The 144,179-nt window shown below is 46.4% G+C and overlaps 1 protein-coding gene across 3 annotated transcripts; it reads left to right on the forward strand.

Moving 5' to 3' along the window:
- On the forward strand, positions 6,936 to 108,292 carry FAM49A (family with sequence similarity 49 member A). 3 transcript variants are annotated; one of them, XM_005662738.3, is made up of 12 exons: positions 6,936 to 7,043; positions 49,407 to 49,559; positions 79,827 to 79,906; positions 93,042 to 93,163; positions 94,417 to 94,522; positions 96,782 to 96,918; positions 97,396 to 97,473; positions 97,641 to 97,757; positions 97,848 to 97,927; positions 99,761 to 99,887; positions 103,141 to 103,211; positions 105,253 to 108,292. In XM_005662738.3, the coding sequence occupies exons 3-12, from the start codon at positions 79,837 to 79,839 to the stop codon at positions 105,314 to 105,316; spliced, it is 972 nt and encodes a 323-aa protein (XP_005662795.1). In that variant the 5' UTR covers positions 6,936 to 7,043; positions 49,407 to 49,559; positions 79,827 to 79,836; the 3' UTR covers positions 105,317 to 108,292. The 3 variants fall into 3 exon arrangements, with proteins under 3 accessions (XP_005662795.1, XP_003125393.1, XP_013851790.1); XM_003125345.5 differs by having other exon boundaries at positions 6,939 to 7,043; positions 49,410 to 49,559; positions 105,253 to 106,688; XM_013996336.2 differs by lacking the exons at positions 6,936 to 7,043; positions 49,407 to 49,559 and adding an exon at positions 56,738 to 58,455 and having other exon boundaries at positions 105,253 to 105,397.

Raw genomic sequence — 144,179 nt, forward strand, 5'->3', positions numbered from 1 at the left:
GAATTTGATTAATAATCACTAATGTGGATTTTATTTTAAGATCACCCAGCAGGAAAGCACATTGTAAGAATTTTGTTTTGTGCACAAAGAAAAAAAAACCCCTCAAGTTGATTTCTTATTAAAAAGTTCCTCTATTGTTCTTTGAGGCTTGATCATAATTTTATATTTGGAAGGACAGTTTTTCTAATCTCGAGATCTTCACGGATTTAGTTTAATTCAGATCTACTCAAGAGATATTTATTTTTAAGTGTGTATTAAATTTCAAGCACTGGAAACAATGATATTTTATTATATATGTATTACATATAATACATATACATACATATGCATGTATTCATATATGAGATAAGTGATATATATATAATACACATAAAATTTATAAAGTCCAGGGGCTCAGGAAGTTATGGGCAGAATTAAAACACTGTGAGATAAAATATGTGAGTTCTGGAGGTGGGTATGCAGAGGATCAGGGTTCAGAAAAGAGTTCATTACAAGATGATATTTCTCCCACCTGGAAGGAGAACTTGGAGTTCATTCTTTTGAAAAGGGAGAGTGGGGCATTGCAGGAAGAGGAAATAGCAAGTTCAAAGGAAGAGGGGAATGGGAGAGTAGTTTAAGTTAAGAGTAGAAAGAAATGCCGCAGAAGAACAGGCAAGGACAGATTACAAGTGGCCTTACGAGTTGTCCAAAGAATGTAACCCTTTGTCCTGGAGTGATGGGGAAATGCTGAGGGGCTGCCATGATCATACATGCCTCTCGGAAAGATCACTGGAGCTTCAGGATGAATAGTGGATTGGATGAGCTGAATGTGAATCAGAACGCCGTTGAAATAACTCAGGCAAAAGCTGATAAGGGGGTGATCTGGGCAGTAGTTCAAGGGAGGATAAAAAAAGAAGATAAACATGAATTCTAAATATATCAGTGTTCCTGCTAGCATCACTATTCTAAGGCATTTCTCAAGTGATTAAAGAATCAAAAGGCAAACACAATAGGATGAAAGCCATTAAAATGGTCATTCATGTGACTTGACTGTCATGTATAGTAGTTATGTGCAATGAAACATAAACATAAAACATAAAACACTCTAACATTGCCAGCAGGGCTTGTAGAGAAACTCTGTAAAGTCAACCACTCTGTTTGGTGGGGATTTTAACATCGTCTTAGTACCCACCTGTGTTTTCAGCTCCCTGCATTGGGCATGATCTCTGATAGCAAGAGAAAATCCTGGTGTGTGTCTGAATCAACCTGTCTGCTTGCTAGCTGATAAATTTCCTTCAAAGCAAAGGAACTTCTTGTAAAGCAAAGGAAGATTTGGTCGCCCAAGGAATTCATGGCTTGATCCTAAACTGGGAGCCATGACACCTGCCTTTTATCTTCTTAGCCATGGCTGGACTCAGTTGATGACTTGAACAAGTTACATCAAGCCTTAATTTCCCTGGCTATAAAATGGGTATTGTCAGAAGTGACCCCTACTTAACTGTGTGTGATGTTGCACAGATGACTAGGCTATGCCTATAAAATGCTCTCAGTCTCTGCTCAAAGGCCCTCTTACATGTGTCATTACTTTGTTGATGGTGATTTTGGAGATGATGTGAGTTTTGTGGGTGGTGAGGTTCAGTCCCCTAGAGGGGCTGACTCATTTGGTCAAAGGTTCCAAAAGTTGATGTGATCAGCAATTTCTGGACTTACCTGGTCAGCCAAAGATCGAGATCAACTGGTCTATGATAGATCAACTGATCTATCAGAAGGTTTGAACTTAGAAGAGAATGGATATCATACATACTTACAGATCAGAGAGAGAAAGAAGAAAGACTGAAAGGGGGAATAAGTTTAGGATGCAAAGAATTAAAATCACTTTTAAAATCTTCTAGCTGTGTTACGTCGGGCACTGTGCTGAGTACTCATTCATTATCTGCACATTCATTATTTCATTCATTTTTTTTCTGGCACACAGTAAGCACTCAATAAATGTCAGTTGCATAAACTGTCCTTTATGATAAGTCCTATTATCCCTGTAAGTCATGCTGCCGTAAGTAAAGGAGACGAGCCTAGATTTGAACCTGACCTCACCACAAAATTTGTGAATTTGCTTACTTTCTAAAACTTATGCGTGACCTCCGAATTACTGCTCTGGGTGCTTTTGTGTCATTCTGAGGAGTATGTTCTTAACTGAGGCCAACGGAGGCAAAGTTCTGTCTTACAGTTCTCATACTGTCAACAAGTGTCCTTTTTTGTGATCTACGTAGTGCCATGTCTTCCACATTTTTGTGCATTTTGTTGGTGATTTCACTTTCTAAAATGTCCTAAATGGGAGAAGGTGGTGTTGTAACTTAAGGGGAAAACGTGTGTTAGACAACTTTGTTCTAGCATGACTTACGGTGGTACTCTTGGCTGTGAGTTTAACGTAAACCAACCAACCACATATATGAAGTCGGTGTTTTGAAGCAGAAACCCACATAAAACAGGGTTATATATTAATGAGTTGATGAAAATATTATCATCAGAAGTTCACAGGAACTGAGCCCTGAATTTCTCCCAGGAGCAATGGTTCAGGATTTGCTAGGCAGGGTTTGTAGTGACTTCATAGAACACAGTTACTGTGAACAACAAAAATCAATTATATATAAATAGATCAGATCTGCACAGCTTTGTGAGTTATAAGATAAAGATATAAATGCAATACTATGAAAGTACATGAAAAAAAAAATTGACTTGACCCTGGAGGATTGAAGGAGGCATTATTGAGGGGTTGCTTTTGAACCAGGATTTTAAAAATGAGTAGAAACTCAATGAATGGACTGGAATGGAAGGTCATTTAAGGCAGAGGAGAACCACGTGCAAAGAAAGGGAGGTCTGAGAGAGCCTGGCGTGCTCAGTGATCTGAAAAGGGATGAATTCAGATCCCTTAAGTCTTAGGCTCCAATTCGGCCACAGGCAAAGATTTTCAGCCATTACCAAGTTTCTCTACATAGTTTGGGCTGTGATTTTTTTGCAACAAGGAAGTGTGCAGCATGTCAGCTGTGAAAATTGGCTCAATATTCATAATCAAATCTATTATGCTCCCTGTAAAGTCTGGGCCATGTTTCCGTAGAAACCCCTAGTTACATAAAGGGATCCTGGCCTGTAATTGGCAAGAAAAGCCACCACCTTAGGAAGCCATTATGGTAATGCCAGAGGAAAAGCACAATATAATTCTTGGGAAGCTAAGTGAACTGAGAAGGCAAAATAAAGACCCCTTCCTGCGGAGCAGCAAGCAGAGAGCATTGTGGGGACTCAGCCTCCACTCCAGTCCTCATCTATGAATTGACCCACTAACCACTAAGCCTGAAATGAGCACTTACTGTATGTCTGGCACTATTCAAGGCACTAGGAGGCACCACACACACACACACACACACACACACACACACAACTATTCTTTCTTTCATAGCTACAAAGAGTTGACATCAGCCCTCACATCAAACTTCGGAGGTAAGTTGTACTATTCCCATTCTATTTTATTTTATTTTATTTTGTTTTATTTTATTTTATTTTATTTTTTTGCTTTTTAGGGCTGCACCCGTAGCATATGGAAGTTCCCAGGCTAGGGGTCCAACCTGCTGGCCTATACCACAGCCACAGCAACACAGAATCCGAGCAACGTCTATGATTGACACCACAGCTCACAGCAATGCCAGATCCTTAACCCACTGATGGAGGCCAGGGATCGAACCCATGTCCTCACGGATACTAGTTGGGTTTGTCACCACTGAGCCACAATGGGAACTCCTACTACTCCCATTTTAGAGAAGAGAAAAATGAAACTCCAAGGGCCTAAGTAACTTAGATTCCCATAGCTAGTGAGTGGCAGGATCAGAATATATGCTCCGTTTTGATTCCAAATCATGGGGAAAGGGGGCTTATCTGTGTCTCAGAAAAGGTCCTTGTCCTCAAGAAACTTGCATATGTGATGAATCAGAGTAAGTGGCTCAGATTGTCAATTTTATGGGAATTCAGGAGAAAGAAGTGTGAGCACACAGTATGCCACTGTTCTGAAGGCCCCATTAGCATCAGAAAGAGTGGGCTTTGATACTGAGCGATGGGGGAGGAAGTCATCCTGGGTGCATCTATATTTATACACTTGAGCAAAAGTTCAGAAGCAGAAATGATCTTTCACAGTAATAAGAGGAGCCATGCTGAGAAAGTGAAATCTAATTTGTGGAGGGATTTAGAAGGAATGTTCTACCTGCCCTATGATGGATCTCAGTGGATAGAGAGGGTGCTTTGTCTCCAAAGGGGCTGTCCATCATGTGCAACCTTATTGCTTATTCGATAAATATTATTGTGGACCTGGTTGTGACAAGGCTTGTTCTCAGCACAGGGGACCCTTCAGATAATGCGTTTCTAAATGGGAGGGAGCAGAGCCGGGCCACGGAGGACAGTGCACAGCCCCTGGTTAATGATGGCAGTTCTTTCCTGAGCATTCTCACTGCTGCCTCCTTTTCTTTCGCCACCTCCAGACCCCAGGCACCCTGGGGGCTGTCAGTCTCTATTTGAGGCTCCAGTCAAAGTTGTCTGGTCACTGGGAGGCCCTGGGATCAAGGGCAGCCTTCTCAGGCTGGTGTTCCAGGTCTCCACTCTCAGCTTCACTTTGCCCAGCCCCTGGCGCTGAGACCACGCCAGACCCCTTCCGGCTAGGGCCTCTCCTTTGACCCTCTACCTGGGGTCTCCTTAAGCCCACTACCTGCCTATGGAAGTCATCCTTAGAGGTTCAGCTTCCAAGAATCTGCCTCTGATTTTCCCCAATCACAATCCACTCCTTCCAACCTGGGCCACACAGCAAATACATCTGTTTTAGCCTGTTTCCTCTTCTGCCTCAGCATAAACTGGGGTGGCCACCAGTCTGTCCACTCCTCAGGCCAGAGACATGTGCTCTGATTCCACCATTTAGTGCAGTGCCTGGCACTTTGTCCAAGCTCAAGACATCTCTTAAAACAAAACAAAAAAAAACAAAAAAACCCCCAAACACATGATGAGGATGTCCTTGAAATTAGAACAGTTCAGTTTAAATTTAACTGAGACATTAAGGTTCATTTTAGAAAATGCATATTGTGAGTAAAAACCACTGAAATTTAATCTCACAGTTTAATTTCACTGTAATCTTTATTATAGTAACCTCTAAACTTGTTATTAGTATTACCAATGAAGTTGAAAGACCATTTCATCTGATTATTGTGTCTTAGGAAACACTTAATAATTAAATTCCACACTAATAATTAGAAACCCTATTATTTCACAATGGGCTAGGCAATACCTTGCAGGTAGCCCTCAATTACTGAAACAGAAGCCATCTTTAAGTGCGTGGAAGTGAAATTTCATACATCAAATAGTCTCCTCGCACCAACTTAAGCTGTATTATTAGAGACAGACGATGCAATAAAGTAAGGAGTCCTTCCAAGGTCTGAAATGATAGTGTTTTATGGGGTGAATGGTGTCTGTGGCTGATTTGTCCTTGCCCTTCACCTGACCATGTTCAAGGTGGACAGAATAAGTCAGGAATTTTGGTGTGTGTATAGGGCTGCATCAAGAAGGGTTTTCTAACAGAGCCCTCCAAAATTAAAATGGGTCATCTGCAGGGATTGACAGCAGGACCTGGTCCAGGCACAGGCACCTTCGTTGACACAAGTGAAAAATGGGAAGGTGTTCATTTGATCCAAAAGACCCCAACCAATCAGAAGACTGTTTCGCTCTAACGCTGCCCTCCTGGCCCCAGGGTTGCCAAAACCCAGAGCAGGAGTCCAGCTGGGCAGCTCCTGAAAGCCCTTCAGAACAAGGGACTGTCAGAGCCTGGAAGAGGTTGGGGTGACACAAGTCCTGAATGGGACCCCTAGCGCTCAGAATGAAGGACTTGACCAAGGCCTCCTGAAGCTGCCTGCCCTCCAGGACCTGAGTGCCTTGGGTTCCCAACCCACATATTCCTGCAGCAACTGACATAGCCACCCCCACCCCCTCACACAGCTTGGTCCATTGCAGGAATTTAATAAAGTTCCAGAAGGGATGTGTGTATATTTATAACAATCGCTTTGTTGTACAGCAGAAATTATCACAACATTGTAAATCAACTATACTCCAATAAAAAAAAAAAAAATAGAAAGAAAAGAAAAATTCCCTGCTGCTCTAGCTGACTGACTGGGAAAGGAAGCCGGAGAGGTCTGGCCCAGCAGGAGCCCCCCACCCCCATCCTCCCCAACAGGAGCTCTGACTCACAACCTGTTTGGCACCGCGCAGTCCTCTCCGGTTTCCTGAATCGCTCTCTCTAATGCAAACGCCTCCATGGCAGATGTTCTGAAACAATGATCATGACAATGACACTGTAATCCCCTACTTTCCCTTGCATCATAGAATTTTTTTAGAGTGATTTTGCAGACTTGCTCTTCAAGGTAGTTATATTTTTTGGACGAAGCCTTTACAAAGACTTTTTGGGTGGTCCCATCGGATAACTGCGGGGGCCCCCAGAGCCGGGAATCCTTTAGCAGTATGCACGCGCTGGGAGGGACAGGGAAAAAGTCAGAGGTGAGAATCCGAGTAATCTGGGAGTGGGGTAGAGGTTGGGATGGTTTGGTTGGGTGCAAAGGCATACATCTGAGGGTGGGTGTAAGCCTAGGGATTGATCAAAAGGTCTTTCTTCCGTCCTTTTTTTTTTTTTTTTTAAGGGGAAAATTGGGTAAGGAGGAATTCCGTGTATAGAAGCAGCAGGGGCAGGTCCGAGCTTCCTCTTGGAGGCCAAGGCCGAGGGAAGGGCAAAGGTTACCGTGTGCGGAGACTGCTAGCACCAGCTTCAGGGCTCAGAAGGGCTCTCGACCCGGGCCCGGGGCCGGGGCGGGGGTGGGGCTCCCGGGGGGCCGGGGCGGGGCCGCCGCAGCGGGCGGGGCTGGGGGCGGGGCTGGGGGCGGGGCTCGGGACCTTCTCGCTGGCTGCAGCGGCCGCCGGAGAGGCGTCCACAGCGGCGGCGGCAGCTGGGGCAGCAGCAGAGGCACGGCGGAGCTGGGCGGCGGCCACTCCGGGTGAGCAGAGCGCGGGCGCGGCGGAGGCGCGGCGGGGAGCGCGGCCGGCGGCTTGCAGCGAAGCCGGCTCCGGAGGCGCCGGGAGAACCCCGCCATCCTTCCGTAGCTCCAGACGCAGCCCTCCGGGGAGGGTGGAGGTGGTGGGGTGGGGGCTGAGGGGGTGTGGGAAGCGGAGGCTCCTTTAGCCCTTCTTCAGCCATCGCCGTCCGGCTGTCCGACTAGGCGCCCCATTGCCCCGTCTTCTGAGGACAGCCTCCAGCTTGTGTTCCAGATCTCCTCCCTCGCTTTCGACCACTCCTTCTCCTCCCCCCCAACCCTCAGGGCCAGGTATTTTCAGCTCCCAAGCCATTCTTCCGGGAGACCCCAACTCTCTGCTTCCCCATTCCCGGCACTAGGCCGGGACGCCCCACCACTCTCTCTCTGCAGCCCCAGAGGCAGGAATAACCCCCCCCACTTCCTTTTGCCTGCACACCTGGACCCTTCGGCTGCCACCTGCTCCCGAGATTCTCAGCCGGCCAGCCAGCTGCTGTGCCTAGGACCCAGGCTTCCTTGTCATCACCCCTCCCCCTCCTCAGAATCCCAGACTGAAGAAAGGGACTGGAGGGATCCTGAGCTTTGGAAATCACTTGACCCACTTCCCCAAAGGCTGGTCCCAGGCCAGCCAGGCTATTTGATGGAGACACCTGCCTTGCCTGCCAGCTGAAGGACTGAAAGTCCTCTGTCAAAATGGACCGAGGCATCCCTGCATCCTCCTCCAAGCTGCCCGGACTTGCTGACCTGGGTCCCCAGAGACCAGGAACAAGAGCTTTGTCATTTAAGACCTCCAAAGCTATTTGCCCACCCCACCTTCAGACCCTCAGGAGTGTAGGGTGCAGCTCTGATGGGGCCACCATTCTGGGCCTGGCCTCTGCTCCCATGCCCTTGTTTGCCCACCTGCTCCCCGGGGAACCCTGAGCAAAGTAGTGAAACTGGTGTTCAGGGCCTTGTTCTCCTCTGTAGCCCTTTGGCCTTCCTTCCTCCCCCTGTTGGAAACTTTCCCCCTCTTTCACTGGTCACCGTCACTCTGGCTGGGTCTGGGCCATCTGTACAGCGTTGAGTCCCCAGGGCACAGAAAGCTGGGCAGGGACCACGAAGGGCTGGGACGTGTGCTGGACCAGTGTGAGGAAGGTGGCTGGTAGCCAGGTCAGGCTGGGCATCTGGGCCTTGCGGCTGGCCAGTGCTTTAGGGTGGGTTGTTCATTGGCTTTCATTGAGCTCCGAAGGGGGTCCTAAGGTTTGCTTTGCTGTGGAGAGGGGAGGCAGAGCAGGGGCTGTTTTTCCTGCATGCTTCTGACTGTCTGGTGTTACTATGGTGACAGTTTTGCCTCTCTCTCCTTCTGACTCTTCTGGGAGCTGGTTTTTATTGGTCTGTTGTCCTGTCTTTTATGGCTCTAATTTCTCCTTTCTATTTGCTCTGAAATAAACAGTCATAAACATGGGCGCTGGGCCCAGACTGGGGGCTGGCAGAACTTCACCTGCTCCTGGCCCTGGGCTCCTTTGAGGGGGGAGTCAGGAAAGGAGGTGGGGACGGACCTACCCACACTCCTTCCTGCCCCCGGTTCTGGGAGCGGGTAGCGACATCACAGTCTTGGGCACACAGTGGGTAGCACATGGCCTCGGTGCTAATAATAGACCCAAGTGTGATGGAGAGGCTCCCGGCCAATGTTATTTCATCTTCGAGGCAGCCCTGGGGCTAGGGGTTGTCCCCACTTTGCAGATGACAAAACTAAGCTCAGAGTGAGCTATTTCCCCAGGTCACCCTGGTTTTAGCACATAGGCGGTGCTGAGTTTTGGTTGAATGAATGGCAAAGCCATGGAACTGGCAGCTCCCTGAGTGTCTGCCCTGCAGTGCCTGGTCCTGCTCCCGGAAGGACAGCAGAGCCCTCTCAACCCTGTGTGCTGAGAGGCAAGTCCCAGTTTCCCCACTGGACTCCCACAGAGGCCAGCTGCCAGGGAGCTGCCTGTCAGGTCCTTCATGTACCCTTGACCCCAGCCGTTGGGGACTCAAGTTGGGAGGAGAGTCAAGCCACTTGTGACTTCCTGTTTTTGCTTAGCACCCAGAAGCGTTCAGTTTGCTTTTACTCTCGGGGCCTCGATGCAGCCGGGTGAGCCAGGGACACTGAGAGCCAAGGGGACCTTCCTGTGCCACACTGGGTGAGGAGTTCAGAGCTCTCCTGGCCCTGGGTCACCGACTGTCAGCTGTCAGTGACACTCTCCAGAGAAGCTGCTTATTTTTCCCTTCCCTACACATGCTCTTCTCCCCGCCCCTCCCCTTTCCCCCCTCACATCGCTCTGCTCTAGGCCTGTTAGTAATAAGCTGGAAAAGCATTCTGGTGGCATGAAAAGACCAGGGAGTCAGCAGCCTCATTGTCAAGCGCTGGGGCTGGGGACATCAGTTTACTCACCGGGCCTCAGTGTCAGCCTTGAAAATGGGGTTGGTAGCATTCATTCTCATGGCCACATTTGCTTGTTTTTGTCGGATGGAGTAGCTTACAGGGAGTGCTTTGCTAAGTCAAAAGCCCATAATATCCTCTTCCTGTTGGGAGGTCTCAGTGTTAAAGAGGCCCCAAACCACTGGCCAGCGATCAAGAACTGATTTAGGAACAATTAAGCTGTAGAATCTCAGGAGTGGAAGCATTCTCTGGGCCTCTTGTCCAGCCTTGATGCTAAATCAGTCCGTTTATTCATACACCTTAGGTTAACTGAGCATCTACTCTGTACCGAATACAGTTTGGGGAACTGGGGATCTTAAAAAAAGAACACTATTCTTGTTTTCAGAGAATGTAGTCTGGTGGTAAAGACAGGCATGAAAAGAAAGCCTCTAGATGCCGTCAGAGAGGTGGCGTGAACAGGGAAAAGGCAGAGTGACATGGGACCTGGAGATGGAAACTTGACTAGCTCCCCCCCCCCCCCGCCCCCGTTAGGGCTGAATCAGGTGGCCTGTGCTTTGCAGCTGAGATTCTGTTGTCCTACCACTGCCCACCTAGCAAGCCTCGTCCAGCCCTCACAGCCATGGGGTGATGGCTGCTAAGCCCCTTGCCTGGCTGTGGTGAGCAGAGTCACGAAAAGCGTATGCAGGGTGCCTGGGCCCGCCTTCCTTGCTGAATTGTGATTCATCCACTCACGGTAGCCTCTGGCTCCTATGCTTTCTCAAGGGCCGCATGAGTTATCTGATGAGGCAGCATGGTGATTGGAAAGGAAGTGGATTTGGGAGTCAGCCATGAGTGCAAGCGCTGTTACCACCATGTCCTGGGTGTGGGGGTCCTGAAGGAGTATGGAGCCTCTATGAGCCTCGGTGCTTATATCTGTAAAATGGCAATAATGAGACTTGCCTTCTAGGAAGTAAATGATCTGATGTTTTTATAGGGTCTGGCATGGTGCCCCCCTCACAGTAGACTTGTTGTTATTTAGTTATATTGGTTAGAAAATAGTTCTCAGTTACTGGACCTCTGGGTCCTCTTAGAACTGTAGGGGGGAGCTCCTTGGATTAATTCTGGCCTTTGGAGATCCATTCATTATCTGGGAAAGTTAAACATTGCCTGTGCCCAGGGTCTGAGCCCTGCTGGTTAATCTATGAGTTCTCTCCCACCAGATAAACTATGTTCTACAACACGGCGATAGTGCAAATCACGACACTTTGGTTGCCTCAAAAGGGAACAAATTTGAAATGGCAACAAACTCCCCAAGTTCCCAAAACATGCTACCATCTGTACGATACTTTAATTTGATGTAGTCCAACTTGTTTTATTTTTGCTTTTGTTTTCTATACTTTGGGTGTTAGATCCAAAAAAAAAAAAAAAAAAATTGTCACCAAGACCAGCATCACGAAGAGTACTGCCTAAGTTTTCTTCTAGCAGTTTTATGATGTTAGGTCCTATAGTCAAATCTTCAATCCATTTTGAGTTACTTTTCATGCGTGGTGTAAAAGAGGGGTCCAGTTTCCTGCTCTTGCACGTGGCTGTCATTTTCTTAACCCCATTTACGGAAGAGATGGTCCCTTCCCCACTGGATATTCTTGGTTCCTCTGTCAGAGAATATTTTAAAGTAAATGCTTCGTAATTTTATTCTGGGCACGTTTCGCTTCCTTTTATTTTTTTAAGTTACGCTGTGTGTGGATGGACATTTTCTCCAACTGGCAGTGCAACTCTAGAATATTAATATGATCATCCCCTTTTGACAGTGGAGGAAAATGGGAGGCATAAGGTCACTTGCAGAGTCTGGCACCTAGTAAGTAGTGGGGCCAGGATTTAAAACTGGGTCCTACTTCCTCTTCATGCCCGAGTACACAGCCTGGCCATCTCCTTGGCTGGCATGTCAGTGACCTAAAATAATTGTGTTTGGAGCATGCAAGCAGATTTTGATGGGGCTGGAACTGGTCAGGGCTGTAACTGGGACTCAGAGTAAATATTTAGAGACTTATTAGGGTTTTGCTCTCAGCACAGCATTAACGAGGCTTTCTGCAGTTGGCTGAGGCTTCCGTTCCTAGAAGTGATGGGTAGAAGAGGAGTTTGAAATGCCCGAGTTAGGAGAAAATGGATGATGCTCAAAGTACCTTCGCCCGAGAATGAGTTGCTGGTTTGTCATTGAAGTAAACTGAATTGTCTTTATAGCTGGAGGTATGAAGGGAAAGCATGATAGGCACATCCCAGGGATATAGGGACAGAAGCGAGAGGGTGAGAAAATGTGGCTGGGTGGCTCTTCAAATGCCAGGGAGACTGGGATCCAGTCTTTCAGCATGACTCGTGGCCAGGAAGATGGAGGTAGAAAGGCAATTACAGAATGATTCACTCCTAGCCTTTCTTGGGTAATTTAGAAGCCAAATCTCCCTGGTTTGAGAACCCCATTTGCCTGAAGACAGTGCCATATGTTCCCAGCAACATGCCTGCCCGGCCCAGCCTAGCTCTGCAGACAGATCCGTTGCTATTTGCAATTATCTCAGGGCCCGGGTCTGGTGTCTGCTTATTTAATGACTTCACTTTCTAATAAAAATTCTGTATGGCATAGATAATTAGATCTTTAAAATGAAGCTGGGGAAATAGAATGCCCCCAAAGAGTTGAACTGCCATTTTAAGATGGATCAAACGCAAAAATGAGATCATTCATTCATTCACATAGCAAATGTATACAGGATGGGTTCTTGCCCTGTCCTGTGCTAGACAGAAGGGGTTGATCAAGATGGCTTTGTCCCTGCCCGCAATTGGCTCTCACTCCAGGTGAGGCAGAAGAGGAGACACATGCCCAAGTGGAGCTTGGAGAGTATCAGAGTGTGGCACAGGGGGATGGGGGAAATGTAATTATTTTAACTCCTATTGCAACACAGACCATTGCCCTCCCCACAGGTGTTGTCTGTGGCCCACCTGAATCCTACCTGACCCACTGCAGGGAGAGGAAGCCTGGAAGAGGAGAGCACGAGCCTGGATGGTGAAGGACCCACTTGGCTCTGCTCTCAGCTCTGCTCCTCCTGGCACATCTCTGTATAGTAGCCCCCCGCTCTCTGCAGTTCTAATTACCCATGGTCAACCTCAGTCTGAAAACATTAAATGGAAGATTCCCCAAATAAACAATTCATAGATTTGAAATTGGGAGTTCCCATTGTGGCTCAGCTGGTTAAGAACCCCACTAGTATCCATGAGATAGGTTCGATCCCTGGCCTTACTCAATGGGTTAGGGACCCAGTGTTACCATGAGCTATAGTATAGGTTGCAGACGCGGCACGGATCTGGCACTGCTGTGGCTGTGGTGTAGGCCGGCAGCTGCAGCTCTGATTCGACCCCTAGCCTGGGACCCTCCATATGCCATTGGTGTGGCCCTAAGAAAGAAAGGAAGAAAGAAAGAAATTAGGTCCCGTTCATGATGAAATCTAGCACCTTCCTGCTCCGTCCCACCTGGGATGTGAATCATCCCTTTGGCTGACAGATCCCTCTGTTTGTCACTTAGTACCCATATCACAGTGTTTGTGTTCAAGAAACCCTTATTTTACTTAACAATGGCAGCAATGTCCAAGAGTAGCAAGGCTGGCAACTTGGAAGTACCAGAGAGAAGCTGTAAAGTTCTTCCTTGAAGTGCAAAGGTGAAAGTTCTCAATTTAATTAGAGAGAGAGAGAGAGAGAGAAATCTTTGCTGAGGTTGGTAGGATCTACAGTAAGAACAAATCTTCTGCCTGTGAAATCGTGAAGAAGGAAAAAGAAATTCATGCTGGTTTTGCTATCACACCTCAAACTGCAAAAGTCACAGCTACAGTGCATGAAAAGTATTTGGTTAAGATGAAAAAGGCATTAAATCTGTACAGTAAGATGCTTTGAGAGAGAGAGACCGCATTTCCATAACTTTTATTACAGTGTATTATTATACTGGTTCCATTATATTATTCATTATTGTAGTTAATCGCCGACTATGACTAATTTATAAATTAAACTTTATCATAGGCATGTGTATGGGAAAAACCATGGTATATATAAGGTTCAACACTATTTGCAGTTTCCACTGGCGGTCTTGAACGTATCCCCTGAGGATAAGAGGAGACCACTGAACTTCACTTTCATTTGTTGGTAAAATGAAAAGATTGGATTTGGTGACTTAGAAGGGCGCTTCTACAGCTAGTTGATGATTCTAATAAGCCCTTGGGCTTCTGTCCCTAGGTGACAGGTGAAGAAGCCAAACCTGGAAGTCTTTGTCAGCAAGGTTTCAGAGACAGAGCTGTGGTTGGGAGAGCGAGTGTGTTTTCAAAGAACAGAGAAACCTTGCTGTCCCTCCTAGAAAGGGAGCTAAGTCTGATTGAGATCTCTGTAAGTGGTTGCAAGTCAAGGCTGATGACAAAAGAGAGGGACAGAAGGGCTGCAGGAGCTCAGCAGAGGTGGGAAGAACTGACAGCCGGTTCCTCCCATGTTCCAAGGTCTTCACGGACTGGGATGTGGAGAGTTGAATTCATAGGTGCTTGGTCACTGCAGTATGTACTTCTGTTTTAAGTTAAGGGGAGGGGATTTGGGGTTTTAGCATAAAATAAAATGCCTAATCAGCATAGGGAACTATGTCCAATCTCTTGGGGTAGAATTTGATGGAAGATAGTGTGAGAAAAAGAGTGTATATATATGTATTTATATGTACATATGTATGACTGGTGTTCTCACAGAACACACATATATATATATATATGTTCATATATATATGTATGACTGGGTCACTATGCTATACAGCAGAAATTGACGCAAGACTGTAAATCCACTATACCCTAACACAAATAAATACATAAAAATACATAATCATTTTAGGATCCTGAGGAACAATGACAAATACACAACTACGTCAGCACACCATCAAGCTCTCTTATTCCCAGTGGCATCCAAACTATGGCTCTTCCAGTAGCAACAAGGAGGCCGGATCCCAGGGTGTAGAGCAGAGAGGCAGAGAAGCCGCGGGTCTCACACCCACGCTGGCCACTCAAAGCAGCCTGGGCTTTGGCAAGTTATGTCATCTCTCTGAGTCTTGTGTTTCCATCTGTAAAATGTGGGCAGAAGCAGCACCTTCTGAATAAGGAGCATTTAATCTCCACTTTTAGCTCTTCCTAAAGAGCTTTAGAAGTAGATATCCCCATTCTATGGATGGGGAAACTGAGGTGTGCAGGTGTTAAGGAACTTGCATAACATCATGTCTTTAGGACTGTTGTATAGCTGGTAACTGAGAGCATGGCTGTGTGCTTTCAAAGTGTGGCCTCTCTCTACCATCCAGCCTAGAAACGACCGGATGCCAATGCTTTGAGATCCAGAGAGGTGGAATGTGTATCTAGAAATTCCGTGAGAACATCCCAGGGCTGCAGGGGGAGCGTGCATCGGCCGCCCACAGACCTGGGTCGAATCCTGGCTTTTCCTTTGGGCAAATGCCTCAGGCTTACTGAGTGTTCTAATTCTAGAACTGAAGTCAGTAATATTTGTGGCTCAGGAATGTTGCAAAGAGTACAGGCGTACCTCCTTTTAGTGCACTGCTCAGATTTTGTGTTTTTTTACAAATTGAAAGTTCATAGCAGCCTTCGGTCAATCAAGTCTGCGCCATTTTTTCAACAGCATCTGCTCACTTCGTGTTTCTGTGGCACATTTTGGTAGTTCTCACAATACTTCAAGCTTCTTCTTTGTCATGGTGTTTGTTCTGATCATCTGTGATCAGGGGTCTTTGATGCGATTACCATAACTTGCTGAAGGCTCAGATGATTAGCATTTTTTAGCAGTAAATGTTTTCAAAATTAAGGTAGGCACAGTTTTAGACACCATAATTTTGCACATTTTAATAGCCTACAGCATCCAGACTATTGCAAACATAACGTTTATATGTACTGAGAAACTGAAAGATTTAAGGGACTCACTATATTGTGGTGGTCTGAAACCAAACCCACAGTATCTCCGAGATATGCCTGGAAATGAATTAAACATAGGCCAGTCTCTCCTTTTGCCTGATCTTTTAAGAAAATGTGTTTGAAAAGCTCTTGATCATCTTCCTTGAGGCTCCTTTTCATTATTTTATGTTGGAAACAACAGCAAACCTCTTTTTCTGACAGACACCTTCCTGAATTGCCCCAACAAAGCCCCCAACATCCACTCTTCTGGACCTGTATTTGTAGCCCGTAAGCCTTCATTTTATACTTGAAATGAACCTGGCCACGTTGCTTACTGGAGTGGAACAAGGATAAGATTTCTAGTCCGCACCGGCATTGTACCTATTATATGATCAATCTCCTACCCTGTCTTCTTTTTATTTTGTAAATATGTGTGTGTGTGTGTGTGTGTGTGTGTGTATGTATGTATATATTTTCCTGATGAGTTGAGGTTTCAAATCCGCACCCTTGAGTATTTCCAGAAGTAATCAATGGGGCCGTACGCTGTTTTCTGACATTTCCTTATTTCCCAATATCCAAAATGCTCAGAAAATGCAGTTAGTTTGTTTTTCCTACCTCATGTGGAGGCAAAAGCTGGCCTGGTGGTACATGAGACTATTTTTAGTCTGTATTTATTCCACTCAGGGTAAGTTTTGCATCACAAGGATGAGTGGGCTAGGCCCTGTCGCGGGTGTGTGTAACGTGAAGCGTGCATTTACCATGTCACATATGCCATGTTATAGTACATGTATGGATACCTTTCCAAAAACGGAACGATTCTGAATTTGGAAGCACATCTGCCCACAGAGTTTCAGAGAAGTGGCTGTGGATCTTTCTTTCCAAAAGCGCAGAGGAACTCCCGGCATCCGTGGGGTTGAGGGGTCGGGAAGGCACAAGTGGGACCCTCCCACGTCTACTTGATACTAGCTGGTACAGCGACATGGTTCACGGTGCACTCATAGAAAAGCCTTCATGGCTAGTTTTCTATTTCTTCAATTCACATAATAGGAACTAAATTAAAGGACCATGCCTGGCCCCAAAACAAAATAGAAACAACAATGATAAAATTTTTTAAAGCACGGGTTCCAAAGTTTCCTTGGAACCAAGTATCTTTTAAAAAATTCCAAAGAACTAAAAATAGGCTGGGAATTTTTGGTCTAGTGTGGCTTATAGTCAAGTTTCATCATTGGCCTTTGACGGGGAAGGTAGAAGGGAATTTTTAAATCCTACTCATCATTTTCGCCTTGTGAGGAGGAAGCAGGGCTTGGAGAGAGAGCATGGGGAAGTAAAAAGGCCCACGGAGGCGTGAGAAGGTCTGGGTTCTTGTCTTGGGTCTGTTCTGAACTTGTTAACATGTTGCCTCTTTTCTCTGGGCCCTAGGAACTCACTTCTAAGTCAATTCATTCTTTCTCTCTCTTTCTCCAAGCCTCTAGCAGTAGAGTCTGGGTCCCCAAAGACAGTGCAGGGCACTCAGCTGCCTCCCTGGCTGTGCCTTTGCAGCTTCCATCTGGCCTCCAGGCAGCCTAGAGGCAGGTGAGCGGCTTCCGGATGCTTTGTGTTGGTCTCCTCCAGGCCTTTTCTTTACATTTCTCCCACAATGCGGTCCTCTGATACTCTAGGTTGGTTTGCTTGGGATTCACTTGAGCCCCAGCACCTGCACGGATGCCCAGGGTGGGCTCACAGAGGTTTAGTTACGCATTGCAGGTGACACTGCCCTGCTGGGGATGGCCAGTGCCAGCGGTGGCTCTGCATCGCCAGGCTATGGTCAAGGTCGGGCCAGGCACTGTGGATGGGGTGTCAGGACTGAATCCAGGTTCTCTTTTGCAGAGCACAGGACCGGTGCAAGGTCTGCAAAGGAAAGGGAGCAGGTACCTGTTCTGGGGACCTGCTAGGAGTTGAAATGCAGAGAGCATTTAAGTAAAGGGCGCTGGGACCCACCTACCTCTCTCTCTCTCTCATTCTCTTTCTTTGTTCGTTTACGCTTAATGTACCATAATTCTGACTTTGGCCAAGTTGAAAGTTTCCTTTAGGAGGTTTCAAAAGTTTGTGGTTCCGTGGTTCTGTCTCTTTGGAGCCTCCGCCCTGCCGTCTGGGAGATCCTCGCTTAGCAGTAACTCATGATAGGAACCGGGGCCCTGACCACAGGCAGGGGGTTTCCACGAGAGAGAAGTGACCTTGAATTTCAGGATCCTGAAATCCTTCAGTTTTGTGCAAACTGTGGGAACCACCGGGCAGTTGGAGAGACGGTTGACACCAGGGCACACTGAGATGTGGGTGCCTCTCGGGGTGGCTGGTCCTTGTACATCAAAGAAGCCTGGACCCCTGTGTGTGAGTGTGTCGGTGTGAGTGTGTGCATGGTGGGTGGCGTGTATGTGAATGAGTGTGTCTGGGTGTGAGCAGGTGAGAGCCAAGCTTTCAGATCCTGGGAGGTGCTGCCGAGGCCGCTGTCTGGTGCCCTCTGGACAAGCCGCTCCCTCAACCTGACCCTTGACCTTTGTGTAGCTCACTAATGGAACCGACCATTGAGGGGCTCCCATGGGGCTGAGGGGCCTTTGGTCTTTCAGGGACCAGTGACCACCGAGAAAGGCCGTGCTGAGGTTAACTGACAGGAAAGAACGCAATTATATTTTCTTAGGGGCAAGTACCTAATCCTTGGGCGTGGAACCGCAGAACCCTGTCAAAGCTTAGTTTATACCTGTTTGAAAAGACTCGCATCATTTGAGCATACTACTTTAAAAATAAAAATAAACAAGAGAAAAGCCTAATATGGTTTTTTTTTAAAAAAAAAAAAATAGAAGACCAAGAATATATTCAGTTTTATTTAATAACCAGTTGGGCAGGGAAAGAGAAGAGGAAAGGAAAGAGAAAGAGGACCTTTCCCAGAAAGAGAACTGTTTGCAGGAGCCTTCGCCCTGCACTGGGCTCCCATCTCCTCTGCTGGGGTCTTCCAGGTCAAACCCTGGGAGGCTGGAGGCGAGGGAGGAGGAGGAACAGGAGGAGAAGGGGGCTAAGATCCTTGCACGGTTTGCTTACTTCTAAGCTTCTGAGGATCCAGAAGCCCTCTCGGGGTGGTGGAGAGAGCTCTGTTCAGGGAGTTCCCCGGGGAATTGAGGTTGCCTCCCTGACTTGCTGAACCTTCTGGAATCCTCTTTCTCCCGCTGCATTGCCATTCCTTGGCTTACAGTCGCTGTGGCTGGCAACCCTCGTTCCCATGGGTCCAAAACGGGTTTCCTCCCACGTGACTGGGGGGAGTAAGTTCCTGCTGGTGGAGGTGAAATGCTGTGTGCACAGCCCCTATTTTTTCCCTCCCTTTAAACCACCAGGGTGTCAAGGCCACAACCCGCCTTTCCTCTCACACTGTCCACTCATAACCTGCTAGGAAGGCTGCGGGTTGTGTGCATATTCTTGTTCCACCTCGAATTCAGGAAATGATTTTTGAGTAGCTCACATCAGCTAAAATAGCAACAGTGTGCTTGCTATTTCAAAGCAGATGCACGAGTATTATTTTTTTTCCCCACCTAGTTATTAACAGGTTACCCAGTACTTACTTGGCCCCTAATTTTTAAAAATATACCCCATTTTAAATTATGTGAATAGCAATGATGCCACCACGCATATTATACCCAGTAATTCTATTTTGCTAGTCCATAAACATTTCTCACCCTACAGACAACCTTTCATGGTAGGTAGATTTCCCTCTCTTTTGCAGATAAAGACTGAAGCTGAGAGAGTTGTGAAAACTTGCTTTAAGACGTGGGATTGAAAATGGGGCACCAGGATTTTGGTTTAAGTCTGCCTGGCTCTCAAAGTCCTATACTTTCCCACACCACATAGTTCACACTGCTTCCAGGCCACAGTTTTATTTTACTTTTTTTTAGGAAAATAAAATCTTTTTTTCCTGCCATGGTTCTTCTTAAGCCTCAGAAAATGCAATCCTTGCTGGAGTTCTTTGCTTCCTTCCAGAGTGGAGTCCCATGACTCTCCCTCCCTTAATGTAACCTTCGTGCAGATACTATATTTCCATGTAACAAACTTTTGCCGTGGACACCTCGAGTGCCAGACACTGTTCTAGAAACTTCCATGGACTTTATAGAGATCAAAACTAAATCTCAGAGAGATGCAATTATTTACCTGAAAACAGGCAGCCTGTGGGAGGTTGTGGTTTGTTTTGTGGATGAAGAGTTCAGAGGCTAGTTCTACAGGGGGCTGGGATTTGGCCTTTGGCGAAAGACCAAGCACCCCTTGTTGAATCATGAGATCAAATCCATCTCACCCACCCAGCTCTCAGCCTCACTGTGCTGGCTTCCTCAGTCTCTGTCGGCTGCAGTTAGAACCTGATCTAGTGGTTGCGGAGAAAGGCCTGGTTCCTCTCGTGTTGTCCCATCTTGCATCAGCTGGCACCGTCCTTGGCTCATGTGAGCTGGCTGCAGCTCCTGCTCTAGTTTCATGCCTCATCGCAGACTTGCCAGTGTTACGCATTAGCTTTGTATTAAAGAAGAGACCACTGTGATGGGATTTACCCAAGGTCACACATGAGCGCTGCGTGTTCTTCCCAAGGTGCTCATTCTTTACTCCAAGAGATTCTCTGAGATTCACTTCCGGTGTTACCTTTTTCTGGAAGCCCGTCCCAGCTCCCGATCAAATGCCTGCATGCATCCATCCACTTATCATCCATCCACATAAGGAGCAAATATGAACTGAGTCCCCACAAGGAGTCAGGCACTGCTCTAGATCAGTATCTGAGAGTCAGCAGTGAACCAAACGGACAAACCCCCGCCCCCCATGAAGCTTATATTCTATCAGAAAAATGGACCACGAATGTATAAATATCCAGTCAGAGGGATATTCTGTTGGGTCACATGGTCTCGAAGGAGAATGAAGCAGAGATGGGTGTTCAGGGTGAGGGGGGAGTGGGGAGTGTGGGAGGAGGGTGTTGCTATTTGGAGCCGAGTGCTCAGGAAAGGCCTGCAGGGAGTGAGAGAGTGAACCACAGCTCGCTTGGGGAAACATGTTCCAGGCAGAGAGTCAGCAAGTGCAAAACCCAGGGTGGGGCGTGTGTGGCCCGTGGAAGGAACAGCAAGGAGGCCGGGGCTGTGGCTCGGTGCCATTTAAGGGGAGAAGGAGTTGAGGAAGTCTCAGAGAGATGCAATTATTTACCTGAAAACAGCCAGCCTCGTTAGTTTGTTTCAAGCAGTAGGTGGGGAAGTTGGGGAGACCACCTAGGGCCCACCAGTGACTTCACTGCCCTCCGGATGCCCCCTCTGACTGACCTTTGCTGTGTTTTTACGGCCTCTTTCCCTCCGATCTGTTCCCACACTGGCCTGTGTACCCTGGAGGGGAGGCCACATGTACCCCTAACTTCCCCACCCCCAGCCCAGAGCGCCGGGCCTGGGGTCTATAGCAGTGAGTGCAGCATTTCCGATAACTCTGCTCCTTGTGTGTGTGTGTGTGTGTGTGTGTGTGTGTGTGTGTGTGTTAAGGCCAAGGATGCTAATGAAAGATTATTTGTGATTCTGGTGAGCAAATGGGAGTTTTGAAGGCACGCTGCTTCTCAGCTCCAATTAGCCAGTTCCTTTTTGGACAACCTTCAAAAGGTTGCTAGGGAAAGAACAAGGGGCCAGGAAAATGCTGGAAGTGGAAGTTGAGGCCAGGAGAGTGTTAACTCGAGTCAAGAGGAAGAGGGCGTCACCAGAAATCTCCTGGGGATTAGCGGGCCACCCGGATCCCTGCTGGGGGCCAGTGTTTACAGACAGTGACCACAGGCTGGAGCAGGCAGGCTCTCGAGAAACCCTCAGAGCGTGTCGGGAGCCCAGCCAGGACTTTCCACTCGCCCGTTTGCTGACTCAGAGGGACCTGGAAGGCCTTGTCTCTGGAGACCTTTCAGGAAAGAAAAGAGCCTTTTCCCCGGTGGGGAGTTCCCCTCGCAGAGCTCAGCACGGTCTCTGAGAGGCCTGGGCTGCTTCTGAGGCAGGGGAAGGGACCATCGGAAATGCAGACCAGCTAAAACGGGCGAGAAGGCCACTGAGCAGAAGCATTTGACCTCCAGGGACATGTCAGGGGCAGGGAGCTCCCGTGGCTGGCAGCTCCCACCTTCATATTTGCGCTTGATCCGAATCCTGCATCCTCAGGACACATGGGGGCTTAGAACACTTGTTCTGGAGTTCCTACTGTGGGCTCAGTAGGTTAAGAACCTGACAGTGTCCGTGAGGATGAGGGTTCGATCCCTGGCCTTGCTCCGTGGATTAAGGGTCTGGCGTTGCCACGAGCAGTAGCGTCGGTCACAGATGTGGCTCAGATCTGCTGTGGCTGTGGCTGTGGGGTAGGCCAGCAGCTGCAGCTCCGATTCAGCCCCTAGCCTGGGAGCTTCATATGCCTCAGGTGTGGCCCTAAAACGAAAAAAAGAAAAAGAAAAAGAACAGCTTGTCTAACTCAGAGCAGTTGTTCCAAGTTGCCCAGTAGGATCGGAGCCCTGGGGAAGGGTTAGCGATTAGTGGACATTGAAGCTGGAGGACAGTCTGCCGTCTTTGGGAAGCCAGGAGGGCACTTTAACAAGGCAGCAGTGGAACTGGGATTTCCAGCCAGAGATTATGTGTGTGTCACAGTGTGTATGATACAGTTATAAAATTAGGGAGTGTTCATTAATAAGAGATGGGGAGGACAGTGATTCCTTTTCCACAGGAGTGTCAGGTGATGGGTTGGTTTAAAAATTTTAAAAAAGGAGGAGGAGTTCCTGTGGTGGCTCAGCAGGTTAAGAAACCTGCTAGTATCCATGAGCATGCGGGTTCGATCCCCAGCCTCGCTCAGTGCGTAAGGATCTGGTTTTGCTGCAAGCTGCGGTGTAGGTTGTAGATGTGGCTCGGATCCAGCGTTGCTGTGGCTGTGGTGTAGGCCAGCGGCTGTAGCTTCTAATCAACCCTTAGCCCAGAAGCTTTCATACACCATGGATGTGGCCCTAAAAAGCAAAAAAAAAAAAAAAAAAAGAAAAAGAAAAAAAGGGAAAAAGCAAAGATTTGTCATCATTCAACAACTCTTTTTTGACAACGGACTGTGCACACAGGCCCTGTGCTAGGTGCTTGTGGGGACACAGCTGATCAATATGGCCTCGCAGAGCTCAGCACGGTCTCTGAACGGCCTGGGCTGTTAGAAAACCTGTACTTCAAAGCACAAGGGATGAGAGCCCTTGAATGGCTTGGCTTCACATGCATGTCACAAGGCTTAAAAGCTGGGGACGTAGCAAGGCACAGTACCTGATGTTAAAAGCATGGAGAGTTACATTGGAACCTGCCAACCACCTGTGTGAAAGCAGTGGCCTTCGTCTCCTCACCCCCTTGCTCTTCAGCCCTCCCTCCCGAAGATACTAGGAACATAAGTAGCTGTGCAAAAAAGTTAAAAGCTGTGCGAATTGCAAGGTGCTACAAACACGCCTATGAGGGGCCTCTGTTAGAGATTTGGTACGTGGTGAGAGGTTTGGATGAAGGCTAACATTTGCTTGCAGCTCAATTTTTCTAAACTTTGCTTCTCCTGGTATGTCTCTGACTGGCTATTTGGGCTTTCTTCCAGCGTTCAGAATCGCTTTGCTTGGTTTTTTACTAGCGTCTGGTTTCTCTAGTTCAGTGTGATGCTTTAAAAACACACGCAGGTATGTGTTTACCTAAACGCTTATGGGGCTCATTGGTTTTTTGGCTGATGGTACCCTGATGGGAGAAAAAGACCAGGATTATTGGTCAGGCTATGAGAGACTTTGGGTGCTGTACAAAAACAGCACCTGTGGGTAGTGGGGGAAGGGAGGCGTCAGAGGCCGCCGTGCTGGGGTCAGGGTAGGAAACCGACAGTGTGAATGGTCATGAAAAGGCAGGCAGGGTGCCAGCGCTGTCAGACCCCCCAAAAATAGCTGTTGAAAATTGAGCTTTCTGGCGAAAAGATCAGCCACGGCGGAGTATAGAAAGCTTTCCTTATATGTCAGCAGGCTGGGACAGAGGGTAGCGTGATCTGAGATGTGTCTAAATAAATGATTAAGATGACTCACGCATTCCCATTGAAAGGAGCTTTTTAGAAAAGTAAAAGTAAGAGGGGCAGAAGAGAATACAGCAGAGACACAGAACAGGAGGATTTGGATTTAAAACAATAGGAAAGAGAAGACTAAATTAGTCACTTGTCAAATCCTGTGAGCCTCTGTCCGGAATGCCTCCCTCGCTAACTCGGTGTTAAGGTCAAGGTCTCTTCATGTTTGAATTTCCTGGTGAAATAACACATCGTCCCCAGGGCTGGTCCTAGGCCTGGGATGGGCATTCTGCACAACTACTCTGTCCAGCTCAGGAAGCCTTCCTACAACCCCTCAGCCACTGTTGGAAGAGCTGAATCTAGTGGCCCGTTCAGTTCAATGCAGATGGAAGCTCTTGCCCTTTGGTTCTGAATTTATTTTTTTGCTTTTTAGGGCCTCACCCATGGCATATGGAGGTTCCCAGGCTAGGGTTCCAGTTGGAGCTACAGCTGCCAGCCTACGCCAGAGCCACAGCCACACCAGATCCGAGCTGTGTCTGCAACCAACACCACATCTTACGGCAACACCGGATCCTTAACCCACTGAGCAAGGCCAGGAATCGAACCTGCAACCTCATGGTTCTTAGTCGGATTCGTTTCCACTGTGCCACGAGGGGAACTCCCCTGGTTCTGCATTTCTTTTATTGTGTCTCGTGTCCATTTGCTACGTCATCCCTGAGATCAGGACCTGACCCGGAGACCAGTGAGATCTTTATGATTGGCTAGTGGTTTTATCGATCTGCAGTTTGCAAAAGTGATTTTTTACACTGAAGATGAAACAGTCTTGTTTTTAAGATGGCTTGGCTATGATAAAGCAGATAGTGCTGTTTCCATGGCTTTCCCCCCTGGGCTGCTTGATTCTGGGCCAACCCTTAACCACTCTTAAGTCTTAGGGACCTCATCCAGAAAGTGGATGTGATTGCCTCTTAAATGACTTCAGTGTAATACCTGTGAATGTGAAATGGCTTAATATGGCATCAAGTGGGGTGTATTAGTCAGTTTTGCCATAGTGAGAAATAGCCGCCACTTTTCGGTGGTTGGTAGCAATAAGCCTCTCACTTATGTGACATGTCAGGGGCTGTCGGTGGTTCTCCTTGGTGCTGCCCCATGTTTCTCATTCTGAGACCTGGGCTGAAGGGACAGCTGCTTTCTTCCTCTCATGACAGGGAAGAAAGTGATCAAGGCGGCAGAAACTTGAGGTGCTTCTTGAAACTTCTGCTTTATTCTGCTCACATTCTGTTTGCAAACCAGGGCAAATGGCCAAGTCCTCTCTCAGTCATGTCCCTGTCCCCTGCAAGTCCCATGGCAGCCAGAAAGACTGTATGTTCTTTTTACAACCCTGTACACTGTAAACCCATTAAACAGGATGTGAATGTTATGTTCTTAGTAAAATAACATTTGATGGCATGGTAGGAACTGAGCTCATATCTGGTGTTGATATTTTAAGTCAACTAGACTGCACTGTACTAGCCAACATTCAGGCATGCCAGACATAGCCTCTCTAGGGTGGAAGAAATTTGGGGTCATTCAGCCCCATATACTAGGGGTAAAACCTAGCAGTGTGCCTGGCAAACAGTAGGTGTCCTAGCTGTTGTGAATAACTCCATGAAGCCACAGCTGCTCCGATACTCTGGGAGCCTAAGCATCAAAGAGAATTAAGGTTTCCATTCTATTTAAGATGAGAACATTTGGCAAAGCTTGTATATTAATGGTATGGTTTATCCGTTTATTTCTTAAATTCAAATATAATCACATCTCTGATGCCTTTTCCCCCCTTACCCTGGCACTCATATCATGACATCCAAGAACTCTCAGGGTGCACATGTAATCAATGTCCCCAGCGTCGATCACTGTCCTTGCCAGGGACAGTAATAACCGCCCTTTTGACCTTGGCTGTCTCTCTCTGGGGCTTTCCAAAACTTTTATTATTCCTCATAGCTTTTGTTTTTGTTACTGTGCCTTCCCTGTCTTGCTGGGAGCAACGGTAGCCTCTTAAATTTAGAGGAACCCAAACCAAGGCACCAGGATGTGAGGGCAGGGCCAGAAGCCAAGCTGGGGACGTGGATCATCACTCCTCCTCCTCCCCAACTGTGTGACCTTACGCTAGTTACTCAACCTCTCTGTGCCTCATTGTTCACGTCTGCAAAATCTGGATGGTAATAACTGCATCTTCCCCTGAGGGTGTTGCGAAGATTAAATGCGTGATGCATGTGCAGCGTTTGGAGCCATGCTTGGCACAGAGCGAGTGCCCAGTGCACCCACGATCCATTTTAGTTTTAAGCTCTGACCAGCCGGGGTACTGGAGGGGGAGTGGCAGGCACGACCGTCTGTTCCTTGGGAACCATCCCCCGTGTCGCTGGTCTTTGGAAAGAGAGAGCAGAGGTCCCAATGAGGCTGTGGATGGAGGCCAGGGTGTGCACCTCGAGGACAGTGAGGAAGGAAGGACTTGGCCATGCTCCTGTCTGTCCTGAACAGTCTCCTGACCTGGTGCAGAGGCTGGAAAACTCTTCACGGTCCTCGTCCCTGGGGTACCTGAGCCTGGGTGGTCAGGGGCCCGCTGGGCATCCTGGTTGAGCAGGACTTCTAGTCCAGTCGTGGGCTTCTACCTGCTGTGGTGGTGACTCGAGCAGGAGCTTCCCAAAGCTGTGTTCCTTCGAGGCACAAGGGACATGCAGAGGGATGTCTGTCCTAGGCCTCTGATCCTGTCTCGCTAATGGCCCACGTCAGGCCGGGCCAGCCAGCCTGACGAAGCCGTGGGGCCTCTGTGTGTACAATGAAGCTCAAGAAACATGCTCAGAGCCAGTCTCAGGCGGGAGCTCACAGGGACCCAGGAGGCTGGTTAAAAGGCAGGTGAGCATCCCATACGGTAGGAGGTAACTCCTAGGTCTGTAACAGCTTCTGGGGGTCCTTGCAAACCATGCTCATTGCTCATCCCCTAAGACCTTGAGTGGACAGCTGCTAAGAGGCCAGTGTAAGTTGCATTTTGAACTTGCGCATAATGAAAATAATAAAATGTCATTTTGCTTTTTATTCTGTAATTGAGATTTACCTTTCCGCTAACATCTCTAATTTACATAATTTCATCCTGAGCATCCAGGAATTTCAGAATGCACTTCAACACCTAACCCTTTTGTCACCCGCATTAACAGGTTTTTGCAAGACAAAACAGCTCATTTAGAATGCTGTGGTTTAGTGACAACAGAGAAAAAATACAGGCCTTATTTACATTGTAATCATTTTCCCTTCGGCTGGCTTTAGTGGGGGATGACTTTCTGTGTACAGTGCTGATATGTGTCATTCAAGTCCAAGGACACTGATTTTCCAGGGGCTTCCCACCTGTGTTGTCTCACTTACTTCCCAACGATCCTAGAAATCACATCTTATTATTCGTGCCCATTTTATGGAAGAGGAAACTAAGACTCAGGGGCCTGTAGGAGCATTTGGCCCAAGTTGTAATTTACCAGCTGGTAAGTGGAGGGGCCTGGACCTGAACCCAGGCGTGTCTGGCTCAGAGCGTGTGTTCTTGGCACCGCACAGGGTGGTGTGTGGTGATTGGACCCAGCTTTCTGAGGGCACTTTAATCTCTCCAGTTGCTTGGGCCAAGGTGGAAGATGTGTGTTTATGAAAACCTTCCTAATGCGGTCCCATGTATTTGTGTGAGAGTGGTCCTTGTGGTCAGGAGAGGTGGCCCCTGTACAGAGGCTCCGTCCCCCTGCCGTGCAGTGGCACGGAGAGCAAGGGAAACGCAGGGGTGAGGCAGCCTGCTCCCCGGTTGGTGAGTTCTACCCAAGACTGACCGTCTTGCCTTTGTGCTTCTGCTCCCGTGTCGTGGCCACGGGGCTGCGACAACTGAGCCTGGGCCCTGCATTCCATCATTCCTTCATTCCAGGCCTGCTTCACAAGTAGACATTTGTTCCTTACTTAGTATTTGAATACACCTGTTCATTTCTCTGCGTCGTATCAACTGTGATGGTAGAGGAAGGCTCAGTTTCTAGTCCCGGATTTGCATGAATGTAGTTAATAATTATAAAATATCTTTTGGGAAAGGAAATAGAACCGGATGTGATTTCATTCCTTGAGCAAATTAGCATCCTCTGTTACCTGATGGGTATTAGTGTGGATTCTCCAGAGAAACAGGAACAATAGAAGATCTATATTAAATATATCTGTGGAGATGAAGATATGTTATATCTTATATGTTATATCTTATATGTTATATCTTTTATGTTATATCTTATATGTTATATCTATGTTATACATATATTATATACAACATATAATATGTTATATGTTATAATATGCACTCCATCATATGTCTTACCGTTTAATATGTTATATATAACATACCCACAATATACTGTATAATTAAATACAAATATTAAATGTTATGTATAATGATATGTTATAATATATATATAATATATCTAACTATATATAAATATATCTAACATATATCTCCAAGAAGTCCAAGACCTTCAGTCTGCAAGCTGGAGACCTAGAAAAGGCATGGTATGATTTTAGTCTGAGTCCGAAGGCCTGAGAACCAGGGGACGTGATGGTTTGAGTCAGAAGGCAGCTCGAAGACAGTCAGAGGGAGAGAGTGAATTTGCCTCCCCTCAGCCTCCTGCTCTCCTGCCAGGCCTTCAACGGATTAGACAAGGCCCACCCACACTGGCAGGGGAGCGGTGCCAGTCTGCTTTACTCAGCCTACGGATTCAAATGTTAATCTCATCCAGAAACATCCTCAGAGACGGACTCAGAATATTCAGGCACACTGTAGTCCCGCGTGTTGACACACGATATTAAGCATCGCAGAGACAGTTTTTATAAATATAAAACCTGTCAAGGAAAAGGGAAGGTGACGCCAAGGATGCTTCCACACTGGATGTGCCTTCTTCGGCCTTGCAGGGAGGCCTGAGCTCACTCACCAGGGCAGTGCCCAGAGCCCTAGCTTCCCTGGCAGGGACTGGCTTATCTGGATTCCTGGACTCTGCTCTTCGCCAGGTCCAAACCTCTCCATCTTCAGGGCAAAGTTCAAGCTCTGCTGGGTAAGTTAACCAAACAAACAGGATTCTTTGAGATCATCTGGAGAGGCATCTTCAGCATCTTCTTTGTCACGGCCACATGGTAAATGATAACATTTGTACAGCACATGGAAGAAATGGATGAAGATGCTTGTGGCCGCCTGGCCCCCTGACCCCATCAGCTGTCCCCCTCGACAAAGGGCATAAATTAGCACATGGGCCACATGGTCGGATCTGTTTTACAGATGGGAATACTGACGCCCATCTGGGAGGGAGAAACCAGAGCTACGTGGTTACTGCTTGAGAGCTTTAGGCTCACTTGTGGTCGTGCTCCATCTTTTGCCTGACCATTTAAGTTGCTCCAAATTTCTGAATTATTCATCAGCCATTTGTTACAGATTGTCAGGGACAGCTGACGTGTGTGCGTGTGTGTGTGTGTGTGTACATATATATACAGACACGACCTATTCCCAGCGGGGTTACAAATTACCTAGGAAAGGGTCCTTTTCCTGTTCTCTTTCTTTCTTCTACCCTCCCAATTGTCAAGCATCATGGCTTGGACTTTCTTATATTTTAAAGTATAAGTAAATCATCATCCATCCTTATCCTTTAACATAAACTGTGACGTCCTCCTGCATCAAGTCTGTTGTCTTCCAGAAAGTGTTCCCGGATGTCCCTGGCTAGAAACAATCGCTACCTTGTCTGACCCCACAGAACATTTTTTTCTGTGCCATCTTGGAGCTTCACTTATGTTAGAAGCATAGGTGAAGGTGTTCGGTCTCTCTTTCTGATAATATGATCACCCTGAGATCAGACCTACACATGGCTCATGTGACAGAGCGGCATTTACAACAGGCATTCGGTTCAGATTCAGCACTGTTCGAGGGCCTGTCACCTATCAGATGCTGCCCGAGTCCTGGGATGCAGGGGCTCATTTAAACTTCAGCAGCCGTGTTGGAGTTCCTGTCTTGACTCAGGGAAACAAATCTTACTAGTATCCATCCGGATGCAGGTTTGACCCCGACCTCCCCTGGTGGGTTAAAGATCTGGCATTGCCATGAGCTGTAGTGTAGGGTGCAGATGCGGCTCCGATCTGGCATTGCCGTGACTGTGCCCTAGGCCAGCTGCTACAGCTCCAATTCGACCCCCTAGCCTGGGAGCCTCCATATGCCTCAGGTGCGGCCCTAAAAAGACAAAAAAAAAAGATAAAAAATATTTAAAATTTAAAAGTCCTTAAAAAAATAAATTATTAGCTTCATTTTTTTTTTTTTTTGAGATCCTACCATACAGCACAGGGAACTATGTCCAATCTCTTAGTATATGACATGATGTAACAGAAGAAAGGGAATGAATATATATGTATGACTGGGTCACTCTGCTGTATGCAGAAATTGACACAACACGGTAAATCAACTATATGCTATTAAAAAAATAAGTAAATAATTTTTTTAAAAAGCCAAAAAAAAAAAGCTTTGTTTTATTGTATGAGAAAACTGAGGCTCCAGGAAAGGAGGCACCTATTCAAGATTCTTTTAGTTGAAGCCAAGACCTCTGGGCTCCAAATCCCACACCCTTTGTGCCACCCAAGATACATCCTTGCCCACCTTAGCTCATGTTGAATAAATCTACAAGCCAAGAAGAGGGGAGTTCATTAATTAAGAGGCTAATAAATGCCAGACATAAGGCATGTGTGATTTTCGTCGGTGGCCCTAAAAGTACCCTCGTGTTGGAAAAAAAATGAGAAGAATGTTGGTTCTCATGGATGTGTTGTGCTCGCCTGCCAATTGTCCTGAGAACATCTGCAAGTTCACTTGAAATATGACTTTCAGATGAAAGAATGTTCTAACTGTCCCAAGTCTTTCTTCTCTGATTTCTACCACAATGAAAACAGGAATTTGTACTTTCTCATTTTGCTGTTAATCAGTTTCCCTGAGAATCCTTTTCCTTGTTAGATGAGGTAAATCTAATCAACTGCTGACCTCCGAGAGACTCAGTGGTTGTGGCTCTGTGTGTGTGTGTGTGTGTGTGTGTGTGTGTGTAGGCAGGGAGGTTATGAGCAGTCTGCTTTATTTTTCTGCTCTACTTCCCCCTTATTTCCCATGGCGATCATTGACCCCCTTCCATGTTAAAGACCCCCCAAAGGTAGAAGAAAGCATGCACAGCGATGCTGGATTCATCTTCCACGTGATTATCTAAGTGTGCCTGCCAAGGAAGTTACTTCTTGAGCCCTGTTCATTCCTGACTCTCATCAGAGCCAGAAAGTCCCTAATCAGGCTTCTAAGTTTGGTAATGGCAAGTGTCTTCCCCAACATCTGGGAGGAAAATATGCCTGGAGGGAGTTTCTGATGGACAACAGTAGTTAAGCCACAGCACCTGCTGGACAGATGCCTCTTGAACAGCATGATAAGCTCCACCTCCCCGGCAGGGAGAAGGAATGGTCATCCAAGGCTGGAACTCAGTGTGGTCAGTCTTCCAAGGGTCCTTACCAATCCTTGAGGGACCTCTGGTGTGATAATTCCCTTTTACTGCATGAAAACACTGCGGCTTCTGTGACTCAGCCCACCTTCTGAAAGGACCAATGAGAGTAGAGCTTTTTTTGTTTACAGTCATAACCTCTCTGGATGGCAGGGTGGTCCCCAGTTGGTGGGGTGTTCTTCTCTGCCCTACACCAACGCTCTACCTTGGATCAAATCCCAGGGACGGAGGAGAGCTGCTGAGATGTTGGTACAGGATCAGGAAGAGGGATGTATGTCAGCACCCTTGCCCACTCCTGGGTCTGCATGGAGATGAACTTGACTGGTAGGCATCAAATCCTTCTCTAGTATCTGCTAGAAACCAGGCACTGGGTTAGGAGCTGGAGGGAAGCAAGGGCTGATGTATTTTCTGCCCTGAGAACAAGTCTCATGGAAGGTTGGTTCTTTCTCAGAATATATGTTACATCTTGGAATTGATCCTGACAGGAGCCAGTCAGAAGGCAGTCATTCATTTCTTCGTTCTTCGAACAAATAATTTTAAAACAACTTACTATGCCTGGGTCGGTACCGAGGGTGTGACAGGGAGCAGGACAGATGTGGACCTGGCCCTGAACACCTACTTACACAGGGTCTACTTGTGGGTGAATATGGTTAGAACTAGAGATCCTGTCTTGGTAATATTTTAGGGCAAAAGGTGTGAAAAAAATGTGTAATGTAAATAAAATTGTAAGGGAATGTTTACACACAATTATTTACCAGTTTTTGTGTGTTTCATTTCCAAAAAAAAAAAGCCTAGCTGTCCATTGAAGTCCCTTGGAAACTGCTCAAGCCTGGTTGTTTCATGGTTTTGTATGATGCAGGCAAGCTTTTTGCGACACTGTCGCATTTTAAGATGTTAGAGAAGGTTCTATCTCTAAGCCCTTGCTTCTCTGTTTCCCCTGCCTACAGATTCCTTTCAGCTGCCTTTGGGGCCAAATGCTATTTATTGTTTAAGCTACAGTTCAGAGACCATCAGCTAAAGTCATTCATTCACGCATTTGACAAATATTTCTTGAATGCCTGCTTTGTGCCATGCCTGGTTCTGGGCACTGAGGGTATGAGACATTCATGGGAAAAGTAAATAATAAAGTTATAATGATAATAACTCAGGTAAAGATAATAAAATAATATTTATTGCCTTCTAGTTATTAGAAGGTCAAAAGAGCATGAGAAAAGGCAAAGCCGAGTAAGGGGATTGTTTGGATCTGTGCCGGCTGTATTTTAAAGGTAAAGCCAGAAGAATTCCCTGAAGGATTGGATGTGGGATGTGAAATAAAGAGGAGGCCAAGATGACTCAGTGTTTTGTCCTAGGAAACTGGAAGGATGGGGAAGGCCGTGACTGCGGTAGGATCGGGAGTTCAGTAGGCATCCAAGCGCGGGGTTGGAGCAGGCTCTGGGTATCGCAAGCAGCGGAGAGCTCAACTCCGGAAATAGGAATTTGCTGTTGAGCAAAACGTAGGTGATACGCAAGCCATGAAACCAAGTGAAATCACCCAAGGCGTGAGTCTTGATGGAGATCCGAGTCCCTGGGAATGACATGTTTTTTCCAATGTCAAGAGTTTGGGGAAAAAAATAGAGAACTAGCCAAGGGGGCTGGGAAGGAGCAGACATTAACTAGGAGGAAAAATAAGAGACTGCAGTCTCCTAAAGGTCAAGTAAATAAGACTTTCTGGCGGGGATGATGACTCAATTGTGCAGAACTGCTGACGGTCCCGTAAAGATGAGGACTGAGAATTGCCCATCAGATTTATCATCATGGACCCACCTCTGACCCCAGCCCACCCAGCTTGCCTCCTCTGCATATGGCCTGCTCCTTTATTCTACATCGTGTTCATCTGATCTCTTTAGAGGGCACAGCCCGTCATTTATTTATTATTTATTTATTTATTTATTTATTTTTTGCCTTTTCTAGGGCCACTCCCGCAGCATATGGAGGTTCCTAGGCTAGGGGTCTAATTGGAGCTATTGCTGCCGGCCTACACCACAGCCACAGCAACGCAGGATCCAAGTCGCATCTGCAACCTACCCCGCAGCTCATGGTAACACCGGATCCTTAACCCACTGAGCAACGCCAGGGATCGAACCTGCAAACCTCATGGTTCCTAGTCAGATTCGTTAACCGCTGTGCCATGATGGGAACTCCAGGGCTCAGCCCTTTAAAGACAAAATAGCTGTGTTTCTGCAATCTTGCAGCCATCCTCGCTATGTACAATGCACTTATGTAACATAAACGAGCATTGACTAGGTGTCAGGGCCTTTCTAGATGGAACAGATCTGCTAAGTCAGTTGGGCTCTCCTCTGCCCTCATCTGTCTTATAATCTAAGAAGGAAAGCAACACTTAACAGAATCTGTGACCATACAAGAACATGATTGAGGGAGTAAAATTATGGAGGCTCAGAGGACTGAGAAATTTGCCCTGGGCGTCCAGGTTGAGACCTTGCCAGAAGTGGCCTTTGAATTTGGTCTTGAAGGATGAATAGGCTTTGGTATTAAGGCACAGAGTAGAGAGAAGACTATTTTAGATAAAGGGAAATATAAGAGCTAGGGCATGCAAGTGGGACAGCTGGAGAGGTGACACGGAGCTGGAGGGGAGGGCATGGGAAAGAGACAAAGAAGATGAGGCTAGAATTTGGGCTGGGACCTGGTGAAGAGGGCCTTAGACATTAGATGCTGGGCTGTGTTTCTTGGTCAGTGCGGAAAATCGGTAAAGGCTTTGGACCCATGCAGTGAGGCCATGGTAGTTATGCTGCTTCAGGAAGAGTCTTCTGGCTACATGTGCAAAACCATCCAGGAGAAAGATAATAAGGACCTAAATTAGGGCAGCAGCAGGGGAAGGAGAGGGAGGGACCACATGAGACATTGCAGAAGCTGAATCTGCAGGACCTAGCGTTCAAGAGCATAGGACGCAGCATGGATGGTAGCTGGGGCTCCGGACCCTCCCTAAAGACTGCGTAAGCCTCTTCAAGTGCAGTGGCCTAGGCGATGACACGTACTTGTCACCTCCATCTCCATCCTCTTCAGAACTGCCAGGGCTCAAGCTTCACCTTATTAGTGAAATGAAGCTGGCTTATTTTTGGAGCTCTGGGATTCACACGGTGTCTGTGTCTAAGGAACAAAGGAACTCTGTGCCTTTCAGGACTCTCCCTCCTGCACGGTGCCCACTTGAAAGAGGTAAATGTGGAGAGGTGAGCCATGTGAGCTCTGGGGAGGGCCCCTCTGGGTCACCTCCAGCCTCCAGCGTCTGATCTGTGGCATCTGATCTGATCAATTGCATACAGCTTTTTTCAGGAATTGTTGAGCAAAGGCGGTTCTCCAAGCTTCCAGAGGGTAATTCGCAGTGCCACCCTAGCCGGCAGTGCCGCGGGAAATGCCAAGTGACCCAGATAGGGTCCAGGCAGCCCGCCTGCTCATTTTCCCCGGAAAATCCACCCCTTGGAGCGTGGCCTTTGTACCAGGGGCTGGAAACCCCCTCTCTGCTCCAGGATTCGCTCAGCGTCAGCTCGGGTGGGCTGAGACGTGGCAGGTAACAGCGCCCAGGGGGATCGTCACTGATTTCGTTGAGGTTGGAACCCCAGGCTGTGGGGGAAGGGCCTGGCCTGCAGCCACCCTCAGGATCCCAATTCATGTGGCAGCAGAAGGGGGGGGGGCGGCCTTTGTGGCAAGGCTGGCTTCCTCCTGAATCTGCCCATAAAAGGATAAAAGCGCCGCTATCTAGTCGGCATTGGATAGCATTGCTGATGATAAATTTTTTAAAAGTGCAGATTTTTCTCCCTCTTTGTAAGGAGTGTGTGTGTGTGCGCGCACACACACACGCTTTCACACAGTTTGCAGCCTGTATGTGTTAACAGATGGATTCAGCCTCATCTTTTATCTAGTGTTACAGACGATGAAACTGAACCTGGCTATGCTGCCTCTTCAATTTAAGAGCAAAAAAATAAAAAATAAAAAAGCGCTTTAAGGGAAGCCCTTATGGTAGAAAAAAGAGCGATCCAAAATATGATTTGGCTTTATTCAAGAGGCAAAGCACAGCAGAATCATTTAAAAGTGATTTTTCTCTTTTCCCCCTATCTGACTTCTCCAAAATATATGATCTCTGTGTCAGAAGTAGGCCAGGCTTTAAGGCTATCATGAATTATACATCAAGAGACATCATTACCCCGGAGTCTTGAACAAACGCCCCATGGTTTAAATTTTACAGACTTTTTTCCCCTTCAGTGGCAGCAATTTTTGCTGCTGCATTCTTCTGGAGATGGAAAAAGAGACCGTTTCACAAAATGCGTGATGAGACATTATGCTAATAAAGGTAATTGTGCAATGGTTGGAAATAGAGCCTCTGAAGGAAGCTTTTCTCCTGCGTACACAAGTCCTCCACTCCAGGTACTCCAGGGGGCAGCCTGTTTTGGCTTTGTCTTGCCTAATCTGGGCTGGAGTCGAAGACGTTGCCAGAGCCAGGGCTGATGGCGAGGAGAAGCGAACCAGCTGCGCAGGGCTCTGCGCATCCTTTAGGGCGAGAGCCTAGCCATTGCATCTGAATAGCAAATATGCTTTACCCAACTATGGATGCTCTAGGATTCTAGCGGGGCTTTGTAAAAATAATTCTTTTATCTGAATTTGGGAACATAAAATGGGTAAATAGGAAAGGTATGTGTTGGGTGTGGGGTTTTTTGGTTTTTTTTTGTTTTTGGTTTTTTTCACCTTTTAAGGCCGCATCCACGGCGTATGGAGGTTCCCAGGCAGGGGTCCAATCAGAGCTGCAACTGCTGGCCTACGACACAGCCACTGCAACGCAGGATCGGAGCCGCATCTGCAACCTACACCCCAGGTCACACAAACACTAGATCCTTAACCCACTGAGGGAGGCCAGGGATCAAACACGAAACCTCATGGATCTAGTCAGGTTCTTTACCACTGAGCCGCAATGGGAACTCCTGGTGTTTGGTTTTTTTGCTTCCTTGCAGTTTTCCCGTAGGTCAGAAAGTGAGTCCTGAACAGAGGAGCCTGGGGCATGGAGTTTCCCAGGCGGAGTGCTGGGCAGGGCCTTTTGGAACACCTGCCTATGGCCGCAGGAAGTGGGCTTCCTCCCAGTTCCTTCTTGCGGGGCACACATTTTCATATTATATAGCCTTGAGAGAAGCCAGGGATCATTCTTCCTATAGGTTTATCATCTTTTTTTTTTTTTTTAATCTTGAATCATCCTTTTATTAAATAACTCACTTTATTCTTACCACACTTTGGGGATATGGAGCATATAGCATGCTTTCCCGAATTTAGAGTTGAAATAATTGACAGCCTGGGTGGAGAAGTCACTGCCATTAGGGTAGTATGTGTACACACACACACACACACACACACACACACACACACACACACACAGATATGACATAAAGTATGATGTCACCATTGCCCTGTCACTGCCCAATAATGAATGGTAAACACTGTTGGCCAACTTCCATTTGGAGGGTAGAGTCCTTTTCGAGGCTGTGGTCTGGCTCAGCCCTTGCCTTCTGTTTCGATCCAGGCTTCCCTCCCATCATTTGCCCACAGTCCAGCCATTCCCGACAAACATGGTTCTTAGATCAGACGCTCCATCCTCTTGTCCGTTTTTGTTGCCTCGTGACCTCTGCCCTCCCTCCCCACTGGCGTTCTCATAACCCCAGTTGGCCCTGCCAAGCCCTGTGTGGATTCCAGACTTGGCTGAGACACTGACACCTCCATGAAGCCTTAACCAACCAGATCCCCTCATGTGGGTGAAGTTCTGTGTCCGTCATCAGTGTTTCCCCATCAGCCTAGGCTTCCCATTACAGCAACTGCCAAACTGTATTTGTGTGTGTGTGTGTTTCTGTCTTTTTAGGGCCGCACCCGCAGCACATGGAGGTTCCCAGGCTAGGGGTCTAATCGGAGCTGTAGCCACCTGCCTACACCATAGCCACAGCAACGCCAGATCCGAGCCATGTCTGCAACCTACGCCACAGCTCACAGCAACGCTGGATCCTTAACCCACTGAGCGAGGCCAGGGATCGAACCCGAAACCTCATGGTTCCTAGTCGGATTCGTTTCCGCTCCGCCACCTCGGGAGCTCCCAAACTGAATTTTGATTGTTGTTTCTTGTTTTTATCTTTTCTGGTAGCCGATGAGCTTCCATCCTCGTGCCCCCAAGCCCGACCTGGATTCTCACTAGCTGGTTCCTGAGCTCTAAATAAGCCTTGGGGTTTAGCGTTTAGAGACCTGAGCAAAAAGATTCACTGGACACACAAAAAACTGCACTGGGCCAAGAGGCCCTAAGAAACTCCACAGCAGGCCTGGGGCAGTCCGCCCCTCCCCTGGTCCATAACGTGGGAGTGGGGAAGGGGTGGGGTGCTCAAGTGGCTTCTGGCTCTGGGGTTTGGGGAGTCTGATTTAGAGTTGAGTGAGTTGTCATTCTGGGACCGGGAAGGACCAAATTGCCCTCATTATTCCGCTCTCAGTTCTAGTGCCTGAGGAGTCACCGGGTCCTACATCAAGAATTAGCTCTGAACCCTTGGGCTTTTAATCAAAGGACTTTGTGAGTCAGATGGTTTATGGTCAGGGAGACGCAGTGGGAGGTCCTGTCCTGTCATCTCCTCCTTGAGAACTTGCTGCCTCGTCTAGTCCAACGGGAGGAGGGGGAATTGGGGGTCTCACAGTGGGGGCTTCCAGGAAAGGCGTGTGGTGAAGCCCTGCCCCACAGCCCTGCTGACTCCAGGCCCCAGGACACAGGGATATCGGGTCCCTTGCATGTCATCGCTTTTTCCTGTGAGTGTCTGGATCCGTGCCAGCCTGGTTCCCCATGGTTGCGGTAGCGCCTGCAGTGTTTCTTATCCAGCCCGTTTCCGCTTCGGGTGGTTGGTGCTAAATGTGTTTGCAATCCCAAGTGGCACAGGGGATAAAAGCCCAGTCTAAAAAAAGGGCTTTCTGAATGTGTGGAAAGCGAGGCTGCCTGCTGTGTGTTTTTAACAATTGCCTCCCCAGAGAGGGATTGAAAACCTCACCTTTCAAGATGTTTCAACTCATATTAAATAAAATTGCTCTTCTGACCACTGCTGCTGTGCTTGCCAGGCTAGTGATTATGTGTCTAACCCGCTTCTCCAGGGCTGGGATTTCACACCCTCTCTTCCTGTCTCCCTCCCAGAGGAGGTGAGATCCCACTTGTCAGAGTCTTCCACCTGCCACCTGGTGTCACCGTGCGGGTGGGAGGGGGGATGGGTGCATGCCCCGGAGTGTGGATCCGCTAGAGAAACGACGCTGTGGTTCCAGCTAAACTCCTTTGCTCTGCCCACAAGCCATTGTAGAGCAGCTACTGTGTGCTGGGCACCACGTTAGGGTAGGGACTCTGTTGTATTCGCACTGTCGCCCTGTAGCATGCCGACCTTCCAGGGTTCCTGCCATCTGACCCAAGTTGCCTTTACTTTCTTCCTGGATGCTGATGTGCTCAGGGACCCTGGATGAGCCTCTGTCTTTGAATATCTTTAATCAGGGTTTCTCAACTTTGGCACTGATATTTTGGGCGAAGTGAGTCTTTACCGGGGCGGGGGGGGGTTCTCTTGTGCCTTGTAGGATGTTTCAAGGCATCCCTGGCCTCTGCACATAATATGCTAGTAGCAGCGCACACACTCCAGTTGTGACAACCAAAAGTTTCTGCAGACATTACCAAATGTGTCCTCATAGCTTTACATTTACCGAAATGCCCATATATCCATTGTCCTACTTTATATAGCTGTGTGTCAGGGAAGTAGGCATTTTTTGCTCCTTCTTTTCAGTTAAGGTTATTGAGAGCCAGGAAGGGAAGAAACTCACTAAAGTCAAACAGTAAGTTGGGGGCAGGACTATGCTACAAATTAAATCTCCTGTCGTCTCAGCTCAGTGGCTTCTCATGGATCCATTGAGTGGTGGCTGATAAATGTTTAATCACGGACTCTCTGGGAAAAAACAAAAACATAGCAAAGAACAAGGAGTGTTTGCCACTCTTGACAAGGAGTGTTTGCCAATTTCCATGGTGTAAACATTCCCACATGGCTGATTTCTAATTACACTGAATGAGACGTTGAGAAGATCTGTGCTTATAATTGGCTCTGGCGAGCTGCTGCCCACTGGCTCCTGGCTGCCATTGGATCCATGTGCACTTCTGTCCACATATTAGTGTTGCTCTCTTCTGGACCGTGTTCTTCTATCCTTTCCTCCAAAAACACATACACTTACTGTGATGTGTGATGAGGGACGCATTACAGATAAGGGTTGTTGATCCCTGGCTCTTTGGATAAGCATAGAACAGTTAGAGTGGATTTTTCTCCCTCTTGTGTTAAATGAACATCTAACTTAATAATCTTTCCATTGAAGGAGTTGTAGGAGTTCCGCAGTGGGATCTCCTGGACAGAATGACCTTGAAGACAGGAACTAAATGCTCTTGCTCAGCATCAGACATACTGAGGGTGAGGTACTTAGAGGTACAACATGGTGATTGTCACTGGGCTATTGAATGAAGCTTGGCTGGGGTTCTAGTCCAGATAGGAGCTGTGACTTCTGCAAGCCTCAGTTCCCACAGCTGTGAACATTCTCTCATTACTTTTGTTGTAAAGAATAACTCATCTGCCTTATGTCTGAGTCTCAGATGCCTGCTTTCCTGTGGGGTTGTTTGGCGGATGGGCTGATTAGCATAAAGTTGTAAGCTTATCAAGACTGAGGACTTAGTTGGTCTTGATTTCTTTCACTTTGACCATGGTTCAATGCCATTTGCTCCTAGTCATCTTTTCTGTGGTCCAGCATTAGACCTGGGGGAGCCTGGGACGGTGGGAAGAAGCCTCAGCTGAGTTCTTGTCCCATTTTTGGTACCATCTCATGACATAACTTCAGGAGTGCTTTGGTGCGACTTGAATGTGGGCAGCCTCAGAGGAGGGGCGGGAGCCTGCCGTGGCATTTGGATGTGAACTTGGAGGTGGTGGGAAGTGCTTGCAGAGTTTTAAGCAGGGAAGACACATCATCAGATGTGCTTTAGAAAGCTCTTCTGGCAGAGCCTGGAGACCGAGTCCAGGCAGGATGAAACCATTTAGGAGGTTGGTGTAAGAGTCGAGTCGAGTCAAAATTGCTGCAGCAACCCACAGGCACTAAATGCTATGTGGTGCAGATAGAAAGTGCTATGAGAGTTCAGACAAAGAGATCAGTGTGGACTGGGTTTCAGAAGAGTATCAGGGATGGCTTCATGGAGGAGGTGAGGCTGCTGTTGGCTTGGATGGATGGTAGAAAGATGGCAATATATGGAGGGGTAAGTCTAAACTGCAGAACATGGCAAGAAAATGCAAAGCTGCAGTGAATCACGGTGGGTTTAAACTGAGAGTTTGTATAAGGATAGTTCTCAATCAATATAGACCTGTTTATGGAGGGACTTGAACACTAGGCTTGGGAATATGGGTTTTGTTAGAAGGTAGTGGCTCTCACAGGGAAAGTGCGTTTCCCTCTTGTTGGTTTCGAAGAGGAGCCCATCCCAGGCATTTTTCTGTCTGCAGTTCCCACTTCTCTTTTCCCCACTGCAAGGTGTGGGATGCCCAACACCCAGATGGGGGTGTGCATTTGCCCCCTGCGTCCCTGTGCCATCGGGGAGGGCAGAATCCCTTTGCAGCTGGAGGGCGAATGCTGATCAAATGGCTCCTCACTTGGCTCGCAGCAGGGGGCCCGGGAACTGGAGCAGCTGTGCTATTGTCTGAGCCGGGATCCCCAGGGTTTGTCAGCCTGGGCCAGGGTGACCACTGTCATCAGTGGGCAGAAGCTGTCTCCCAGCTGTCACCGCCGGTACTTCTCAGTCACTCTTCCCCGTGTGGACTGACTCACTCCTCTTACCAAGAACAATGGAAGTTTCCCATTTCTCCCATCCCTGCTTTGTCAAGGTGTGTCTGGCTCTGTCCACAAAGGTGAAGGCTGACTAGCCTCCTTGCATCCGAGAGAGGTGAGATTGTACTTTCTGTGAAATTTCAGAAAGCAGAGTTGGCTAGGAAATGGCAGGAGCTAAATATTATTACCTCTGAGGCTCAGAGGGGTAAAGTGACTCCCCCAAGGTTGCACCGCAGAAATTGAGAGCTAGACCCTGTTGGATTTGGCTTGGGGTGTCTGCAGGAGGCCTTTACTTTCAGGCTTTTGGCAGAAGCCTGGCTTGTCAGAAAATCACTTTCTCCAAGGGCAGTATATATATCACAGGCTAAGCTCTTCCAGAAGCATTCCATTGATGGGCTCTTCTAGACATTGAGAGCCCCAAGTTCCAAAGACCCCTTCATTCATGACACAGATGGCAGTGAATGGCAAGCCCAGGGCCTGAGAAAGATACAGGGTCAAAGCTAAATTGGAAACTGGAGCGCAGCTCCTCTGCTTCCCAACCCTCAGTGCTTTGCCTTCCGCCCAGCCTCATGGCACCAGCATGGTCTCTATAGCACAACCCAACACAAGCACCTAACAGGTGCCCTTTTCTGATGGCCAGAGCCTGCTGGGAGTTCGCAGGTGGTTTGTGGTCCTTGGGTGGTGTTTGCCCTGTGAGACTCATGTGGCTTTTGGGTGCATGCATGCTGCCAGGGCTCGCACGAGGTGCTGGAGTGCACCAGAGTGTTCAGGAACTTGGCAATAATTGCCTCCAACCAGACTGGCTCTTAGGCTGTGCTCAGTGCAGTCTGGCCATGGCATCATTTCTTAATTACTTACTTTCAAGCAGCGCTGATCTTGAACTTCCATAACAGCCCAGGTCAGCTTTGCCCCTCTTATTTAGGAAGCAGTTGTATTTGCTCAAGTTCAGTTGGGTGCCAAGTATTGCACTGGTCACTTTTAAGGTTGATTGACCCAAATGCCTAAAGTGGAGCCATCATTCCCATTGTACAGATGGGGCAGCCAAGGCTCAAAGAAGTTAAAGTTCACACCTGTTGGGCATGAGACCTCATGCTCTTTCCTCAGCCCCATCTTCCCACTGACACAAGAGCATGTGATAGACTAGCTTACTGTTGTTGTCACAAAAAGCATCAGTGCATCTCAGGTCCCCCACAGCTGGACTCCAGCATATTTCTTTGTATCTCTGCCCCCTCTTTCTCCATCCCCCACCACACTGAGCTGCTCATTGCCCTCAAGGAAGCTGAATTTTACAAATCCAACCACCAACATTTGTCATTGGTGCAGGGCTTTGAGCTCATGGCAGTAGCTTGTAAAAATCTGTAAGATGTGTCCCTCCTCTAAGGAACTTTGCATCCAATGGAAGAGATAATGCGTGAGTGTAAGTAGCTATGGTACGTATAGAAGCAAACGCTCATTTGATTCTCAAAGTAGCCCAAAGAGGCATGCTGGTATACACAGCTGTAAGTCTGCATTTAGTGGACTTTGCATCTCAAGATCAGAGAGAAGTAAGGAGGGCCTCAAGTTCACACAACCCAGCCAAGGCCAAGTTCACGGTACACCAAGGTTTTACTCCTCTCCACAAAGCATACGTGCTACCTCAAGGCTTCCAGGCTTGTGTCACCAGTGATGGTGAGGGGTGGCTTCCCCAGCCTGGACTGTGTTTGTCTCTGATCCCTGCCTACCTGAGGGAGACAGGGCAGGTGTCAACTGCTGCCACCACAGACCTATTAAATTGTTCCCCTTTCCCTCTAGAAAGGCGATGCTCCTGGAGTTGCAGCCCTTGGGAAGAGAGGAGGGAACGTGAAACAGCCCGTTGTACTGAAGCTCAGGCTTGTCAGGGAGAAGAGTCTGACCTCATTCCATTTCTAAAGTGTCTCCTGTTCTCCCACCCGAGGAGGAGATGTAACCAAACACCGTGTAATGTAACCAACGGGATGTAATGTAACCAATGCCATGAAATATTACATATGAAGCAGTCACATGACGGGCAGTCCAAGCCCGGCACAGATCAGTGCACAGGGGAGAAGATGCTGGTCTTCTGACTATCACCTCACCCCCTCGCTGCCCTTGGACAGCCTAGGATCACCTGAGCCCAGGCTCAGTCACTGTCTGTCTCCAGGCTGCTTCCTGCTCCCAGGCTGGGCTTCCCACCCTGGGCTCCTGGCACTCGAGGCCTCAGGCTGAGATGAAAAAAATGGCGTTCTGTTCTTGGCTTTGTCACCTGCTTGCTGGGTGGCTCCCCTAGGTTTCAGGAGCCCCCTGAATGTCATAATTATAATAGTGATAATAGTAATGACAATAATTAATGACAGTAGCAGGTTGAATGGTGGATAAGTCCATACTCTAACTCCCAAAACAACCTGCGAATGTGACCTAATTTGGGAAAAAAAAGGTCTTGCTATTTTGCCAAAAATTGTCACTGGCCGAAACTTCTCTGCAGGGCAAGTAAAGAAGCTGGCTGTTCATGTTATTGCAGAGCGAGGGCCGCAGCGCTGCAGCCTGTGTCCTTGAGAGTCTTTTCAGGCCGAGTTTCCCTGAGCTGCTAGGAAATCACTTGATCAGGGAGTCCCCCTCGTGGCTCAGCGGAAACGAATCTGACTAGTATGCATGAGGACGCGAGTTCGATCCCTGGTCCTGCTCAGTGTGTTGAGGCTCCGGTGTTGCTGTGAGCTGGGATATAGGCCACAGCCATGGCTTGGATCTGGCGTTGCTGTGGCTATGGTGTAGGCCGGCAGCTGTAGCTCCGATTTGTAGCCTGGGAACTTCCATGTGCCACGGATTTGGCCCTAAAAAGCAAAAAGCAAAATCACTGGACCAGAAGTTCTGGGAGGCACCCCCCCCCTTCAGTAAACGCAGGAAATAGCTTTTCAGAGAATGGATGACTGCCTGCTGCTTTCTTGTTAGTATTTCTCTTTACCTGTATTGAGGTGTGACTTTGATTCGAGAATGATTTCCCGGTTTCAAAGCAAAAGCAGATTCTTTTTCTTCTCCACCAGAGACTCTTAAGAAGGTAGGTTCTTAAGAAACAAAAAGAGGCTTTAAGTGTGGCCTCCGTCCTCCCCAGGCCCCCTAGGGTGGGGGCCAAAAGGGAGGTCCCTGGCTGGAGGGGGGAGGGGAGTGAATGCCTGCTGGCAGTGGAGACAGGCCGCCCATCCCAGCCACACACTTCCCCTGAGGAAGCAGGGTCTTGCGTCATGTCAGTAGGTGACAGTTTCTCCAGAGGGCTGGGCAGCAGCGTCTGCTCACACTGGTTGCCCGTCCTGCTGCCTTAGGTCACCCAAGATGGGGAGGCCCCAGGCCCTCAGGTTTGGGGGATTGGCTGGTTATCAGATTAGCTGCACATTCAGGGTCTGGGTGCAAAGGCTCAAGGCCTCCAGCAGGCCTTTCCAGATATATTGCAGAACTAGCCACACCCGATGTGCTTCCCACGTCATAGCAGCTTTTGCATGAGCCTGTTGACCACGTAAGGCCCGCAAGCCCAACGGATGTAGAAGACTTTCTGGTGAGCAAAGGGCAAGGAAATTGTTGCAAAGGCGTGCGTAGGTGGATTGGGAAGCAGGGGTGTCCCGGAGCGTTCGCACCGGACACAGCGGTCATAAGACAACCAGCCCCCAGGGCCCCGTGGGCCGGCAGGTTATATTAGGGTGACCCTATGGCCTTGTATGCCCAGGACAGAGCTGGTTTGTGCCTTTTGTCCCCAGGAGCATTATCAGCAGGCCCTTTTCACTCTCGGAAATATCCAGGCTTGGATGGCAAATCACGTGGTCCCCTTAATCGCCTGTAACTGGGTACATGCAGTATGGATGGCGTGTGGATGATACATTTAGGTCAAATCCTGTGCCAGTGTGCTGTGCAGCTCTGAAGCTGTCTGTGGGTTAACACCACTGCACTGTCGTGGGTAGAATCTGTCACCATCTCATGGCACATGTGGCTTAGAGGTGAGACCATGGACCAAAATGTCAAATAGACCACAGTTCAAATCCTTCCTCCCAGCCAGCCAGCTTTTTGACCTTTAGGACAATACTTAGCTCCTCTCAACCATGAATGACGAATAGTCCTGCGGCCCTCACAGCGTTGCTTCTAGTTCATTCCTGCTGCAGAACAGGCTCCGAAAAACGATGGCTGCCCTGATGGTGGCAGTGACGACGTCCTGGTGCTGAGGATGTTTTGACTGTTATTATTTTGGCTCTCACCTCCCCCTCTGTGAAATGGGGAGTGGTGAACCCCAGGTTTCCATGAGGCTGAACTCACACGGCCTCCCCAGAACCCAGTGTCTGGGCAACTGTGTAAGCTCTCTGTTCCAGGGCGCTCTTTGGGCAGAGTCTTGCTCGCCAGCCTGCCCGTGGGTCCCTCCCTCTGTGACGGGGAAACTGGGTTCCCAAGACATCATTCCTTCCACCCACCCTGCTGACTCTCCCATCTTGGGTCCTCCCTCCGTCCCCTCCTCAGGCCACCCCACTTCCTCCTCCTGCAAGTGGTGCTGTGTCAACACCAAAGCCAGGAAGTCATTTACTGGTGCCAGCTGCCACCCAGGGAGGGCTGGGGACCAGGTTCCCAGACCCCCTGTTCAGCACTTCGCAGTCGACCTCTCCGCCTGCCCGAGAGTTTCCTCCCTCCTCTGCCTTTTGCGTGAATGTGTCATCTGTTCCCAGTGCCCTTCCCCCACCCCCTGTTTCTTTCCACTAATCGCCTGTTCTACATGCCTCGCCCCTCCCATTTCTTTTTTTAATAAAACAGTTTTGAGATGGAGTAATAACCGCAAAGTGGTTAAAAGCAAGAATTCGAGCCAGATGGCAGGAATTCAAATCTTGGCTCTACCCCTAAACAGCCAGATCCCTTGGACAAGCGCCTCAGTTTCCTCATCTGTAAGAGGGGGCAAGAATTACCTCCTTCTGTCCCCTGTGGCTGCTGTGGGGTTTCAGGGAGGCACCAGATGGCCAGTGTGAACCGACTGGGATGCTCTTCATGTAGGTACCTGATTGGACGGGACCTGAATATATCTACCACCCACCCACCTGCGCTCCCAGAGCCCTGGGAGAGCAGCCACGTGGAGGTTCCCTGACTCGGGGTGTGGGCTCTGTTGCTGGTGAACTTGGAACTTGAACAAGCAGGCTCCCACCTGGCCTTTAGATTCCACATCAGTTCAGCCTAAAGGGGGGAGTGTGGCCTGTTTTGCCTTCTCTTGGTTTGCCCCCACCCAGCCCGCCCACCCCCAGAACCACTCAAAAGTGGAAGACACGCAGCTGTTCTCAGCTGTTTCTCAGCCACTCCCTTGGATGGGGTAAGGGCCGTGGGGGGCGGCACGGGAGGTGGCGAAAAGGTCACAGGCCACAGGTCACATGAAGGTCGAGGAGATGCCGGTTCTCGTTTCGGTTCTGTTGGGTGACCCTGGAGAAGTCGTTTCATGTCACTGGATTTCTGCTTCCCTATTTTTGAAATGGGATAACCACCCCTCTGTTTTGTACCTCTCGTAAAACAAGCAAAGAAGGCGAGATGTTGAAAAGCACTTTGCTGGCTGCCTGGTGCTACCGGAGCCGCCCCCCACCCCCCCACAGTGGTCTCAGGTGGTATCAGGCTCCTCCCGTGGAGCAGAAGGACTGTGGCAGCAGCTCCGACCACTCAGAACCGCTGGGGGTGAGAGCGGATGAGCATGGAGGGGATGGAAGCGGATGAGCATGCTGTGTGAGGTTGGGCTGTGCTTTGGGACCCCGAGCCGGGACTAGTGTCTCTCCATGCTTGATCTCTGTTCTCCCTGATGGACTCTGGCCCGTGGGTGACTCAGACAGGAAACCACCAGCCATCCCTTCAAAAAGCTTGGACTCCTCTCAAAGACGTGCTTACTTTTTATCGCTCTGTGTTTATTTGGATGGTGGGGGAGTAATTCACAGAGTCAGGGCACAGCCACAGAGTGAGCTTCTGCCATGGCTGGGTCTCTGGGATCGAATCCAGAAGATGGGAGGAGGTGGGACATGAGGCGGGCTGGATTAGGATCCAAGGTATCTAAATGCTGGCCCGTGGACCAGAGCCAGTGGGTGACATAAAACTCTCTAGAAACGTGACCCCTGCTGTAGGTTCAGACTGCACTTTTTTTTTTTTTTCTTCAGCTTCTCCGGATTGCACAGCCCCTTTGGGGAACCACTGGAGTGAGTGGGACTGGTATCTGAGGGCCAGCCTGTTAGGGGGCTCTGTGTGCCCTGCCCACATCCAAGTACCCGTCCCAAGGCTGTAAAGTAGTATGAGTGTTGGTGTCACAGTGTGATTAGGTTATTTTTAGCCTTATCTGCTTGAAGGGTTGTTCAGCTTATCAGGTGACCCCATCCTTATTGATGGATATGGGGAGTGGGGGAACTTCTCTGAGTGTCTGTAATTAAGCCGAGTGGACAAAGTGGACAGCAAAAGAGTCTGTAAGTACCTCAGGGTCGTGGTCTGGAGGAGGCACAGCATTCCATTGTCCTGACCCTCTTAGTTTTGCGGTAGAAAGTGAGATTCTTACTGGACCCCATTGGATGAATCAGGTCCTAATCAAATACTCTAAAAACAGGCTATTATTTTGAGAGCTTTGGAGAAAGAAAGAAAGGGGGGGGTGGATAGGATAACCCCCCTGACACCTGATCACATTGACAGCTTTTCTTGTTTCCAGGTCCTTTTGTGACACCTCTGGCTTCTCGGTGGCGGTGGCGGTGGCGGCCGCAGCCAGGAGGTGAGAGCTGTGGTCTCACCTGGGGATTCCACCTTAGACAGTCACCTTCTGCACCCAGGTGCCGGTGGGAAGCAGCAACCCTGGCAGGCACCCTTTTCCTCAGGCTGTGCCCTGATGGGGATTCACGGGTGTAACCCCCAAATCCGAGGAAGCAAACTTCTCCCCCCGCCCCCGACTCCACCGCCACCATGACCTGGTTTCCCAAAACGCGGGGCTCAGAAATCACTTTCTCATCAGGCCAAAGTTGCTGTGTGTTTGCTATCATTTCCTTCCCTCCCCCTCCCCCCCACTTCCTGTTTTTTTCTTCCTCTTTCTCCACCCCCGCCCCATCTCTCCAGCCGAATCCCTCATTGTCTGCGAACAGGAACAGAGAGAGGCCGAGCATTGATGGGCATGATTCCTGTGGCTGCTCAGAGCCAGGGCCAGACTAGCTTCTTTGGGGCACATGAGACCCCGCTGGAAGCACATAGGAAGCCAGGGCTGTCAGAGCCTCCTGTCTGAACGAGAATCTAACAAGAATAACCCTTCATATCCTTGCAACAATAACAGCTTCCAAAGAACTTTCTCCTGCCTTTGAGCTAACACACTGGAAAAATAGGACAACTCCTAGTGTTTTAGCCTAATCGCTATCATCCAGTTTGCACGGACAAAACATTGATTTGGGTGTTGGATATGAGTTCATGTCTGGCTCTGCGCTGAATTTTCTTTCTAGTTCTTTCCAGCTTGGTTCCGTAACCCCCTTGGAAGAATGGAGTTGATGGTACCTCCGGGGGAATTTTTGAGGACAAATTAGGAAAATATCTCTATAAGATTTATATGATGTGCCTGGTTGGTATTATTTGCGTCATAAATGTGAACTCCCCTCTTTGGTTTTGGTTTTCTGCCCAGAGGAGTGGCTGTTCAAATGGACGGTGGTCGGAAAAAAAAATCACACAAGAACTGATACCCTCGGGAGGAGAATGCATGTCTGTTACTGTGTTTTCCCGAAATGAGGGAGAGACAGAGACGGAGAGAGATCAGGGACCTGCGGGCTGGTTGCACACATGTCTATCACTGAAAAGCAAAGTCCCCCCTCCGCTGTGTTCACGAGCCCCATTTTTCCATAACAATATTTTTCTAATGGAAAACAGGGAGAACCATCCCAGCCACATGCCTGAGGAGGACTGGTTTACTCATTTAGCTCCCGGGGGTCAAACTACAAAAACAGCAGTCTGGAAAAAGTGCCACCTCCCATTTTGAAAATCCATTTCAAAAAAAAAAAAAAAAAAAAGACTTCCATTCAGGGTCAGTGACCACTGGTTTGAGAAGTCAGCCTGACCATGTGGCAACTTTTTTTTTTTTTTTTTTTTTTTAAAGTCCAGAAGCCAGAAAGTCAGAGACACTTTTGCATCTGGAGTCTCTGGCCGAGTGGCTGAATCCTTGAAAGAGGCTGTTTTCTTCTCTGAACCCCAGTTTCTCCAACTGCAAAACAAAAGCATTGGACAGGGGCGTTGCATCGATTTCTTTCAGCCCTAGTAATCAGTGATTCTGGAACTCTCTGTTCTTCTCAAAAGAATGTATGATGGAAGATAATGTGAGAAAAAGAATGTGTGTGTGTGTGTGTGTGTGTGTGTGTGAGAGAGAGAGAGAGAGAGAGAGACAGAGAGAGATGTGAGTGACTGGGTCACTTTGCTGTACAGCAGAAACTGACAGAATGTTGTAAATCAACAATAATAGAAAAAATAAGAATCTTAAAAAAAAAAAAGTCTGAGAACTAGAGGAGAAGAGGAAACGGCCTCTCATAGTAACATGTCTCGCGTTCCCTTTTAGCAGATTGTCACTCACCAAGGACGGAGAAACCACAGGTTCTCGGGGGCCACAGCCCTGTTGGGGAAGCCAGACGTGTCTTGACCAAGCGGCTGCTCATCTGCTTCGTTCCATCAGCCTGGATTGGTGAATCTGAATCACAAGGGAGATCTCCAGGTAAGAGACAACTATCTTTGCGTAGAGCAGCCAGGGCAGGATGGCCAGCATTTGCAATGCAAGAAACCTATGATGCGTGTGCCCAGGGCGTACCTGGAAGTTTAAGGATGCTCCTTCCACCAGATTTATCATCTTTGACTGGAAGCCATGCTTCCTAATATCACACAAAAAAGGACATACTAATGGATGTGCATTGCAGAGTGGCTGTAATTTTCAAGTGGTTAAACGTCCCTGGGTTCTATAACTGCCTTCTGAGTGGGAGCTGTGCTATCTTGAGTCTTTTGAACGTTTAGGCAGGAAATGGGGCAGCTTGGAACTCTGTGCAGAAGAAGAGCAGATGAAAGCTGTGGTTGTCGGTTGCTTTTTCCCTGCAGAATCCATTTGAGGGTGTCTTTCTGCCCATCCTGGCCATCCAGATGGTGACCAGCAGGGAGAGAAGTAGCTGGAATTTAGGTCTTGTGCCAGAGGGCTGGCTGGCATCACACTTGCTATAACATTTTTAGAGGTCAGTGTGGTTCGTGACGTTGTCACCACCGTAGGTCATCACTGCCCTTGCCCTCTTCCCTCCCAGCCAACACGTTGGTTTTCTCCAGTGACCTCCATCCTCTGTCACCTCCTCCCAGAGAGTTGTGGACACGTTTCTTCTTATCCGGAAGGAGAGAGCCGTACCTTCTTGTGCTTCTTCATTGAACTTGGACCTGGCACCAGCTGACTTCCCTCCCAGCTGATTCAAGATCTGGGGTTCCGCTCCTTAAACTCTGTTGTATTAGCGCCTCTCTCTTAGGCTGGCCTGGGGCATCCACCCATCCCAGTCGGGAGTCATGAAAGAGATGGCAGTACATACACCGAGATGGCCACACACCTTCTACTCTTTCAGTGGTTGCTGCTATAACCTTCCCTGTCCTCTCCTAAAGCCTGCTTTTCCATTTAACTGTCTATCTTGAGCTTCTCTGAAAACTAAAACCAGAAGCATTTTGTAAAGCTGAGCTCAGTATAGAAGGTAAGACCAGGTGACTTCTAAAGTATTTTCCAATTCTGCGTTTCCAGGATTATTTTATCTCAGACTCCTTCCTTACACCAGATTCTCATTCTGGTTTACCTTGTACTCCCTTCCCTTCTTCTTCTTATGGTTTCTTCCCCGGGAGTGGTCCCTGGGCTCTAACATAATTCAGAAGAAGGGGAAGAACTTTTGAAATTAGACAGACCTGACTTCACATCTCAGATCTGCTGTTGATTGCTTGAGTAATTTTGCCTGTATCCTTTTTAAATTCCTGAGCTTCGGTTTCCCCATCCTTAAGATGGGGCCAGTCCTCCCTGTGTTACAGGCTTGGGGTGAGAATCAAAGGAGACGCTAATGCATTAGCATCAGTTCTTGCTTGTCGTAAATCTCAAAGACTGTCAGCTTCTTTCCCTGGCCAGCCTTCTTCAAAGGTATTTAAATACAGCTTTGAGTCCCCACTCACGTTCTATTTGAACTTGTGCCTGAAGGGACAGGCCTTATCTACACAGATGGTTGGTCCCAAGGGGTTAAAGGAGGGAGGAGCTGTTAACAGCTTCTGATTTCAGAGTTCCTCTTCCATAGCAGCCCTCCCTCACCTCGCTTTGGCCAGACTGCCCTCTGCAACTTGGCCATTGAAAGCTTTGCTCTTACACCCACGTTCAGGTCTCAACACCCTCCGAGTCCATCCTTTGTGCCATGAGATGTTAGCTGGAGATGAACTCATCCCCAGCAGCTTTTCCACTTCAGACCAGTGTACCACCACGACATAGAGGAATGCCCCGACAACCGGGGTCAGTTGTTTTGCAGGCAGGTGTTGCCTGAGTTTTCCAGCACGTGTTTGTCCAGGCCGTGGTGTCGGCTTCCTTCCTTGACTGTTGGCTCTTGTGCGGCATTCATTTATCCAGCCACAAATATGTATGGAGCATGTGCTGCATGGCGGGGGCATTCTTAGTGTTTAGGGATCCAGTGCAAAACAAAATAAAACAAAAGCCCTCTTCTCATCGAGCTTGTATTCTAGTGGACTTGGGATTGTCAACAAGTAAACAAACACACATTGTATCAGACAGTATTAAGTGTTATAGGAAAAAAAAAGCAAAAAATAAATAAGTAAAGCCGAGCCAGAGTGACAGGAAGCTGGGCGAACAGGCATTGCTATTTTGTGTAGGATACCAGGGCAGGGGTCACAGGAGCAGAACCCAGACAGTGTGAGGGAGGGAGGCTGGAAGGCAAACTGGAGCAAAGGCTCTGAGGTGGCGATGTGCTTGGGCTTCAAGAAACTGCAGGTGGCCGGTAGGATTGGAGTGGAAGGAACAAGGGCTGGAGGAAGGAGGGGAGGATGGATGGGGCTGGGCAGTGCAGCCTCATAAGCCCCTGTGAAGACGTGAGCTTTTATGTTCTGGTTAGCTTTTCCAGAGATTCCTCTCCCCTTCCTCCCTCTTCCCCAGAGCATCTGAAAAGCCTCATTCCCAAAACATCACTAAATAGAAATAAAGATTGATGGATGCCCTTGCCCAGTAGAGTATTAGCCATTCATTCCAGAACCTGTACTGGGCACTAGGTTCTGACCACGACTCTGGGCATAAATGAGTCTTGACCCATCCAAAGAGTCCGTGGCCCAGTGCTGGTTCAGGGCTGCTTGGGGAGGATGCATCAATAAATTAGGTCCAAGTGAGCAGTTGTCCTAATTTGGTCATTGTGGAACCAATTTGCTAGAGTGGGAATTTTCCGCTGGAACCTCCCACAGGTCACTGGGACCAATTCTCTTGGAATTCGTTCACCTAGATCATTGCCAAGTCTTGCCTTCAGAGTAGAGGGAGGACCAATCCATTCAGCGGACATGGGAACGCCTATTCTATGTCGGCAACAGTGCTGGTGATGCCGAGATTCAGTCCCTGCCCTCGAGTTGTTTATGGTTTTACTGGGACACCTATCGGGGACTAGACAACACATCACTTACCCAAAGTTTGAACAGAGTGGGTGTTAGGGAGCCAAGAGGTGGGGGGGTGCTTGAGGTAGTGAGCTCACCATCCCTGGAAGCATGCAAGTGGAGTGAGAGGCAGAGCTGAGGAAGCTTCCTAGGGACACACTGTCTCCAGGGCAATGGGGTGGGAAAATAAGGTGGGAAATTTCAGGAAGGTGTCTGGTGTTTCTAGGCAGAGGAGAAGCCTAAGCAAAGGCTGCTCTTGGAAGAACTGTGGCTGTGGGTGGGGTGAGATAAGCCTGAGAGAGCGAGGGACTCATTCAGAGAGAGAAGCTAGAAGGATTAACTGGGAACCTTGGATGTCAGGCTGAGGGGGTTGAGTCCATCCTATAGACAGTTCAAAGCTTCAAGCAAAGATGGATGGCCGGGTAAGACTGTAGTTTTACAAAGCAAAGGGTCTAATTTTATTTGACCTCTTAGTCTCTAAAAGGCTGATTTTACATCCACTCCTTGTAATACTGTAAGATCATATTTGCCTCTGCTGTAAAATAGGTCCATACAGATCAACGGAATGGAATGATTGTGGGGTAGATATACGGCTGTTCTGCCACAGCGCCTGGGGAGCGGGATATGCTGATGGTACTTCATGCGCCATCTTGGTGCACAAATTGCTGGTAAATGATTAGAACAGAAGCCTTGTTAGTGGTGGCAGAGAGTGGCTGGTAACAGCCCATGCTGTTTTAATAGAAATGGTGGTATTTAAATCTTGATCTGTTTTTTTTTTTTCCCATAGTCAGAAAACATAGTAATATCCATTTCCGAACCAGCTCTCTGTTGAACACTAAAATAAGAGCATTCTCTTAAGAAATATACACATTCACCAAACAGATGATAACTGAGCTGCTACCATGTGCCAGACTCTGTGCCAGGCCTGAAAGCATGAAGCCAAATCAAGCATGGTGAGCCTCTCAAGGAGTTGGTAAGCTTGTGACAGAGACAGGAACCAACTGTCATGGGACCAGACAGTGGGTAAGAGCCCTGCCATGAACAAAGTGATGTGGGTGCAGAGAGAGAGCCCGCCCTCTGCCCAGGCAAGTCAAGGAAGACTTCCAAGAGGGGCCTTATGAGCTGGGCATTGAAGGATGAGTAGGAGTCTGAACCTGGGAGAGAGTACAGAACAGTACTCCATAAATAGGGGCCAACACTCAATTCTCTGCCATGGTGGTGAGGAGGAAAGAGCCAGAGGGATCATCATGCACAGATAATGGCTCAACTCTGCTTTTCAAAAATCCATTAGTAGCCACCTCCTCACCCTCCCACCTCATTCCCAACATCGACTAAAAATAGCCACACTGACTAATTTGAGTTCATCTCTTCTTTGACCCTATGGAGGTGTTGGCAGAACAGGATAAGGGAGACCAAGAAAAGCAGTAGAAAGAGGAGGAGGAGGAATCTGTTTCCATCATGCAGAAATACTGATTTAACAGCATAGCTGTCTGGTGACAAGAGTCAATTTTACCGAGAACTGGGTCTGCTTCTTGGCAGAGAAAATTGCAAGAGATTTTTAAACCTGTATCTGTCCTCCTGCTTTTCTCTTGGAAAAAAATAATATAGGGATACCTATATCTTTGCCACATGTATGCGTACATTCTCATCTGTATACGCGTGTGATATATGAGTGCATATATATGCATACACACCTTGACATTATATAGAATATATTCCAACCTAGCCCAGAGCCTGGTGCCCATGGCCTCCAGTCACCCTTGCTGCTAGAGATGGATGCATGGGTTAGACTTGATCTTGCTGACCTGCACATGTCCCTGGATGTACCAAGGTCTTTGCATGTTGTGACCTTGGATGTTCATGAGCACAGCGGGAGGGAGTTGTGGTGCCAGCTCAGAAGAGGAGACTGCTGCTCAGAATGAGGAAGCATCTTGCCCAGGTCCGCAGCTATTAGGTGGTCAGGATTCAGACCTTCTTCTCATTGTCCCTCTTCCACTGTACATGCTCCGTTGTTATCCTGTCTATACATAGATGAATCTCCAGGTAAACCAAGGAGATTTCTCCAGCCAAGAATTGCCCTTGGAAGGGTCCCCATCTAGAGCTTCAAAATGCAGAACTGGGCGGAGCAGTGGCATCCCTCTGTGGAGTCAGGGATGCAGGTGTCCTGAAATCCTCTAGATCCCTCTGGTGCCAGCAAACGCTCTCCACCTAGCCCAGCAGGTGTCTGCTCACATGCTCGGAGGTACGGGGAACTCACTACCTCAGAGGGCAGCCGGTTCTATTTCCAGGCACTGAGCACCCTCCCCTCCTTACAGAACCATCTCTAAACCTAACTGTGTCTCCTTTCCAGTTGGCTTCAGTGTCTCCACAGCAAGCAGCTTAAGGTGGGGGACAGGCAGCCCCATGACACACCCTCCTCTTCCCTGCCCCCCTCAAAGAACTGGGCGTCCTCCCTGGAGCCAGGATTTCCTTTGCTCTTGTGCGTAGGGGCCTCTCTGTTCTTCCTGACGGAGGCGAGCAGAAGACAAGATACCCTCTAAGCTCCCTCTAAGCCACAACCTCCACACGCACTTTTTCACTCCTTTCTCTCCAGAACCCTGGCTGTTCCCAGGGGGTGTAACATTTCCTTTGGATGCCTTTGACTGTATAAGGCGAAGCTCAAGAAGGAAGAGAAGGGAAGAGAAGGGGAGGAGAGGGGAGAGGAGAGAAAAGGAAGGGAGGGAGGTATGACTGGCATCAGGGTTAAATTGGGTTCTAGCCCAGGACTGGTACCGACTCTCCTTGGACTTGGACGGCCCTTCCCTTCTCCATCGTCACTAGGAGGGAGCTGAGCTTGATTCTCCAGGGCTTTCCATTTCTGAACGTGTCCCCAAGGAGGGCCTTGAATCCCTCTGCTTCCCGACATAGTCCCATAGGACCCCAGTGTAGGACTGGAATTTGCCGTATCACCACCAGGAAGTTCTAGAGGTTGAGAAATGAGACCCCTCCCCTCTTCCTGGAGGCCAGGCCTCCACCAGCCCTGGGCACTGAGCCGCCGATCCAGTACACAGAGTAAAGTGGGCTCTGCTGCACCCATGGTCCCACCTTCGGTGGCCCTGGTGTCGCAGCTGTCTTTGTTCCCTCCTTTGTTCCAGCCCCCCTGGCTTCCTTGCAGCTTTGTCTCTGCTGCTTCTCTGGGTTGGAAAAGAAAAGTATCGGCTTGGGGTGTTGTGCTTGGCCCTGATAGCAAGCCTCCAGTCTCTCCTGGGGATTTGGAAGCTGCTGGCCCAGAAGTCCCAGGAGGGAGACTGCAGCCACCTGGAAGCCTGGAAGGAGCCCAGGGGTCAGGAGCAGGCGGCAAACTGGCAGAGAGAGGAGACCTGCAGGGCTGTTCATGGGGACTTGGGCTTGGAGCCATTTCCTCTAAGGACCCCCACTTGGCTGCAGGGCCCCCCTTCCTTCCCCACAGGCCAGCTCTCTCTTCTGACTCTGCTGCCAGCCTGGAAGAAAGGGGAATGGCAATCTATCAACTCTCTCCAGTTATCATGTGGCTACGAGGAGCTGGAAATGTGACGACATTTGCAAAGGCGCGTGTCCCGAGTTTTAAGGGAGGTCACACAACATGATGCATCCGAGTGGACTTTGGGTGAGATTTGTTCTCACTGGGACCATCGGAGATGCTGCTGTTAGTAACCCAGCCTGGGCTGGGACCCTCGTCTGCCACTTACATCCGGTGAGCTCAGACTCACCCGGCCGCTCATCCAGCTTGTCCTCATCTGCAGAATGAGAGTCCACAGCACCTGCTTGGAGAGGCTGCTCTGCTCAGGACGTGAGTTCATGCACGGAGGGGAGCAGAGTGGTGCCCGGCACGTAGTAAGGGCTCGGCTCGGGGAGTGTTTGCTGTCTTCATTTCCATCTAAAGCCTCACTCGAATAGTCTATTCAGAGGAGGTTTCTGGGATGTGCTGTGGGTTCAGTCCTTTAATGGCTGTTTATGAAGCCTCTCCTGGCTGAGGAACTAGGTCTAGATGATGGCATTTTCAAAGCTCGTAAATACGATAAACTGTCAGACATGGGTTGTGCGGGACACCTTCTGTGCCCGAGAACGAGTGAAGCCTGTTAGGAGATCGACGCTGGAGAATCCTCTGAACCGGGCGGCTTCTCCGAGGAGCTGGGGGTCCTGGGGAGGCGGGGAGATGAGGGGCAGGAGATGGGGGCAGACAGGGGGTTGAGAGAAGATGGGGGCATTGACTCAGGCTGATGGGGGAGAGCTGCATTCTGAGGGGGAGCTCGGGTGGAATTGCTCGAGAGCGGCTTGTTGGTGTTGCTGTGCCTGGTAAGCTCTGCCCGCAGCCTTCCCGATGTGAAGTGCCCACAGAGCACCAGGTGGAGATCGGTGCACTTTGCCCAGCTCCGGTGTCGGCCGAGGAAGAGGGCTGGGGATGTGCCAGCAAAGGGCCCCCACCGTGCAGGAGCGAGCACAGGCCTCTCTATGTGCAGCCTGTCAGCCCTGGCCGGGCCTCCTCCTTGAAAGGCCTGACAAAGACTTGCTTGTTCTCCCCCCACATCAGACCTCGCCCTCAGGATTTCTCTGTTCTTCTGGGGCAAGATCTCACACAGTGATAATAGAGTCAGAGGGAAGGCAGGGCATCTCAGGCGTCACCATGCCAACCCTGGCAGAGCAGGAAGAGGACGCCTGCCGTGCGCACCCCGGGGCATCGTCCCCGGTCACCCCCCAGCAGGGACAGCCCTGAGCTGCTGACATCCTGGTTGGAGCCCAAAGGGAGCTGCTGGTCTTGGTGCCGAGAGATGCTAGCTGCCTGGTCAATCATGGACAAGACATTAGTGAGTCACATTTCATTAACAGCTGTATACAGTGGTTGATTGTTTTCTGTTTGTTTGTTTGTTTTTCCATCTTACATGTTGCATTTAAACACCTGGGTTTCCTATTTTAACAAAGATTTATAGAGAGAGTTTTGCCTTGGAACTTTCATAAGAGCTTACTGTTCAGAGAGATCTATGAGATCATCTGGTCTTGCTTCTGTCTGATCCTTTTTTCAGATGAGTAAACTGAGGCCGGGAGAATGGGAGGCAGTATTGAGAATGACAGGAGCAAAGACTTCAGAGCCATCTAGTCCGGGGTTCTAGGACTCAGACACTGTATGACAGGCACTGAGCATATGATCTGGTCCCCTAAATGCTCTCTCCCTGGTTACTTTTTGCGCTTTGTGCCAGGTGCACTCAATATAGGAACTCACTCGTAAAAACAAAATGAATATGAAACCAGTACAAGGGGAACCCCTGATTTCTTTTATCTTAGAACAATCAAACCTGAAACAACCGCTTCCTTGTGAACTGCAGGATGGAAAGGAGATTTGACACTGGAACTTCACCTCCTCAGTCTAGTCCAGGGGTTCTCAGACTCATGGCCAAGGCCGTAGGCTAGTAAGGGAAAGATGAGCCGGTGTCTCCCCTGCCTCCTCAGTGTGGTTCCCACACTCCATGCTCCGCTTGCCCAAATGACCTGGGATTACTTTGTTGAGCTGGACTCTCAGCTAGTAAGAACCGCGAAGCAGTCCCAGACCTGGTGTTTGAATAACACTTTGCTATCTTCAAGTGGAATTTAGCAATAGCCTAAACAGTGCTTGATCCGTCCCTGAGGACTGGGAAGCCCTCGAGCAGATGCAGGGCACGGCTTTCAAATTTAGTCATCTGTGGCCACAAACACCAGCCTGGGAACCCCGGCTGCAGGGTAAAGTTTAAACCAGGATAGCGCAACGTTGAGTCATCAAGAGCAGGGCTGGGCTTAAACACAAATCTGGAGATAAACTTGGTGAGTGTGTTTGTTTGGTTTAATAGCGGTCTTGCTGGATCAATCTAAACAGGGAAGTAAGTCCATGGTGGCTCTGCTGCCTTCTCTGTGTAAGTCAAGTTTTCTGCAGGAGCATCCTCTGTGAAAGCATCGCTGTGCTTCTGCCCGCCTGCCCGTCTGTAAGTACAGAGCCGGGGTACCAATTGCTAAGGGAGGATCTTCCACTCTCTTAATTTGCACTTCCAGAGTATTTTCCAGATCTGGCATTATAATTTTAAGGGGCTGTTTCACCCAAACGAGCTGTCGAAATTCATTTTGATAAGCTTGGATAGGATGTCAGCCTCTTCTTTCTTTCTTGTACTCTCTGCATTTTGCAACTGGCGTCAAGTTGATTCAGCCAACAGATGCTTCCGTTGATGGAAAAGGTGACTTAAGAAATTAGGGGAAGGGGCAGGGAGGATGATTACTAAGCCCAATAACTAAATCCATTCATTTTTCCCTCCCAAATGTCATGGCTCCATTTCTGGCAAACTGGCCAAGACCAATGCTTTGGAAATGACCTTGAACAGGAACGAAGCGAGTTTCTGCATTAAGCGAACACTGGGCACCGTGGCTGTGAATCGGATCCCTTTTTACTATTAAGAGGAGCAACGTTTAGAATGTATTCAGGGCGTTGACGTGGATCCCTCTGCTTTGTCGGTTTTTACAAACTTCTAGCATTTTAGAACGTGAGCCGATTACGCCCCTTAGTGGAGAAAGTACTTCACTACAAGCTCTTCTCTGCCCAAAGAAAAGGTCCCTGTCTCAGCAGAAGTATGTCACTTTAGAACTCTTCGAGTCAAACCACTTGCCTACACGTTTGAGGGCTATTATGAGAATTAAATGGCACTTAAAATAGGCCTGAGTGCAAGGTTCCAGTTCAGTCAGCAGCTCCTCTTATCCTGCTTATCTGAGAATGAGGATTTGGGAAGCAGGGCATTGAGTCACTTTTGAAGCCTTCAGGATTTCAGCTACAAGGCCATCTGTGTCCACACTGGTACCTGTTAGGAAAGGTGACTGAAGAGGCACCGCTTACCTGGCACAGGACTCACTGCCTCCCACCCGCCCGAGGCGGAAGGCAGTGAGAACCACTTCGGAAGGCAAACCGTCTCACCGTGCAGGGCTTTTGATTTAAAAGAGCATCAGCACCGTGTGATCCCCCAACACACCCTTGGTGAGGAAACACTGTGACTTTGTGGCGCCCGTCCTGTCCCTGACCTTGGACTTCTCCCAGCGCAGCCTCCCCCTGCCCGGTGCTGGGAAGGCTCCACAAGCCGCCCTTTGTGAAAGTGGGTCACTGGCTGTCTCCTCCTAGCTGCAGGAGGAGCTTTTCAGAAGTTAGTTAGTGCATCACGGAAGCTATATTTTGCTTTTCTGATGCCTCAAGTTTTCTTCTTTCTAACTGTCCAGCCCAGCAGGAGACCCCAAAGCGTCTCTTTCTGCCTGTGCATGAAGCTGCTTCCATCTTCATTAAACTAAGTGTGAAAGTGGGAAACTGTTCCCTCCTTCTCTCCTTCCTTTCTTCCTTCTTCCCTTTCTTCATTTTTTCATCCCTCCTTCTCTCTCCCTGCTTCCTCCTTTCCTGCCAATACCCCCCACACACACACTTCCTTCCTTCTTTCTCTGAGTCAGTGGCTGGCGCAATGATGAGAGGTCCTTGGATACAGATTTTGGCATCCACCCCATCTCTTGCCCACTCACTCTTTGATTTCAGGGACATGAAATGAAAATGAAACACATATTCCCTGAGCAGCCTATTTTGGATTCAAATTTAGTCCTGGCTCCTGTGCTCGGGAGGAGATACAGCCAGGTGAGCAGGAGTGGCAGGACTGTGGGAAGATGCAAGGAAAGGAGCAGAGGGCAGGGAACGCCCCCCCCCGGACTGGCCCAGGCAGCACAACCGACCCCAAGCTTGTTGCAGGAAGGGGCACCCCTTCCAGGACCCAAGCGTGGGCTCTTGTCTAACACTCGGGAGTGAATTGTCCGAGGAATCACACGTGCTGACAAAGCAAGTTATTGGGAAGGGGCGCACGGATGGAGAGCAGCAGGGTGAGGGAACCCAGGAGAACTGCTCTGCCACGTAGCTCACAGGCTCCAGTTTTATGGGAATGGGGTGAGCTTCCGGGTTGTCTCCACCCAGTTGTCTTGCTCAGCCTGTTGGAAGGAACCTGGTCTGGCGCAGGGTCCTTCTGGGTGGCATGTGCTCCTCAGCCAAGATGGATTCCAGCGCCAAGGATCCTGGGAGGTTGGTTGTCTCCTCCTTCCTATCGGCCCCTCCCAAATTCTCGGTTAGTCTTCAGGGCAGCACCATGCGCCTCATCAGGGCCTCCTGCTGGAAGACAACACATGCAAACCGCTCTTGTCGTACTGGGCCAAGGCGGGCTGTTTCGGTCAATGGTCCCCTAAGTGGCCGGTGATGGATGTGAGTTTGTCTGGCAGAGAACCACCTTTAGAGCAGGTTGAAAAGCCACGTAGGAAACCTGGTCCTTCCCCTTCATCAGAACCACAAGACTGGGACCTGCCAACAGATCCCATGGCCGTGCCTAGGGCAGCTGTCTCTCCAAAGGCCTCTCAACTCTATGTACCCCACCCACAGTGGGATCTCAGCTTAAGGGACCCGGCTTCCCTTCCTCCCAGCCCCGGGGCCTCGGCGGACGCTGGATGCTCACTGACCCTTTCTCCCACCCACTCCCAGCCCCTTCTGCCCGAAACCATCCAGACTCAGCCAGAGGGTCTTCCCCTCTTCGACCCCTCACCCCAGATACCAGTCCTCACTAGAACCTTCCATTCTTTGCTGCCATCTTTAGGCACAGCCTTTCACCCCCAGTGGGCTGTGCTCCCAGACCACCGCAAGGACCATCTCTTATTTAGCTCCAGGCTCCACAAAGAGCAAATGCTCCTGCATTTATGAGACTCTGCACCAACTCTCCTCTACTCTGTTAAGGACTGTGCTGGCTGTGGAGGCTGGACCAGTGATGATGACCAGCTTCCAGGAGCTCAGCAGACACCTATGAATAGTATACTTTTGATGGAAATATATAGGCAATGCCCAGGTGTATATATATTAGGGCTATAGGAAGGAAGAAGTCAGCTCTAACTTGGGGTCCAGAGGCCTGGGAGAGAAGGGGTGTGGGATTTGGGTCAAGGTGGGGGTCAGCCGAATCAAAGCCAATATGAAGTGAAATGTGCATGGTTAGATCAGCCGGCAGAGCCAAGAGAGTTTTGCTTACTAAACAGAATCTTCAGAGTTCCCGGTAACACTGAAATGTTGAGGAAATTTATTACTGATACCGACGAAATGCTGCCATTTTCTGGGCCAAGATTTCCACGGCCTTGGGAATCAACAGCATCCTTTCATCGTCTCTTGGAATTTTTCTGAACACCAATGGACAGAGCTTTGGTGTTTGCAAATTACCCCCCGCCCAGTGCGTTGATTTTACAATTTTACTATTATCGTAATTGCAGTGAGACCTGATTTGGGCTCCTGGGGCTGGGACCGCGGCAGCCCTTCGATTGCTTCTGGAATTCCGAAGGAAAGGGTCTGAACTAGAGAACGTCGCATATCAACCTTTGAATATACATAATTAGACCAGGCTGCCCAAGCATTGCTTCATATAGGTATTTTGGGACCCACTTTATCAAAAATGTGAAAATTAGTTTTAGTTAGTGTATCTGTGTATTTCATGATGTTTGGTGCTTTAGAAGTACACGAGGCCTTGAGAACAATTTCTCTGCAGTAGTTTAAACATTTTGCCTAATTTCTGAATGATTGCTTTTTCGCAGAGGTAAACTTGGTGGCACATCCCAGTTGCGGCCAGTTTCAAGATAGCATGACACATTCAAAAGTGCTAGAAATCCAAAGTGCTTCAAGGAACAAGACTGGGGATATTCTGTGGAAGTGCTTTCAGTACACAGTTCTGTTTCTTAAATGGAAGTTGTGGCGTTCCCATTGTGGCTCAGTGGGTTAAGAACCCAACTAGTATCCATAAGGATGCAAGTTCAATCCCTGGCCTCGCGCAGTGGGTTAAGGATCCTGCGTTGCCACAAGCTGTGGTGTAGGTCTTGGATGCTGCTCAGATTCAGTATTGCTGTGGCTGTGGTGTAGGTTGGCAGCTGCAGCTCAGATTCAACCCCTAGCCGGGGAACTTCCATATGCTGCAGGTGCAGCCCTAAAAAGAAAAGAAAACAAAACAGAACAAAAATGGAAGTTTCATCCCGTTTCTGATTAACTTAGCTCCTGCTTTGGCGTTAGGTTTCCTGAATACATTTTTGGAAATTGCTGAGCTTTCTCACTGCATAAAACCTCAGGAAGCTGGAACAAGGAGGAGTTTCCCAGATCATGTAGCCATTCCTGGTGGGTTACAGATGAGAAGGACGAGACTCAGGGTGGGGGAATGACCTCCCCCAAGGTCTTAGAGCAAATAAGTAGCAGAAAACAGATTAGGAGGCGAGGCAGTGACACCCTGTGCACTCGGTGGCATTAGAGGCCTTATAGTCACTGGGAGCCCCTGCGACCTTGAGGCCCAAGGTTACACAAAACCATCTGACTCAGTCAAGGCACCAAGCAGCCTTTCTGCCCTGAAGTGTCCCTGCCCCTCCTTTCTGGATCCAAAGTCCCCACATTCTCATCAGTCCTCAGCTGATTCTCCTGAATGTCTCTGAACCCAAAACAGGTTCACTCTGTCCCACTTGAGGACCCTGCTCACTGACCTTGAACTTTCCCACTCCCTGAAAGGAAGACCTCTCCCCTATTCTAATCCAAAATCACATTTGGCCTGAGAGCCTCTCCTCCTGTGGATATGGAAGAAGAAAGGAAGGTCTTGTTGGAAGAGAAGCTCCAGGGGGTCGTGGGAGTTGTGTTGATGAATGAATGCCTTCATTCATTCCACCTGTATGTATGGAGCTCCTGCTGTGTGTCAGGCCCTAATCTGGGACTTGCGGAGTATAGATGTCAGTGGTGATAGAGATTAGAAAGAAGAATAAAGACAGTGAGTGGGGCGTGGGGCGCAGTTCGATGTGGGAGAGGGTGGTTAGGTTGGGCTCCACTGAAAAGTAAACCCCGAACAGAGGCCAAAAGGAAAACTATGCAGATAGACTGGGGGAAAGCATTCTAGGCAGAAGGACTGGCAAAGGTCTTGTGTCAGAAACACATGTGAGAAGTTCAAAAATGAAAAAAGGAAGAGGCCAGAAGCTGTGAGTAGCCCAGCAAAAGAGAGAGTCGTAGCCTACCTTGAACTTACCTTGGTATAACATCGCCTAGGGCCTTGTGGGCTGTGATAAGAATCCTGTATTTTACTCTAAATGAAACAGGAAGCCACTGAAGGACTTTAACCATGAGAGTGACATGCTGAAACTTTTTAAACATCATTAGAGCTACCAGATAGGCAATTGAGCGAGTGGGATTGGGCAAGAACAGGGTTGGGGAATCCATTTAGAAGGTGAGTATGATATGTTTGGCAAGAGATGAAATAGCTTGTGGGTTGGTCTAGGGCTCTGATGATGGAGGGGCTGTCTGAAAAGTGATCAAATTCAAGCTGGATCCTAAAAGGAGAGCTGATGGGATTTGTTAGCTTAGGTTTAGGGGAATGAGAGAAAGAGAAGCCAAGGATGACACTGGTGGTTTTAGACTGAGTGTCTGGAAACATGGAATTGCCACTTACTGAGAGAAGAAAGACTGGAGAAGAGGCAGATTTCTAGGGGAGAATCTTTCATTTTGGATGTGGTAAGTTCGAGGTGTCTGTTAGAAGTCAGGCAGTCAGTGGGATAAATGCATCTGGAGTTCAAGTGAGGGAATGAAAGTGACAGATAAATTTGGAAGTCAGCAGCATACATCCTCTAAAATGGTATTTAAAGCCCTCAGGGATATTAATAGTTGTGTCAGAAAAGAAACTTTCCTTCATAGCCAGGATCTAAGACCAATGAGTGGAATCAGAAAAGTAAGAATAGTAAGAGTGATTATGGCAACTACCATTTATGTGTCTGGTTATTTACAGATGTTATGTCATTATTTCTAAAAACCACCCTTGAAGAGGTTCAAATCACCCCTGTTTTACTCATATTGAAACTCAGACGCTGGGAGGTTAGGTCAGTGTTGTTAAACACATTGATTCAGACCACCCGGCTAATAAATGACTGAGCTGGGGTTCAAACCCAAGTTCACGTTCTTGTGGCCACACTAAACATCACAGTACGGTTTAAGACGTTCAGTAGAGTGGTCTTTCTTTTATCTTTGAGAAGGACATTTTAGGGGAGAATTTCTGCCAGCCCAGTCCCATCTTCTCTTGAGCCTGCCCTGAAGGTCAGACATTTCAGATGCTGAGTGAAACAGTGCAGGTCAGAGCTGCCCTTGCCAACTCAGAACACACACTATAAGCAAAGGCGAACAACTGGGGGAAAAAAGAGTTAGATGAAACATCAGGAAGATAAAGTCACTCGATCTGCTCTAAACACTGGCTGCAGTTTAAGCTAAGATGCTACACAGTAGGTGCTTGTTGATTTCCTCTCCTAGTTCCAGAGGTCGGAACGCAATGCCCACCGTACTGGAGGCAGGTGGAGAAGGGGAATACAGGTATTTATTCCACACTGGCCGGGTGACAGTCCCTCTGCTCTGCATCTGTCACCTCCTTTAGACCTTGCCACAGCCAAATGAGTGCTGAGGACTGCACCTAGGAAGATAAGACATGAGGGGTGACATGGCTCGTCCAAGGACTTGCGCCACCACAGTGACAGTTGAGATTTGAATCTGTAGGCTTTACGGACCCCAAGGCGCATGCTTGTTGCACTGGCTCCTTAGGAAAGGAAAGGGGAGGAAGAGCTGGGATGCTGAGAGCGGCGTTATCCCCGCCTGCAGTTCTGGCGGAGGCCGACAGAGGGCGCCGCGCCCCGGCTCTCCCACCCCGGCGGCCCGAAGCCATGTTGAATGAGCAAACGTCTGCAGCCGCCTCGGGGAGATGGAAATGTCTCCTTGGCAGGAAATCCTCGAGGAGCAGCGCGGGGTTGTGCAAACAGCCTCACAATGTCCGCCTGTGTGTGTGCACTCGGCTTTGCCCACGTTGCCCACAATGCTCTGTGTTTTTTTTGGATAATGGGCCTCTGTGGACCCATAGGCCTTGTCATGCAAAGGGAGTGACCTGTGTTTGTCATAAATGGGCACTTGTATGATTAATAGGCACGCGAGCGCGCCCGCAGCAGCAGTGCAGCACCGGCTTCACCTCCTTGCCGAGGCGGTGGTCTGAGTCGCCTTCATCCCTCGCTCCAAAGCAGCCAGGCAGGATTTATTGCTAAAAGGGAAACGACTTGTTTGTTGTGGTTGCAATTTTTTATGTGCAAGACAGGAGGTGCGGAAAACTGGTATTGGTTGCTGGAGGCTAACTGCATGCTGGGTACTACACGGTGCTTTTCCTGCATCGTATTTACTCAGTAAAGACACAACCAAGGAAGTATTATGATTTGCTTTTTTTTTTTTTTTTTTTGGACGTGCCTCTGGCATGCAGAAGTTCCCAGACAGGGATCAAACCCATGCTACAACAATGTCTATGCTGGATACTTAGACCACTAGGTCACCAGGGAGCTCCTGTGAGCATTTCACAGATGAGGACAACTCAAATTCAAAAGAGGAGAAGACACACCCCACCAAGGTCTCCACACCTGCGCCGTTCCTACTAAAAGACTCTAACCTTTCGTCAGGGTCCACGTTCCATACACTCGGAAGCGCCTTCCTCATCCTGCCTGGCTGGCTCTGTACACTGAAATTGGCGATTTTAAGATAAATGAGGGGAGTGTCCATTGTGGCCCAGTGAGTTAAGAACCTGACTAGTATCCATGAGGATTCGGGTTCAATCCCTGGCCTCGCTCTGTGGGTTAAGGATCCAGTGTTGCCATAAGCTTCAGTGTAGATCACAGATACGGCTGGGATCTGGCGTTGCCGTGGCTGTGGTGCATTAGGCCTGCAGCTGCAGTTCCGATTGGACCTGGGAATGAATGTCCATATGCCACAGGTGTGGCCGTCAAAAGGAAAAATATATAAATAAATAAATAAATGAGGGCTGACCATCCCTGGATGTCGATGTGTATTGTCCCTGCTGGAATAATATGCAAAAACACGTGGGGCTGTGCATGGGTGTGTTTTTCTAAGAAGGCCCATTTTCATCAGATTCTCAAAATCATCATGATCGTAAAACCACAGAGATAAGTACACCCCCCTCCCAAATATCTCAATTTGGGGAAATGCTTATTTTCTCCAACCTGTTCCTCTCCCAGTGACGTCGTCTGTTTGCCTCCTCTGCAGTTGGCAGTCTTCTCGTGGCTGCTGTGCCGTGATTGTCTCTCGAATCTTCCATTCCATTTCAGGGGCCGTAAGTGAAGAGGCTGTGTACTGAACCTGTGCTTGGAGCGTGGGGCCAGGGGAGGAGTTGGCAGGGGACAGGGTGGGGTAAATTCTGAAAACGAAAAAGACAGAGCCCTTGAAAGAATTCACAGCCAGAACTGGAAGGTTGTTCATTTAGCCTGGGGTCAGGGAGGAGGTTTCTGGGAGGAAAGGCAGTTTGACGTGGGCCTTGAAAGACGGGACCACAGGCCGGGGGGGAGGGGAAGCCTGTTCCAGGCAGAGGGAGCAGCATGAGCAAAAGAACAAGGAAGAACGAGGCCAGAGCTGTTGGCACTCTCCACATTGAGGTGTGACCACAGTATGGAGTGTTCAGGGGGGCTGAAACTTGAAGGAGAGCTCCGTCGGTTTTTCCAGCTCTGATACCATGTAAAAAATGGCTCCATCTGAATCTGACAGCCAGCTTGGGAAGCGACTACACTCAAACAGGCCTTTTACCCAGCTGACTCCACCTCCCGCTGGGCCAGGGAGGCCCTGGAGAGGCTGCTCCTGGCACAGGAACCCACACCTCCCCTCCCAGCTTTCAGTGATGGGTGTCGCTGCTTTGGGGGGGTGGGGTCAAGCCAGGAAATTTATTGTAAAACCTTACTTTGGTTTTCAGTGAAGGGTACTTTGAAATCTAGGTGCTTGCCTGTTTCAGAAACCAGAGACTGAGACCAAAACAGAACCCCTCCCGCCTCTGAGATTTCAAGGGAGGTTTTCAGCCCTTTGGGTGGCCTTGACACTTGAGATGTAACGGATCACACCAGCCTCCCCTGGCTTTAAATTCTTCAGGTTTTCAGGATGTGAAATGGCTTTTTTTTTTTTTTCCTGCTTTTTAGGGCTGCACCGGCAGCATAGGGAGGCTCCCAGGCTAGGGGTTCAATCGGAGCTACAGCTGCTGGCCTACACCACAGCCACAGCAACATCAGATCCAAGCCGAGGCTGCGACCTATACCACACAGCTCACTGCAACGCCAGATCCTTAGCCCACTGAGCGAGGCCAGGGATCGAACCCGAAACCTCATGGTTCCTCATCAGATTCGTTTCCTCTGCACCGTGATGGGAACTCCTGAAATGGCTTTTGGTGGTCCTTTTGGTACTTCTGTAATTTTTGACATCCCATCACCCCCAGATGAATTTGACCTAGGAAGTGATACCCCTAATGCTTTGACATGTCACTTCCGAAGCCTCCTTTGGTGCACAGGCAGGTCCCCATTTAAGAAAACTCAGCATCTGAAAACTCAGACTTACAGTCAAGTCAGTCCCTGGCACTGGGGCGGGCAGGCTTCTTGAGGGGTTTTTTTGTTTCCCAGAAGGACTCCTTCCGAGGACACCATGCCTCCCGGTGCCTTGACCTGAGAGGTCATAGTTCACCACCTGACAGTGAACCATGGAGACAGAGAGACCTCGGGCACCAGTGTGTGACACAGCTGCCCAGGGAATGAGAGCCAGGCAGGGACTGGGGGAAAGCCTTTTTCTTTCCTTCCTTTTTTTAGGTTACATTGTAAGATAACAGAAAGGGAAGAGATTTAATTCACCCGCGCTCACTTTGCACATGACATTTCCCGTTCATGTGCTCAGTCGCTGCTGTGTGATCCAAAGCACTGGTGTAGGACGAGGGGAGGTGAGAGTGCACGGAAGATAGTGACAGGAGAGACTGAGCCCGGGAGAAAGGTGTAGGGAAGAGGCAGGGCTAAAGGAGACGGGGGAAGTTGGTGGAAGACTAGGTCTAAGTGGTGCCGTAGATGTGGAAATTTCGGGCAACGCTCAGGTTTCTGGCTCATAATTAGGGGGGCGACAATGATGATGATGCCTTTCTTTGAACAAGGAAAGAGGAGGACATTTGGGGAGGGCAGAACTTAAGGACCTTAAAGTCTCCCCCAAATTGCTGTACTTAGATTTACGGGCCTGGAGTTGAGGAGGGAGGTCCAGTTGGGGGCTAGAGGTTGGTCACTTGCATCCGGATGGAAGTCAGAGTTTGGAGGGTTTTCCCTGGACGGGGAAGAAAAGTGTGAGGGGAGACCATCGCAGATGGACATTGAAAGGTTCGACGGAGGAGGCAGAGCCTTAAGAAGGAACATTCCAAGAGATGAGGGCCAGCAAGGAGTCCTCCAGCGGCCCCGGGAGGGAGGAGGGAGGAGGGCTTGGCCAACAGCCCACAGGCCAAGACTGTCTTGTGGGCCCCGAGCTCTGAGGAAGAGGAGCCTGGCTCCTGTCCCTTTAAATACCTAAGAGCAGTTCTGGAAAAGGGAGATTTGTAATTGGAAGAACAGTAGTCTTTTTAATCTAAATCACTGACGGAACACCCCAAACTTTGGGCAGCTTCTCCATGTAATGTGCCCTTTCAGTTTTTAAACCGAAGCAAGACCATCTGAGAGAAGTGGAATAAATAGCTTACTGGGAGTTCCCGTCGTAGCTCAGTGGTTAACGAATCCAGCTAGGAACCATGAGGTTGTGGGTTTGATCCCTGGCTTCTGTAGCTCCAGTTAGACCCCTAGCCTTGGAACCTCCATATGCCACAGCTTCAGCCCTAAGAGGACAAAAATAAGTAAGTAAATAAAAGGCTTAGTGAACATGATTCCGTAAGTAAAAGGCATTTCCAAGGCTGTCCCTGCAAGGGGTCACTCTCCTTTTTCTTTCTTTCTTTCTTTTTTTTCAGTGAATGCATCCGAGACATATGGAAGTTCCCAGGACAGGGACTGAATTTAAGCCTTAACTGTGACCCTCACTACAGCTTCAGCAGTTCTGGGTCCTTAACCCACTCCACTGCAGTGGGGACTCTGAGTCTCTCTCCTTTTGAAACTAGGCAGACGTGGCCTTGGGTGGGCTGCCACTGTCAGCCCTCCTTCTAAGGAAGGGGCAGGCTTAGCAAGCCGTTTCCTCATCACCATGTTCTCGATTTCACAAGTGGCAGTGGGCTGGTCCAGAACAAAGCCCCAGTTTGATTGTTTCCATATTCACTAGGAGTGGGGAGGGGAGGAGGACATTGGCTTTGATTGCCTAAAAAAAAAAGAAGAAGAATCTAATTGGGCCCTCATTTCTTGGAGACTCATTGCTACTGTGATAGTGACGTTTGTGGAGAAATTAGCTGTGATGAGGTAATAGTCTGTTTTAGAAAACTGAACTCAGATGTTGAAGGGACTTCAACCTGTTGTCAACCTGCACCTCATCGTTTATGGTCCACCTGTCATGGTCCCTCAATTTTTAGTTTTTTGTTCTTTTTGGTTTTTTTTTTGTTTTGTTTTGTTTTTTTGAGAATTGCCAAGGATTGCTTTCCAATTTGACTCAAGCTGCTTGTCTTTCCCCGGGGATGCCACGCCCTGTGGAGGGACATCGTGGTATTAATGACGGATGAGCACATTCAAGGCATTTTCCCATTTGAGTGCCGTTGCTTATGGTGTGAAAACGTTTTGAAAACGCATTTTAGCCGTTAACTCATTTTTAGTGTCAGATGAAAGTGCCTAGTAGATGCTCTAGTTTTCCTTCTTCATCTTGGAATGAAATCATCTGTTGGATTCTTGGCAGCGCATTTGGCAACGGAACATAAAACCTCCCGATTCATGGCAGGAGTGGCAGCTGGGGAAGAGACTTCCAGCCCAGCCCAGTTCTATAAAACTGCTAACCTGGTTTAGAAGATTCGGGCTCCTGGAATTTGTAGGCGGGGCCACCTCATTCCATCAGTGTGTGTTTCCTCCCCTGGAAAAGCAGGTGCTTCTCTCATTGAAGAAATGTATCAGAGTTCCTGCTGTGGCTCAGCGGGTTAAGAATCCAGTGAGTGTCCGTGAGGATGGAAGTTCGATCCCTGGCCTCGCTCAGTGGGTTAAGGACCTGGTGTTGCCACAAGCTGTGGTGTAGGTTGTGGATGTGACTTGGATCCCACGTTGCTGTGACTATGGCATAGGCCAGCAGCTGCAGCTTCAGTTCAGCCTTTAACCTGGGAACTTCCATATGCCACAGACGTGGCGAAGGAAGGAAGAAAGAAGGAAGGAAAGAAAGAAAGATGCCTTTCTTAGTTGAGAAGAATTTCTTTAAAACCTCTTCTTTCGGCTCTAATCTGTTATAGGCTGATGGTTAACAGGTTTTGTGTACAATTCAAGACAATCGAGAAGGGTAAGTGATGTATGATGGGGTGGGTGCTGGGATCGCTGGGGAAAGGTGGCTCTGGGCTGTGTGAATTCCAGATGTATCAGAGTGGTTCTTTCTGCCCCCTGTTCAGCAACCTGGAAGGCAGGCAATCCTGAGGGGTTGCGTGCTTTTGGGGGACAGTGTGGGGAGCCTACAAGCCTCTTCTGTCACTGGCAGCAGCTGCTCTCCTGACTGCCTTCATGATTTCTCCAGTTCTGAGCCTTGTTGACCAGGTTGAAAGGTGGATCATCTTCACAGCCTTCCTAAAATCACATCCGGTTGCCAGAAACTCTCCTAAAGCCAGAACTGGACTTCTTCCCTCCCTCTGCTGGGGAAGTCACAGGGCTCCGTTGTAGTTCAGAGGTCAGACTTATGGTAAAACTAAGTTAAGGTCGGTGACAGGATACAGCTGGAGGCACCAGCCTGCAAGCAGGTATCAGCAGCTCCCAAGCCAGGGCAAGGAACTGACCAGGTTAGCGACTCCCAGGCCTTTGAATTTCATAAACCAATAAAAAGTCAAAATAACCTTTGGGGATTTAGGATGCAGCTATCACTTTTTTTTTTTTTTGTAAAATAAATAAAAACACTGTAGCATCAAGATATTTGCCTAACTTCAGCTTTCTGCAAGGCTTTGCCATAGCCTTTATTTCTCATTTGGCCTTGGACTGACCGATGCTTTAGGATAGAACGGTCCGAAAGATTTCTTTGCCAGTGTGAACCGTGTACCAGGCCCTTTGCTGTGAGCTGGAAGTATCAGGAGGTGTGAAAACAGCCCTTCCCAAAAAGGCCAGGGTGGGGAGAAAGCGTGTAATTACAGTCTACACTGACAGGCACTGTGACAAGGTCAACACGGAGTGTTAGGTGAGCAGAGAGAAGCAGAGCTCACCCAAGGAGTGGGTTCTGTTTTATTTAAGGTGGAGTCAAAGAGGAGGGAAGACTGAAGAAGTTCCTTCAGAAGGTCCGGATTTCCAAACGCATACTGAAAGGGAATTCCGGAAGTCAGAGGCCAAGAGCCAGTGCTTAGCGGTCAGATGGAAACTGGATTCCAGACCCAGCTCTGCCACTTGGGAGCTTGACAGACTTTTTCAATCTCTGAAGTTATTTCTTTATCTCTAAAATTGGGATAATAACAGGTCTTACCTCATGTGCTGGTTGCAAAAATTAGAATATGATAGTATATGAAAAGCCGTCATCACTATGGCCTGAATATCATTTAAAAAAATGTTATACTCTGGGATTACAGCTAATCTGACACTTTAATTTTTTTCTTTCAAACAAAAGCAGAGTTCTAAATGAGGAAAAAGAAAAGTGTGTGTGTATTTGTGCATGCAAACCCGTGTGCTTTGCTCTCTTCTCTTTTTTGGAGCTGAACTGTTAGCAGAAAACAATTTCTTAGGAGAATCTGCTCCTGAGCAGCCTTAGAACCAACTCCCCTGGAAGCAGTTTTGGGCTCAGAGCCAAGGAAGTAGACCTAGAAAAGACCTTGCTTGCAACCCCAGTGGTCGCCCCTGGGAGATAAGAGCCTCCCTTGGCAGGGACCCTGGGGCCATCTCTTCGGCACTGTTAGCACTCCTACAGTGACTAGAGAAGCTCCCTCCTTCTGGATGATTTGGGGGAAAAAAATGTGAAAGGACCCATTTCAGAATTGTATTCCAGTAAATGAAACTTGAGGAATAAGCCTTCTGTTTTCGGAAGACCTCACCAGTCACCCAGCTTGTGTCTTTCTTTCCCTTCTCACTCCCGATCTTCCAGCTGGAAGCTTCCTTTCTACCCAGGGTCCTTCATGTCTGGGTGGAGCTCACTTCTTCTGTAAAACTGACTTTTCTGGAAGACTCCACCCTGCTTGGTTTTCTGTTTTGTCCGAATTCCTAAGAAATCCATCTTTTCCTGTACATGTCATGGAGCAGTACTCGTGTAGAACAGGCTGCTTTGGAATCTAATGGAAACCTTAGACTCTCTTTCCAGAATAAAAGGCGCATATACATACAATACTATACTGTCCTGCATGCACTTTCAGCAGAGCGTGGACTCTCAGAGTCTCCAGACAGGGCTCTCCCAGGACTCTGGAGCACTAGGTCTCCTCCTATGGGGAAAGAACATGGACTTTGGGTTCCTAGACTCTCAAGCGCTATCTTTTATTCCTCTGTGTAGCCTTCATGAAGATGCTTAACCATCTGAACTTCTTTTTCTTGCAATAAACAAATTAGAGCTAGGATCTCTGTAAGGTTTGAGCGAACTTAACTGTAAAAGCTCCAAATGCAGTGCCAGGCACACAGTGGGCACTCAGTAAAATGCGGATGACCCTTTCATCTGTCACCATCATCCCCATCATCACCATCCCCATCATCATCACCCATCAGCACAGCACCATCATCACCATCACCATCATCCCCATCATCACCAGCACCATCAGCACCACACCATCACCCATCACATCATCCCCATCATCATCATCCCCATCATCACCATCCCCATCATCAGCAGCACCATCATCATCATCCCCATCATCATCCCCATCATCATCATCCCCATCATCACCAGCACCATCAGCACCATCAGCACCATCATCCCCATCATCATCATCCCCATCATCATCCCCATCATCAGCAGCACCATCAGCACCAGCAGCACCAGCAGCACCGTCATCATCATTCCAATTCCTACTCAAAGCATATCAAGTACTTACTACTACTTTCACATTCAGTTAACATGTTGACACCTTACTGTTTCATCTGAAACTTGTTATGTGCTTCCAGGTCAGTTAACATTCTTAAATTCTTGTGCTGTCTCCCTCAATAGAATGTGTATCACCTGACCACTGTGGCCCTGGCTTCTGCCATTGAAAGCCCGCCTTGAAGTGCTCCGTGTATTCAGGGTGTCCAACAAGTGATTGACTAATTCCCCCAGGGCAGTTATTTAAGGTGATGTTTCTGTTAGAAAACCAAGGAGGGAAGAAGCTTCCCACCAAACTGTTGGCAGATTCCCTTTTTAAAGGGGAGTTCTATTTTTTCCTTTTATTTAGATAGATCGTGGCCTCCATGAGACTCAATATTGAGAAAGGTAAACCAAGTCTCCTGGGACCAGAGTGGGTGGTGATCTCTGCCCCTTCTTGTGATTGCTGGAAAAATCCATGTGCTGCCCCTTTGTCCTTTGGTATTTTATTCCTTTTCAATAGAGATATTTCATGAGCCCCAGTATCAGGGTTTTCTTCATTAGGTATTTGTGTTGTCCTTGTACTTAATGCTATATTTATGAAATAGGGTGAGTATAGACCCAGCATTTGGTTAAAAATTGAAGTTCTTGATGCTTTTTTTTGAACATTTACCAAAAGAGTGACCTCTTCATTGGTATTTTCAAAAGCATTTGTTTCTGATTAGGATTTTTTTTGTTGAAAATAGAAATTAACATATACAGAGTTCTCTGTAATTGTCACATACTTACATAAGTATTGCTTTCTTGAAAATTTGGTTTTCTTTAAGAAAGATTTATTTTTTAATCAGATTCTATATTTAATTTTAATACGTTTAAGTTTTCTTACCCTTAAAAAATGTATCTTCCTCCTAGATATATTTTGAAGATAAAGTAAGAAAATGTATCCAAAATACAGTGTTTGGCACATAGGAAAATGCTTTAAGATTTTAACCTACTATGTGAAGTTAATGAGACAGTGAAAGACAAACATCATATGATATCATTTATATGTGGAATCTAAAAAAAAGATACAAATGAACTTATTTGCAGAACAGAAACAGACTCACAGACTTTGAAAAATTTATGGTCACCAAAGGGGACAGTGGGGGGGATAGACTGGGGGTTTGGAATTGGCGTATGCACATTGAGGTATATGGAATAATTGACCAATGGGGACCTACCCAATATCCTGTGATTATCTGTGTGGGAAAAGAATCTGCAAGAGAATGGATGTGTGTACATGTATAACTGAATCACTTTGTTTTACAGCAGAAATTATTACAACCTCATAAATCAGCTATACTTAGTAAAACTTAAAAAAATGTGGGGAAAAAAACTGTTGAATGTTTACCTGATTGTAGCTTGATGTTCAAGCAGTTTGTATAAAATCAGGAATCAAACCTGAACTATAAAGACAAATACAACATATGTGATTCTCAGGATGTTGTGTTTCTTTGATTCCCTGAATGTCTTAAACTATAAAATGACTTGTAATGGTGAATAATTATAGCTAATATCTGTGCAGCATTTTACAGTATTGTACATGGTGCTTTGACACTCACTTCATAGTCCTCACAAGAATCTCACGCAGGAGAGGTGATTATATTATAGTTGTTGCAGGTGAGAAACCTGAGGCTCAGAGCTAAAATGATTTGCTCCAGAATAGTGGGGGGAGGGGGTGCTGAGATGGTGCTTCTCATTTGTGCAGCCTTCAGACTCTGCTCTAGGAGCTCAGCATCTGTCACTTATACTGTGCATCTTTTGAGACCATCACTGGTCCACATTGTTACTTTGGCCCACCCAGGGCTACACATCCTCAAGACTGTGTTTTCATTCATTGTTTGTTTGCCTTTACTGTTATCTTTTATTTTTTCACGATAGTTGATTTATAGTGTTGTGCCAATTTCTGCTGTACAGCAAAGTGACCCAGGCATATGTATATATACATTCTTTTTCTCATATTCCCTTCCATCATGTTCTAACCCAAGAGACTGGCTATAGTTCCCTTTGCTGGACAGTAGGACCTCATTGCTTATCCATGCTAAATGGAATAGTTGGCATCCACTAACCCCGAATTTGGCTGATAAAGATTAAGACACAGTGTCAACTTACAACGCGGTGGAGGACAGGCCCCGCAAGGAGCCAAATCCATCATGCCAGACGCCTACATGTAGTCTTCACTTTGATAGAGAAGGGGCAGTCCTGGAGAACCCAGTCATGGAGGAAGACCAGTGCGTCGAAGAGCAAAAGGCCCTCTAGAGTGGCCACGGATGCAAAGAGGACTGACCACTTTCCCATGCCCCTCTCTAAGGCAGGAACCATCCTAAGTAAGAGCCAGCCAGGGTGCCTGCAGGGCCCTACCCTCATGAGTAGTTCTCTAACTGGCACCTCCTTCCTTCTCTCTTTATCTGGAAGACAGACTCGGGAACTCTTCCCTTGTCTGCTCCTACCAGACCCCCCTCTCAGGAGTGAATTCAGAACTTAACAAGACTCAGGGGCACCTTGAGTTGTGTCTTGTCCCAGGGAGTGTCACTTTAGATGATCTCTGAAGATGTCAGGGGAGACATTGTGTGTGTGTTCAAGTAAGCCTAAACTTTATAATATAGATAACACACTAGTTTTAGATAACAAACATGCTTTAAAATTATTGCTTGAGGAGTTCTCGCTGTGGTGCAATGGAATCGGCAGAGTCTTGGAAGCTGGAACGCAGGTTCAGTCCCCAGCCCGGCACAGTGGGTTAAGGATCCGGCATTGCCAAGACTGTGGCTTAGGTCGTGACTGCAGACATACGCATATATACATTCTTGTTCTTTGCTATCTTCCATCATGGTCTATCCTAAGAGGCTGGGTGTAGTTCCCTGTGCTTATCCATTCTAAATGTAATCGTTTGCATCTGCTAACCCAAACCCCTAGTCCATCTTGAAAGGTACCTTTATTCCCCCCCTTTGCTTGGGCTCTCAGAAGTTTAGACTTGATGTCACCTCCAGCAAATGTGAAGATCTTATGGCCTGGATGACCAGTAAATTTCATGATACTTGGCCCTCGGCCTTTATCTTCCTATTCGACTTTTATTTTCCTCTTCCCCCCACTTTCATTTGCATGCTCTAATAGTGTATAGTAACTTACTTTAAATTCTATTATTGAACAAGATCAAATATTAAGAAAATTCCTTATACTGATTAACCCATCTCACTGGCAACATGGTTCATAGAAATGTATTTTGGATGTGCTTAGGAGCTGTTTGAAAAAATTGGAGAGGCTCTGTCAGAGGAAGGCGGCTGGGGGTGTAGGGAAAGCTCCTTGCGTGAGGGGTCCTCCAAGGGTGCCTGAGACCTAATCAGAAACAGCCAAGGTCACTACCCAGTGCCCATCTATGTGACATTAACTCCTTTTGCAGACTTTAAACCAGAATATACTCCCATGAGTTCATGTCCCCTTGGAGGGGAGCAGTAAGCATCCTTTCACTTTCTTTTCCTTTCTTTTCTTTTCTTTTGCCAGAAAGAGATGAACGATATTTATTCAAGGAGCTTGTATTGAAATGCACATTTTCTAGATTCCATAGACTGTACTTGAACCCCAGTACTACCTAATGTCACATAGTCATTGTTCCAGACAGTTCCTGTTTGGGATGTGAAACATATAGAATACATCTAGAATAGTTCCAGTTAATTGACTTTGGTCATTGTTTTAAAATCTTGGCCCACATCAGCCAACCAGCTTAAGAAACCTTTTGAACAGACAGAAATGTGCAGCCAGCTAATATTTGGACATATTTCCTTGTGTGTTTGTTTCAGTCTGTTACTAATTTTAAAGGCTTTAACATATTTCCCACCCAGGTACTCTGACAGTAAAACCCTACACAAAACAGACTTTTAGGAGGAAGCTAAATCCATTCAGGTCTCGTGTGACATGTTAATAGCACAAAACTAGGGAAATTAAGAATATTTAACTTCCATCAAGGCATTTTATATGAAGGTCCGGGCTGCTACTAAGCAGTAGAATCATCTTCCTACAAGAAGTGCCTCCAGGTCTGAGTTGGAATGGTTCATTAAATTGGAAACAGATTGTCTCCTGGAGACCCAGGAGGGTTTGTAAATGGTACTCGGTGTCAGGGATGGACTATTCCAGTTCTGAGTTTTAGTTTGGAAGAACCTGTCTCATGTAGGGCTTTTCTCAAAAATATCTTAAAAGGAAATGTGTGTAAAGGCAAGGGAGGAAGAAAACAATGACAGAAAGAATAGGGAAGATTCTTTTGGAAGAGAGAAACATGGTGTTTGCCTCATTGTGTGTGTGTGTGTGTGTGTGTGTGTGTGTGTGTGTGTGTACATGTGCATGCATGCCAGCATATTCATATATTTCAATTTGAGCAAGGTCTAAGGAGTATCAATGCCAGCCTTCTGCCTAACTCATTTTTATAATATTTTTAACTAAATATTTAAATGTAATATACATATTTCTATTTACCACCGGTGACAGGAAACTCAATACTTCACAGGGCAAATCACTCAATATACGGACAACCCTAATGGTTAGAGATGTTTTCATGACACTGAATAAAGATCGTCCCGCTTATTTCTTCATTGGTTCTAGTTCTCTTCCCTAGAGCCACATACAACGTATCTGGTTCTTCTCTCATAGGAGAACTTGAAATAAGTATTTGAAGGATTTAAGATAATTATGATGGGGGCAATTATCACGTAATGTTTCTGGAGCACCTCCTGCACGTCCTATAAGAACTGCTAATAAGCATTATATGTTTTTAGCTTATGAATCCTTAAGAATGGATAAAATAGATACATTTAAAAAATTCATTTTGCAGATGAGAAAATTGTGGCATAGAGAGTAATGTACCTTGCTTTGGATAACAGTGCTAGCAGGAAACAGAGCTAGGATTGAAAACAGACCTCCCTTTTCTTTTCTAGCTTCCGTGACTTATACCATGGATGACGTCTGCAGGTGTAGGAGTACTTTCTCAGAGCAGGTGTTGTGGAGGCTAGATTATACCATCTTCTGCACCCAAGGGACCTGCTTGGTGTGTTATGTTCATGCAAAAACTCACCCTTTTAGTATATTCCTCTTTCACTGTAGCTTTCTTACAGTGGCATATTTGTAAAGACGCCTGTAGCTGCATAAATACTGTTGGAGGCCACGTGCATCGAAAATGACAGCCCCGCAGTTCCCTTTTATTGGTGCAGTGATTTTTCAGTTGATCCTTCTCAAGGCAAGGTGTCTGAGTTACGGGTTAGAGAGATGCCTTTCAAAGAGCACAGCGTCCAGCCTCAAATCGCAAGCCATCAGTATGTGTAGAATGAATGAGTGGACACGAGCCTCCTGAAGAGGATCGTTTATGTCTAGAGATGAAAGCAGTAGAAATTTTGCTATTTCCTTAAATAATAACTACATTTTCCCTACTCTTTCTTTTTTAGGCTGAGATTGCAGATGTGTAACAAATCTGTATTTCACTAGAGATTTGATTCACCTGAACAAATGCCTCAGGCTGCAGCCTCATTGAAATAACTTTTTGGATAGTATACCTTTTCATGTTTGCACTTCATGAAATGCCTAATCTTGTTACCACTGAAGTGTCAAATTACAAGGGCCTCTGACCTGCCTAGGGTTACACCTCAGGGAAATGTGACCTCCTGTACAGACTAAGAGGGGTTCCTAGGAGGGTAAATCTGTGCTTTCTAAACTCTTTTCCTCAGGAACTTGTAGAAACGTATCTTTCTGGACAGATATTTTAATAACACCCTCTCTGTTCTGCTTGTCCATTGACATGGTATATGGCCACATCAATGGAACAGAAACAAAGCAAGGCTGAAATATTAACTGTAAGGATTCAGAGGATTAGTGAAGAGGAAAAGGAAACACTGGAAAATACCTAAACTCTGCCTCCTATAACATTTCTGATTCCTTGAATTAAAAATAGTTGCTTAAAAAAAAAAAATAGTTGCTTAGGAGTTCCCACTGTGGTGCACTGCGTTACGAATCTGACTACGGTGGCTTGGATTGCTGCAGAGGTGCTGGTTCCATCCTTGGCACAGTGCAGTGGATTAAAGCCTACGGCATTGCCACAGCTGCCACTCAGACTCAATCCCTGGCCCCGGAACTTCCATATGACTTGGGTGCAGCCATTAAAAAAAAAAAAAAAAAAAAAACAAAAAACAAGTCATCCCTCATCTTCTGGTATAAAGATGCTTTCTGATGGGTTTTCATATAAAGCTACTGGGATCCAGTAATATTATGCAAATCAGTCAGGTATGTCCAACCCTTAAAGAAGTCTGTTTTTTATACTGCTAATGGTATTTGGTTTTATGTTGCCTCTCCTAGGTTTGCTGGGATGGGAAACCTGCTCAAAGTCCTTACCAGGGAAATTGAAAACTACCCGCATTTTTTCCTGGATTTTGAAAGTAAGTTCCAATAATTAAAAGATGATGGTGAAAACTCTTCACTTTCTTTATAGCTTGTTGATAGAGAAGATTCAAGTAAAGATTGTGATATTTAAACCACATCTAAATGACACTCTACATTTTTTTGAGTCTTCAAAGATCGTTTCCTTCTTTCTTTTCGTATATATTTCTTAAAACCCCCAAAGAACATTTTCTTAATATGCCCATGGTTTTCTTTGATTTTAAAAAGCAATTATGTATTATTGGCTTAGCATAAATCATCCTCATGTATTTTCCTAATAATTTTCATAATTTACTATGTCATATTCCCAGGGAAAATAGTGTACCTAGTAATTTACACAGATTGATATAGAACAAGTATCAGTAGATGTGAAAGATACCAGAAATGAGGCTTACAGATTATTTATTTTGCTCTTTGAGTGCTTTTCATTTCTATCAGTTCGTTATTATTTGACAATAATGCAATACAAAGCTACTTCAGGATTCTGGGATACACCACTTTCATCTGAAAGGTTATGTTTCTTTTATCAATAACTTTAAATTTTTTTCTGAGGTAAAATGGTCTCTGAATAAATACAGAGATTCTTTCTTACCTTCTTTATTTTTTGACTGAATACATTTACCTTCAGTCCTGTGTTCTCTCTTTTGAATTGCAGTTCCACGATACCAAGTGCTGTTAAATGTATTTTGTCTCAGTTGTTACCATCTGTTACAAACTTTACTTTGCTTTAAACTCTAATTTTTCAAATATTTTATTTACTTTTAAAATAAGTTGAAGCTTCCTTGTACATAGATTAAACATTTTAATAGATTTTCTGGGTAAATGCTGGAAGACTCTTTCAAGATACAGCAAAACCAAAAGGTGAGAAAGCTCCTAGATGTATCTTTTTAGACTCTTTGGGGTGTCTAAAATAGCTGCTTGAAAAGGAAAGTGCCTCCAAAGCCGATACATTCTGAAAAAAAATTAATCTATATTATATTTAATGAAAGAGATCTCACTTCTGATTTAACTCAGTTTGCTGTTGTGGTTTTGTTATTTGTCTGCATTTGGCTGGGTTTGATTGGGTGTGGTTGGTTTTGGTTGGACTTGGCTTGTCTGGCTGGATTTGTTTGAGTTTGATTGGGCTTGGCTGCTTTCGGCTGGATTTGGTTGGGTTTGGTTGGGCTTGGGTGGGTTTGGCTGGATTTGGTTGGGCTTGGTTGAGCTTGGCTGGGTTTGGCTGGATTTGGTTGGGTTTGGTAAAGAGCGCAGCTATGAGCTTGAGAGCCAAATTGATTTGATACTTCAGAAAGAATAGGCTTTTTCAGTTGGTGTAACTTTTGCTACTCCTCTGCAGTATATATATCTTTGTTATTGTTGTTAAAATGAAGATTTATTAGTAACTTTGAAGAATTGTTATGAAATAAATTGCCTGTTATTTCAACACCCTAATTGCGTGCATTTTTTAATTGGTCCCCTTCACTTCTTGTCATTGTTTCACTCAGCATGCACACAGGCCAAAATAGTGGCAAAACACCCTCTTCTCTCACATCTTTGGGGACATGTTAACACCAAGGGGAGTTACATGCTACTCTTTTTTGGAAGCTTTAAATTCCACATGCACTTATGCATGCTTCTCTTAACACCTACCAGAATTCAGTGGCCCCATTTGTCTATTTAGCTGTTCTTCAATTTTGGCTTTCCATCGTTTCCACAAAGAATAGTGTAGAGTTCTTTGTCAAGTCTAATTTTAAAATCCTTTAAAGTGGTAAAAGTGAAATCTGCAGGGATTTAAACAGTCGTTTTCATCTGGTATTCTCAGGAGCACCAGACTTCTGAGGCAACATCTCAGGGGTTCCCCTGCCCCACCGCCTACAACCCAAGGATTCTGACCTGTTCAGCCTTGTACTTCAGATATTTTCCTAATATATTATTTACAGGAAGGTCATGGCCGCTAAAGAAAACCCTTTAAAATATTGAGTTGTGATAATGGCCTATGGTACCAAAACTCCATTTCTAGATCTTTTTTCAAGAGTGGGAAATGTGGACTAGATTCCCATGCCTCGTGTCTCATTGCTGACTAGGACTGGAGTATATAAGAAAAACAGAAAGCTATAAATTTATAGAAACATATAAAATCCCCTTTCCTTCCTCCTCAATCCCAAGGAAAAGATTAATGTTATTCCACTGAGACAGAGAGGATGAAATCACTGGGCTGAAGTCACATAGGAAATGATTGGAGAACTGAGATGGGAACACAGATGTCACTGGCTCTCGCTTTTTTTTTTTTTTATGTTTTATTATAGTTGATTTACAGTGTTCTCTCAATTTCTGCTATACAGCAAAGTGCCCAGTTGTTGGCTTTCTTCATCCCTCTGTGTTCCTTCTCTACATGCTCATCACAGGCAGCTTCTTAGAAGTGCTAAACTAAGACTTCTCATGAAAAAAAAAGAAATTTGGTTTCTTGATTCTTAAGTCCTGTTTCCTAAAGGTAACTTTCAAGAAAGAAGGTTGATGGACTGAAAGAGTGGGAGAGATGGGCTATGGTCATGATTTGCCCTTTAGTCTGTAGATTTCAGCTCAATCTGGGAACAACATGTCGAATATGATTTGGAACATCCTTGTAAGCCAGGTGATGTCTGGGAGAGAGTGCGGAACAAAAGCAGCCATTGCCTCATGAAGCCTCAGGCTGGTGTGGAGGACAGAATAGGCACAGAATTCAAGACAGAGTAAAACAAGGGGCTTAAGAGAGGCATGGTGTGCCCTGGGAGTAGAGGGAGAAAGCGTACATCTGGTTTCAGGAAACACATGACTACAGGAATTAGAGAAATCTCCTGGCAAAGGTGGCATTTGGAATGGACTTTAAACAATGAGTGTGTTTTTGTTTTTGTTTTTGTTTTTCTGCAGACCCAGAGAAGTTTTCCAAAGAGAATAGTTTAAATCCCTGAGGGAAAACTTGAGCTGGCAAGAGCTGAGTGGATGGGAACCTCAGACTTGTTTATGCTAAAAGAGAGGTTGAGGTGTTAGAAGCTCTGGGAGAGAAGCTACATTGAAGAGGAAGCAGGACATCTTACTAAATTGAGATTCCTGTTAGCAGGGCCTGGGTCCCACCTGGTGGTGCCCCAGTGCTCAGCTGAGCTTGGAGCACTGGCCACTGAGTGAACCCGAGTAACAGATGCTGGCCATGTGAAGAAACGGGATAGAATGGCTAGATCAGGCAGCCAGGACAGCAGAGATGTTCAAAAAGGAGGGAGTGTAAATGGATTCCAATGCTGCAGAGTGGACAAGAAGGAAAAGGCTTAAAAGGGGGATGACGTGTTGGACAGTTAGCTGCCCAGCAGGCTCAGGATGCATTGCTTTGAGTACAAGTCTGGATGCAGAGAGTTAGGGAGTAAGGAGTGGAGAGAGAGAAGGCTGAACAGCATGTAGCAACAGTTAAATGTGTTTGGCATCTCTGCTTTGAGTCTCAAATATTCTTTTTGAAGTCAGTAATGGAGTATAATTGAACTGGGTCAAGTAGATTTAATTAAGCTGGGTCAAAATATAATATAAACTTAGACACGTCTGTCCTTAGGTTTTCCAGTTTTGTAAATCTGATTTAAATTTGTTTGACCTTTGTGGTAGGCTCTACAGTTTATGCTCACATTTCTATACATCATCTTTCTTATTGTATTTTTTCCTCCCACTACTTATTTCTTTCCATGAATAGAAATTTTAAATGTTGATGAAGAGTGATTTATCATTGTTTTTGTTTTTTGTTTTGTTTTTTTCTAGGGGCCGCACATGCGGCATATGGAGGTTCCCAGGCTAGGGGTCTAATTGGAGCTGTAGCCACCGGCCTACACCAGAGCCACAGCAATGCAGGATCTGAGCCACATCTGCAACCTACACCACAGCTCACAGCAACACTGTATCCTTAAGCCTCTGAGCAAGTGGCTAGGAATCTCATGGTTCCTAGTCAGGTTCATTAACCACTGAGCCACGATGGGAACGCCCATTTTTCTTTTTTATTAAATGAATGCTATATATCTTCTTTAAGAAATCATGGCGTATTCCATGGTCATCAAAATATTACATTTCCTTTTGAAAGCTTTAGAATTTTAAGGTTTACATTTAGGACAATGATCAATCCTGAACTAATTTTTGTATATGTTGTGAAAGAGGTATTGGGTTTACTTCCTTTTTCACGTGGTATAAAAGTGTTCCAGCACAAGTGCTTACTTTAATATCCTTACATCATTAACTAAGATATATGTGGGCTACTCCTGGACCTGTTCTTCTCCTCATTGCTTTTGATCCATTTCACCAATTAATACCAAAACTAAAAACCGTGCAGCCTTAAAGTCAGGAAGAGTCAGACCTTCAACTTTGTTCTTTCTCAAGATGTTTTGAAGAGTCTAGCTCCTTTGCTTTTCAAATAATTTGATTTATCTTTGCTTATCACTTCTGAGATGTCACAAAAAAAATCTTTCTGGGATATTGATTATAATTACACAAAATCTGTAGATCAATTTGGAGAGAATTGGCATCTGGGCAGTATCTTCCCACCTGTGGATATGGTCTGCCTTTCCACTTGTTTATATATTCTTTAGTTTTACTGACAAAAGTGTTTAGAGGTCCCACGTGTCTTTTATTAAATATACCTTTAAAGATGTCATATTCTTGACCATTAACATCTTTCTTATGGTCAGTGTCTTCAGTGGTATGTACTCCCCCATCCTGTCTGCCTTTATCTGTATCGTGTGTTTCTTGCAAACAACACAGAGTTGGCCCAAGCTTTTCAACCAGGCTGATAATATCTACTTCATAATTGGCATGTTTAGTCCACTTACATTTAATTATTGTATGTACATTTCATTAATGTTTGTATCTGAGTGAATCTTCGTATCGATTTCCATTTGTTATGTGTGCTCTTTGTTTCTCTCTTAATGTCATCCTGCCTTTTGAGTAGATCAATTTTTAGTATTCTCTTTTGTCTTCTCTGTTAACTTTTTACTTATGCCCCCTGATGCTTACTTCAGAGACTGTGATAAACATTTCTTCCTTCCTCCCTCCCTCCCTCCCTCCCTCCCCCCCCCTTTCTTTCCTTCCTTCTTTCCTTCTTTTTTCTTTTTAGGGCTGCACGTGTGGCATGTGGAAGTTCCCAGGCTAGGGGTTGAATTGGAGCTACAGCTGCCAGCCTATACCACAGCCACAGCAACTCAGGATCTGAACCGCATCTGTGACCTACACTACAGCTCATGGCAATGCTGGATCCTTAACCCACCGAGTGGGGCCAGGGATCAAACCTGCATCCTCATGGATACTAGCGGGGTTCATTACTGCTGAGCCTCATCAGGAACTCCTCAATAGCCTTTGTATTTGTCATCTCCATAGATTGTTAATATTTAGACATATTTTCTTCTTCCAGCGTTCTCCATTCCTTCTAACATAGCTCAGTCTCTTTGGTATTATTTCACTTCAGTCTAAGGACCTTCCCTGTGGAAAGGATTTGGATGGCATCTTATGCTTATATCACACGTGACTTGTTCAGTATCTAGCATAGACCTAGGCGTGAAGTACTCGTTTAGGAGCTTTGATCTCCTCATTGATGCTAATGCAGTAACGATCTGCAGAATGTCTCCTGCATCAGGAAGGAATAGCAGAGGTGAGGATGGGGTCTTAGTGGCTCAGGGACGCATGGAGGGCTGACATAAGGCACGAAAATGTAAGAACATTAGAAGAACATGCCCTCTTTTTCAAAGAGTATGTAACTTTATTGGGAGATCAGATGCAAGTACATGAAGAGCTAATAGTGCAGGTAGCAGAGGAGAAGTCTGTAATAGTTAGAACCGAGAGCGAGGGATGGGCTGGCCAAAAGAAGTACAGGCTCTAGACTGGGCTGAGAATGGGTGTCTAAGCACATGGACGGAAAAATGATTTTCATTATAAGAAAAATCCCGCCTTTATGGGCATAATAAGAATACCAGAAACAATAATGGTGCTTGATGGGGAAGGAGGCAGAGTTAAGAGAGAAAATCTCAAGCTTCCAAACCGTTGTCCTCTCAGAAAGGTTTTGAATATTTTGACCCATTAGGACTACTGGGTCCTACTCCTTAAAACAGGTGGGGGTGTCAGATGAGGTGACCATCTGGGCTTTTTTCTTTGTTGACAGAGGCTGCTTTTTGCTACTGCTCCTTTCTGTCATATCTCCCTCTCTGGTACCCTCCCCTCTGCTAAGGTTGTTCAGAGGAGGCCAGATAATCTTGGGAGAGGACAGGAGGAAAATCAGGGATGTTTGGGGACATTTTACAAATGAAGCAAAAACAAACAAAAAGCAAAGCAACAGAACAGACCTGGGAAGCAATTTGGTTTATGCCGCGCGGGGGTTCATCCACAAAGATTCTTTCCTTTCTAGCACTTTTGCTTTTTAAGTGCCTTTCATCTGTCAGTGTCCTCATTATGATCCTATAGGTTGTGGACCCACAGGACAGTGCAGGGAGGAGCCGGGGCTCTTGCCAACCTCGCTTTTTTTCCCGAGAATTAATATGCTACCCAGGAGGTGAATTGGTTTGCCCTGAGGTCTTGTATTCAGCAAGTGGTAAATTGGAGTTAAGATCTGGGTCTCCCAAACTCCATCCTTGGAGCTCCCCCCCCCATGACATCACAGGGATCCCACTGCCCGGGAGTGAAATAAACAAGCCTTCACGGATCTTAACCTTCCCGGCTCTTTGCCGCCCCCCATCGGATTGCTCCACGGGAAGGGGCCTTGACATAGGATGACGAATATTCCTGTACAAATAGGACAGCCCAGTCACACTTAACATTTTCCAATGGGCCTTTGCAGTTAGTATTCTACTATAAATCATTTCCATTCTGCGTTCCCCTAATGTTAATATTAGATATTTATGTTTCTTAGTTCATCCTGGAGGGGAAAGGGGTGGGGAAGTGAGGGAGTGGGTGGGAATGAAGAGCCATAGATTCAATGTCTGGCTTTGGCACGTCCTTTTTGCTGTACCTCTCTTCACTGTTTATACAACAGCTGGTGGGCTGCAAAGATAGGGATGTATCCTGTTGACAAGATGCCAGGGCTTCCTTCAACGCCAAAGACATCTCCAAATAAATTGTATCTTCTGCTCCCATTATCTTCGGTTCATTTGTTTGATTCTCTGTCAGCTTTGCCACGAGGTCCCGAACAGGTTGTTAGGAGAAGGTATGTGTGTTCCTGGTGCTTGTGAGACAGAGTGCATCCTTGGCTGATGTGCAGAGATAAGAACACTTCGATTTGACAGCCCTGTTCTGGGTTGAGCCCTAGCTGCCGTGCCCTGGGGTCTGTTCACCAAAGATGCTTGTTCCCGACAAACAAAGCCCCTGGCCACCTTCCTCGCCAGCCGCCCAATGGAATGCCAAGCCTTCTGCTTTCAGTAAATAGCACCACCCACCCCCATGAAACCTCCACCTGACCCCGGTGGCTCCAAAACATTGACAGTTAGTATCCACCATCACTAGCAGAGTGAGCTGAAGGAGGATAAATAGATGTGTAAACAGAATGAATACTGTTTTGACTTTCTTAATTGATAAGGTGATATTTTCCATTAAAGATTCTAGGCACTTGGAATTCAGCAAGTTCTTGACAATCAATATATGCATCCAAGGTCACAGTGCACATGACACATTTTCCTACTTTCCTCAATAGCAAGTTCAGAATAGGGGTTTCAATCACTGCCTGGGGAAAGGTCAGGATAGGCTTGTTCCAGGGCTCCTAGATGTGTTGGTGTCTGAAATTGCCTGTGTAAATCACAGGGCTTCTTAACAGCTTCATTGTTAGATGGGAGCAGTCCAGCTCTCTATAACTGTTCTCAACTTGGATGGAATAACTGGTGATGACGAGAAATTTCGAATGTGATTCTTGAGAAGAAACATCCTGGAAGATTTTGCTAGCTGCCACTGGAAATTAAAGACCCATGTCCATCAGTAATATTATAGGTATGCACTTGTGTGGGTGTGTGCCTGTGGGTTCCTTTGACCAAAGGTCAATCTTTGTGTTAAAAATAGAAAAACAAAACTCTAATTCAGAGTTCCTGTTCACCCAGCAAATACTTTAGGAGGTTGCTGCTGGGTTAAATAGAGTAACCTCTTTAGTCACTAATTCTTGAAGGTCTTTTTCAAGATGTCTCTGACATCTGAAAGCAGTACATTTTAAAAACACGGTGGCCCACTGAATTTGGAGAATGCCAGAAATATAGACCCCCAGCCTCTCAAAGGACTGCTCCAGACAGCAAAATGGTAACAGCCTTAGAATTGGAAGAGTAAACATTAAATGCAATTTTTCACTCATCAATTATTCTATTAGTGTTTTAGCTGCACCAAGGAGACATCTGAGGCTATAGATGAACAGTGAGCTATTTAAAAACACAAGTGTTAATGAAAGTGCGAATAGCCATCTGATTATAGGTAAATGCATGTTGTCTCCATGGTAACAGTGAGACGTAACAGTATAAAAGTTATTTCGGGAGAAGAGATAAAGGAAAAGATCTAGAAGTAGGAGGATCTTCATTTCTTCTCTTTTTTTCCCTTTTTACGGCCACCCCTGTGATCTATGAAAGTTCCCGGGCTAGGGGTCAAATCAGAGCTGCACTGAGGCCTATGCCTCAGCTGCAGCAACACCAGATCTGTGGCAACATCAGATCCGTAACCCACTGAGCAAGGCCAGCGATGGAACCTGCATCCTCACAGAGACGATGTCAGGTCGTTAACCACACAGGCAACTCCCAGGAGGCCTTCATTTCTTTCGCTGCTTCCCAACACCCATAGTCTCCGCCACCTGGTCAGTTTCCTCATTGATTCACTGAGGAATGACATGGTTCATAGGTGTCCGCAGTGGGGAGACCATAGTGGGGGCACTGAGACCAAGAATACAGACCCTATCTCCAGAGATCTCAGAATTCAAAGCCAAGCAGAAACACCATCACCAAACAATGTGAGAAGTGTATTTAAATCATTTGTTTCAACTCTTCAGCACATTTTTCTACCAGTATCTGCTGTGTGCTGGGCATGGTGCTCAGTCCTGGAGCAATAGTGTCAAATGAAACAAACAGGGCCTGAGGCTCACAGGCTGATGGACCAGAGTCTCACGAATTAGCCCTGACTGTCCGGTCACTTAGCTGGGGGGTCAAAGTGGGATGAATCATGAACTTAGGGATATGGGCCAATAGCAGATGTCACTTAGGGTTACACAGTCCTTTTCCCATTTGGAAAAGGAAACAGATTAGGACTTTTCCCTGCCGGTCTCCACCTTAGGCGTTGATGCCGCTTGTGATTTGAATCCCCCCTGAGAATTTTACAGCTGCCTGGCCCAGAAGGCAGGGATGTGCTGCCGGCACCAAGGGCTTCATTATTAGCTGGAAGGAAAGACAGAGGAAGGAGGAAAGAAATGAAGGCTTGCAATAAGCCTAACAAATTATGGAAGAGAAGGAGCCAAGGCATTTCTAAGTCAGGATCGTTCCTGGCAAAGGATTGATGGCTTGGATTTCTCCCATCCTCCCCACCCTGCCCCTGCCCCTGCCAAAGAGGGACACAGGGGAAACATTACTAATAGGACACTAGGATGTCTGCCCGAAGAAACCTTTTCCCAGAGAGGGAGGCTGGGGCCGGGGGATCCTGTCTCACAGGAGAAAGTTACTGCCAGCAGAAGGGATTACTCCCTCCATGTTACTCATCCAGCTCTTTGCCTTCACATAAATGTCAGCGTGGATTTGCTTTTGGAAGTGTGGCCTCACCTGGGACAGAGAGAGGAGCTTGCCTCTCTGTGGCCAGCAGCACTTTTAGGTCAGGCCACCAGAAACCGTCTTATTTTTGAAGCACTTAAGAAAAGACCTCTGTTATTAAAAAGTAAGTTTGAAATCTTTCTCCTTCTGTGTTCCAGTGATCACCAAAAGAATGGGTGTTTTGTCTTTGCTTCCCTAGTGCTCCTCTTCTAGACCTCTTAGCTTTTTTTTTTTTTTTTTGCTCTTTAGGGCATATGGTAGTTCCCAAGCTAGAGACTGAATTGGAGCTACAGCTGCCAGCCACAGCCACAGCCACCGCAAAGCCAGATCCAAGCTGCTTCTGTGACCTACACTACAGCTCACAGCAATGCCAAATCCTTAACCCACCGAGCGAGGCCAGGTATTGAACCCACATCTCATGGATACTGGTTGGGTTTGTTACCACTGAGTCACAGTGGGAACTCTCTAGACTTCTTAGCTGTAATTCTGTTTGTTTTTTTTTTTTTTTTTAATGTAGTTGATTTACAATGTCCAACTACAGTTCTGCTATACAGCAAAGTGACCCATGTATACATATATATACATTTTTTCTTTTTTTAAATTCTGTTTTGTTTAAAACTTAGCAAGTGGTGACTTGCTAAGGTGGAGCCACGTGACAGCAGCCAAGATTAGAAGGCTTCCTTTTCTGGTCTCCAAGTCCCTTTTTCCATACTACTTTGTATTTATATTCAAGTAGACTTACCTCTCAAAATCCTGGCCACAGACTATTTTTCTTTTCCTTTTCCTCAAATATATGAATGTGAATTCATATGTATATGTATATGAAATTGTCTTTGTGTTTAGCTTGTGAGTTTTTGATACATTCATCCAAAAGGGAAAGGAGTTGAGTGAAGAATATTTGATTTTTTAATATATTTGCTAGGATCTTTGCATTTTGTTATATTTTTTTCTTCCCTGACTCTCTTCTTACTTGGAAATTGCCAGCATTACCCTGGAATTCGGTCCCATTGCAGTGCTTCCTGGCTTGCGGGTTTCAGGTTTCTGTATCCACCGCCATATTGCTTTGAGAAGAGTGTGGGAAGCAGGAAGGGATGAAATATACAGTGTAAGAGGGGAAGGGTAGCCAAGGGTAAAGGATGAACACCTTTCTTTCTGTCTTTCTGCCTCCCAAGCTAGGTTCTCTACCCTGACCTGGTGGGTCTTTCCTCTTCCAGGCCCAGCTGCGCTTTCTCCTGCTGCCAAGCCCTCCTCCTGCTCGGCCTGGGTGCCTTCCCTGGCCTTGCAGCCAGTCGGCTCAGTCCCAGCCCCTTATGTGGAGCAGTCTCCACCCTCCCAGATCACACCCACCTCACCCTTCCCTGCACCCTGGTCCACATGAGTCCGTCCTCACCTGCTAGTTGAACTCCATCTCATTCCTAGAAGCAACCGTTTGCCAAGTTTCGGATAATCTCTGAGAGCCTTTGCTTTCTTTTCTTCTGCACACTGATCCATTTCACCCTTCACATTGGGAACTCACCAATGTCTTAGGTCTCAGCAGGATCTGGGAAGCAAAATAGTCTAAAATAGCTCCATGGGCATCACTTCTCCAGGGTCTGGCCTTGGATTAGTATAAATCCAGCAGATGGTGACTGAGTGGGAGCAGCCCCACCTGGCCCAGCTCCTCTGATACTCAGCCTTTCTGAAGACGCACCAGGCATGGTCAGTGCCTCGCTTCGGTATCACCTGTTTTGTGAATTTTCTTTTCTTGTCCCCATCAAGATTAGTCAAAACTGGGATTTGAAGTCCGTTGGGAAAATTGAGTGCCTTAGGACTTGGACTTTTTTTTCCTTTTTTTTTGGCTTGCACTCACAACTTGTGGAAGTTCCTAGGCCAGGGGTCAAACCCATGCCATAGCAGTAATCAGAGCCACAGCAATGACAATGCCAGATCCTTAAACCCCTAAACCACCAGGAAACTGAGACTTGGATTTTTGAAAAGGGATCTTTAGGAGATGACATCTAACCTCTTTTTCTATTAGCAATGCCTTTTTTTTTTTTTTTTTTTGCTTTTTGGGGCCGCACTTGCGGCACATGGAGGCTCCCAGGCTAGGGGTTTAATCAGAGCTACAGCTGCGGCCTACACTACAGCCACAGCAACAAGGGATCTGAGCCACGTCTGTGATCTACACCACAGCTCATGGCAGTGCCAGATCCTTAACCCACTGAGTAAGGCGAGGAATCGGAACCTGCAACCTCGTGGTTCCCAGGCAGATTCAGTTCCGCTGCGCCACGACGGGAACTCTAGCAATGCCTTTGTTTTATATGGAGATGAATTCCTAACTAGGCCAGGCAAGAAACCCATTTTATAGGTATGGTGAGGTAAGTAAAATCCAATCTTTACGACCATTCAGCTTCCACCCACCAGCCCCCACCAAATCCTCCTACAGACAAAAACATGACATCGGCTCCAGGAATGTAATCAAGTAGGAATTCACCGAGGAGCTAAGGGGATGTTTCTGTGGCTGTTCGAATATTTCTTCGCCTTGAAGCTTGAATGTGCTATTCATTTTTGTGGATAGTATTCCTGGTTTACACCAAAGATCAACAGTCCAGGCATCTTTGAAACGAACTCCTTGCACTGCTTGAGTTCACGTTTCGAAGAAAATCTCAATGCTTTCTACATATCATCATGTCGGGAAAGTACATCTCTGTCCTGCAAGGATTATCTAATATTTTAAGCTTTTGTAATATGGAAATATAAGGGAAACTCTCTTCCCATCTACACTCAGAGTCACAGATTTTTCTATAAATATTCAATAGCTTCTATTAAAAGTGGACCCTAAAAGAGACTGCTTATTCTTCCTATCACCCAGTGTACCACTTGGCCCCTAGTAGCTGTGTAAAAAAAGTGTTCTCTACAAATAAATCAGTGGGCGTTCCCGTTGTGGCACAGCAGAAATGAGTCCGACTAGTCTTCATGAGGATGCGGGGTCCGTCCCTGACCTCGCTTGTGGGTCGGGGATCTGGCATTGCTGTGAGCTGTGGTGTAGGTCATAGACATACCTCGAATCCCGTGCTGCTATGGCTGTGGTGTAGGCCGGCCGCTACAGCTCTGATTCAACCCCTAGTCTGGGAACGTCCATATGCCAAGGGTGTGGCCCTAAAAAGGCAAAATAAATAAATAAATAAGGGCATATGACTTATGCATGCTTTGTTTACTGTGTGTGAAATATTGACGACTCTTTTGAGCTGCGTGATGGGCAGAAGTTGTTTTCATCCTCCTTCCTTAGCACCTATTATGTTAAAGAGGAAACACCAAACCTGCAGGAGTGGAGCAGAATTGTCTGGCAGGTAGAAGTGAATGCCAGGCCTCTGCTCGGGTTGTTTATAAACACAAGCCCTCTGTGTCTTTTGCTTTCCCTTCTGCCTAGATGCCCAGCCCACCGAAGGAGAGAGGGAGATATGGAACCAGATCAGCGCCGTCCTCCAGGATTCCGAGAGCATCCTTGCTGACCTGCAGGCTTACAAGGGCGCGGGGCCAGAGATCCGAGACGTATGCCAATAATAACACCGCGCTGACAGCACCCTTGGTGGAGGAGGAAGCCCACACACATGCACACACACAGCAAGATTAAGTAATAGCCCTAGTGTTTCCTAGCACACTAGGAAGCACAAGGAGGGTGATGTGTCCTTAAATAATGTATGAATGGTCCCTTTTATTCTAGTACATTAATCTGAGCACATGGTGCCCTGAACCACATAAAGTACAAGCCATTCTCTTCTCTGACATAGATTTGACATTGCAGAACTCGCATTTAAACAAGAATGTGTCAGTGTGATACTTCATATAAGGGAAATATACATGTAAAATCCAGGAGCACTTGAAATATGAGCCATGAGGTCTGGGTTTACATAAACTTTCCAACATTTTGTAATAATTTTGGCCGGTGCTAGCAGTATCATGAATAAGAGCCATAAACAACGTCCCTGTAAGTAGCCTGCAGGTCTGTCATCTTGAAATGACATGGGACATAAAAAAAATAAATGCAGGAAAAACAGAACACCAACCAAAAGAAAAAAAAGAAAATTGTCAGTGTGGCTTATGAGATGTCATGATACCTTCAAGACAAGAAGCTCCACCCTCCTTTTGTTTGAGAGAATGAGTTTGGTGGTACTATCAGTGCACACACGCACACGCCCACACACACACAGTCTTAACTGCTGTCACCACCATTATGTGGAAAAAAAAAAAAAATACTTCCAGCACCCTAATCCTCAAGCTGCGAAAACTCAGACAAAATAGCCTTTCGAAGAAAGTAGCAGCCTATTAAGAGGTCGTTTTTCTCCTTTAGGGGTCACCATTTAATTTGGGTAATTTAGGCACTATCACACACTGGCAGAATGTAATACATATTAGAGAGAAAGGGAAATATCTACAGAATCTTTCCTTCATAATGAGCACTCGGTCAACTTTAGAAGAATCTAATGGTGATGGAGGAGGGCTGAATTGCTTCAATTAGACATGCATTTTTTTTTTTTGCACTAAAGATAAGAGAAACAAGTAAAATGACATGGTATCTAATTGTTGAGCCATTTGCATTACATTCAAGTGCAAAATCGCTGTTCTAATGGAGCATCTTGGCGGACATGCCCATGAACTGACATCCACCGAGGAAGCACCCATTAGCAAAGTACATCAGGAACTGTATTTTTTTTTTTTTTAACTAAAATTCTTTCTCAGTCTTAAGCTGTGAGGATGTGGAGCTTACTGCTTTTTTTAAACACACTGTTCTCATGTTTCTGCAGGCCATTCAAAATCCCAACGACATTCAACTTCAAGAAAAAGCTTGGAATGCAGTGTGTCCTTTGGTCGTGAGGCTAAAGAGATTTTATGAGTTTTCCATAAGGCTAGGTGAGTGCGTTTATGGTTTTCCTGTCCCATAAGATTCGCTGTGGCGTTTGAGGAAGTAACGGGATCATCTCAGTGTGTTGGAAGCTGTCCCAGTCCATCGCTGTGTGTGACCAGAGGCCACTCATGTATAAAAACACCTGCTATGTCCACCTCTGTCAGTCCACCTCGGGGCGTCTCCCCCTCTGTTTATTGGCATATTAAGTGTCTCTACTAATAGGTGTCCCTGTGGTTTTGTTTTCAGCTAAGTCTGACTCAACAATTTTATTGTGTGTCTGATCACACATGGAAGGATAGAAAAGTTGGAAAATAACGGGTTACCTGCTAATCCCAAAAGAACTTGGTTGGCTGGAATCATGGCTTACATTTAGTGTGGTAAACTATAAGAAAAACAAATATGAAGTTCTGTCTGTAAGCTTTAGAAAGTCTGTACAGGAGAGTTCTGTCTTGGCGCAGCAGGTTAAGGATCCAGTGTTGTTACTACAGCGGCTCTAGTCGCTGCTGTGGAACAGGTTCGATCCCTGGCCCAGGAACTTCCACATGCTATGGGTGTGGCCAAAAAGGAAAAAAAAAAAAAATTGGTGCAGGTACAGGATGGCTTTGCAGAAACTGGAATAAGATCAAGGCTGGCTGACGACAGGCTCCGTGTGGCTATCAAGATGATATAATCTCTCCCCCAACAGTAAAGCTCTCTGAGGTTTCACTAGTTCATATAATAGATCTAGAACGAGGAGGGGGTAGGCACGTTTTACTCGACTTTTGTCAGAAGGGAATGCCTCATTCTAAGAGTTAGACAGAGAAATGCAGATGCCCTGGTGGAATAATAGCCATGACGTTGAGAGAACTTGAAGCTAAGACTCGAGGGAAGAGTTCAATGAACTGCACTAGAGGGAGAGATTCTGAAGACTCTTACGTGGAAGCGGGAGCGACTTCTATGTTTCCTCAAAGTGTGAGTCAGGACGCCCCGAACTGAAATCCGAAGGAGCGGAGCTTCAGCTCAGCAGACACAAAAAAATGCCACCTGTCAGAGCAGGTCAAGGTCAGACGAGCTGCCTCAGACGACAGTGTGTTCCTGTAGACAGAAAAGGCTAGTGATCCCTCATTGAGAAACTGGAAGAGACCTCTCAGGAGATAGAGTAGGTGTGGCACACTCTTCTGGAAGGAGCCAGATAAGCTGTTTCAGGCATGTGGGCCATCCCGTCTTTGTTGCATCCGCTTTCTTTACTCTGCCATTGTAGCACACAAGTAGCCACAGTCAAGACCTAAAGCAGGGAAAATAAAGCATGGCTATGTTTTTAATAAACCTTTATTTACAAAAGTTGACTGTGGGCCAGATTTGGGCCGTAGGCCATCGTTTGCCTACCCTTGCTCTGCAGGACTGGTTAAATGACTCGGTGCCCTGAGAAGTATATTGAAGGAAAAACTGGAAGGAAGCTTTGGGAACCCACAGGTTTCCAGGGCAGCAGTGGAGGTGGATATGGCAGAGGATGTGTGTCAAAATACTGCTGGGGTTTGGTGAGAGTACAGATGCAGAGAAGAGCTGGAATGGACTGGAAGTTTCTCTCTCTGCAAAGCATGACTTTTAACTGATGTGTTTAGAGCCATCTCCACTGGATCTTTTTTTTCTTCTTTTTTTCTTTTTTTTTTTAGAGCCACAATTTCAGCATATGGAAGTTCCCAGGCTAGGGGTCGAATCAGAGCTGCACCTGTTGGCCTACACCACAGCCTCAGCAACACCAGATCTGAGCTGCATCTGCAACCTACACCACAGTTTGTGGCAACAGCGAATCCTTAACCCACTGAGTGAGCCCGGGGGTTCAACCTGCATCTTCATGGATACTAATCCGGTTCGTAACCCGCTGAACCACAGCAGGAACTTCTCCACCTGGATCTTGAGTGGCTGTCTCATGCACATGATCCAGAAGCACCTACTTGTGGTTTCTAACAGTGCTAGAGTTCGGGACTACAGAACACCCAAAGGGCCAGCTGGGCTTTGGAAGACAGTTTACAAAACTGTGTGGCCCCAGGTGGGGGCGCTCTTCTGCAGTGGAGGCAGCCTGCCCAGGCATGGGGATGGCGGGCAGTGCTTTTTTTCCTCATCCACACACATCTCAGTTCGCATAGTTCTGGGCAAAAACCTGGAGAGGAAGGACTCAAGCAAGTTGTCTCTGAGAATGTCCCCTGGGGCTGCAAATTGTGCTTTTGGGGGGAAGGGGTCACTGTGGGCCACCTCAACTATGTCTGTATCCCTTCGACTTTCAGAAAAAGCTCTTCAGAGTTTATTGGAATCGCTGACCTGTCCACCCTACACGCCAACCCAGCACCTGGAGCGGGAGCAGGCCCTCGCCAAGGAGTTTGCGGAAATTCTGCATTTCACCCTACGATTCGATGAGCTGAAGGTGAGGCCGTGTGGGCTTGGGCCGCTGAGTAGATTCGTACGGAGCCCCCCCCGGTGTATACAGGTGCTCCGAGCGGCTGTGAGGTCCGGGGCAGAGAGATGAGGGAACTGTGGCTTCTTCCCTAGAGAGACACGGGGTGTGGTGAGGCTCTCACTCCTTGTGGTCAAAGTGATTTGAGACGGTGGTCTGTACATGGAAGTTTAAAATTAGCCCCATGCAGCCAGGAAAACATTTCAAGTGTCTGTTCCTCTTTGGGAACAGCCTAGGGTGACCGCCCTGAAATCTAGCTTAGGGTGAAAACAGGGCATATTTTTAAATAATGATGCTCTGAGTGTTTGTTTTTAACTGGACGTCGCTGTGACTCTGGGTAACAGAGGGAAGTCCTGGTGTGAGGGCAGAATGTAGTTTCTGGGCTCCTGGTGTGTGTTGCCCATCACATGCTGAGAAGGGACCTCTTGCCCCGCTTCTGAACTGCAGATGAGGAACCCGGCCATTCAGAATGATTTCAGCTACTACAGAAGGACCATCAGTCGCAATCGCATCAACAACATGCATGTGAGTTCCCGGATCTCCGGGCCTACCCGCCTGGGCACCACGTCTCTTCTGATTCCTGCCTTGGGGGGGGAGACAGTGCGGTCTTTGTAATTCACTTTCCAGGGGACACTGTTTTGAGATGTTGACATCTCTTTATCAATCGCATCTTGTCGTCTTCTTTTCATCAGCTAGACATTGAGAATGAAGTCAACAATGAGATGGCCAATCGAATGTCCCTCTTCTACGCAGAAGCCACGCCAATGCTGAAAACCCTCAGCAACGCCACCATGCACTTTGTCTCCGAAGTAAGTGACATCGGACGGCGAGGCACCTTTCGCCCCGTGGCCCGTGAGAGCTGCCGTCCGAGCTAACGCCCATTTGTGTCTCCCATTTAGAACAAAACCCTGCCAATAGAGAACACCACAGACTGCCTCAGTACGATGACAAGCGTTTGTAAAGTCATGCTGGAAACTCCGTAAGTTAAATCGGGGGTGGATTCCCGGTCAGAGTTCACCTGTCTCTGTGATGGTGACGGTGATGTCTGACGTTTGGCTCAGCACCTGAACACTGACTTATGTACTAATGGAATGAATTGTATAAGGAACTCTGGGTGAGGGGGTAGTTAGGCCCATTTTATAGCCAGAGAAGTCGAGGCCTAAATCGGTTAACTGATCTCTTCTCAAAGATGGCCTAGCTTGTTAGACTGCAGAATCGAAATTCAACTCAAAGAGGCAGGAGCAGCTGTATAAGGATCAAATGGAGGATTAGGTTAAATAACTGGCTATGGTTCTAAAGACACTGGAGAAAAGATTTGAGAAGTTCCCATTGTGGCTCAGCGGTAACAACCCAACTAGTATCCATGAAGATGCGGGTTCAATCCGGGACTCGCTCAGTGGGTTAAGGATCCTGCGTTGTTATAGCTGTGGTATAGGTCACAGATGAGACTCAGATCCCACGTTGCTGTGGCTGTGGTATAGGCTGGCGGCTACAGCTCTGATTCAACACCTGGCCTGGGAACTTCCATATGCCATGGGTGCAGCCCTAAAAAAAGAAAAAGAAAAATTCGAGTACCAAGAATAGAAATGGTAAGACTATTGCAAAAGTGATAATGAAATCTCTGTCTCTCTCCATCTCTCTCCCTCTCCCCCCTTCTCTCATTCTCCCCCCTCGCTTTCTGCCTTTCTCTCCCTCTCTCTTCCCCCATCTCTCTCTCTCACTCCCTCTCTCTCCTTCTCCCCATCTCTCTCCCCATCTCTCACACCCTCTCTCTCTTTCTTGCCCCCTTCTCTCTGTCTCTCTCCCTCTCTCTCTCTCCCCCCTCCCCCCCGTTCCTCTCTCTCTCACACGTGCACACACACCTGCACACACATCTGCACACACAGTGGTTTCTTCATGCTTAAATTAGTTACTGGATTTCAAAAACGGTGGAGGTTGTTGAGGACGAGGCAGTGTGGTGATGAGGGCATCTACTCTCCAAAGCCAGGGTCCCACTTCCTCTTCTTATGTCTGCTGCCCCTCTGTGCCCATGGACAAGTGGTCTGACCTGTCTGGGCCGGTTTCCTCATCCAATGAGGTTCCCGCAGTGCCCTGGGTGGTGCAGAGTGTTGGGCAGAACTGATGGCATCAAGCGCACCTCATCAAATTGGCATTAACTTCAGAGATTTCACTTAGATCAAAGTTAAGATTTATTACCGATAGAAAGAGTCACCACCCTTGTTGTGGGGCCGGTTCCTCATGAAGTCGCTATTAAGAAAGCCTCTAGAATCATCAGTGACCCTGTCAAGGTAAATGACCAAAACTCAGACTCCACAGATACGCTCAGCCCAATGAATGATCCGTAATTTCTTTTAGGCATCTTTGCCAATCCAATCCAGTCTGCAGCCTGTATCTTAACAAAGCAAGTTCCCCTGACTCGAGACCCGATAGCCGCTCTGTCGAAATGCGCTTGATTCTTTTTCTCCATAATGAAGCCATTATTCTCTATCATCTAGGACAGCCAGAGAGACCTGCTATAAACTATTGGAGATGAATGGGTGGGGGAGTTCCCTACGGGATGAGCTGGCCCGCTGAAGGGCAGAGAGACGAGAACTGACTGCCTGTAATTTACCTCGTTTTCGCACTGACGGGGCGGGTTCAAGGGGAATTACCATCGCTGGGTTTCTTTAAGAGCATCTTAACCTGGTTGTTGAGGGCGGGCGATTCTTCTTAAGAGAGGCCTGGAGGAGGCGGAGGTAGCCCGTGGTGGAGCCAGAATCGCCCGCGCTCGGTTCCTGGGGGTCACGCTGCTGCCCTTCTTCCTCCCCTCCAGGGAGTACCGGAGTAGGTTTACGAGCGAAGAGACGCTGATGTTCTGCATGAGGGTGATGGTGGGCGTCATCATCCTCTACGACCACGTGCACCCCGTGGGGGCTTTCTGCAAGACGTCCAAGATCGACGTAAGCACCCTCGGGAAACGGGCGCCCCCCATCAGAGCGGGCGAACGTCGCCCAGCAGACCTTGCTTCTCTCCCTCCCTCCCTCCCGTCGTCCCCCACTGAGGGCGGAGCTCTCCCCGCAGACGGACGTCCAGTCCTGTCTGTGTGCCTCCAACGAAGCATCCGACCTCAGACGCAGAGCAGGAAGCCTGTGGAGGAGCTGAGAGGGGAACGGTCCCTGGGCTGCAAGCCTCCCCTTCGGCTTCCCCAGCATGAACGTACATCCTTAGGTGTTTCATGTGGCTCAATGCGAAAGGCATTGGGAGATACTGGATTATAAGATCCCAGGGGCAAATCCCAAACAACGCTCCTCTCCCATCACCCTTACAGGTTGCCCCGCCTGAGTCCCATGCCTTTGCTTGTCCTTGTAATGTGCCCGAGCCCTTTCCTCTGCCCAGAGTGCCCTCCCCCTTCTCGGATGGGTGGGTTCCTTTAAGACATTCCTCCGATGTCACCGCCCATCTGCTGTGCCCTGTGTGGATCAGAGCCTTGCTTCGGCTCTGACCCCAGAGTGCCTACCACGTTGGATTTTCTGGCTCCTTCACAGACTCGGAGTTTGTTGACCAGGACAGAGACCCGGATCTATACACATCACATCCGCCTGGCACATAGAGCGTGGAGCTCAATAGATGCTCCTTAGAGTTCTTGCTGAATGAATGACTGTGATTGGCAAACAAATGATTTTGGTGTGCAGGTGTTTTCCTGTTGACTGTAGGATAAAGCACACCTCCTCTCAGCCCAGCACGTGCCTGCTACAGCACCTAGTAGTGTATCTCGGGTATAATTTAAAGCCTCTTAAGTGCGGGTTAGGACCTCTTGGTTCTAATTCTGACATAGCCACGTGAGGGCAGGCACCCCCCCCCCATTCGTCTCTACAGAACAGCCTCTCTGGTGCTTTAGTTCTTTGCAGACAGAAGGTCCGCATGCCCAGAAGGACTATGAGTCTGATGGATATCAAGAAAAATTAATCAATTAATAATGCAACTTGAATTACACATGTGGAGGTGCTAGCTCCCTCTCATAGCTAGTCGTGGTTCTTCATAGAGTTTTCATTATTTTTAATGTCATTATTTCTATTTACCAAGAAAATGAGTATTACTATAAAATTTGGGGGAAATACAGGAAGTCAACATCTGTAAAATTAAATATATCTTTGGCCACCTCACCGTGGACAGATGATCACCATCAGGATGTCAGCATAAATATGTCCCCTCATTTTATATACAGATGTTGTGTGTGTGTGTGTGTGTGTGTGTGTGTATACTTAACAATTATAGAACCCTGCTATAATTGCTACTTTAAATTGCATTTCATTTGCATAACAGTAGATTATGGAAGGTTTTTTCCCATACCGATAAATATACGTAGTGTATTTTTTGTTAGGCTTTAACATTTTTTATACCATAGATTGAGTAGAAATAGCTCTATTCATAACCCATGGATATCATGCGAATATGGATTGAATTTATTACCTGGTACTCGTAAGACATTCTCACTTACCACAGCCATTTGTTAACCTGTCACAGACTCAATAATTAAAAATATACTGGGTACAATTACGTCGTATAGCGCTAACCTTTAAAAAACTCACCCTTGCTTGTCATCTACTGAGTTTCCCGCTGAGGCTGTAAACCTTATATAATGTTAGATCCAACCACACCCAGTCTTGATGAAGTCTGTTTGTTCATGTAGGTCTCGCTAAGAAAGGTTTGTTCATACTAATATTTGCATGTGTCTCTAAGAAAGTTTTCGTAGTTACTGAGCACATGTCTGTGAGGGGCCGTTTTTCTTGGAAGACATGAAGGATCTTCTTCCAGAGGCCAGCCTGCTTCTAAACCAGCAGTTCCATGCGCTGGGTTTATGAATCCTTAGGGGTATCCGCATTGACCGTGAAAAAACTAATATTGAAATAGATGCCGTTATCTGCACTTCCAAAGAGCAAGTTCGGGAATGCAGAATGGCAGTGCTGAGCTCTAGAAACCCGGCCAAGGGAGACACTCACTGGGTAGAGACAGAGACAGAGGGCGATGTTGGAAATGGACCTGGAGGAGTTTACCAAACAGAGAAAAGGAAGAGAACTCCAGGCAGGGAACTCATCAGAGCGAAGCTGTTGTGGTCCAGAGGGAAGTGCGTCGTGTAGAGCACAGGTGCTGCTCACGGGGGCCAAGAACACAGGCTGGAGGGAGGCGGCATTTGGAGCTGAGTTCCTGAAAGGGGAATGGAGTGACTGCATCCAGAGTCACGCCTTCACCTCAGTCCCCAGCCCAGATGGCACCCAGAATTCCAGACCCCGCCTCCTCTGGACTCCTGAGGCATGGCCGGCTTCAGGTCAAAGGTCATCCATTCCCCACAGATCTGCTCTTCCTCCTGGGTTCCTGTCTTAGGTAGTTCACTTTCCTCCAACTCAGTCTTGAAGCCAAACACCTGGGATTACATGTATTATATAATGCGATCTATATAAATTCAGTTTTCTTGCATTTCCCAAAGTATGAATAAATTATATCACAAGGGCGCAAAAAGCTAAGAAACTTGCCGAGGTTCACAAAGATGCTAAATAAGGAAGGATGGATGAAAGCCGGGCATCCTGCCTTGTGGGTCACCTTTCTGGCTCTTTCCTGGTCTAGTGAGGGAGACCAGTTAATCTGGGCACTAACACCTCCAGGTTCTCTGAGAAGTGCCAGCATACTCTTGGGAATACAAAGAGGTGGTGGTTACTTCCACCTGCTGGAGGTAATGAGGTCAGAAGGGGCTTCCTGGTGTTGTCGTCTTCAGCTGAGTCCTGAAAAAAATCATTAGAGTTTGCCGGTCAAAATGCTGAAGGAGGAAAAACCTTCTAGGCAGAGAGATTACATAAAACGATCAGGTTTGCAATCCAGTCAGTCCATCTCAACGGAGCACAGCCCCGAGGAGAAGCTCTGTCCTTGGCTCTGGAGTCCAAAACAAGCAAATCAAAATCTCGAGTCTTTGTCCCTACAGGCCAGACACATAAAATATTCAATCGTAGTATAAGATGAAAACTGATACAGACCTTTCTAGAAGCCCAGAGAAGCAATTTCCTGGCCCAAGGGGGTAGGAAAGTCTGTTGGTCATTTCTGTGTTTGATTTCTATGGGCAGAAATAATGTGATTTTATTATGGACAGATGTTATGATGGACAGATTTGATGACGAGCAGAATTACCAGAATATTAACAAAATCTTGTGCTTTCTCCTCCAGATGAAAGGCTGCATAAAAGTTTTGAAGGAGCAGGCCCCGGACAGTGTGGAGGGGCTGCTGAATGCCCTCAGGTGAGCCTCAGCCCCATGGGGCAGCCAGCCCTTCAGATCCATTGCAAATATAGATGCCAGAGGGCTGGAGCATCAGGCTTAACACCCTGCCTGTGTTCACACATTTCATCTTCCCAACAGTCTGTTGAGGTCAGCCCCATTTTTTCATCATCCCCTTTTTACAGGTGGAAGAAACTGAAATCTAACTTGACAGAAGCAGATGGCTGAGCAAGACCTAGACCCAGGTCTGGGTGACCCCGCAGGTCCAAGGCCACATGGCTTTGTGGTTGGCAAGGACTTGGCACAAGAAACAGCTTCCTGCGTGTCACTTCTCCCTGAACTCTTGGTTCCCCAACCTGGCTGCACATGAGACTTATGTGGGGAGATTTCAAAAACACAGTCGCTCAGGGTCCAGCCCAGGTCTAAAGAATTCATATCTTCAGGGTAGGGGCTCAGGCATCCATTCTGGGTCTGTGGTTTTGTTCTGAAGGCCCCTGGGTGATTCATATGCAGAGTGGCCAAAGCCAAGAGCTCTGCCCTACACTATCTTAGGGCCCTTGTATTTGGCCAGGACTCCTGACAACTCCTTACTCCTAACGAGTCCTGCTCAAGCACCTGCTGTCTTCCCAAGGACACATGCCCTTAACCCACTCCAGGGAAAGGATTATTTTTTTAGCGGTGGCATGTCTACAGGAGTTGATTGAATCATGCCAGTCTGGATTGCAGTCTGGAAAGTTTATGGCCCCAGCTGTCTTACTCATCTTTGACTGCTCTCTGTTCCTGTCAACATCATGCATGTAGTAAAGGTTCAAAAAATACAAGCGGAATGGAGCAATACTCTTCTACATATGTATAACACATATGTTTCATGCTCCGCTCGCCTTCACAGAGTTTCATGTAATCATTGCAAGTCAGAGGGTTAAGAGCTATTTTCCCCATTTGATAAATGAGGAACTGAGATGCATGTGAGATGAATACACCAGGCCCTGATTTTGATCCTGTTTTGTGGAGCTACTAAATCATCTTTCTTCAGAACAGATGCAGCATTAATCTAAGAACCTTCCAGATTCTGTAGGTGAACCAAGGTGTGCTCCGTCGTCGCCCATTTCACGGAAAGCTGGCTTTCCACACTCAGGCTTTAGTTTCTGATTTTTCACCTGTCCAGCTTCAGGCAGTCAAGCAAGGCTTTGAGAGCAGGGCACTGTTGTAGCCTCTGAGTCCCATCTGAGTCTTGGCATTTTGTGTCTACTCCAACACTGTGATGAAGTCAAAGAGCACAGACTTCGGAAGCAGTCAGACCTGGAGCCAAATCAGAAGTCACTAACTGTTTACAAAGCATGCCTTGTCATATTTGTCATCTGGAAGGGTTCATTTAACAGTTTATAGTTACCATATCTCAGTTTTCTCATCTGCAAAATGGAGGCAATAACCTGTCCTAGAAAGAGTGTGAGTGAAGTGAAAACTTCCATGGAGCACCAAGGAAACAGTCAAGATTTTTTTACGCATGAATCCTTCTTTCTTTCCTTTTCACAAATTATTGGCACAGCAGTTAATGTGAGGATACAAATTACGCCACTTTTTTCAAAGTATCTGAGCTGCCTTTGCGCCCCCTTGTGGTGGCAGTGCAGATAAGCATACCCACACAGCTTTAAGACCATAAGGGTTTAAGTGTTGGGTAATGTTGGATGCAAACCTATATTTTAAAATTTGTGACTCAGCAGGGGTGCCTTGGATGGCCAAGATTCTGCACTCACACATTGGAGGCCTGCCTCCTGGGAAAATAGGATTGCTTATATCTCCTCCATGTAAGTATTTGATTAGGTAGAAGATCTACTTGCTTAATGACCATAATATAAAATTCCTTTGAAAGGAAGGATTCAAGATTGAAGCCGAGACTACTCTGAGCGTTGAAGCATGGCCCTTTGTCTAAAGGACCAATGCCAAGTCTGATCTCTAAATATCAGTTGTGTCCCCCAAGGGAAAGACGAGTTGGTGCATCACGACTGAGGCTTTCTCTGAGCGCTCTTTCCGCACTGACTGCCATCATTTTCTCTCCATCCAGGTTCACTACAAAACACTTGAATGATGAGTCGACTTCCAAACAGATTCGAGCAATGCTTCAGTAAAGCTTTGCTCAGAGAAGAGGATCTTTGTACTGACCTCAGAAAATGTATATGTTTACATAATTTAATACAGATTGATGTTAATACTCGTGTATTTACATAACCTCCTTGTCACTGAAATATATGGACCTTGATTTGTATCCTGACTGACTCAACCCAGCAGAGCATAAATTGACTGGAGAGCCTTACCTGTGATGTCTAAAACAAACAAACAAAAAACAACCCTTCTCCAAAGGCAAAATTCAGAGACTTTATCTTTGCACCTATAACCATCAGAAATGCCTAATGGCGTGTGGCCATGTTTTAATTCTAGATGTGTAACCTCTCTGGGAAGTATAGTTATAGAAACACAAGCTGTTTGATTTCCTGTGTCAGTTCAGCTACAAGAAACACAACGATTATCCTGACAGAGGGAGAGAGGGTTTCAAGAAAAGAAAAATGCATGTGGAGACACGGACCCAAGTGTTTGGAATGCAGCAGGCCCCCTCTCTTTCCCCAGACGGCGCACCACGCGTGCAACTTGTCTGTTTGCACGGATTTTATTTACCAGCACATTCTCTTTCTCATTTGATTTGCACTCGCTAACCTTCCCTTTCCATTTCGCAAGAAGAAAGTCACCTGGGTTTGCATCGTTTCATGGGAGGAGGCAAAAATAGATGTACTTTGTGGCTAGGCTGGTGATGGTGCTTTTCTTGGTGGGGGGAGCAGGTGGGGAGGAAGAGCGCCCAGGCACCAGGACAATCATATTTCTGCTTCCACCCTCTGACCACAGGGACAGGGATATGGAGCTCTGGCTTTGAAACTGTGGGAAAGGTGGCTGACATGCCAGTTATCTTTGAGTGCTGGGTGCACAACCCCTTCTAATAGGAGCTCTGTGCTCTGTGGACCGTTCATGTGGCAGCAGAGATCTAGGCATTTAATCAGGTACCAGAAACCTGGGGAGTTTGGAGGGTAAATTTTGTTTTCTAGTTAACTGATATTTAAAAGGCAACTCCTCCACCACTCAACTGCCAGCTCGTCCCAATGTATAAACTCTGGTTTGAGGACCTGGATTGTGTCCTGTTGATTCACAGAGTGATCTCGGGAGATTCACTTAAGCTCTGGGTCTCAATTTCCTCATCAGTAACATGAGCAAACACTAGTTCCCATTGTGGCTCAGTGGGTTAAGAAGCCAACTAGTATCCATGAGGATGCAAGTTCGACCCCTGGTCTCGCTCAGTGGGTTGAAGATCCGGTGTTGCTGTGAGCTCTGGTGTAGGTTGCAGATGCAGCTCAGATCTGGCATTGCTGTGGCTGTGGTGTAGGCTGGCCGCTGCAGATCCAATTCATCTCCTAGCCTGGGAACTTCCATATGGCATCGGTGTGGCCATAAAAAGAAAAAAAAATGGGCAAACAAAACAGATACTCTCCAATAATCCCACAAGACAGTGAGCCAATAAAAAGACTGACCATGCTATCCTTCCTTAGTAAGTAGAGTCCAGGAAACACCACCCCACTTGCCTTGATTAGCCATACGGTGAGGGTCACCCTGTCTGTAGATCACAGCTTAGCCTGGAATCTTGGAGATCTTCTCTCTTGATCTCCAGTGGAGAAATGAGATAGAGGATGAAGTCAAACAGGATCACCCCCCACGTGGGACTAGAGCCCAGGGAGCCCCTTCCTGACTCCGTGACCTTTTCCTATCACCACGTGGCCTATGGTACATACGATGGGATGATGCTAGACACTTTGAAAGAAACCCTCAGCCTGGCCCGTGTAATTGCTTGCCCCTTCCTGATGGAAGAAGAGTTGCCCAGGGAATGCCATCTCTGGGAGTTGGGTCTGGGTGCATCAGGGTTTGGTGTCATTCGCAGTGTCCCAAGGAATGAGCTGTCGCATCATTCCTTTCCCAGATTTCAGTGGCCAGCTGGCATTCTCTGGAGTCCTCCAAGAAAAGGGGAGAAGGACTTCGGTTTTATTGACTTTTAACCGAGAAATCCAGTCAAGCGGCAGAACAGATCCCCTGGTCTGTATCTAAATGTCAGTCAACCAAGAGAGGAAAGGCCCTTTTCTTTGGAGCTTTTCAAGTTGAATGAGCGCAGCTGCTCTGATGGGGGTTCTCTTATTAGAGGAGATATGTGCACGATGGTAGCTTTCAAGACCTTTTCAGACCTGGGGATTCTAAAACCCTAGAGGAAGCCAGAAATTGGGCAGACACTGGGTGAACCAATTCATTAAATATTCAGCTTAAAGAAATGTCCTTCTCCTGGGAGACCACATGTTACCTTTGGGGAACAACTGTCAAGACTAGAAATAGAGGCACTCACTGTTTGTCATTCCTGTCTACTTTTTTCCCATATCAGGGGAGGAGAGTATGTCTTAGAGAGAGGAAAGGACTTGCAGATAAAGCGGTTGAGCACATATGTAATTTTTAATTAGACTTTCTATCAAATGGGACCAAACATATTGGAGGGGCTGCTGACCTGCCCCAATTCAGCCAGGCCACCTTGTTTCAAAGCCGAGATTCACCAGTACCTGGCTTCTCAAAAGCCCAGGGCCGGGACTGTTGCCTCTGATTATCAGGAGGACAGGTTAACTGAATGTCTGTGATCACTCACAGGTGATGGGCCGTGGGTCCACTCCAGAGCTACTGTGGGAGACAAATTCTCTTAACAGATTGTCCTCTAGGCATCAGGAGTCCTTGAACAGTCATATATATACATATATATATATTTTGTGTGTGTGCCGCGTGCACACGTGTCCAAGACCCGTGGGTGGTTTAGGGGAAAGTGCTAGCAACAGTATCCATGTCAATGTTAAGTATATTTCATATCTGATGTCTCATGCTTTTCAAATAAAAGTGTTTTCCATTACTCAGATATTTATTTTTGGGCGACAAGGTGAAAATTAAAATCCTCAGATGCACTGCGCCTTTGGCATTAAAACATTGTTCTCAGAAACTTTTATGTGCCGCTAGGAATTAGTAAAAAAAAAAAAAAAGGAAGTGGCAATAGGAATGTTTGAATTGTGGTGACCCATTGGGGTGGAGTATTAACAACCAGAAATTAAGTCTTGGATACCACCCTTTGACTATTAATTACTATCATGATTCATCAGTGTTTTCTCCTAGTCATCACCATTGGGATATTAATGGTAAACTGGGGTTTTTAATACATCATCGCATTGAAGTAACAGTGATTTCATGCCTCCTCAAAAGGAAAGTGAAGCCTACTCAATCTTGGGATCTAATTGTGCAGTAGATATCAGAGACTTCTCATTCAATCATGTGTCCTAGACAGCTACAAATTTTTCTAGATGTTAACATTAAACATTGGAATTTTACCTTAAAGAAACGAAATCTTTGGAACCCAATTTCCCCGCTCCATCTGTAAAGGCTGTTGCATAGACAAAGCTGTTTAAAAGATGTCACATGTTGTTTGCTGAAGTCATTGTAATTTTTTTGCCTGCTTTGCCTCTTTTGTACAGAAGTTTTGAGTGTGAAATGAAAATTAAAGTTTGGTACATATATTTAAACATACACCTCTTTTATATGATATTCAAGTTTGAGTGAGCAATAAGCACATGAGCACAGATACTTGCTAAACATAGATATTTGCCAAACACCTGATCTGGAACCAGGAAATCACACCAACTGTCCTTCTCTAAGCCTCATATACAGCATGAAATACCCAAAATAAACTACGAGTACTTGGTACCATCTGCATCTTCTTCATTTCAACAAGGACCACCATTGTTTTTTAAAAGACATTAAAATATACAGATACATGACTGATATCTAGAGATGCAGGTGATCTACTTGTCAAGGATGCCAAGAAACCCTAATATGTGCTCTTTCATTTTTTTTTCTTTCTAGTGCAATAGCATTCTACGGATTTGCTAAAATTAGCAAATAACCTATTCCATAAAAGGAATTTTTCAGGCAACTTAAACTCTAAAGCAATCCTCTTAACTGATAAACATTGAAATTATTCTAGAGCATTACTTTTAATGCCTGAACCTTTTAAGCTGATCACCTAAGACTTAATTCTGTGTGCTCTCAACGAGTTAGAGTCCCCAGAAGAGACCTTCCATGGTGCTATGTATAAAAGACAAAGGGAAATTAATAGGGATGGTAAATTTTCTGTAAACAGGTAAATTATAAATAGACAGAAGCTGGAAGAAGAAAAAGAGAAAGGTGTCTTAGAGAAGAAAAAGAGAGACCATAAGCAAATGCATTGAGTCAAAAGACTTGAAAAAAAAGGAGTAAGCGTACATGTGATTGCTAAGAGGAACACAGCTCGAATGGAAATGAATACCCTTCACACAAACAAGAAATTTTGTTCCTAATCAGAGTTCTCTTGGAAGGATGGTAAAGAAGAACTCAGCTGGCACATTCGTGAATCTGAGGGAATATTTGCAATCTGTTGTCACACCTGATTTCATGCTTAGTTGTCAGTAAGTAGTCGGGATTTCTAGGTGTTTGCTGTCCTAAAGGTTTATAGGATAATTATTCATCATGTTGTAACTGACCAATTAAATAATATAATATTTATTTAAAATCTTCATATTCATCAAGTACATTAATCTATCCAATGCCCAAATCCTGGTCACTACTAGCAACCTCCACCCACACTGATCAACCTATGCGTACCTCTCATGCCAGTAAATAAGGAGCTCTTGGCCATTTTGTCTGCTCCAGCTCAAAAGTTAAATTCCAAAGAAGGGAGCTTTCCTGCCCTGGTCACATCAAGTTCCTGGGAGGGTATTTTAACTATTCTAGCTCTTCTTTTGGATGTCCCAGACTTCTCCCAGAACTTAGTTTAGAAAGTGCATTTTAAGCTGAAAGTTCTTAAACATTCAAGATAGCCATTTCTCTATGAAATCTTCCAGTTGTCTCTATCAAATTGCACATTTCAATATTCCTCTTTCTCTGCCTATACTTTCTGTCCATTTTAAGTTGTCCCGGTTTGCCCCATAACAGGCCTTTTCTCAAGTCAGGAGCTATATTTTATTAACAGTCCTAAGCCACCCTAGAGCTAAAGTCTTCCGTGTTGTGGCTTGAGGAGCAGTTGTTCTAAATGATGTCCTATACCCTGAAGAAACTCGTCTCTAGAAAATATCAAAAGTACTTGGAGGAGGCTATGAAAGTATTTCCTTCCAAATTTCAATAGACTTGAAAGGATTTTTTAAATTCTTTTTGCATTATAGAAATAGTGCCATCACTCTGGGGAGAGGTTAGAAAGGTTGTGGTGTTACATGCAAATGTGGGTGGAAAGGATGAAAAGACGGAGCTCTAGGCTGAACCACGTGAGCATTTGCTATCTCCCAAAATATGCCCTCTCCACTCCCATGATGCTACCTTTAATGCACTCTCTCTTCCTTGTTATCTATCTAAAGTTTACCTGGGCATCAAGGACCAGGTCATACTCCTCCATGAAGCTTAACCTAACTAGCCCAGTCCATGATAAGCCTTTCTTTGGGGGTCCCTTATGCATTAATTTATTTGTTGCTAATTAATGGCCACTTCACAGTACTTTAAATTATGTGTTTGTTTTGTCTATTAGATGTTTAATTTCCCGTGAGCAGAAAATATGTCCTTCAAAGAGTTGAGCTCAACTTCTCCAGCAGCCAATAAAAGGGAAAAACCTCAGGGTCCTGAAATCAGAGTGTGATGAAATAACACCCTGAGAATTAATTTCTACAGCTCACAGCCACAAATTATCTGTTCCTCTGACAGGTCAGCTTTATTCCTGGAGGAAATGTTTACCTACCTGTCGAAATATTTTTAACCTCTGTGGACACAGAAAGCTTGTAGCTTGCAGCCAGTCTGCCAGGAGTCCAACTGAGACATCAGGCTTTTATCTTGATCAAAAGTCAGAGTTAGCTAGTCATAGCAAGGGCAAGCTATGTTGGATGGAATCTTGCTTGGTCTGGTACGAGGCTGCTACTCCATCAGAAAGCCAAACTTGAGGTAGAGGCAGAAAGGCAAGACAGTTTTCAGTAACTAGACCAATCAATTCAGCACCTTGGATAGCAGTTCAGGAGTGTTGCCCTGATTGTCCACGGCCAAGTATGTATCTATCCTGAAATCCATAAGCGCTATTACTTGGTTCAACTTTGTCTCTAGAACTCTGGTTATCAAATATAATATGTTCCTCATAAAATTAAAGTTGCTAGGTACCTGGAAAATTATTTTTCTTCATATTAGGACTTCTGAATATCACCTAAGTTGTGCAGAAAGTAGTTTTAGAAAGGCCTGTATATCATCTTGCATTTTCACAGTCTCAATATTTTTAGATTCAAACCACACTCATAAAGAATAAGTTTTCCTTCTTCTTTACCACCACTTCTTCAGCTAATAAATAAGACCTAACAAATATCCTTTCTAAAGAGCTTTCAAAATCTATCAAATTCTCCTCAGTTCATTTTGCCTTATTTACTCCAAGCTTTATCATCTCTTCCGTAGAAGATGACTCGGCCTTTAATTTCTCCCTCTTCTAATCCATTCTCCATACATCCAACACTCATCTTTCTGTGACATATGTTTGATAATGTCTATGCCATACTATTGCCTTTAGCAAGTTCCAGGAGATGTATTCTCAGAAATGTTAACTGGTGTTCCATGGGGGAAAAAATTAATTTTCAAGTACTTGTGAAACAATGTTAAACAAATTATTGCATTTACTTATTCATTTTACTTCTATAATTTTTAAAAAATTTTTTGGCCATACCTTCAGCATATGAAAGTTCTCAGGGCAGGGACTGAATCTGAGCCACAGCTGTGACCTACACCAAGCTGCAGCAAGGCCAGATTTTAACCCACTGCACTACAGTGGGAATTTCTACTTCTAGAATTTTCTTCCTTTCTTTTCTTTTCTTTTTTCTTTTTCTATTTTTTTTTTTTTTTTTTTTTTTTTGGCCAGAGGTGCAGCATATGGAAGTTCCCAGGCCAGGTGTTGAGAGCTGCAGCCTACACCACAGCTCATGGCAACGCCAGATCCTTAACCTACTGAGCAAGGCCAGGGATCGAACCTGAGTCCTCGTGGATACTGGTCAGTCTCATTATCACTGAGCCATGATAGGAACTCCAAGAATTTTTAATCATCATAAATCTCCATAAGAAGGTAGAGCATACAATATGTAAGAATTCTCAAGTATATTTGTTTACAGAACTCATATTTCACAGAACATAAATTCTTTCTCATGGATATTAGCAATTTACAGAAACATTGCTTAAACCAACCCAATAGCTTAATTTCCCATCTCACTCACCTTCTATCAAACGAGCATCCCATTTTCCCATGCTATAAAAAGCATTCACAGTTTTCTGGCATAACATCCAATTTTTCATATTTATAACCTTGCTAATAACATTGTTCCTTCTGCCTGAAATTCTACTTCTCCTAATTTGTCTTGTGAAATCCTATTCATCCTCTAAGACATTACTCAAATGGCTCTTCTTTGACTCTCCCCATGCTTTTCTCAAGCAGAGTTAGCCAATCTTCCCTGCATGGCCCCATCTCCATGACCCCATTCTCAGATCTAGGTTGTACCAAAGAGATTAATAGTGAAATGCTGTGCTTAGGTCTCATTTTTCTGTCTTGTCCAAACAGGTCTTTGAAATAATAACCCATATCTGATATTTCTTTAAAAGAATCAGATTTTTTTCAATCAACTCTGTAACTTAAAAAAAAAAGAATTATGTATTGTTTTAAGATCTGAAATGGGTCCCTTAAGAAATCATTTCAACTAACATTTTTTAGGCCAATATTCTCAATTTTTTCCCCATATTTCTAAGGCTTATATATGTAGCCTGTACATTTCTTTTGACTTTTTAGTAATTTGCTTTTTATTGGAAAGTGGTACATTTTATCCACATTTTAAAATATTTAGCAGAGTTCTCTAATGGTGCAGTGATTTAGGATCCAGCATTGTCACTGCAGCAGCTTGAGTCACTGCTATGGCAGGGGGCTTGATTCCATGTGGTGTGGATGCAGCCAAAAAAAAAAAAAAGTAGCAAAACCTTTTATTAATTATTCTCTTACTTCATTATTTTCTCTTTACCTGTGGTTATATCTACGTTCATAGAATTAACACTTTAAAATTTGTCTTTCTTATTTTTTTACCTTGATTGTTTATCGTTCAGGTGTGTGTATACATGTATGCATGTGTGTGTGTGTGTGTGTGTGTGTGTGTGTGTGTGTGTGTGTGTGTGTGTGTTGTAAGAAGTAGCTATTGAATAGCAATTCATGGAGGGGCACTTGAAATCTAAAGAGCAGCCTAGATTTTTCATTCAGGTCACTTGGTTACTAAATGTGCAATCTTGAAAATTTACTAGCACTCAATTTTATCATCTGTAAAATTATGTTAGTTATAAAAACATGACAAAGGGCCCTGCACATAGCAACCAATCAATAACTGTCAGTTATATTTATTGTCTGTTGCTCTGACTTTTATCTTCATTATTTCCAACTTTGTTCATTAAAGTTTCTTATTTTATTTCTTACCTTTCTTATTTCTTATTTTTACAATGTCTCTTGTGGAATATTTCTGTGTTCATGAAAATACTCTTTCAGAAAACGCATTTTCTATGATAATACCTTTAGCTGGGACTCCTTATGATTTTTACTAGGTTAGTTTATAATTTGAGGGTATTTTTTATCCATTTATGCATAAATTAGGAGTGGTTTTAGCTATCTAAAGAGTTGAGGATTTTGTTGAGTTTTGTACTCTAATTTTTGTCACTAATGCTAGTGTTAGAGGATCAGGATCAGAATGTGTGGTGTAGGTGTTTCCATGGCAGCTCAGCAGTAGCAAATAACTGACTAGTATCCATGAAGATGCAGGTTTGATCCCTGGCCTCACTCTGCGGGTTAAGGATTTGGCATTGCCGTGAGCTGTGGTATAGGTTGCAGACGTGGTTTGGATCCTGTGTTGCTGTGGCTGTGGTGTAGGCCGGCCGCTGCAGCTCTGATTTGACCTCTAGACAGGGAACTACCATATGTCACAGGCGCAGCCCTAAAAACAAACAAACAAACAAAAAAGTGTGGGAGTTCCTGTTTGTGGCTCAGTGGATTACAAACCCGCCTAGTGTCCATGAGGGTGCAGGTTCAATCCCTGGCCTTGCTCAGTGCGTTAAGGATCCAGCTTCACTGTGGTATAGTTCGCAGACAGCTTGGATCTGGCTTCACTGTGGCTGTGGCCTGCAGCTGCAACTCCAATTTATCCCTAGCCTGGGAATATGCTGCAGGTATGTCCCTAAAAAGCAAAATAATAATAATAATAATAATAATAATAATAATAAATAAAATAAAGCAATGAATGTTTACAAAAAAAGAATGTGCCATCTATACTATTCCTACCATTTCGGAACTCATCAGGGTTTTCTTTGTTGCCTAATATCTTAGTTTGAATTTCGCCCCAAAGCAGAGCCTGATATGAGGACTCAGGCACAGTTTATTTAGGTAACAAACCCAGGGAGCAGGAGCAGGTGAACAGAGAGGAAGAGACAGGCAGGAGGAGGATCTGATAACAGCTACATTGTTGAGCAAGTTACTTCCTTAGGCAGGTAGGGCCCAGTCCTTCCGAAAACTCTCTGAGTAACTGTGCAGAGTCTCTGAAATATCATCTCCTAGAAGAACTGGATGCTGGAGTATCCATCCACCGTTTACCAGGCCCCCTGGGCCGCACTCATGCATGGGCTGAGTACGCCTCCTTGGCTTCAGAGAAAGCCAGGAAACAGAGGAGTGGAGAGACGTAGTTCAACCCTTTCTGTTCCCCTATTGGCAGGACACTGACAGCACATCCGGGAACTACCTACCACAGCTGCCTCTGACATCATGAATAGGTCTCGGGGGTCTGGTGTGACAGCCCGTCTTGTATGTTACACATAAAATCATCTCCACTCGGAACATGTGCTAATGACAGGGTTTTATTTTTTTAAGATTCTTTGGGGTAGAATTTCCCATTTTTGCATCTAAATTTGTATCAAGGAATAACTCAGTACGTCACAAGGCAGACAATTCCATTCAAGGCGACGTGATAGCATTTGCCATTTCAAAAGCTGTATAGGTGCAGAGGTAAAGAACCTTTTTACTTATCAAATGGTAAATAATTCCTTGTATTTATCTGATGAAGAGTTTCTTTATGTCAAACTGTAACTTGAAGAGTAAATAACTCTCTCATCCTGATTAGTAGCAGATAGAATAGATGCAATCTGAAATCATTAGCATGAATAATTTACCGGAAATGTACTTTTGCCTATTATTACAAATACTAGCCCAACTTTTATAGAGTAACTTCTTCTTCAGGTAGAAATAATAACCCCGTGAGAAATTATATTTGTAATATTATATGAGAGGAGGAGAAAACTTGAATGCCTCTCCTTAATTAAGAGAACTTGCTTTTTCTTTGGTTTCAGCACAACTTGTTATTATACCTTATACTACTTCTGAAAAACCATCCACAAAGGATTTTGGATTGTCCCATGATATGAAAATGTCAGCATAAAATGAACCGCGGCAAGTAAGGAACACACATCTACAAAAATAGAAAGGGGAACTAAGTAGAATATATAAAGAACATCTAAAAATATTTAGGACAGATGATGGATTAACATTGCTACTGGTAATTGGGGATCTTACGTAACATAAGAAGTTACAGATGGTAGGAATTATGGATATGAAAGGTCTCACTCTGACAGACTTTGTCAGTGTTTTCAATACATGTCCCCTTCTAGCCTGAGACAAAGTTGGGTTGCCTGAGAATCTGCCACACATGGCATGTCGACCTAAACTACCTGTTATTAACTCACTTTGTAACCTCAAGACAGTTAGACTGTACCTGTGGAATTATAGTTTCCCGTGTACCATTTTTTTCAAAGGGTTGTCAAATTGGCATCTCTGAATTCTTGTGGTGAGAAGTAAAGATCATTGCCCCAGGGCTAAAAGGGAGGAAGTTCTCAGTGAAAACGTCCTTCATTTCTTGCCTGGAACTCAGTCACTTTTTTTTTTTTTTTTTCATTTCTTAGTTACGGAGTAACATACACTGAGTATAAGACCCACGTGCTAATTGCCAAGGATAGGGTTACGAAAGAGAATTCACATTCTCGTGGGGGGAGATACGTATGATTCAATTGGATAATTATTACGATAGAGGTAAACACAAAGTCATGTGATAGGAATCCTAACCCAGCCTGGTTGGTTGGGGGAGTCAAGGAGGTCATCCTGGGAAAGGCAGCTGAGTTTTGAAGACTAGAGAGAGGCATCCAGAGGGGCAAGGCTGGGAGTGATGCTGACTGTTTCCTAAAGAAGTGGCATCGTGTGCAAAGGTCAGAGGGCATGACACAGTCAGGGGCTTTATATGGATGGAGCATGTGTGGTTTGTTTGTTTTTCCTGGAGGTGGGAGATAAAAGATGGGAACCCAGTGAGAGATAAGGCAGATAAGAAAGTCAAAGGCTATGAGGATGATAGGAAGATAAACTGGGAACTGACCTGGTCAGATGTACACCTTCTAGATTATTCTGACTGCTGTGTGGGAGGATGACTTGAAAAATACGGACTGAAGAGCAGAAACCAACAATTAGTAGCAGGGGTATAAATAAGTATAAGTGCTTATATAGCATGAGCTAGACCCAGTATGTGAATTATGCCTATTAACCTCTCTATATGATCCTTACTATTTAATAAATCCCATTTTTACAGGGGAGAAAAAGCCACAAATATGTAGAATAAATCTCCAGGTTCTTAGAGCTGTAAGGGCAGGTCTGGCATTCTAAAGCAGGCAGCCTACTTCCAGAGGTCCTGCTCTCAATCACTGTGCTATGGGAACCTGCAGGCTTCTGGGCTCTCACTGGATGCAGGCAGGGATTAAGCATTTAGCATACTTGGTCCCACTACTCTTCACAGCAATGGCTGTGGGTAGGTAATAGTACTATCTTCATTTGTAAACTGAGGTACAGAGAGGTTGGGTAAGTTTCCTAGGGGCACATAGCCACATAGCTAATAAAGGTCAGACCTTGGATGAGGACTCATGCTGTCTCATTCCAGAGCCTGTACTTTCAATCGCTGTGGTCCTTCATATCAGGAAGTGATTTCCTGGAATTCCACTGTGGCTCTAAGTATGGAAGCAAACTTACCTCATATAAAGCCATCATGGATGTTAGAAACTGAAGGACTCAGAATGAATTAAAATCAGTCCACCAAGGGAGCTCCTGTTGTGGGTCAGCGGGTTAAGAATCTGACAAATATCCATGAGGATGCAGGTTCGATCCCTGGCCTCATCCAGTGGGTTAAGGATCTGACATTGCTGTAAGCTATGGTGTAAGTGGCAGACATGGCTTGGATCTGGTGTTGCTGTGGCTGTGGCTCTGGCTCCGATTCGACCCCTAGCCTGGGACTTCCATATGCTACACATGCAGCCTGAAAAAAAAAAAAAAAACAAAACAAAACAATCTGTCAATATGAGAATCTCTTTACTCCTTTTGGTGTGACAGGGACTTGCTGATTTCCCTGACTAGAATCTTCCTCCCTAGGTTCTGAAATTTGAAGAAAGCGACCCTAAACTGTTTAACCATATATTCCAGATACTTAAATATGAGATAAGCAAGTTAATTAATGCAACCTAACCCCAGGTCTTCCTGCATAGGCAAAGAGTTCTTTGAATTAAAAAAAAAAAAAGTGTATCTGGCTATTAATGCTGCAGGACAGACTCTTTCACAGGAAAACATTGATACCAATGGGTGTAGCCACTAACCATATGTACCATTTAAGTTTAAATTAGGTAAAATTAAATAAAATTTAGTTCTTCAGTCCTTCTAGCCACATTGCAAATGCTCAATAGTCACATATAATGACTCCTCCAGTGACACAGAAAAGCAGCTTTTCCATCATGGCAGAAAGTTCTCTAGAAGAGGGCTTGCATATTTCCCAGGCCTTGGAATGTCCGTGTCAAAACCCCTGGACAGCTTTCTACAAAGGAATTTTCTGGGTCCTATATCAGACCTACTGAATCAGAATTTCTTTGCAAAGATCCAGGAAAATTCATTTGACATATGTATTTGTAGCACTTTTTTTTTTCTTTTTTGGCCACCCCATGGCATACGGAGTTCCCAGGCCAGAGATCAGATCGAGCCGCAATTGTGACCTATGCCCCTGGATCCTTAACCCACTGTGCTGGGCCGGGGATCAAACCTGCGTCCAAGAGCTCCAGAGATGCCCTGATCCTGTTGTACCATAGTGGGGACTCCAGGATTTGTTTCAAGAAATACTGGTTTAGATCTTTGGATTTCAATACTTTTGCCTAAAATCCCTTTTGTTCAAATAAAGTCTTAACTAGAGTCCCAGAAGGTGAAACAAGCACCAGTGGAGCTGGTTGACGTGGTAGGGATGATGGGCCTGGATACCTGCTGCCCACTGCCTGATCCCCATGGACCTCTAAAGAACAAAGGCATTGAACTTCACATTTTGAAAATGACTGGTCACGGGGGCTGCCCAGGGGCTCTAGGATTCTGACTCCCTAGAGAATGGAAATAGAAACGATATGACAATGGCTTTATCAGGGCCATCTCTCTAGGACCCAGGATCCACAAACTGGCCCTGAAATGTGGACAATATTTTGAACATGGGTGTCTGCATAACTAGTATGTATATAAGGTTTAAAGGTCGCAGTGTCTCACAGCAACCAGGCTCAGTGACCCGTCGCCATGGTCTCTACGAGAAGCAGAGATGCAGCCATGCTGCTGCTCCGTCAGGCTTCATGGCTCCCTTCCCATACCTTGTGGGGTTCTTTTCTACATGCCAGCTTTTGGCAACTGCTGTGGCCCTAAGTAAACTCAAGTTGGATCTGAGGACTTAGGGACCTCACAACCCAGAGACTGATATTTTGCAAAGCTAGGGAAGGCATCGCTTTATGAGAGGGCCAGGGAACCTGAAAGGAGCTCTGGGAAAATGGTGACATCCGTCAGTCTCTGAAGACTGCACCTAGATCCAGGAGAGATTTCAGCTCAGGCCGTGTGCATGACCATCACGCAATCAAAGTACAGGTGCCCAGGGAAGGGGAAAGGGAGTCCTTTACTAAGTGGATCCGGACACAATGGCTGGTTAACACAGCCCGCGTCCCAAGGTCAGAATACTACCTCCTGCTGGGTTCTTGAGGTTGGCTCACTTTTTCACAGAAGCCAATATTACTGCAATCACCTGCAGTGAGCCCTGTGCTGGGACTTTTATCAGTTAATGAAGTTGCTAAGCTCACTTCTCAATCCGTGAAGGATGAGTGCCAAGCAGCTGTAGGAGAGGCAGACATCCAGCTGTCCTCTGTCTTTCATCCCATGTTCAACCTAACACAGCCATTGCATCTACAACCTGAGCAACTTACCCCAGGTGTCAGCTAACGTCTCTAATGCTGCCATTGAAACAACATCCTGAAGGTGACGTCTTTTAATCCGTAATAAAATGTAAGTGCTTTTGGACCGAGTATTTCTTCCTCTGGATGTGCCATGGTTGAGCTCTGATGTTAGTGATCATGGTGCATACTGAAGTGTTTACTGCATCTTACTCCTTGCCTTGGGTCCTCCAGCTCCGACATTTGATAGCACGCGTGTTTGGCCACTACAGTGAAGGCATCGATGAATGAATGAACAAAACACGGACAAAATGTTATTTATTTTTTTTGAACCATTTTTATTTTCAGGCTTTCATTTGTAAATTATAGAGCATACCATATTTATTTAACTTTATTAAGATGACACTTCATTAAATTCAGAAATTTTAATTAACTAATGAAGAGTTCATTGTCTACTCTTTTTATATTCCTATTAGGGTAGGCCGTTTTGATGACAGCTTTTATAGCCATAATTAAATATTTCTAATAGATTTAGTTAAAATTTGCAAATAATAAGGCATATTTCATCTTTATTTTATTATTCATGGCAGATCCAATTTAGCCTTGAAGGCAGTCACCCAGCTTTCTGTGTCTTCCCTTATTTCTTTTCACAAGTCTGTGCTTTACGTGGGAAACAGCTTGAGGTACTGACAGATCAAGGTTGTAGTATCCACGAAATTTAGAGATCAACCCATGAGCACAGGAAGGCCTCTTTTCCATGCTGTGGATGTGGGTGAGGCCACCCCAAGGGACCACCCCACATACGTATCTCACAGCTTAATCAGCATAAATCCAGAGGGCGACAGCTTGGCCGGTGCCCCTGGGTTCCATGCCCTTTGACATCGTTCCTAGGAGAGGGCCATCCTGCTGGTGTCCAGACACCGCAGGGCTGAGGAGCTGATGTCTTCCAGGAAACGATGCTCAATTAATTATTCGACATTGATTTGTCATGTATTCTTTATATTCAACTAAAATATACCTTGTTTTCATCTTACGTTCTTCTAGATCTACTATTTGGATCTTCCTTCATTTACTCAAACATTGATTTACTCTCCATCCTCTTCCCCTGGAAGCAACGGGATGGGTATAAATTGGAGCCAAACAAAGGGAATTTACCCCCAGTTCCCGGAGGTTCAAGGACATTGACCGAGCCCTTTCTGCATTTCTCTTCTTCCCCCATTTCTTCAGCTCTCCTTCGTGTGGCCTGTTGTCCAGCTCCCTCACCTCCTGGTCTTTTTCCTTCAACTTGTGATGGTGACCGATCTATGCTGAAGGCTAGATCCCTGCCTGTTTCCTGCCGTCTCCAACACAACATGCCTCTATCAGGAGCTCCCTCTTTATTACCAAAGATATAAATCAGATCATCCAAGGCAAGAACGGAAGGAGATTCTCCTTGTGGGGAAGGGTCAGCCAGGCTTTCCAGCCCTGATTCTCCCACTGAGTTGCTCTCCAACAGTGCTTTTTGGAGCCAGCTCTCCAGCTTTTTTAGGGCCGCACCTACAGCACATGGAAGTTCCCAGGCTAGAGGTCGAATACTAGCTCAGCAGCTGGCCTACGCCACAGCCACAGCAGCCCAGGATATGCGCCACGTCTGAGAACTATACCACAGCTTATGACAATGCCTGGTCCCCAACCCACTGAGCAAGGCCAGGGATTGAACCTGCATCCTCATGGATACTAATTGGATTTGTTTCCACTGTGCCACAACGGGAACTCCCTGCAACAGCTTTTAATGCACCCTGATCCAGAGCCAAACACAAACATGCATCGTCCTCTTTGCCATGAGCATTGCCCTGGGAGGGTTACGGTTCCTTTACTGGCATTTTTGGCTAACCAACCACAACAAATGCTCAGAAGGTTAAAGCAAGGCAATGCTATGAATGTCAGTGTCCAAAAAGCAGAATGAAGAAAGTCCACTGATTTTTTTTTTTTTCTGGCTTGATTATACTTGGGTAGCCTCTTCTGCTTGAAATACTGTGTCTCATCAAAATACTATGACTGTGATTGTCATTGGTATGAGTGTTGGCCAATTTCTAGGGTAGGAGCATCTCTCCTGAAAAGGGCCAACTGCTCCCATCCAGTCACCTCAGGAAAGAGAGAATAGGATCAAGGAAGAGGTTAACTTGCAGGTGTGGTGATTCTTACTCTTTGGATCTCTTGATTCCCAAATACTCTTGGATCTAAATACTGGTGATAGTCAATGTCCAGATGTGTGGGCTCCTGGGAGTAAAGTGCCAAGGTCATGCCTACCACACGTTAGGATCTGGAAAGGAGGTATTGCAGCCCCAGCACAGGCTGAAGATACTGATGCCATAGGGTGTACTTCACACCTTGGGAGTCAGTGGGCTGTTGGGACACTGAGTTGCCCTAGCATCTGTGGGACATTTGTCAAGCTCTACAGAGCTCATGACTCTTGATCTGTGGCCACTATTTCAGTCTTGGTCTAAGAGCCTGCGTCTCCGTCTCACTGCTATTATCTTGGCTTCCTCAAACTGAGGCATCCCTCCAATTCTCATGAAAGTGCTTTCTTTCCTTCCAAGGAACATTTTACAACCGTTCCAGCCCATAAAATTTTCTCTCCTCTGACCAACACAATTCTGTTTATGCTGCTTATTTTCCTACTGTTCCAAGGGGGCTGCCTTCCTGAGAGACTGCTTTTTGATTCACTCACTTTCACATGGATCTGTGTGGTTTTCTCCCCAGCAGAGTTATAGTCTTTTGGAGGGTGGAGATGAGATCAGAAGTTCTAGGTATCTCTTCACTGTTCAAACTCTACCTCTCTTGCCAGCTCACAGTTCCCAAGTAAGCTATTGGACCCACCTCGGGGTGCATGGGCATGTTATCTGAAACATACAGTAATATCGATGGATTTGGCCCCGTCTGTTTTATAGCCTACCCTCTTTGGTTGAATATCCATAAAATCCATTCCTACTTATGTTCCTAGGTTTCTGCCAATATATGAGCACAATTTCCATTCTTGATGTAGGCTGTTCCCACCTGAGCCTTAATATGTACTTATCCCTGGAGCATGAATAGATGTGACTCTAATTATGGGTCTGTTCGCAAAAAGGGGGTGTTGTGGTGGATTTTAAAGAGACTGATTATCTAGTAGTGAGGCATCAACCCCAGGTAAGATTATAATAAGGTTTTCGGGTACAAGAAGGCGAGTTTAACTTCAGTGTGTAGGAAGAACAAGCTAATTTCAGAGGCAAGAAAAATCCAGAGTGATTTAGAGGCTCAGGACTGTCTGTTTCGTCTGGGGCCACCAGATGTTCTCATTCCAAGTTTTAGTATCCTAATCGTTCCCAATAAATGTCCTAACTTTCCCCTGAGAAACTTGGCAAGACTCTGAATTCAGCTGTTATTGTAATTCAGCAACTTGCATAGTAAAGTTTTTATTGACTTTTTGCCATGTCAGCCCTGCAGCTCTAAGAAATAAGAACACATTTTAGGATCATCTTGGAAGTTTCCTGCTCCTCAATCTGTGAGTGGAGCTGGTCGTTAAAGGACCAGAGTTTGTCGTTTTCTTTCTGCAATTGCTCTAGTGCACTCAGAAGAATCCTCCCACAACACAGTCCCTATCATCATCACAACTACCACAAAGGCCAGGGGCTTCCACGTCATGTCTTCAGTTGGCACTTTATCACATTCAACCACAGGTGACAGCTGGACAAACGGTGATGCCACTGCATGCCATGGATTGCTAGCACCTCACTTCCTGTTGGCAAAATCAGCAGTCAAGTTTAAGAACACAACCAAACCAATTCCTAAATCCCAACTTTGTGTGTCTATCTCCTGAGACCATTCCTGACAACAATTCTGTCTCAGTCAGGGGTGGATCAGAAGACAGAGAGGATTTGCAGAGAAAATTTAATGCAATATTAAGTGTAACCATAATAGTTAATCTATAAAACAGTAAAGAATACCTCTAAAGAACTCCCTAAAGTTGATGGAGATCATCTAAGGAAGAAGTAAACTTGGAAGGCAGGCGCCCCCTCCAAGGCTAGGACTTACTCCATTGGAGAAGGTGCTGTTTATTCTCCGCTAGATGGCAGGGAAGTTCACTGGGTTGCCCAGAGCTGGTCCACAGACACCAGGCTGAAACTGGTGAGCAGGGAATGCAGATAGAAGCGACCAACAAGAAAGACTCCTTCTAGGTACAGGTAGGCTGAGATAGATGGGTAGGGACCTATAGCCATGATGGCAAGATGGAAACCTACCTTGTGCCTACCAGGCTGACAAGTTGGCTCCTGGAACACCCATGGGACTCACTGGGAGTCTGACCACAGAGATACCACTGAAAATCAAAGGGAAATTGTCCACAGAGGTGCCACCAACACTAGTTGAGAGTAAGCACCAGTGAATGTCCCCAAAATTGAGGCTGGCAGCAGAATGATCGGAGCAAGAAGCAGCATACCAGAATGGAGGACCCTTCTTCCTGGTGTGTCTCTTCAGCGCCCTCTACTGGAAGAGCTAAACATTGCGTGAACTGGCAAAGAGGAAATATTTACACGTCCTCTTTATCACATAGCAAGCAATGAAAGGTGGTTGGGAGCTGAGGGGCAATAAATTGATATTTGGCACAATAGCATCAATTATAATGACAATGATTAATGTTTTATGTAGTCTTTGCATTTTGTTAAATTACCTTTATATTTATTACCTTATTGCACGACTGTAATTATTAACTTCACTTAAAGGATAAGAAATGTAAGGTTCAAAGACACTGACTTATCCAGAGTCCCACAGCTAGTAAATAGCAGAGTTGGAGTTCACATGAGATTTTTGGATGCAGCATGAATTCTTCCTTCTGAACTTATTGCCTTTGGGGGAGAGGGGAGAGAAGGAAGGAAGAATCCATTGATGATTGTAGCAGACAAATATTTATTGAACACCCACTACATGCCAGGCACTGAATCAACTATTGGATATGCAATGTAGATAAAAGAGACATGGTCTCTGCTCTAATGGAGGGCACTCTCCAGAACAGGCTTGGCAAACTTCATCTCAAAATACAAATAAGAGTATTTCAGGTTTTTCAGGGTGAAGAAGAAAATCAAAGATGCTATGCAGGTACTTACAATGTAAGAATCATTTTTAACTCATAGACCATGTGGGTGGTAATAAAAAGTTTATTACAGTAATAGATAGTTTGTAGATCCCTGGTCTAGATAAAGACATAGACTTAAAAAAAAATACATGTGTACATGCAAAGTGTAAGAGGGGCACAAAGGAAAAGAAATGGTTCTATGAGAAAGGAAGGTCAGGGGGGATTAATCAAGACTGATGATCAAGGAGGTTGGGTCTGAGGAAGGACATTTGGACCAGGATTGAAAGAGTGAGTTGTCAGCTGGGCGAAGAATGGAGCATGGAACATTCTGGGCAGAGACAACAGCCATAAGGAGGTGAGCACGTGATGCATTTATGTGGTCAAACACACACACACATGTATGCACACATGCAGACACGCACACATGCACAGCAGTGGAGCTGGAGCACAGAGGGAGAAAGGGAGCAGAACTTGCAGACTGAACAGGAATTTGGAGCCAGGTCTTCAGGTCGTCTGACCGTCCAGGGGCCTGTGAAGAGGCAAGCCAGGAGGCAGGCAGGCCTGGGAGCAATCAGAAGTCACAGGAAGGAGGAAGAGGGGAGGGGAGCGAAGGCAAAGGGCAGAGCCCAATTCGGCAACCCAACCGCAGGAGCGCTCCCGGCCCCCCAGCCACTCCCGTGAAATGCTGTTATGCGTGTCAACCTTCAGGAATGGCCCGCCCCTCGACCCCCCAACCCTCACCAGCACGCATTCCTTTCAGGTCTGTACTTTGATGCATTCAAAGAGAATTCGAACCATCTTTGCATTTCAATCATTTAATCTGTTGCTCCAGGCCTGACAAAGAGGGCAGGAAAGCAGCCTGACCGTCTCCCCTGCCAGAAGCTGGGGCAGGTCAGGGTCTTGGAAAAGGACAGGCGGAGCCCTGGTCTCTGTTCTGACTCAGCCCGGATCTCACCTTTCACCTTCACATCCAGCTTCTGAGTTAATTGGTCACAGAGACCGGATCATGTCATAGTCAAGAGCACAGGTGTGGGACAGCCTAGGTTCAAATCAAGCCTTTCCCATCCTCCAATGGCATAACCTGGGTCATGTAACTGGGCTTCTCTGAGTCTCCCTCAGCTTCCTTCTGTCAGGCTAGGCATCATTCTGGTATCTCACTGGTGGGATTGCTCTGATTGGTGAGTGGGTTGGGGGATGGCTTAGAACAATGCAGAATATATAGAAAGCACTCAGTAAATGTTTGCTGTACTAGCTGTGTCTTCACAGGACCTGGCCATAGCTGTATGATACAGACAAAGAAATTATTATCCTATTTTATAGATGATGGCGGGGGAACCCAATAAAGTCAAGTCTCTAGCCTATGATCACGAGGCACAAGACATCCTCAAACTCATGCCACCTGAGCTTGGGTCTAAGACCCAACCCCCTATCACTGTATCCCAGCATAATTAGCTTGGACCTGGTCACTACCCAGCCTCCCCCACCGTGGGCCTCAGTTTACCCACTAGTAAGATAATGAGGTAAAGAGGACTGCATTATCTCCAAGTTCTCTTCCTGATCTGACCAGCGCTATGCCTACCATCCAATCTGGGGACTTGGCAGATTTGGTGGTAACTCGCCTGTGGGGATGGGGGCCCCGGGTGGGGTTACATGCCCCTCGCCTTCTAAGTGCCAGTGCTTTCCCAGGCAAGGCTTGTGTCAGCTGCCAGCCCCTGCTCTGTGCTCCAAACGTTCCCTTGTCACATAAAATTCTCCTTCTGACACTGTTTCCCTTTAGAAAGAAAGTAAATCATAACTTTTCACTTAAGCGTTTCTGCTTCTAGTCAGACCTGCTTTCGCCTGAAGTTGAAAAAGAGTATATTTGGTTGGCTCACATTTCAACTCAGTCTAATAGATATTTGCTTAAGGGGGAATAAGGTTGAAGAAAAAAGGGAAATGTCAAAATGGAATAATAAAATGGTCTATAAACAGAAGCAGGTTTTCTGCGATACGTTACCCCGATAAACCCGATAATGGTTCCCAAATGCACTGTCCTGGGTTGATGCCAGGCTGGGCGGCGGGGGGTTCTGGGTTATTTTTAATTTTACTGTAGCCAAATCATGACCTCATCCTGAAGGAATTCTCTCCCACCAAAGAGCTGTATCGAGTTATTTGTCGGCCGAAATTCATTTGAATGTGGGTTCATCGGAAACATATGTGACCACAGAAGCAGCCGAGAGGGAAATCTGGGAAAAAGTGGGATTTTCAAGGAAACCCTTCCCTTTGTTTTAATGAAACAAGCTGGTCCTTGTGGGGCCTTGGGCCTTTGATAGTGTGGGCCCTGGGCCGGCTGCTCTGTGACCGCTCTGTGCCCTCAACAGCCCCAGAGCAGACCAACCCCCCATGCCCCTTGTAGTAAATCCAACCATTACCCATCGCCCACCAGGTGGGCCCTGGGGCAGCCACCCTGTGAGAAAGACTCAGGTCTCAGGCAGGAGCCTTGGCCAATACTTATATACATTAAAGATAGTGAATGCGTAATAATGGCCAAAAATAAGAATAATACCTACCCTTTCTCAAACACCTATGCCAGGTATTGTGCTAAGTTCTTTGCATATATCATCTCTTACCCACAGCCAATGCTGATGCTTCCCCATTTCATGGATTAATAAAAATGAGGCTTAGAAAGTTAACTGCCTAAGAGCACCCAGTTATTTACTGGCTTAATCAAATTTCCAACCCAAGCTTGTTTTATCTCAAGCTTGCTCTAGTCACCATGCTTCTGCCAACAGAAGTCTTCACTAGATATGGAGGAAAGAAAGGTGCTCTCAGATTGGAAGATCAAGGAAGGCTTCCTGTAGGAAGTGGCATTTGAGCTAGGTGTAGAGGACAGGTAGCATTTGGACAAAGGGAGGTAGGTTCCAGACAGAATGAAAGTCGGGGAGAAAGGGGGAGGCATCGGGAAACATGATCTGAATCCTGGAAGGAGTGGAGAACCTGCTTTGACTCTCAAAGAAGAGGGAGAAATGAGATGGGGATGTCTCAGGAGGCTGCACTGTGATCACCTGGTTGACCCAGAGAGAGATAGAAAGTCATTGACACGTCCTTAAAAATAAAGTGTCATGAGCTGTCATTGGGAAGGCGTGGCATGGGAAATTCAGGGAGGGGATCACAAGAGCCAGCCGGATGGAGGCGCAGCTCATGAGGCGGGAAAAGAGGAACAGAGGGAGAATCTAGAGATCCGGAGGTTTTAGCATCATTTTATGGGGGGAACAATCCAGAATGAGCCCTGGGTCTCTGGTGTGAGTGACGGGGTTGGGGGCAGGATCATTCACAAAATAGGAGTGAGTTTGTGGGTCGAATCAGAGAATCCTGCTTTTGAATGTGTTCAGCCTGAGTTGTTATTTCTGTTGCCCCAACTCCCATGTGGAGGGACTCAGTAACCCCTCTCTGTTTCTCCTATGCTCCTAGCACAAGCCCCAGTGGATGCGATGTGCTCAGGGGAAAGCACTAAGAGACAGATTGGTCCAATCACCCCCTCCCCTGGGGCTGAACAGATGTGACCGATCAACAGAGTTGGGTTTGGCCACACTCAACATCCAGATTGTACAGGCAGTAGAAGCACCACATCAGCAGCTTAAACCAGTCTCTAAATCTAGACAGAAACAGAGGATCTGCTTTCTGAGATGTAACATGGCAGCTTTTTGGGTAGGATAAGATCTGGCATCATCACAGGAACCCACCTTTCACCATTCCCATCAGAAAGATGGACCCTGGCTGCCAAGAAGCCATCGCGGCCAAAGATTACAAAGGATAGGAAAGAAAAGTCTGCTCAGAGTAGACGGGAAGTCGAATCATCTGCTTTGGTTTTCAATCAAGCTCATTTTTCTGGGCAAAACAACCTGGTAGGAAACTGATTATTCTATTGCCTTCTCAGAAATAAAGACTCTGATACAAGGGAGAATGGTTTTCTGCAAGATCAAAGAACAATGTAGTCTATGGATCCTATGGATCGGGGGAGGAGGGCTAATCGTTTATTTTTCCTAGTGCCTTTTAAAACAATCATCATACATAGTGCATGTATCATGGACTATTTGGAAAACAAAGGAAGGTGTACCCAAGATGTCCCGTGTGTACTCATGGCAGAGGAATGCATGTCCAAAAATGTCTTCTGTGCCCCATGGCACCTGCTGAGAGAGAGGCCCAAGGGCTTGGCACTGTGTGCCTCCACACAGTGCCCCTGGCCTCCTGCACCCTCCTCCCAGCCATTCAGGGTCCTCTGTCCCTTCTGCAAACTTCCTTCAAGACTTACTCTCTGGAGAGTCACAGGAGTATGACAGACGCTGAGCCTTGAGGTGTCCATGGAGGGGACATGCATTGCCTTGCACCTGCTCAGTGTCAGGCCCTGGACATACACAATAAGAACATGGTGCAGTAGAAGGGATAGCAGAGCTTAGCCTGGTGAGAGGTGGCTGCAGACACACAGAAGTGGCCAGTGTACTCACAGCCAGAGAAGACTTCTCCATGAGGGTCAGGCAGTAACGCTGCATCAGCAGCGGTGAGAAAATGTTCACCCAGTAAAAACAGCAGGGAAGGATCTATTTTCAATAGTGGTAAAGTCCTTAGATGTGATTAGGACATGAGTTAAGCTGTACTTTTAAACTCAGAGATTTTTTGGAGTTCCCATTGTGGCTCATTAGATTAAGAACCTGACAGTGTCCATGAGGATGCTGGACTTGGCTCAGATCCCGTGTAGCTGTGGCTGTGGTATAGGCCCGCAGCTGCAGCTCTGATTTAACACCTAGCCTGGGAATTTCCATGTGCTGCAGGTGCTGCCATAAAAAGAAAATAAAAATAATAAAATAAACTTGGAGATTTTTTTATCTGCCAGCTGCCAGCCCACACCATGGCCATAGCAACATAGGATCTGAGCCATGTCTGTGACCTACACCACAGATAGCAGCTACACCAGATCCTCAGCCCACTGAGCGAGGCCAGTGATCAAACCTGCATCCTCATGGATACGAGTTGGGTCCATAACCCACTGAGCCACGACAGGATCTCCCTGGGAGATTTTTTAAATGACTTGAACACAGCCCATCTGCTGAGAAGGACTCTGGTTTCCCTATATCATGACTCAAATTCTTTTCCCTATTGTCCACTCCAGCCTTGGACAACCCAGGGGTGGTCCTCCCATTCTACAGAGTAAATAACTGAGCTTTGGACTCAGTTTCATTGCCTTGACAGACCACAACTTCTGAAGTTCCAGTTCATTGATTCGATGGCCTCTGATTTGGCTGTTGGGAGCCCCTCCATGAACCTGCCCCTGTTCCCAGATCTGGGATCTTCATGTGGCACTTTTAGCCTTGGGTAGAACTATCTGTGACTTTGTTACCCTTTCCTCTAGCCTGCCAGTGCCTTCAATGGGGGGAGGGTGGTGGGGGTAGGGAATTGTTCATCTCTTTATCTTCTGTCGCCCAGCACAGTTTCTAGCAAAGAGTGGGTGTCAACAAATGTTTGTTGAATTTAAACTTACTGAACCTTAGCCCAAGGATAAAGAGTGAAACTGCATCAGTCTGCAGAGGGTCTGTGTTCTGTTGGCAAACACTCACACGTGAAGAACACCCAAATCTGTGGTCTGGCTTTTGCATATTCCATCCAGATGTTTGGCTCCAGGTAGAAGCAGACGAGGAAATCCTTAATGAACAGACTAGTGTTTCTCAACATGTCCAACCTCCAGACCGCCCTGCTGTCTCCTGTGCTGAGGCAGCAGGGGATTCAGCCTTCTGAAGTGGACTGTGCATAGAAAGCCCTGGATTGGAATGGCAAGAAAAGACTGAAGGGGAGGCAGCACACAGCACCCCCAGACTTATGTCCCCTGTGATGGAGAGTGAGTGAGGAGCCATGTGACTGGAGTGTGTGAGCAGGAGCATGGTGGCCAGAGAGCTGTGATCCAGCCCAGCACAGAGCAAGATCCAGTCATTGTAAGGATCTGGGCTTCCACTCTGAGAGAAATGGTGAGTTGCTGTAGAATTTTGAGCAGAGGAGTGACATACTGTAAATTGTATCATAAAAAGAGCACTCTGACTTCTTTGTTGAGACTCACCTGTGAGGTGGGTGAGAGAAAAGAAACGAAAGAGGTTAGGAGGCTACCCAGTTATTCAGAGAAGAGGCTTAGATGGGGCAGGAGTGGGGGGTGTGGGGAGGGGTAGCACGTTGGCACCACTGAGAAATGGTGGTCCAATTCTGGATGAATTTTGCCATCTATTTTCCAACTGCCTTGCCTCTGACTCAGGAGCATGTCCAAGAATGCCACCCTATGCCCAGTAGGGTAACAACAGATTTATTCTCAATAAATGAATGAATGAATGAACAGGCAACGATGAACTAAACCAGATCTGGAGGATCTATAGATACTGGCCCCCAGAGGAATCCCCCCAGAGAGCTCATGCTGGTCCTACCCTGCCACCTTGAGGGACATAGAAGCTAAAAGACAGAAGATGGGAATTACAGCCCTGCCTGTGTTATGGACAAGAAGGGCTATTTTGGAAGAGAAAGAAAGAGCTGGTTTATTGATTGGTTTCTCTTTCTTTGGAGGTTGTGATTTTTCCAGTTTGTGCAAAAGACATCACTGAAGGGTATAAAAGTAGCTGTGCTGATGCCCTGAATGGCATTTAAGAGAAAGCTCAATGCCTATAAGGAATGCAGGTGGCAGTGAGGGACCAGGAGGCCTGGCTCCCTAGCAAAGAAACTCCCAGAGGGATGCTCTGACTTGGTCAGGTTCCACCTGGAGGAAGTGGGCAGGCACAGGGTTCTCATGGCTAGGGGGGTTAGGGGCTGACTCAGTAAACCCCGCGCCCCCCTGCTGCACACCATGAACTCTGTTTGCCCTGTCCACTTCCCATACTCTGGTTCAGGGAGTCCCCCCTCCTCAACACAGCTGACTTTCAGGTGTGGGTACTTCATCTGGTCCAGAGCATAGGGAGGCTTCATCCCCACTCTCTGCCTCAAACCTCGAAACTCCCAGGTAAGACAGGAGTTTTTTATTTGATTATTTTATTTTATTTTATTTTATTTTATTTTATTTTATTTCATTTCATTTTATTGTTTTTTAAGGCCACACCTGTGGCACATGGAGGTTCCCAGGCTAGGGGTCAAATTGGAGCTGTAGCCATCAGCCCACACCACAGCCACAGCAATGCAGCATCCACGCTGCATCTGCAACCTATGCTACAGCTCATGACAATACCAGATCCTTTAACCTTCTGAGGGAGGTCAGGGATCAAACCTGCGTTCTCATGGATACCACTCAGATTTATTTCCACTGCACCACAACAGAAACTCCTATCTTCATTTTACTAAAGAAATGGACACCCAGAGTTTGGAAGTGAAATTCGCATGATTGTGCAGCAAAACCCAGACTACCCATCACACCTGAGCCTTCTCTCTGCAAAATTCTTGGACTTCCCCAGAAGGGTGGGCAGAATCCCTGGATGAGGGGCTGATGAAGGCACTGAGATGGCTAGATGTAAGTACAACACAATGGGAAGATCCAAGTGCTGAAACTCCCCCCTTAGCCCCTAGGGTACAAGGGCCAAAGAGTGATGGCTTGCCACAACAGCCCTGCAGAAAGTAACTGGCCTGCTTTTTCACCTGCCTCCCTTTCTGAAGAATATGAGCTAGAGTAATTTTAACAAGCCATTTTGATGACTGTAAAACTTCTTCTAGAAGAATGGCTCTTAGCCTTGGCAACACAATGAGAATCACCAGGACAAGTTGGAAAAAAAAAAAAAAACACAACAACCAATGTCTGGATTTATCCCTGTGTTTTCATTTAATCGGTCTGAGGCACTTCAGTGTGGATTTAGGGTAAAGAAACCTTACTCTTAAAAGTCACCTTTTAGGATCTACGTACCATGATGTCTGAATAAGAGTTAAGGTAACTGAAATCCTTACTTATGCATGTATTCATCAAGCTGTTATAAATAACGTCATGTTGACATCTAAAAATATAACAGTTTTTCCACTATCTTGGATTCTTTTGGTAGTAAGAATTTCCAGGAACAGAATTAGCTGATTGAATTAGGATCAGCTGATTAACAAGAAAGTGATTTTAAAGCTTTTGATAACTATTGATAGATTGAGTCTATAAAGCATGTACCAATTTGTGTGCCTTCATTTTTTTTATACGCATGCCTATGTCCTACAGCAAATCATTATGTTGTGCCCATAAAACTAATACAATGTTATATGCCAATTATATCTCAATTAAAAAAGAAATACTTATACCCAACCTCCAAGTCACCAGAGATTTTCAGTCATGAAATGGGCTTCCTTGGGAGGTAGCGAGCTTCTTGTTACTGGAGGTGTTCAAATGTATTTAAAGAGTACTTTCCTGAGCGTGAACTGATATGCAGACACTACTGGGTTTGCAGAGAAAGTGCAGGATACAGAAAGCATCTCTGCTCTAGCCTGCCTGTGGTCCTGGCTAATTATGACTGCAGGGAGATCCCAGAGCTACAGGATCCTTTCCAGGAATCAGTGGGCAGATCTAGGCTGGGAAGGGAGACTTACAATGTAAAATGCTCATAAACAGCTGCGCAAGAAGAATATGCAGAAAATGCCCAGGGAAAAAAGCTGCAGCAATGCATGTGAGAAGGGCCACAATCAGGGTGAAGAAATGGGGGGGGGGGGTTGCAAATCTTGGGCTTCCCAAGGGATTTTGCTAAGCTGGCATTGTCATTCAGAAAGAAGGCTCATCCCATATTTCTTTCAGGTGAATATTTACACTTGATCAGAATGACATAAATTTAGAGGGGGGAAGGAAAAAGGCAAAAATCCAACCTGAGATAATTCTGAAATGTGCTGTCCATCACTTCAAGACAGGAGGCGTGAGACTGTAGAAAGAGCAAAGTGTATGAAGTCAGGCGGACCTGGCTTGGAACCCAGACTCCTCCAAACAGATCCCGTGGACTGTCTACAAGTCCCTGACTTCTCTGAGCATCAGTAAAATGATGATCATAGTGTCTTGTCTCTGAGTCCCTGGGATAACGAAAATGTTAATTTGTATGTGAAGCAGCTAGTACAGGATTTGGCACATAGTTTATGATCAATAAGAGGTATCCATTATTACGTTGTTAATTAAAACATACTTATACTCTTCACTTTACACCAAGGTAATTAAATGATGCGAATGATGGAGATCATGATAATTATAATAATAATTATAAGAGCAACCACCTATTAAAGACTGATGTGCTAGACACTGTGTTAATATAACCCCTTATATTTGCCTGGCATTTTAGACTTGTCTAAGCAGCTTCACCTTCCCTTAAAACAAAGCCATATAATATATTACTCTTGAACATAATTTCTAGAGTATATGTTATTATAAATGCAAAATAAATAATTATTATAAACAAAGAATCAAGAAGTTTTAATGATTTTCTAAGGATATTGAGAAATATTTTAGTAAGATTAAGCAAACTGAATCCCCCTCTAGTTCCTATGGTTCAAAGTATTCTTACAACAAATGTTTTTCTGATATATTGTCATCCCTTCTCTATCAGCATTTTAAGCATTTAAGACCATTTGGATTTTTTAAATGAGGCTCCCCTAGTCCTGCTTTAAGTCCTTCTTTCCAGTGTTTAGAATAGGATCTGATGTTGAAGACACTGTCGGAGCTCTCACGTGTCTGGTTTCTGGGTCTTTCCCCCCTAGGCTCCAGGAAGTTTCCTTATTGACTCCAGACATAGGCAAATCCCCGGAGACCGGGCGTTTTCCATGTCTGTGGTAGGGAGAAACTCAGGGCCTGCTTCCCAGGCCAGGTTCTGTTTACACTTCCTTGATCAGGGATAATGATGTGTTTACAGGAGACATTCTGTCTTCATTAAACTTGCTTCTGGACAATCAATAGAGAGACTAAGATGACATGCCCATCTGCGGTTCACACATCCTGCCTTGCTCCAGAGGGACCTTGGCTCAGCCAAGACTTTCTTGGACTGACAACCTGGAACCGAGACATCGGACCTTCTATCTGAACTAAGGAAGGCTGACCCCTCCCCAAAGGAACATGAACATAAATGGATGACTCGGTCAATTATTCTTCTCTGATTTCTGATACCCCAGCCCGAGATAGGCTCTGCCTCGTGTATTTCATATACAGTTAAATGTCATTCATCCCCATTAAAAAATCATATTTGAAGATGTTTAATAAACAATCTAGTGACATTTCTGTAATTAACTCAGGCACTTATCTTTGCAAGCTCAATATAAAAGAAGCATCCACGAACCTTAATTGCCTGATATGCCTTATAAACTACAAGGCTCATGCTTTAATTTGAGATTTAGAGCAGAACAAAAGAATTTACACTTGTCTTTCCTCCCAGAAAAGTGGAATATTTTAAATTAGCTAAATATAACATTTTGAAAGCCTCTTATTCTTGGAGATCTTTTACAGTGCAAGGTTTTAAAAAATTATGTACAATATAGTTCATTATGAATCACTAGTTTTTATATACTTCTTTGTTTCTGTCTACTTTCTTTCTGCAAGATAAAATATAGTTCTTCCTTCTTTTTTTGATTTTTTTTTATTTTAAAATTTCCTTTTTTTTTTATGGCCACATGGAAGTTACCAGGTTGTGACAGTGCCATATCCGTTAACTGACTCTGCTGGGTGGGGATCGAACCCACACCTCCTCAGCAACCTAAGCCACTGCAGTTGGATTCTTAACCCACTGTGCTACAGTGGGAACTCCAATTCTTCCTTCTAATTTACCTTAAATCTCTTTATTGTCTGGTTAATGTACAGGCCCAATCCTTGTACTCATGAAGGTCTGCAAAATAACGTTAAAAAAAGATATTTATGGAGTTCCCTTTGTTGCGCAGTGGAAATGAATCCAACTAGTATCCATGAGGATGTGGGTTCAATCCCTGGCCTCACTCAGTGGGTTAAGGATTAGGTGTTGCTGTGAGCTGTGGTGTAGGTCGCAGATGTGGCTCAGATCCCACACTGCTATGGCTGTGGCATAGACCAGCAGCTGTAGCTCCAATTTGACCCTTAGCCTAGGAACTTCCATATGCCACAGGCACAGCCCTAAAAAGCGGAGGAAAAAAAAAAAAGGTGTACATGAGTGATTGATGACTTAGCACTAAGTGAATGACCTATGACTGCCCTCAAGCCCACCTGTGTGTAGTCTCCAGGTAGCTCACAGACTGGAAGGCCCCAAGGTCAAAGGCTACTGCAGCCCTGGGCAAGGTGGTAGCCTTTATTGCTGAGCAACCACCTTAAGCGTGATGTTATCCTACAAGGAATGACTAATATGCCACCTTAGATCTGGAAATTAACAAAGGCCTGGTCCACTCACTGGCACCCAGGACTAAGAGATCCCTTTGCTCAGGGGAACTCAGAACAATGCCAATCTGAGTTCTGCGCCTACTGGTCCCAAAGCTTCACACCAAAGCTCCCAAAGAGAGGCAACTTGGAGGTCTGTATCAAATCCCAGGCTTAGAAACAGATACTGAAATTTCATCACCCAGACATGGACAATGCAGCTAACATAAAATAGCAAATGTCAAGAAACAAAGTTGTTTATTAGCCTTTGGAACCTGGAAATGACACTCTGGTTTGAACAATTGTGGCTAAGATCATGGAAGTGGTAAAAAAACAGAGTCAGGATTTTCATTTCAGTCTTTATGACATCAACCCTGAGTCCTTAACCTCTACAGTCAAAGGCAAGTGGGTGTGGGTGGCGGGCAATCTGGGTTCTTGGTGAGCCAGTGCCCAGAGATCCTATCTCCTTTAAAGTGATACCAAAATGTCTTTCTTTTCTCCCCACAAAGAGTCAGAAAGTAGACTCACTTGGAAGGTTGACAAACTTCTTAGCGCTTCATTCCAGGCCAGGAGAAGTGACAGGAATGAGCACTTCCCTTTGCAAGATCTGAATCCTAGTTCTGGCTCCACTTCCAAAAAAGCAACCCTGAGAAAGCAACCCAGGCCCCAGCATCTTATTTACAAATTAGTGAAATGGGGAGTTCCCACTGTGGCTCTGTGGAAACAAACCCAACAGGTATCCATGAAGATGCTGGTTGGTTGAATCCCTGGCCTCACTCAGTGGGTTAAGCATTGTCATGAGCTGTGGTGTAGGTTGCAGATGCGGCTCAGATCCTGAGATGCTGTGGCTGTGGTGAAGGTCAGCAGCTGCAGCTCTGATTTGACCTCTAGCCTGGGAACTTCCATATGCTGCTGGTGCGGCCCTGAAAAATAAATTAGTGGAATTGATTTGTACCCTATAAACTTTTCAGTGATAATATATTTAAAAGACAGTGTCTGGAGAGGGTGATGCTGAATCAAAGAGGCTTTGTGCTATAGGTAATCTCTTTGTTCCAATCCTAGTTCCTAATCTCCATTAACCTATTTTTTTTAATATTTAAAAAATTTTAAAATATTTAATTATTTATTTTTCTTTTTATGGCCACACCTACAGCATATGGAAGTTCCCAAGCAAGGAGTCAAATCAGAGGTACAGCTGCATGCATGCCTACTCCACAGCCAAGGTAACACTGTATCCAAGCCACATCTGTAACCTATGCCGCATTTTGTAGCAATGTCGGATCCTTCACCCACTGAGTGAGGCCAGGGATGGAACTTGCATCCTCATGGACACTATGAGGGGTTCTCAACCTGCTGAACCACGAGAACTCCCATCAACATATCTATGTGGCCACAGGAAATCATGTCCCCTCCTGGTGCCCTCCTCCTTTAGACTGCATAATAGGTTGAGTGATCCAAGTGCCTTGTTGGTACTCTGATAGTTTAGGACCCTTGGTCTCTGTTGGGTCTTGCCAAGACCCAGCATACTTTGCCCATTCATCCCATCAAGATGTAGGCACCCTCCAAAGAAGAGATGGACACGTTTCCCCGTTGGACCTGTCAGTGCCCAGAGACAGAAAGTCCAGGGTCACGTCAGGTTCACTGGGATGCCCCATTGTGCTGGCTCAAGTCTGACCCAAGGCGCCATTTTGGTCTCTCTGATGAGCAAGTGTGACATAATGCCAACCAGAGCCCACAGGTTTTGCTTGCGGATCAGAAAGTGAAAACGAAGGCAAAATGGTTCCAATGTACTTTTACTAGAATTTGGGAGGAATGGACTGGGCCAGGGATCTGTCCTTTAAATAGTATTAGCAATAAAAATACCAGATATCCAATAGGCTGCAAGTGTGAGTCACCCTTGAGAAGGCTAAACATCCTCTCCAGAAAGAATAATGATGGGGGAAAAACACAGGTTTTAGGGACTGGCAGATGTGGTTTTGAATTCCAGCTCCCCTACACGTTAGCTCTGTGACCTTGTACAAAACGCTCAGCCTGGCTGCCTGGCAGCTTCCTCGTCTGATGTGGCAAGGTGTCTGGGGCAGCAGAGCTCACTATTTGTATATTTGTCTGTTTGTTTAGGTTGTTGAGAGGAATGGCAGGTCATCTCTATTTAGATGATCCAGCAGATCTCTGCTGAGTCAGGTAAATAGCTGCCTTTGGTTAGGTAAAAATTAAGTAAGTTGTCATCTACCTCTCTGCATGGAAAAGGAAGTTACGGGACTTTTTTTTTTTTTTTTTTTTTTTTTTTTAAGCAAAACTGGTGCCTCCAAATACCTTTGGTTAGTGAAACTGATGAATGGGAATGTGGTGGGCAGATTCGCACAAGGACCAAGGCACTTTCTAGAAAGAAAAAGTCTGAGCTCTTAACTCTTGTTTGGAGATTTTCTATTATTGGGTTGTCTCTGGAAGAATGAGAGTGTGTCTACCACAGTCCGCTGCCAAGAGTGTAAAGGGGTCTAGGTGGGCCAGACTTGAGCCGCATGCCTCATGAGCAAAAGGCGGGACCTTGCCCTGCAAGCTGTGGATGGTGGAAGCTTCTGCAGACCCAGTCTGGGGTGTCTAGAAAGATGGCATTTCATCATAATGACTGCAAATATGAGTAGGAAATGTAAACGCTGTGACCTTGGGAGCACTGGGCCAGGACAGGATGCAGCCAGTAAATGCACCATAGAGGCAGTGGACAGAGACTCATCAGTGCATCTAAGACCAGTTTTCTGCTGAGGTCCATTATGGTACGGACTTGATGCCAACTCCCACTTATCTGGCAATGGAAAGCAGGAATTATCCCCTCCCCCTCAGTCTAAGACCTAAAGGTCCTTGGACAACTGGAGATGGGGTAGGCATTGACCTTGAGAGGGAGATAAAGACCTTCCCACGAAGTTGGGCAAATGGGACTCAGGAGGTTAACTGGAAAGATGAGAAATATTTGACTGTATCCAATCCTAAGCTGGTGAAATAGTCCCTACCAGTCCCATGTGTAACAGGGTTAATGAATCTGCCCTGTACAGGTGTGTTGGGGGAATTTTCCCAGTGTGTCAGTTGGGTCTGGCAGAGTGCCTGGCACAGAGCAGATTCTCAGGCAACATCTGTGGCAGGAAGCCCCGGGGTGACTCTGGGGGCAGGAAGAAGTAAAGAACCATCACTTCAACAGTGATAAATAGAGGAAGCTCTCTCCTGTTGTCAGCATCATGCTGGGGTAAGAGTGGGGAGTGCAGGGCAGAAAATGAAAAGCCCAGGACCTCCAGCAGTCTCAGAACCTGGGGAACAAGCCTTGCACCCAGGCCATGGCTCTGGGAAGGACGGAGACCTGTGAGCTGTAACTGCTGGACGTTTGAGTCATAAGAGATAAACTCTCTGGTCCCTTGACATGATGGGGATTATTCAGAGCCAATGGGCATTAGGAAACCTGTGCAAATGACAGGCCTGGGCTACACCGCACGTCAGAACCAAGCTGCCCTCACAGGGCAAGGGGCAAAATCCTTTGCATAAGTCATGCACCTGCTCTTGGCAGTCACAGGCTAGAATCAGGATACCTTTGAGAAGAAGGTGAACAAGGATGACAGAGGAGCCAGGAATATTGAGCTGTGGTCTCCAGAAGACAGGAAGGATTCCAGGAAGCTTTGGCGAAAAGGTTACCACACAGGCCACAGAGCAGGGCTCCTCTGTCTCAGCTTCTGCGCCTCCTGTATACCTTGTCTGCCTCATTCCTCTGCGCACGCACCCCTGTGTCAGCCCTTCTGCTCTTTCGAGACAGTCTTCATCTTGCTGTTCCCCTGGATTTCTTTTCCAGAGCAAACCCTTCCATGTGTTTCATTCCCAGTACTCTTAGGATGTCGCCCTCCAGTGGGGGCTCTGCTGTGCTTCTAGATCTCCCCCGAGACCCCAAAGGGGCCCCAGCCTGGGAGAGAGAGCCCCTGGGAAGCGGCGGGCAATGACCTCAGTCTTGGCTCTCCTGAGTCTCTCGGCAACGCTGAGAAAACATCTATGGCTCTTTGTGCCTTGATTTTCTCAGCTGTAAAATGGAGATAATGACACAGGTCCAGCCGAGCTTTTGCCTCCGGCGGAGGGTTCTGGAGCTCTGCGTTGGTGGGACTGGTAATTTGACAGATTTATGGAGGCAGCTCATTCTTCGGAGGTCCTTTTTCTCCCCACCCTCACCATGACTCACAGCATCTGACTTCCCTGCTTGGAGTGAATTTTGACTTAGAAACCTTCCCATGGTTGACACACACACACATCCCTGCCAAAGGAAGGTCTTGGGATCATCTTGAAGGCTGAGCAACAGAGCTGAATCTCAGAGAGGTCACATAGCTTAGCCAAGATCACACAGGAGGTAGCCGGCAGAAGACAGCCAAGGACAAGAGAAATTTTCCCACAGCCCTAGGCATCCGGGGAGACCGCCCTCCGCCAGGCAGGGAGGCAAAGGAGCTCACTGACCTTCAGGGCTCACATGAACCTGGCTTTGATTCTTGGTTCTGCCGAGACCTGCTGGTGCCCTCTGGGGTTCTCTAACCTCTCTGAGCCTCAGCCTCCCTCCTTGCCTGACAATGGCTGTTAGGATAATCAGACGTGACCAGGGGAGTGAAACAGTGGCATGGTACACTTAGGAGCGCCCACAGGGGCAGGCCTGATTATCACCTCGACTTTAATTCAGGAAACTGAGGCCAGCACTGGAACAGCGACTTGCCCCAGTCCTTAACCCACTAAGCCAGGTCAGGGATGGAACCCCCATCCTCATGGATGCTAATCAGGTTCGTTTCCACTGAGCTATCATGGGAACCCCGAAGCTGGGACTCTGATGTGTTCCCCAGTCTCTCCCGCAGCCCTGCCTGCCCGAGGAGCAGTCACTTCCTTTGCGCCATTGCTTCGCCACCCCTGCGATCCGGATCGCCCCTAGATGGTGCTAGTGCACTGGGCAGCGCTGGGCTCAGCTGCTGCGGCAAAGGCGCGGGACAAAGGAAGGACTGGAGGGGCGCGGCGACCCGAAGACCACAGGGACCCCTGCAATGCGGAGCTCCGGCTTCCCTCAAGAAGCAGGAGTGAGCAGCGGGCCTGCGGTTGGGGAGTCGGGGCTGCTACTTGCACGCAAACACCCTCCACCGCTGCAGGGAAGCAGGTGGGCTGAGCTCGCAGTGGGTTGTGAGCCGTTCCTTTCCGCAGGGCTCTGGCGGTGGCTGTGTTTTGGCAAGCCCCTTCGTGCCACTTGCCAACCCCGGCCCCTTTAGGACTGTGGATCCGCAGATTCTGGCCTGCAAAGGACTTGACAGCCATGGGGTCTGGGTACATCCCTTCAGTGTGATGAACTTCAGTCTCCTCATCTGCAAAATGGGGGTACAGGTGTCTGCCCTCCCCTTCTTTGCTTCTACATTCCGCAAACATTAACCGTCCTCCTGCTCACACCCACGGACAGCCTGACTTCGGGGACCCCCCTGATGAATGAGGCAGCCCTGCCCTGGGGAGGCCCACAGATGGGGCAAACAGGGACAGAAGGCATGTGCCCACAGAGAGAAGGGACCCCGAGGAGGATAAAGCTGGCAGGATTGCCAGGAAACTGTAAGGCAGCTCTGAACATTGGTATTATCTCTAAATGAGGGGCCTTGAGCTTGGATTTAAAGCCCCTTCCATGACACATTATTTTGCTTGGAGTTTATAGGGTTGGTGTCTCCGTGCTTCATTCCATACCATTTATTCCAGGCAAAGCTAAGTGGGGGCTGTTTTTTAACCTGAGTCAACCTGGATTTGAACCCCAGGTCTACTCTTCTCTCTGACTGGGTGAGCTTGAGCAGGTCACTTCAATTCCTACAGCTCTAGTCCCCCATCTTCCTTTGCTGTGACAATGGAGGTTGACAAAAGCTATGTTGCTGGGGTACCTGCAGCTTTGCAGTGTTGTAGTATACCTGTGGTTCCACTGTGTTTGGTAGGCAAGCTGAATGGTGTAGCAGAGAGACTGAGGAGTCAGGAAACATGAATCTTAATCTTGCTAAGGGAACTTGGGGAAGCCCCTTATGCCACCAATCCAGTTAACCCATCCGTGCAAGCTGGACAGAAAGGGCCTGGAGCCACTTGGTGGCTGGTGTCCCCTCCACCCCACCCCCATAGTCTGTTTCTTGCCACTACTTTCTTCTACTCCACAAGGGGCTATATAGTGATAATCAACAGCATTTACTCTGGAATCAGATTGCCTAGGTTTAAATTCCAGCTGTACCACAGTCTAGATGTTTGACCTTGGGCAAGGGACCTGTGCTTCTGAGATGATGATAATAGTATAACCTTTTGTTGGAGTAGACTAGGTAGCAATAACAAATATACCCATATATGCAGTAGCTCTGCATAAAAGGAGTTTATTTCTCACTCACAAAAATATTTCAGAGGAGTCAGATGAGCAGGGAATTCTGTACCAGTATTTCAGAGGACCTAGGCTGACGGTCATTTTACCATCCATAGCATTTAGTTTCCAAAGACCCTTTGAGGGGGAGACACATGGCAGGGGGTCGGGGGAGCACTATGGGAGATTCATGGCCTGGTCTAGAAGAGGCCTTTGCCCCTTCCACTCACCCTCCTTTGGCCACCACTGAGGGGTGTGACACACCTGACCCAGCAGAGGCTGGGACTACTGTTTTTGCTGTTGCCCAGGAGGAAGGAGAGAATGGATCTGCCAGCACTGCAGTGGGTTGTTTAGGAGGCCTCTGGACACTTTCTCCTGTCAGAACCCAGCAAATTCAGGTGCCTCATAGTCACCTGAGCTTCTCTGAGAGCTTTTGTTTCTGTACAGACAGAGAAGCTTCTTGGCAAACGATTGCTCCCAGAGTTTCTCGAAGCCATTCTGATGCTTCCAGAAGAGCCTGTAGCAGTGCCAACTCCACTCATCACTCTCATATGCAGACACCCAGATACATCCTTTCCTCTCCAGGTACCAGCTCTCACCTCCCTACCATTGTCAGGATCATGTGGGGCAAGAAGACAGAGAAGAACCGGAGAGGCCGTAAATAAAGACCAGCTAATAAACAGATCTGCCACATGTTAGTTAAAACTTATTTAACATCCTTGCCCCTCAGTTTACTTATCTGCAAAATGGAGTCAGCTAATAATAATAGCTGCGGAGAGCTATTTAAGAGTGAAAGTTAATGGCTATAAAGCACCAAGCACAGAGTAAGGCATAAAGCATGCTCTTAATAAATAAAAGCTGCTTTTGATGGATATGTCTAGTGTGGGTTCATTGTGGACTCTGCGTTTATAGAGTGCTTAGTGTGTACCCAGGTAAAGGTAAAATAGGTTTGTGCAAGTGGGTCTCCAAGAGGCTAGACTTTTTAAAATGTCCACCACTTGATCTGGCATGGAATCTCACTCCCAGGACAACCAGATTTTCAAGGGAGAAAGCACCCAGCCTGCTCCCTGCTTTCTGAGCTCCATTCTTGGCTCCAACTGCAAGTCATGTTTCTATCCCGCTGGGAGTCCTGAGACAAAAACTATGGTCAGAAATTTTGTATTTGAGATAAAGGGTGAACGACTATGTTAGAAAGTCAATAGGAAGCATTGGAGATAAAGATGATAAGAGTACTCGGAGTTCCTGTTGTGGCTCAGCAGTAACAATCCCAACTAATATCCATGAGGATGCAGGTTCAATGCCTGGCCTCACTCAGTGGGTTAAGGATCCGGTGTTGCCATGAACTGTGGTGTAGTTCGCAGATGTGGCTCAGATCCTATGTTGCTGTGTCTGTGGCACAGGCCGGCAGCTGCAACTCCGTTTCGACCCCTAGCCTGGGAACTTCCATGTGCTGTGGGTGTGGCCTGGAAAAAGAAAATAAAAATAAAACGATGGAGTACTTTAATATGATCTAATAATGTTATGGAATCTTCATAGAGTCTCCAAGTCACTTAACCAGAGTATTGACTCTGGGCTTAATGCTGTCTGAACCCAGTGTCACAAACAGTGACAGTCCATGTAAATTTCCACTTTCCTGTCAATCAGTCAACCAAATGATGACCCCAAGAGCCAGTAGTGTGCTTGTAAGTATTTACCAACCAGCTCTTTGCAAGAAAAATTATATATAAAATATGTTGCATGTATATTTGTATGTAAGTTGATTATAAATGTTATTACTGTAAC

This window comes from Sus scrofa, chromosome 3 (genome assembly GCF_000003025.6).
Source record: "Sus scrofa isolate TJ Tabasco breed Duroc chromosome 3, Sscrofa11.1, whole genome shotgun sequence".
NCBI lineage: Eukaryota > Metazoa > Chordata > Mammalia > Artiodactyla > Suidae > Sus > Sus scrofa.

Coding starts and splice junctions, on each gene's coding strand:
- FAM49A (XM_005662738.3), top strand. CDS start 79,837: ATGGGAAACCTGCTCAAAGTCCTTACCAGGGAAATTGAAAACTACCCG. Junction 79,907..93,041: donor TTTTTTCCTGGATTTTGAAA/GTAAGTTCCAAT, acceptor CCTTCTGCCTAG/ATGCCCAGCCCACCGAAGGA. Junction 103,212..105,252: donor GGGCTGCTGAATGCCCTCAG/GTGAGCCTCAGC, acceptor CTCTCCATCCAG/GTTCACTACAAAACACTTGA.